General features: G+C 35.7%; 2 protein-coding genes across 3 annotated transcripts in view; both read right to left on the bottom strand.

Annotated features, from left to right (window-relative positions):
* The window catches only part of LOC112047499 (neuroendocrine protein 7B2), a 21,188-nt gene extending 18,747 nt beyond the window's left edge, over positions 1-2,441 (bottom strand). The window contains exons 1-2 of one of the 2 annotated variants that reach the window (XM_024084634.2): positions 2,223-2,441; positions 2,047-2,118 (exon numbers count right to left, since the gene is read on the bottom strand). The gene's annotated coding sequence lies outside the window, so the exon portion shown is untranslated. The remainder of the gene's footprint in view (positions 1-2,046; positions 2,119-2,222) is intronic. The other variant, XM_024084636.2, reaches the window with a different exon arrangement.
* Positions 2,442-44,602: 42,161 nt separating this feature from the next.
* LOC112047502 (uncharacterized) lies at positions 44,603-120,702 on the bottom strand. The gene is made up of 7 exons (XM_052883398.1): positions 120,570-120,702; positions 69,792-69,904; positions 65,098-65,193; positions 60,221-60,356; positions 50,105-50,238; positions 45,891-46,107; positions 44,603-44,830 (listed from the first exon to the last, which is right to left on the bottom strand). The coding sequence occupies exons 1-7, from the start codon at positions 120,616-120,618 to the stop codon at positions 44,682-44,684; spliced, it is 894 nt and encodes a 297-aa protein (XP_052739358.1). The 5' UTR covers positions 120,619-120,702; the 3' UTR covers positions 44,603-44,681.
* Positions 120,703-144,179: the final 23,477 nt, after the last annotated feature.

The following is a 144,179-nucleotide window of genomic DNA, read 5'->3' as shown; positions in this document are numbered from 1 at the left end:
GATGACAAAGGTTTTATATTAAATTACGGTACATGTGCATTTTACTTTACATTACAACACATGTGCGTAATGAGATACATTACGATATTGAAATTGGTAAAATAAGCGATACTTTACGAGCAAATGTGTTATAAAATTATTTACAAACTTTAACTAAATTTAAATAATATTATTAAAGGACAGGAAATTTTGTAATGCTTCTATTCAAAATATCTATCTTATTAATGTTAATTAATATCACTAGCTTTTGACTCTTTATTACAAAACCGCAATGCGTTGCTTGAACTACGATGTTTCGCACAGAATACTAAAAAAAAATCATAATAAACTTAATAATTAAATCCTGCTTCTATTCAATTAATTTGTTGTGAACTACATGTATTGTTAGGTCCCGGGCAAAGCTAGCTCACAAGGCAGGACCTAAATCGATACAGCGTCGACTGCAAAGCGCAGGTGCACGACGCATTTAAACCTCGAACGCTTCGATTCGAACTCGAAGCGATATCACTTCGACACTACGATACAGATACCAGGCAACTCCTATGGTAGGGTACACCTAAAGTAGCTACTATGTGTTTGAAAAAAATGCCGTCGAAGTACGAAATACGCTTTTGTTTTTATATAATCACTAAGTTATTATATAAAGTAATAAATATATTGAAGATTCAAAATAAACATATTACTTATTCGTGATTAATCGAAATTTGACTTTGACAAAGCACAAAGCTCTACTACGCAAATGCGAACCTGTTGCTATGGACTTCATAGCTTTAAGCTAAAAATAGCTAATGGAAAAATCTTTACACAAAACGATAAAACGGAGTGAGATAGAGAACAAAAGAAAAAATATGTACCAAATTTTGCTTTTTGTTTATCTACTTCCTAAAAATTGTAGATAATTAGATAGTTTATATCATACATATAGCTAAAGAAGTGTAAAGTATTCACTTTATTTAATATTATATCTATATAAATGAATAAGTGAGTCGAGAAATCATAAAAACATAAAATAGGTCATCAAAAATGATTACGCAATAATAAAATATCGAAGAAGACAAATCACCCTTTGAACAAAGAGCAAGGCTCTATTGCGCAGGCTTGAACCTGTTGCGCCCCTAACAACTAGCTCCGGACTAAAAATAGCTGACTCAAATTTTCCATACGATTTCCATGATAACATGAAAACATTTGTTATAAAATAACAAATCAAATAATAAGTGATCATACAGATATGGAAAAAATAAAATACATTAAAGAATATTTTTATTGGAAAATATTTTTCAGTAAAAGCTTAGAACCAGAAGACGACTTCGCTATCTAAAGCTTGTTTAAAACATGTCAATTAAGTTTACAGTTCGCTCAGAGATTCTGGTAATCAAGTAAATCATTAATTATAGATAGGTAGTTGTGTATTCGACAAGGCCCGGGCAAAGCTGTGCATCAAAACATCAATAAATGGTAAGCTGCAAAGCGCAGGTGCAAACTGCATCTATTTCATCGAACGCGATAAGAACTCGACACGATATCACCCGAAAACTGCGGATGGTAACAGGTACAAAGATAACATCGCTGCCTCGTACCAATGGCGTTATCGAGATCGTTGCCACATTAGTACGGTTAGTGCCAACCGATGAAAACATTAAAGAATATAAAAAATATTTTAAAATAAACGATATAATTAAACATAAAACAGATATTCTATTGTCAAATGTTGTAGGAGAAGGCACATCAAAAGGTATTGGTGTACGACGCAAAAGGCTACTGCGCAGCCGCGGACCTGTTGCTCAGGGCTCCTTTAGCTCCGGGCTAAAAATAACTAACACCAATTTCCAATATATTACGCAACAATCATTGTACAGAACAAAGCAGTTAAACGACAAAACGCATATGTAAAGCTTAACATTGAAGATTTACAAGTCATAGACATAAGCGAAATGATAAAAAAAGTATAAATATAGAAAATACAGTAAAATTTATATTGGAAATAGATGAAAATGAAAAAGAAATGATAGATAATGAAGATAATAATAATATAGAGTCTCTTACATTTCAAAATAGGGAGGGTGAGTGCGTCACAGTAATAACCAGTGACGTCAGGCGATGCGTGGCAAAGGTCACCTTCGCCGGTAGCACAAAAACAAACACAAATAAAACCACAGTCACAACACAAAGGATATAAAATAAAGTGTAAGTACATATATATATAACATACAATTACTTACATAGATCAGAAATTGTGTTGGAAGAATAGATAAAAAGCGGCCATTGGATAATATTCAAAATCCGACTTACTTGCAGCCTGACTAAACTCGCGATTATTATTATTAGCGCCACGGCAAGGTACATGCACTTGGATTTGACTGACAATCAATCAACCGGATCACTAGACGTTTTGGGACATGTACTCACCGGACCGTTTACGTGAGCGAAGTGGGCTACCTTGGGTGGTCCTGATGGATCGATGCCTTCGCGCATGCGTCCTCGAGGATTCTACGCAGGAGTATTCTGAAATTCAGTTAACTTTGCCCTTTCAATGTCGTTACTAAGTACAACCTTTGGTTCGAGATGATTTATGATGCCGCCTTTAATATTGTGGGTTAGATACATATCTTTTGCTGTTTCAAAAACTTGGCCGTCATTTAAAGCTGGATAGAGCTATGGATTTGAACCACTGACTGATATTAAGTAGTCTAAGTTAGTTTATTTGTAATATTTGAATGAATTATCAATGTAAGTAAAAGTAAACATTTTGCATAGACATTGTTTTTACATACTACATATAAATAGTATATGTATAAACACTAAACTTCAGTTTTCTTTTTCAATCAATTCATAACTAATTAAACATAATAAATCAAAGACGTCTTGGATTCGATTTTTGCTCGTTGGAGTATGTCATCCCAATCAATAACAAAGGCTGCATTAACAATCTGATCTGCAACAACAGTCCATTTATAAATTTAATGTATAAATAAACGACCCCATTGCAATCCAATTACAATAATTGAGTGTAATGTTAAGGAAGTGCATCTGTTGAATTCGGAAATACCTGCATTTTTACATTATATATCTCCTGCTTATATGGCTAGACTTAGATGACTGTCCTGTACAAAATTAGGTCAAAACTAATTAATGGTTCAGTTTTAGATTCTTTTTTAAACTAGAAGTAGATCTGTTTTAATAATATTTGCGTGAACTTGTTTGTGAGTAATTTAAATTCGAGTATTCATGGTAAGTTCCAAGCGGCTACATCCTTATTTCGCAATGTCCATATCGAAGCAATCTCGTTGCACGATAGAAGCAATAATGTTTCTATATCACTACGATGAAGCTTTGACGCTTTGTTCTCGTTGAAATCTCGAAGCTTCTCTCGCGAACTAACTACGATATTGCTTCTATATCGAAACGATGTAGAAGCAATATCGTTTTAACATCATCCACGTATTGCTATTGCATTCACACTATTTCATGCTTTAAACAAGCCGATTGGATGTCGCTGCACTTTTATTAATGTCGCAGGCAACTAAACCGACGTTTGCACATCTTCTTTATTAGTGAACTAGCGGACGCCTGCGGTTTCGTCTGCGAGGAAATAGATGTCAATTTTTATAGTACGTGACCATTCTTTTAGAAAATTAGAATGGGTATAATAGGCATCCGGTATATCTATTATCTTTTAAGGATACTTAAAAGATCCATTGCGATCCTTTGAAAATACCTTCGCAGAGTTGATTTAAGAGAGGAATGTGCATTGATCTTAGATCTAAAAGTGATTAGGCAGCAGTTTTGAGGAATCCTCTCAGGTGGCTTGAGTTTTCCGACTCATTCAACAATTGTCATCATATATATCAACTGATATATATTATTTTCAAATGAATATTTACTACTACTATTATTTACTACTATTATTCATTTAATTTTAACTGATAACTGATTTACATTAACAAATAATGTCTACTTATATACCTAAACCTCCATCATTCAGTCCATCTAAATCATGGAGCTTTCACGTTTAGTACTTTTTGTGTTTATCGCGAATAGACAAATATAATTAAATAATTATACTGGACATAGTTAAACAAAATACATTATCTTTTTAAGAAAATAAGCATACGATTACAATGACATGCAAAGTGACATGTATACTTAATAGTTCTCAATTTTTATTTTTCATTTATTTGTCCAAGCAACCGGTGGTCAGGGCTCCAGAGAGGGGAACATCTTCACAATACGCGCCGCGTCTCAAGAATCACTGCCTTCTGTATCCGACTCTTGATCCAACAGTTAAATGAAAGCTTGCGGTGTTGGCCGAAGCTTTTCGCTATAAGACTGAAACGGCTATCGGAACAATATTAATCGGCGGTAATCTCGTAAGCAAGATCCAAGTATTTTGATACTTTTTACTTTTCAGCTTTAACCAGATTGTCCTCATGTTGAAAAGTACTGCTCAATAATATGTAAGACAAACACATTGCAGTGCATGCAAGCGATACGTTCTTAAAAACGGTGCCCGATGCGTGGATTTCGCCGCGTGGAACACCCTTTGAATTTTAAAGAACAGACTTTCACACAAAGTTTCCTACTTATTGCCACTCAGATAGAAGGGAGGCCTTTTGAATGAATCTGACTACTATATTATACAAAAAGATTGCAATCTTACTAATGGTACCTAAGTCCAGATATTAGCGCGTTTAAAAAAATTAGCAAACTCCGTTTATAATGTTGTTATGTGAGCTGTGATAGCCCAGTAGATATGATCTCTGCCTCCAATTCCGTAGGATGTATAGGTTTGAATCTGGTCCGGGGCATGTACCTCCAACTTTTCAGTTGTGTGCATTTTAAGAAATTAAATATACCAGAGAATGCATCCCGAGGAAATCTGCATACCAGAGAATTTTCTTAATTCTCTGCGTGTGTGAAGTCTGCCAATCCGCATTGGGCCAGCGTGGACTATTGGCCTAACCCCTCACATTCTGAGAGGAGTTCGAACTCAGCAGTGAGCCGAATGTAGGTTGATAATGAATGTTGGTATAAATACGATACGATTGTCGTAGCCATTAAAACAGTTCAGTACAAACATAGCTTATAATATATTAGCAAACGAGATAGATAGCTGATGCTGTAGAGAGGGATGCACTTTCATCGCCCGGGAATTATTGATTTTCACTGGTGACCTTTTGTGTAACAAGGTTGCAATGTTTGCTAAACATTGCGCAATAAGGCACGATGGAAAAACACTAGTCCTTCTTTGAGCAATGATTATCGGTGTTAGATGGCCCATCTGATAGTTATGTGGTACACCATTAACTATCATCATCATCATAACAGCTGATGGACGTCCACTGCAGGACATACTCGTAGACCTTTTGTCTAGGGACTTCCAAACATGATGATCCTGAACCGCCTGCATTCAGCGAATACCTGCGACTCCCTTGATGTCGTCAGTCCACCTGCTGAGGAGTATACTGCGCTTTCTAGTCATCATCATATCAGAAGATGGATGTCCAATGCAGGACCTTTTGTAGGGACATCCAAACATCACGATACTGGGCCACCTGCAAACAGCGAATCCCTGCGACTCCCTTGATGTCGTCAGTCCACCTGGTGGGGGGTCGACCAACACTGCGCTTACTAGTGCGGGGTCGCCATTCCAGCACTTTGGGACCCCAACGTCCATCGGCTCTTCGAACTATGTGCCCCGCTCATTGCCACTTCCGCTTCGCAACTCGTTAAACTATGTCGGTGACTTTGGTTCTTCTGCAGATATCCTCATTTCTGATTCGATCACGCAGAGATACTCCTAACATAGCTCGTTCCATCGCCCGCTGTGTGACTCTGAGCCTTCTTATGAGGCCCATAGTTAGCGCTTTCTAGTGCGGGATCGCAATTCCAATACCTTGGGGCCCCAACGTCCATGTTCACTTCGAACTATGTGCCCCGCCCATTGCCACTTCAGCTTCGCGACTCGTTGAGCTATGTCAGTGACTTTCTGATTCGATCATGCGATACTCCAAATTAGCCCCGATTCTGAGCCTTTGTCAGTCTTGGCTATGTTCATATTCAGGGGCACTTGCTAAGAAAGTCTACCGAGAAACTCTGGTGAGGTCATTGAGCATGGTACTAAGGTTATCCAGAGTCTCCGCCATGATGACTACATCGTCGGTGAACTGTAGTTGAGTGGTGTACTCAAATACAGTTACTACATATAAGTGCGTGCACATGTTGTACATGTAAAAATAATAATTTGGCTGACGCTCTTCCGCGTGTCTCAATATCTTATAGCTCGACCTAGTTTTCGAGCTCTGGACCTCGTTATCGGTAAGAAATTATATATCACGTGTCTCAAACGGTGAAGGAAAAAACATCGAAACAAAACCTGAATACCTGAGAATTTTCTCAATTCCTACGAGTGAAGTCTGACAATGCGCATTGGACTATAAGCCGAACCACTCTCATTATAAGAGGAGACTCGTGCTCAACAGTAAGCTGAACATGGGTCGTTAATGATGATGACCTCGTTATCTGTATCATTTGAATGACCTATTATACTACTATAAAACAAGGCGTCTTTCCCTTTAAAAGATGAAAATTGGAGCTTACTGCCAGCAAGGTTTCAAGCATTCTTTACAAGTTAGCCCTTGACTACAATCTCACCTGATGGTTAATTATGATGCCATCTAAAATATCAGCGGGCTAACTTGCTAGGCGGAGGATGAAAATCCACATCCCTTTCAGTTTCTACACGACATTGTACCGGAACGCTATATCGCTTGGCGGCACGTCTTTGCCGGTAGGGTGGTAACTAGCCACGGCTGAAGCCTCTCACACAGCTCAGCAGTGAGCCGAATATGGGTTGATAACGACGAAATAGTTTTCTTACTTGAAAAAACAGTTCTTTGAAATCATTGACAGACACTTCAATTTTATTTAATATCTATTGATGATATAGTATTTTTGTGTCTTTGTATGTATGTAGTTGTCCTGTCTGTACCTCAACAATAGTGCAGCGCACTGCTAGTACGAGTTTTCTTGGACGAAAGACGAATTATTATCACAATAATTCACCGCACATACCACTGCGCCACGGAGGCCGTCAAAAGAGGTAATGTCAGGCCGTGTTCTTTATTTATTTCAAGAAATACTCAGCAGAGGCAGCCCGCAGTTGGAAAATTTATGGTTTTACATCCCCATGCCTCGGAAAGCTGTAGTATGGGATCGGACATTGGTTGCATTAAAGATAATATCTGCCATAGCTAGAGGGCCCCGGGGAATTGCAACGAATAGCCTTTGGGCAGCAACCAGTGCCGTAGCGTGCCTTGGAGGGGCCCTGTATTAAAACTAGTTGAGGGCCCAAATAAAGGGTAAAAATTTCTTACAACAGAAACAAAAATTTTTGCCTAGAATAAATATGACAGCGACCTAACATAAGTAAAATGTTTCCAATTTTCAAGCGCATGCATAAAACCCGGGGAAAAAAAGAAATAGCTTTTTAGTCATTTCTAAAGTGAAATTCTATAGTCAGCTTTTTTACGTTTTTTTTTTCGGGAAGTACCAGATTCATAAGATTGTGAATTATACTTGCTTTTAACTTAAGGGGCCTCTGTAGTCCGCGGGCCCCGTATCATTTATACGGCTGATACAGTAACAGCTACGCCCCTGGCAGCAACGCCATTGGTCATTTCATAACTTATTTGTTTAAAATTGTGTATTGTTTGTTTATAAAATGTTATTCAAAATAATATCTAATTGCCCTAAGTTTATTATTCGAATTTATTTTCCTTAATTTAAGAAAAAGTTAGTTCTAATTATTATTAGGTGTGAAATGACTAGCAATTTATACCCTCATTTTTAATTTGTTTGTTGGTAAAGTTCTTATTGTGTTTTGCTTTTTTGTAGTGCCAAAGCAGCACAAGGTGCTTCACCAGTGATAAGTTTTTAAGTGGAGGAATGAAGGATACTAAATCATCCTTATTTTTCAGGATTTCAGTAATATAATATTGTGAAAAACATAATTTTTCTAAACAGCGCCATCTATTTTATATACTTTAAACTAAGTACCTGCTTCAAGCGGTAAACTCGCGTTCTTACATAGTGTGCTGAGTTGTTACGAGATGGAGCTGCATAATGCTGGCATTACTTAGTTGAGTAAAATATCTAAAGGTGGCGTTTTAATCACTCATCTGTATGTTTGTTTATCACACATTTTTATTACATAACATTTTAACTATCATTAGGATTAATCGCTGGTATCGAACTGGCTCTCAGCTAACAGCTTACTTAATCTTGACTGCAAAAAAGTAAATCTATAATATTTGTTTAATAAAATGTAGAGAAATACGTTTATTGATTGAAGAGTTTAAAAAATAAAAACGTCCATAGTTTTTCTGAGAGACAAAATGTCCCTATAAATCTACTATTGGTACAGCTTTAGTTACTACTGTACCATATACCAAGAGTCTCCTCTGAGCTAAAGCACAGACAGACAGAAGGGTATAAAGAAAAATTGATTTCTATTGACTACGGAATCCTATAAATGCAATACATATATTTTTTGTAAGAAAGAAAAGATAATGGAACAAAAACGTCATGATCCTAAAGAGAAAAAAGAAAAAAGATAATAATGCTACCAACATACATTTGGTTTTAGTATCGAAGTTGCTCAATTATGTTGATCTAAAAGCTGGAATACATAGTGAATTATTACCGCATTCAAAATCATTGTAGCGTCCTTTTATTATTCCGTAGGTAGTAATTTGACTAACTAATACCGCAAATTTTCTCCAACCATTACTACTAACTTGATTTTTGCATATCTGTACCATATAAACAGTACTCGTATATAGCACAGCTCTTAACTAAATTAAACCACACGATGAATAAAAGACATAATTAATATTCGTTACAACATATATCATAAATTAACTCCTTATGTCTTAAGAATTTAACGTTAGCTTCTCAAGTATATTAACAACATTGCAATGGTAGGATTGATTAATTTTATAAATTTGAAAATATGTAGGTAATTAAAGGAATATTTTATTTATATCACTGCTATAAAATTTAAAACAACACAATTTATCAATTTTGGTTCGATTACACTAAAAAGACACATATAGTATCCAATGACAGTCACTGGGGTTAGAAATTGCAATCAGTCAGTCCAAAAACCCTAAAGTTCACGAGCCTTGGTTTGAACCACTTTGTCAACAACAGTCGCGCGATGATATTCAGCAGTGAGTACTCTTCCTTACAGCCTTACCTACTAACCAAATACTGGAAAAGAATTCCCTTTAAGTGATATTGTGTAAGTTAAGGGATAATGGCTACCCTTATCCTTCCAAGAGTCGTTACTGTCTTTGTTTACGAGAAACTAATTCTGTTTAGTTCAGCTGAGCTGCTTGCAAAGTTTTGAAGGATACGACAAAGTTGATGGATTAATATGGAAAGAGGTGTTCGGAGTATCTTTACGTGATTGAATCATAAATTTGTTCTCTAGTAGAACGGATATCCACAGCTGCTCTAGTAGGACCGTTCCTAAACTGGCTGGACAAGGTTAGGTTGACATTTTACTCTGCACCAGGGTCACAATTCCCGGACTCTGCTCATGGTTTTCTCCCTGTCAAAGTCAAAGTCAAAGTCAAAATCAAAATTAATTTATTTCAAATAGGCTTAGTTTACAATCTCTTTCGAAACGTCAGGTAATAACATTAAACTTGAGATAATGGTGATAATAATCATTCGAAAACTTAAAATTAAAGTTACGAGGGTTCCAAACGCGCCTTGGTCCGAGAAGAGCCCACAACAAACTCAGACAAGGACACTCAATGGACCTAGCACGCGCACGGTCAATCTATACAATGCTAAAGATATTCGTCTCATCTGTATATCTGTACTTTTTTAGTACTGGGAAATGCATTTACGCATTTCTCCGGAAACAAAGCTGAATATCATAAACAAATTTGTTTAAAGAAGGAACATATACCGACTAAATGTTCATAGCACCTTACTCGGATATTCCGAAACACTAACCCACAATACCCATCAAAAGTCAGCTAACCCGACCGCATCTTTAGATGAGACATCATAGCACCATAGGATCGTTTTAGCATTTGTGACGTTTAGTTCAATGAGTCGCAAACCTGAATAGGGTCTCTCGCACACGAGCCACCGGCCAAAACCACAAAACGCAGTTACCGGCATATTTCCTGTAGTTTTCATACATTTTATATGGACTCGCCACATACGGTTGCCGCCAGTGGCCGCCACACGCTACAATCGTCGCTGCTCGTTTCTTGTGGCCCGCATCGGCCACAAAACACCGATACAAAACGCCGCCACACGCCAGTCACTCGATTATTATACTGCATGTATATTTTGGGTTAAAAGTAACACCCACCACAAGTGTCGAGCACCGCCCAAGAGTGACTGTCGCGCGCTTTAGCTACTTTTGTGGCCCTACGCCGCCCTACGCTACAAAAACGCCCTACGCTACAAAAACGCCCTACGCTACAAAAACTGTTTTTGGCTGTCGCGTGTGGCCCGTGTGCGGCGACACTAAAAGTTACTCATCTCCTAGACAATTATGCTGCATCATCTCGAGTATAGAAAGAGGCATCTCATTTTAGAGATGCCTCTTTCTATACTATATAGATTTCAAAAACGAAAAAGACTTATTGACTTATTTTTTTGTAGAGAAATAATATTTTTTTATTTTTATAATACACAAGAACACAATGAGTATTATAATATTATTTTGATATTTGCAGTTCTCGTTAGTCATGCAAACAGGAGGGCCCTTACACAATTGTCAATTTTTTTATTTCTGCTTCAAATGCAAATTGAGTTTGAAACTTTTTTCGGCAGAATTGTGGTATGGCGTCTCTCTTTTTATTAAGTTTTTTTTAAGCCGATAAGCCTCTTTTGACTTTAAATAAACAACAAAAAGCAATCATTACTTTTTTTGTGAAAATGCGTCAAATTGTGACTTGAAGAAAATTTATTTATGCAAAGATCGCCTAAGTGAGACTATCAATCATTGTCCTGTCAGTCTGGCGGTTAGCAAATAGGCTTCATTATAAACCCATATTCAGCTCACTGCTGAGCTCGAGTCTTCTCAGAATGAGAGGGGTTAGGCCACCACGCTGGCCCAATGTGAATTGGCACCAATAGGATAGCGGATACAGAAATCAGTTAGAGTCTTGAGTAGGGATTTTAAATTGGAATATTGTCAGCTCAGCAGTACCTAACCCCGAGTTGGGAAGTTACACCCCATGGAGATAATATTAAGTATCATTGACATCAATGTGCCTAGTGGGAGTTTTCAATATTTTGATACTGTTACTATCGCGTTATCGTAAACACGAATTTCAGCAGGCAGGGCATCTCCTCCCGGACAAAAATCCAGGTGGGGGTACGGGCCTCGAGGTTATGCGTCCTTGACCGGGTAAGGCGCGAGGGATCTTGTTCCCCCGGTCTTCCAGCCCCTTTCGGGGCTGAGACCTTTCGGCCTAAGGGTAGTCGACGATGTCAATTAAATTCAACACGAATTTATATTGAATTGAAACAGTTGTGCAGTAGTACCACTAGATGGCGCTGATTCAATTACTTCCGCGTTTACGTTAACGCGATCGTCAAAGTATCAAATTGCCACAAGGCCCTCTGATAGTGATCGAGTCAGACATATCTAAAATATATAATATACTTATATAAAAAAAAACTCTAAGCTCGCCAATCCGCATGATTCAAACCAAATGAGGTTGCTGGCAGGAGACACAAATTTTTCAGTTAACTAACGTAGAGGTGTGACCTATTTATGCGGATAAAGCCGAACGTAAAAGTAGTTATGAAATAAAATTACTTTTAAAATTGAATGTCAGAAACAAACCATTTTTGTACCAACTGTGCATCATAAAACCCGTTAACCAGTGTCGAGTTCGTAATAGAATAAAAGGATATTCGTAAATTGTAGCTGAGAACTATCTCAAACAAATTAATTTTGAAACGAAAAACAATATCAAATTTGTCTATGCGACATCGTTATAACACCTTTATTTTGTGTTTTTTAATTTAAAACGATTTGTCCCTAGCACCGGACGGATAAAAGCAATGATATTTTATACTAGAGATAGGCCTAGCACATCAAAACTGAGGCAGACAAATATGCACAACTGTCTTGATTTCATTTAGTCGCTTATTAAACAACGAAAGTTATTTAAACACAATATTTAAATAGTGTCTACAATGTCGAGTTGTGTATTTCGGAAGTGTAAAAACTTTAAATACGTAAATATATAATGTTAGTAAACACAAAATTCACATGTGTGCGCTCAGTGGAATCGCTCTCAATTCGGATCACTTTTTACGGTGATTTTGTAGACAAGTAACATATCTATATCATAAAATAATTCACTGAATAAAAGCAAGGGTTAAACAAATGAAACAAATAAATTAGGTATTCTTCTTTAATTACTTAGGTACACAAAAATCCATAGCGCAGCATAGAATGACAAAAGACGCTGGAAAAGCGCCTTAACTGTTATTAAAACACCTTATTATTATAATATCTCAGCGTTTCCTTTTCGCAAACGGATTAAAATTCCATTTTATTCCGTAACGTACCGTACCTACCCACAGATCCGTACGCCGTACTCCGTACGGGCGGGGAGCGTAAATTTCTGGAAATTCCGGAGCCCACTTCTGAATTGTAATTAGGTTCAAAGTAAATATTCAGTTTGTTTTAAGTGGAAGCATGAAATGCAAATGAGATTCATGCGCCGAATTTATAACTTGACTGTAACTATACTGTGCATAATATGAGCAATTAATTTTGCGAGCAGAAAAATACTTTCGCCATCAACTGCTAGCAATAATCAACCACTTTTTATTGTAATTAAGCCTTAATAACTTAGTGATAAAGGGGCCGGATTCATCATCAAGATGTGGTGGTTCGATCCCCGCCTGTTGGACTATAGTCTTTAGACATAGTCTTTTCCGAATAATCAGAAGAGCAAAGCCACTAAGTGCAAAATGCCAAATTTCTTGAAAATGCAAGTCAAAGTTTGCCAAAAGTGGTTAAAGTTCTATATTTCGTTGTACCGATCATATTCTTATCTTAGGTGTATGGTTTTTATCATTAAAAATTATCTAAGTATCTGATCGCTGACGACAAAAAACAAAAAAACATACATACAGCCGAACGTAGAACCTCCTCCTTTTTGGAAGTCGGTTAAAAATGGGAATCGATGTTTTTGGGGTTTTAAAGTATACAATTTACTACTAAGACCCGAATACCAATTTACCTGACCTACCCATAGTTTCTAATACGGATGAGTGAATCAGTAGGTAAGTATCAAATTACATTTGCAAGCCACGTTCCCAGTTTGGGTCAATCCTTTGGGTAAATTAAGTTTTCTCAACCCTTACCGTGCTATAAACCGAGAAGGTACGGAATTTAGATAAATATTATTTATTTTTTATAATTTATATGTAATGTAGGTATTATAATAATGTATATGTAATTGGCTCAAAATCACACAGCGGGCGATGGAACGAGCTATGTTAGGAGTATCTCTGGGTGATCGAATTAGAATAATAGGAGATCTGCAGAAGAACCAAAGTCACCGACATAGCTCAACGAGTTGCGAAGCTGAAGTGGCAATGGGCGGGGCACATAGTTCGAAGAACTCTTCAGTTTTATATTATTAGTATAGATATGCCTTTCTAGGAATCCACTGTCTATCAATTTAGTTTTGATTTAATTTCTTAACAAGCTTACTATTGAAGGCGCAATCCTTTAACAACAATTCGTATCTGAAACACGGACTGCTTGTGATATGCACAGTCATCCATTCTCTATTATTACAAAAGAGGATCATACTAAATAATGGTACCACGAAATCTTTATACAAAGATGGCGGATGAAATTGATATCGAGGTCATGACGCATAGTTTTCTTTTGGTAAACCTGTTTACTAAGTCCCGAGAAAGCCCTAGCTCATCTTATTTTGAGACCTATTTTCATTATACGATTATAATAGCCTTTTAGGTTAGGTCTCAAACGTCATTATTTTATTATCTCATCTTTTCTTTATAACAAATAAAAATCTTGTGTTGTAAAAAATATGTTTGAGGTCGCAAAACTGCTAGACCGATTTTAAAGTTTTTTAATATTTTTTTTTTTCTATAATAGCCGGCAGCCCTTTTTAATGAGGCAATCTAATAAACAAAAGAATTAGCACTCATTTGATATGTAAATAACTAGCGGAATCCCGCGACTTCGTACGTCCTTAGACCTCCTCAAGCCGACACTTTTGCAAAATCCGTTCTTAGCGGACATCTATAAACTACCTCCTTGCCAATTTTCTTCTTTGTACGTCAATGATTGATAAATTTCGAGATTTCGTGATGACCTTTCGCATTTATATATTAATATAAATATACGCTATGAACGTATTTAGTGTGCCTAAATCTTACCTTACACCTGGCTGCGAACAGGTACGATCAAGAGCTGTACGGCAATTGAATTTTTACGGTCTCTACACATTTTTCTGTGCAAAGGATAGTATTTTATTAAAAAAAAAGTTATATATATAATATTTTTTTCCAAATATCAATAAACAATATTTAAATCAGGTTTTGAGAAAATCATCAATGAGCGCGGTTTAATTCTCAGCATTTTATTTTCAACAGCGAGATCTTAGACCTTAACTTACGTTATATTTCCCAAATATGTTTATCTTTCATAGTCGTAGATAGTGAATTAATGGCAAGAAAATTCACAAAGGTTGAACCAATGTTTACTCTCACAATCCAAGGGTTAAATAACAAGGCGTCTTTGGGTACACAACCGATGCTTGCGAGCCCTAAGGGGTGATCAATAAATCGAAGTTATGGTAACTTTACCGAACAAACTTCTAAATTGTTACAAGGGATACATAAATCATTATTTTATTCTCGAACCTACGTATAATTATGTTAGGTACATACCTATTATAATATTTTACGTGCAAACATTGTTTTTAAACCACAAGTTTTGTTCACTCGAGCTTCATACTTGATTTTACTCGGTTTATAATCCTTCGGATTCTTTATCACTCTAAGCTGTGGTATAAACCTCACAGGATACACTCTTAAAGAGACGTTTCATCCCCCTCCGTTCTAATTTCCTTAGGGCTCTCCTCTGGAGCTTCAGCGCTCACCAAAAAACCGCCATTAACGCTGCCGAGGGTGTCCTATGGAGCCTACATTAATTATGGTCAGAAAAATAAAGTATATATCATCATCAAAATCAAATCATCTTTCAAACATCACGATCCTGACACGCCTGTTAAAAATTTAAATTAATAACATCTTTTATTACTTTCTGAAATGAAACGAGGTGTAGAAATTGTACCTGCTAGCTATGTTCTGGTATTTAATAACATTTTCGAATAAACGATTTAAATATAAACATTTTTGACAATATAAAGTATTCCCATATTGATGCAAAAGCAATAAAGTCCCAATAAATTCAGCAAGGCTGACATTAAAGGACGCACGTATAAAATAGAATCATAAAACCTGAAATTGATACGGACGTTTACATAACCCTTGTGCTTGAACAGTGATTCTTTATAACAATACTCTTTGGAGATTCAGGATGGGGATTTAAAAGTTAGAACAAAGGATTGACAATTTGTAACAGAATTTTTTATTAACAAATTACATTAATCAAGGTGAATCAAAATCTGTACGTAATACACCCACAAACACCTAAAGTACCGTAATACTTGCGGTACCTTGGTGTTTGGTGTTGGTGTTAGTTTAGTATTAAGAGCGCGCAGCACGTCGGTACGATATGGATAAAATTCGAAGCGCAAGCGAGTCGCCAAATTATGACTTTCACGTGAGTGAATAGCACGGAGCGATTGACGCTCGACGCAAATTTTTTGACGCCAAAATCATTTTTACCTAATTGCAAGTAAATTAAACAACATAATGAAAAACCAAATAGCTTTGTTCAAGATATATACCTAATTTTCTATACTAAACAAAAATTTAAGAAAATAAGTTTGCTTTTCCTGAGATTGAAAGCAAAACATGTATTTTTCAAAAAAATAAACTATCGAGAAAAATTTTACAAATTGTGTATTTTGTATAGTCATAACGAAGCTAACACTTTGAAATATCATTTACCCAAATATCAGGCTCCTAACTTTTCCAGAATCTGAGATCCAGAACAATTTGTAACCACCAAATTACATATTGCACACTCTTAATAGCGCTGAAAAAATTAAAGCTTTAAAATGACGCAGATTTGGCCATCACCCGCATACAAGTCCACTAGCATAACGCAATTAAAATATTTCCATTAAGCTTTTTGTGGTTATAAATAATTCATTGTTTCGTAATTACAAAGTTAATGCGATAATGCGACGGAACACGTATGAAGACGCGGTACTTACAATAACATTATTATTCTAAAGCATTGATTCCCAAAGTGGTTCAGCATACTAATTCACTATATTTTCCCTATGCTAGTTAGGAATACTAGACATATACGAAATTGAGATTCTATGCAAACAACTGTCATCCGGTGCTTACTGGTGGATATCATGGTGATAGATGACATTTTACTCTTTATTTTAATTGGTTGATGATAAAGACCAAAATAAAGAATAGACCAGCAGCAGGCCAAATCACTAATTTTGAAGTATGCTAGTTTACATATTATAGTTGATATACGAATTTTACCAACTACCTATTGTTAGGCATTAATATATGTCATATATGTCATATACAGGTAAAAAATATATCCAGTGTTTATTGTAAAACTCTTGAAAAGATTCAACCGCAACGCCAATTTCTATAGTTAGATTTTATTTTCACAATTTTGTCGAATTTTTGGTGGAGATGTAACAGGGAGTCTATCGGAAACATAGCTAAATACTGAAAGTGGTATATGAGAAAAAATGTTTGGGAACCTCGGTCCTACATCGTTGTAAAGCAATAAATTAATTTTGCGGCTTACTAACGTGGCGTCGTAGGGCTCACGTATAAAATGGAGTCGTAAAATATTAAATTGATTTGGAGATTTATTGCTGCGATACGCACGATGATACAGCTATCTACTTATATACGGTCTGAAAAATATTTATTAGGCAGGTGTCTTTTCTCTGATTGTTTAAGTGCCGTAGGCTACTTAATGGGACCTCAGCGGTGTCACAGGGGATTTCGGCGAGCGCAGAAGCATCGCTTGATCGTGGCCCAAAGGCAGAAGCAGAGTAGATAAAAGGTAGAAGCAGAGTAGTAGAGAAGTTGACTTCGTGTCGGTGTTTTTCAGGATTTATTTCGGAGAGTGCGTTCAGGAACTTTTTGATCTAGTTAGTTGGACTAACTCCTGACTAAGGGCGCCGTATAGTTTCGAAACTAGACGGGCATACTCCAACGTTGCATTACGTGAGTTTTAGCCGTGTTTTATAATAAATTAAATTGACCTTAAATTTCTTAACACACTGGTATGCAAGCAACTTTATCGGCTATTTTGTACGGAACGCAGTTAAAAATTAAAAGATCGCACCCTTGTTTTCTACAGTTTAGTGAAAGTGTGTATGAACTGATTAATAAATAGGTTTGTTTTCCGTTTTTATTCTATTTTTAGGCTTTCCAGACTATAGCCTAGAAAAATCTAATAATTACACTTTTAGTGATGTTTTTTATTTTCAAAAATCGGTTACGTATTATATTTGTTGTTTAGTACGTCATAGTTACTTGTTTCCGATTACAATGATCCAAACCCAATTAAATTTGAACCTTTATGCAAATTATTCTGACCTTAACCATCCATAACTAACTGAAAGCAATGAAATCAAATATGAATAGGGAGGCCAGATTTTGGTTTTGTGCCCATGCTCGACACAATATGCAATTTGATAAATAACATATTGTGGAGTATATTCTGACTTCTGGGTACTTTTAGTACCAATTATGTATGTATTTCGGGACAAGTTTTTTCTTCCCCAGGGACGTGTTATCGTTTGTGTATAGATGTGTGATGTGTGTGAGTAAATAATCTAGGCTTGCGCATTCCACCATAAGCTTACAATAGCCGTGATTGCAGCCAAGCAATAGTTTATAGTATATTTTGAAGCCAGAATAAAGGTAAAGAAGCCGGACTCAAGCCAAGAGGTGGTGGTTTCATTTCGGCTTCCAGGGATATTGTCGTTCTTCTACTTGGAGTAAAACGGGAAGATTGGTCACATTAGAAAACCAGACGTGTAGTCAGACTCACCCACCGAGGGTCCTGGACGTAGGATCGTTATTAATAGTTCAGCTACACTATACTGTAACGATATTTTTATAACTCGTAAGTGCGAGTTTCAAATTCACCTCTATCTCTCTCTGTTTAACAGGATACTACATAATGAGAAAGATAGCGGTAAATTCGAAACTCGCACTTGCGAGTTATACAAAACATCGTTAGAGAATTAGCCGTGCTGGAGTCGAAATGCGCAATTTTTGTCGAGCTTTTCCCGACCCTGCTTTTTAATATTTAATTACAAATGGAGTTTTGAAAATACACAAAAAAGTCAAGCGATTCAAAACAGGAGCCATCTATACTAATATTATAAAGCTGAAGAGTTTGTTTGTTCGTTTGATTGAAAGCGCTAATCTCAGGAAATACTGGTCCGATTTTAAAAATTCTTTCAATGTAAGATTTATCGAGGAAAGCTATAAGCTATATATTATCTCCGTATTTCTACGGGAACGGGAACAACGCGGGTGAAACCACGCGGCGTCAGCTATAATAATTTGACGTACTCGTTTCTGCTAGTTACTATTTTTAATTAATCTCAGAAAATTCATGTCTTAGCCAATTCTTGAAAGCATATTTCTCCTCGGCGATCAATTAAATTCCTTAAGTATTGTGCTGTAAAACTTTCATAAAAGCTGCTAAGAAGGTAAAAAAAAAATAATGTTTGCCTTTTACTCTGCGTTATTGTGAATTTATATGCAGAGTTAACTACCTTTTTAAAAATAATAATAAAACCGACTTCAGCTTTCAAAGAACTTGCTTTTGTTCTCTTAAGGTAAATAAAAAGAAAAATAGGTTCAAGTAAACCTATTTTCTTTTACGGCTCATAAGCTGTACAAAAATAGCTTTTACTTTTTAAAATAATTGCACATTTGAACATGAATCCTGTAAGTTTTTTTTTTCAAAGAATATTTGTCATATCTTGTATACTATGGCCAATATTTCCATTCCCCTCTAACTAGTCGGGAAAGACTGTGCTAGGAGTGGGTACGACAATAGAACAACGGGGCGGGGATCGAACCACCAACCCCTCGGTGATGAGTCCAACCGCTCTTACCGTGGCTTTTAGACCTCTTGGATTTTTGACCGTGGAATTTGTGACTTAATCAATAATAACATAAACAGTTAAAAAAACTAAAAAAACACGCTTTATTCCCATATCATGGGGATGCATTTAAAATAGCCTGTTTCGTATTTCTGACAGCAAACCCTTTCATTTAATATCCATATCACAGGGGTGGATTTCAAACAGCCAGTCCGCCATCTTGGGAAGGCCGCCACATTGGATTTGTAATGACGTGTCGAGTGTTGCAAAAAAAATGGTGGTCTCGTTTGTCTCCAAAACCAGTCATGTTGCGACTATTCCTCTTGACGGACTAAGCACGGATAATGAAGAATGGTATGCTAGCATATGTTTGCCACAGGTCGTTTCTGAACTCCGTAAAGAGAACTGCAACCGGCGCATCATCCTCCATCACGACAATGCGAGTTCTCACACCGCGCACAGAATAAAAGAGTTTTATAGCAAAAAAACATAGATTTATTAGACCATCCCCCGTACAGCCCTGACCTAAGCCCTATTGATTTCTATACTTTCCCTAAAACAAAGAATCTATTGCGTGGTCAGAGATTTTCATTTTGGAGACCCCAAATTCCGAATGGATTGGTTGCTTCAATAATTGGTTCTATCGTATGGAAAAATGTGTCAAATATCGCGGAGAATACTTGGAAAAGCAATAAATACATTTTTAAAAAGTAATGTGTCACTTCCTTGATTCCCGAAATTTTCAGTACCGCCCTCGTATATGCGTGTTAAAAATAGCAAACTAAGTTGCCTATGTATGTAAATCGTATTTTCCCCGATAAAACCAGCAATTATTCGAAGCTATTGTTAATTAACTGCATCCCGAAGGATGTTTCGGTTTAACAACATACACATGTCTCGAGCCGCTGGCTTGTGAGGGTAGACAAACATTTGTTTAGATCATCGTGTTGGTGTAACGTCTCTGTATTTATTTGCTTTGTGTTTATTTATGTACAACAAGTCACTATTCCGGCGATGGAGCGTGCTATGCTTGAGTTTCTCTGCGTGATCGAATCAGAAATGAGGAGATCCGCAAACGAACTAAAGTCACTTGGGGTCCCAAGATGCTGGAATGGCGATCCCGCACTAGGTGGACCGAAGACATCAGGCGGGTTGCAGGGAGCCGCTGGATGCTGGCGGCTCGAGACAGTTTTGTTTGGAAGTCCATGCAAGAGGCCTATGTCCAGCAGTGGACATCCATCGGCTGACAATGATGATGATGATGATGGTGTACAATACTTTCTCTTACTCCCTGTTTTCTTATGCTATCTAACGACGCAAAAGTGATTTGAATTTTTGACAGCCTCCTAGGCGCAGTGGTATGCGCGGTGGATTTGGGATGATTGAAGTTTTCTTAATTGTTACAGGTCGAGCTGATGGGAAGTTTCGGTCGTTGCTAGTTTTTTTTTTATGTAATGTACACGCATATCTTTGAAATATGACCAATATTCGAATTCCCCTCCAACTAGTCAGGAAAGACTGTATTAGGAGTGGGCACGACAATAGTCCAACGGGGCGGGGATCGAACCACCGCCCCTCGGTGATAATTCCGATCACTCTAACCGTTGAGCTATTGAGGCTTCAATAGCTCAACCATCCTACCGACAAAGACGTACCGCCAAACGATTTAGCGTTCAGGTACGATGTCGTGTAGAAATTGAAATGGGTGTGGATTTTTATCCTCCACCTAACAAGTTAGCCCGCTTCCATCTTAGACTGCATCATCACTTACCATCAGGTGAGATTGTAGTCAAGGGCTAACTTGTAAAGAATGAAAAATAAAAAAAAAATCTTTAACTTGCATCTTTTAAGCGTGACCTCTGATAATAATTCGTCTTTTGTCCAAGAAAACTCGTACTAGCAGTGGGCTGCACTATTTTTGAGGTACAGACAGGACAGCTATATACATACAAATACACAAAAATACTATATCTATCTGTCTGTCTATGATTTCAAAATAACTGTTTTTTCAAGTAAAATAGCTAGGTATTTGCACGTTATTAAAACATCATCCAGCTTTTTTTAAATTTATGTCTATCTGTCTGTCTTTCTGTTTGTCCAGGCTAATCTCTGGAACGGCTGAACTGATTTTATGAGAATTTAACTGGAAGTTATGGAGCTACCTACATAAAGGCTACTTTTTATCACGAAAATATACTTGTTTCTCGAGGGATTCGCGAAAAACAGATTTTACGCATACTAAGTCGCGGGCGTTTGCTAACAACATATAAAGACTGTTCATAATAATAGATAAAATAATATGATTACCACTGAACTATCGGGCGGTAGGTACAATATAGGAAATATATTTTTTCAAGAGAGCGACTGAGAGGTTCTCTTTAATTAATCATAGCCTTCGGATTCCCTGCCGGCGTCTCGTTTCAAGTTTGATGAGTTCAACCCACGCACTATTTCGTGCTTTGGCTGAATAATATCTGATCAGCTATTTTGTTTTAAAAAACCTTCAATGAATGAGAGATGGTTCATTTCAGGTCCATCTTGTACCCCGTATCATTAAAATTTTAAAAATGCGATGATTTTTATTAAAACCTAATTAACTGAATTAACTAACTCGATGAAAAGAAATAAATAAAATTAAAACCCAAGGTTTTGAGGTATATCAAGATGGCGCTCTTAAAGCAACTATGACATGACAATTGACAGCAAACGTCAAATCAACTACTGCATTGAAAACTTAATCAATCCGCCATTATTACCCACATTAATGTTGCATTTGGATATAATGAATATTATTTCGAAAGAATTAAAGTAAATTCGTAGATTTAATTAATCAAAAATAGTTAAAAATATTTTATTTTATTTTCGCCAGGGTACAATGACTGATCCTGGGCTCCATACAATTTTGGACCATCTCCTTTAATTAAGTGGGACCCTTTGTGATAATGCTCTCCGGAGATAGTAATACCACCATTCTTATTTCTGCGTTTAATGTTAGCACTTATCTCTTACATCATTTAAATAAACAGTGGTTTATGTTAGCGTTTAGAGTGCTAAGCGCTATGTTAGCCGAAGTTTTACGGTTTATATTATTATTTTTTTATTATTTATTATTATTTAACAAACAACACATTGAAATTAAGCCTAACCATAGTGCAACACAAACCACAGTTAGTTTTACTGTGCACTAGTTATTATTGCATACAATAAATACAATATTTAGGAACAAACAGAACATTATTAACAAACAGAAGAGGATAAATAAACAGATTAACAAACAGAAGAGGATAAATACCAAGAATAATCATTATAGGGTAGTTAAAAAAAAGTGTGAGTGAACCGGTGCTGCGACGCTACACAGGCTGTCCCAAAAAATAATTCTTTAGTTTCCGCTTATGTACGTTCGTGAGTATATTGGTATCTTTTAGAAGATTCTTTACCGCATCCGGAAAATCGTTAAAGATTGTTGGAACAATATATTCCAGCCTTCTCTTACCATACCCATTTATGAAGTTCGGTACATACAATTTACATTTTTTATCATATGTAATATTGATTTCAACAAAATTCAAGAATCCCTACCTTCAGTGCATTCGAGTCATACCATGTGCTGAAAAATTACTTAAGCATTAATTTTATACTTGGTAATTATTTTTGAATAGTTGTTTCAAGTAATGAAAGTTTAAGTTTTTCTACTGCAAAGTAAGTTGTTCCAAAAAAACGGGACTTATTATTTTATTTATGTGTAACGTTCTTTTATGTATGTACCTACTTTTAATGGTCACATTGAAAAAAAAACTGTATCAGGCAAAATTGTATATCTAGCTGAAAAAACAAAAATTAATAAGACTTAAAAACCGTAAATTTTGGCTAACATATATGCCATATGTCGTACTATTTACGGGACACCCTGTATAAACAATGTAAGTTAACACAAAATTATGCATTGTGCGCTCAGTGGAATATCTAAATTCGGATATTTTTTGCGGCGATTTTGTATTAGGCACGTATCTATAGTATAAAATATCATTGCCAAAAGGCAAAAAAATCTTACGCGTATATACAAATAAACTGACTTTTGCGGTTGAATTCTTGTACTCCTAACATAAAAAATGAGCTGACTAATGCCTTTACGCTTCCCAGTAAGCCTTATCTGAAAGCAGTTAATGATTCGGCGCGTTTATGGGCAGCAGTTAGGCGGTTTTACGACTGGAAGAAAAATGTCGTGAATAAAGTTAACGTAGCTCCGCAAGTGGCTTAGAATGGCGAGTGATATAAACATGATACCTAAAGGTTATTATGACTGATATACGAGTATTATAAATGTTATTGTGTTGTAGCATCAGATTGAACTTTTTGCATCTTTTATATTTAGGAAGTTAAAGATTTGGTTTTTTTTTTGCTTATGTCATTGGATTATATGTAGTTAAGTATGATGACTACGCGCAGTGTTGGTCGACCCCCCACCAGATGGACTGTCGATCGAGAGTCGCAGGGATTCGCTGGATGCAGGTGGCTCGGTATCGTGATGTTTGGAAGTCCCTACAAAAGGCCTATGTCCTGCAGTGGACGGCCAGCGGCTGATTTGATGATGATGATGAAGCGTGATTAAGGCCATGGGTTGACTCCTGGGTCGCAATATTTAATAAAGTGCTTTGCTTCTGAAATTATCGGCACAAATCAGCCCCAACTCAAAAAGTTCGTGGTTAGTTAACACCATGTGACGGGTTAACGTTAACATCACATTTCACATTACATAACATCACACAATCAAACTAATATATAATGCGAAAGTTTGTGTGTAAGTGCATGTAAATGTGTATGTTTGTTTCTCCTCTGTACAGTGACTACTAAAGCGATTTGGCTGAAATTTGGTATGGAAATAGATCTACTTTTCATCCTGGAAAAATCCATGGTTCTTCAAACTGAATTCCACGCGGACAAAGTCGCGGGCGTCCGCTAGTCAATAATAAAAATAATCGTGCTCGAAGTATCTCTGAGTGATCAAATCAGAAATGAGAATATCCACAAAAGAACCAAAGTCACCGACATAGCTCAACGAGTCGCGAAGCTGAAGTGGCAATGGGCGGGGCACATTGTTCAAAGAGCCGATGGACGTTAGAGTCGCAAAGTGCTAGTAGGGCGATCCCGCACTTAAAAGGACTGTCGACATTAAGCGAGACGCAGGGATTCGCTGGCTGCAGGTAGAACAGAACCGTGATGTTTGGAAGTTCCTACGAAAAGCAGTGTCCTGCAGTGGACGTTAATCGGCAGATATGATGATGATGGTTAAGAGTTTTTTGGGCTTCGTTCGTTATCAACTCATATTCGGCTCACTGCTGAGCTCGAGTCGCCTCTTAGAATGCGAGGGGTTAGGCCAGTAGTCCACCACACTGCCCAATGCGGATTGGTGGACTTCACAGACGCAGAGAATTACACGCACGTGATATTTAATTTCTTAAAATGCACACAATTGAAAAGTTTGAGGTGCATACCCCGGAATGGATCCGAACCCACACCCTCCGGAATCAGAGGCAGAGGTCATATCCACTGGGCTATCACGGCTCTTTGGGCTTACTCGCAATATATTTTATAATACGCGAAATTTTTATATACTTACCTAAAACCATTTTCATTCAATAAACGTTTAGGTCGTTAGACTAAAATATTCAATAATAGTCTGAGATTAACTGAGATTGCAAGAGATTAACTCACAAAACCAACATGTAGACAAAAATCATTTAGCATGCAAATACCCCGTTTTTAAAGCCAAAATCCGAGTGCAATAATAAATAGCGCAGAATGTTATTGGCTTTTACTTTAAAACCTCGCTAGAAATAAAGCCGTGCATATTAATGTTTCATTTACCATGCTATGAGCGGAGCACTCGGCTATAATAGCATCTCTTTAAATACCTTGCTTTTCAATTCTTTTTGCCAACCATTTCTATACATACCTATATGTGTTTACCCATAGCACATAGAACACTAACGCTTTAGCAATAGAAGGTCCAAGGAGGCGGTGACCGCGTATCATCATATATGAAGACGACGTACGTAATAACGGTTTCATAGAGTGAACTTTAGTTAGTACTGTAGCACATTGTCTTTTTTTTATTCTTTACAAGTAAGCCCTTGACTACAATCTCACCTGATGGTAAGTGATGATGCAATCTAAGTTGGAAGCGGGCTAACTTGTTAGAAGGAGGATGAAAATCCACACCCCTTTTAGGTTTCTACACGACATCGTACCAGAACGCTAAATCGCTTGGCGGTACATCTTTGTCGGTAGAGTGGCAACTAGCCACGGCCGATGCCTCCCACCAACGAGACCTGGACCAAATTAAGAAAACCTCAATCGGCCCAGCCGGGGATCGAACCCAGGACCTCCGTCTTGTAAATCCACCGCGCATACCACTGCGCCACGGAGTCCTTAAAATAAACAAGTTAAGTAAAATAAAACTAAAGTTTACTATATATGAGCTCTAATTAAGTCAATTTTCTTTTAATATAAATTCGATTTTCTCGAAAAAAACAAAAGATCACCAGTGACAAATGGGACTTTTTTAAAATAAATCTATGTCAATAAAAATAATAAGTAGTTGTAAAGAGTAAACAGCATACAGTAGAACCGACCCTGACGATACCTCTGGGGAAAAAATCACACACACACACACAACAACAAACACGTAGACTTTCGCTAAATAATAATTCATAATCCAATGAGCAGTACCTACCTAATTTAAGTTATAAAATAATTTAAACCAGGTAAAAATACTATAGAAACTTTAATCTATGAAAGAAAAATCTAGGAGTTGCCTTCGCGTTTTCGCTGACACATTTCCTTCTACATACTATATACGCAACAAAAAGTTGTGGAATATATGAAAAATTTCGCTCAGAGCCAAGATTTTAGCGTTGGATTTCTTTTCACAAGTGAAAACGCATTGGAAATCGGGATTGCTGCCATAGACCGACGTTCAAGTGTTAGAAAACTTACACTTGAAACTTAACTTAAAAGACTTTTCGTAGTTTTCGAAAGGAGGCAAGTGGCTGTATACAAAATGACAACTTCTTTAAAACTCCTTGGTTACCTTTTTACCCGGTTGCCAAAGGAGGTTAATATTTTTCTATAAATCCCCATGGTGTAGGATATCGTTAGCGGTATTTTTGTGCATTACATAAGGGATTTAAATGCTAAATGCTAACTTAATCTACGGAACCCTAACCACTGTGAGTGGCCCAACACGCACTTGGCCGGGTTTGTATTATATTATTATTATTAATATGTAATGTTATCACTAAAACACCAAAAATAAACACTATAACGCTTGTAGCCGGTAACATTTTGTACCAAAAAAGTTCTTCCAATTATATCACCGCAGCTAGTCTCGACTGGTGACAGAAGGGCCGACTCATTTTTTGTGCCAAAGATCAGCCTGGCTATGCATGTGGATAAGCAGGGAATGCAGTACTCTTGCCACCATCCCACGTGGGCATGATTTGTATTGTTATTAGGATCACTTAGCCCTATATAGCACCCTATTGTATTTTAGATCCTTATTTACTCGTAACACGGTGTTGCTTCTAAGCGGCACAGTTAACTGCACTATTACTAAGTATACAGCGTCTATTTTACGTAAGCTCCACCCATAGCAAGTAGTACTTTGCAAGCTACTACGTAAGTAGCTTTATTTTTTCTATGTTTATATAAGTAAATAATATAATTCAGCTACCTAACAGTACAGTACAAAATGACTGGAAAAATCGTATTTCCTACGCACCCGAACAGCCGTGGCTCCTGAAATTTTCAGCCCGACGTAACGTCATTACGTACACGCGTAAATATATCTAACGGAAATTGCTCTCTCGTGCGAAGATTAAGTGAATCTACAGCATCCAAACGACCTTATCTCATTCTTGTGCGTTCACTGACTGATGTAAGTAGAAAATTTGGAACACTAGCGAAGTATGTAAAAGTATATATAAATTATGTTGGTTCCGTTGTTGGCTAGTGCGGCTATATATTTTTAAGATGTATTTAAAATTTAAAGTACCTACAAATGCTTGAAAACCTCATTAGCTTAATGGTGAAGAAGAGTTAAAGGAGAATTAAAATAGATTTGGATTTTTATGTTTTATTTTTTTATTATTCTTTACAAGTTATCCCTTCAACTACAATCTCACATGATGGTGAGTGATGATGCAATCTAAGATGAAAACGGGCTAACTTGTTAGGAGTAGTATGAAATTCACACTCCTTTCGGTCCACAAGACATTGTACCGGAACGCTCTTTGTCGGTAGGGTGGTAACTAGCCACAGCCGAAGCCTCCCACCAGCCACACCTGGACCAATTAAGAAAACCTCAATTGGCCCAGCCGGGAATCGAACCCAGGACCTCCGTCTTGTAAATCCACCGCGCATACCACTGCGCCATACGTGTCATACATACTGTCTTATAATCACCCTCTTATTTATTCTGCCAGTAACAAACTAAGTGATCTAAGACCAACCTTGACACTTTCCTTTAAATGGATGCACGGCACGACTAATGAGTTTTGCGACTTGGAACAGTTCTTGAGATGATGGACAAACACTTGGATGGACTTCTTTTAATACTAGCGCACGCGCATGGTACGACCCGCGCATAGCACAAAATGTCTTGTCGCCATCGGCTGATCGATTACGACCTGCACCCTAGCCAAGTGGCACGACGATTCTCTTTCTACGATAGCTAACGCTTCGAAAACTAGAAAAATGTATGGGTATGACAGATATTGATCACGTGACCTATCGATAGAAAATGTCATCATGTCCATACAATCTCGGGTCCAAAAAATTCATACGATAAAAAGCTGAAAATCGGCCACAAATTAGAACATTTATGGATATTTAATGAGGCCAATTTTCAGAAAAATCTACGTTGGCTAAATCAGCTTGCTAAAGGAGCATTTTCGCTACTTAATCGGATCCTTTTGACGTCAAATTCATTGCATTTTCTGTGTCAAACTGACAGTTTTTCTAGGATTCATATTTGACATTAATTAGACACATTTTGTCAAAATCTCTAGGAACACTGTCAGTTAGACAAAGATAATACATAGAACTTAATTTACTGCCAACGTATTCGATAACATTGACGTTCACATTTAAAAACAAAGTGCATTTTCGAAGACAGCTGACAACCAATGTCAATCAGTGAAATACGCATTTTTGTAAAGTTGGAGAAGTATGAAAATAATGAAATCAGCTTATTTTCGGTGTTGACCAAAATTTTTTCATCTAAGATTCAAAACTAGTAAAAATACAAGACTTTTAGTACACTTTTCATTTCTATATCTTTCAATGAAGCCGAAGCTGAAGCTGAAGAGTGAGCCCAATTTTGGACTTCTTTGAAAAATTACTTTCAAGAAGTAATTAAAAAACAAATACAAAATACTAATTGTACTTTAACTACGTGTTTTCATTACAAACACTTAAAATACTGCCCAACCCTGGCTAACTACTGGATTAGTTGGCCTGTTTCCTATTTTGGTCTTTATTTTCAACATAATAAAATAACGAGAAATCAATTGACAAAATGCCATCCGGTGCTCAGTACGTACATTTTATATAGTACGTAGATGACATTTTGTCAATTAATTTGTTGTTTATTTTAATAGGTTGATAATAAAGATCAAAATATTAAATAGGCCAGCTAAGCAGTTATAATGGAAAATTATAGTGCCTTACATTTTCAAATGGAACAATTTGCCATAGATGTACTGAAGTTACTCTTAAATTGAATTCTACGACTGTAGGATATCCTATGACCTATTCGCATCAATATTGTGTTTCCAACTAGATAAGTTATCTCCCACGCAGTCGACATCGCTGAATAATATTAGGTACCAACGCCTACGTAAGATCTTATTACCTATCAAGATATCATTGCCCGATTGGTAATACAAAAACTTCATTTTATTTTCCCTCATTTTAGATTATTTAGAAAAACATGTATTTCTTTAGTTTAATCAAAATTGTGTAGAATTAAGATTATAAGCCGGAATAAGTCGTATCAATTGAAAAGAGCACCATTTACAATTTTTACTTTTAGAAGCGAAAGTTTTTAAATTTAAATTAATGAATTCCATAAAATAGTGATTTTTACAATGATAGGCGGTATAAATAAAAATCAATCAAAACACGTTATAAAATTGTACTGTTATTTTCGAATACGTCTCTATCTCTAAAGATAGATGCGGCCCTATCTTCACGTCTCATTGTAATACGATATATAATATAATGTTAGAACGAGAGTAATACACAGGGTTCTCGGGAGTATTTACCATAACTCTAGGATTATATTCTTTAAGGAAAATTAATTAAAATGTATAAGGAACATAATTATTGTGTTTTAAAATAAATATTTTCGGATTAAAAAATATTTCTTTCGTAAATAGGTCTTAAATTGGTTCCTTAAACGCATCCTTATGTATGACCTATATCATGAAGTAGCTTACTAGTAAAGTGCGGGGTGCCAGTTGCAATATCTCGTCGATATCGACATTCTTACCACTATGATTACGTATTTTAAAATGCAAGGATTGATAAAGGATAGTCGGAATTATTTGAATTACTTTGTATGAAACCATAACTTTTTTTTTAGTTAAAAATAATTTACTTTTGCAGTTCAACTCCTATAAGTGGACTTGTCAACACCTTGAATTTATGAGATACTAGTGGACGCCCGCGACTTCGTCAATGTCGGTTTTAGTTTTTCACAAATCCATCGGGAACCATGGATTTATCCGGGATAAATAGTAGTCTATGTGTTAATTCATGCTGTAATATATCTTAAATTTAGCAAATCTCGAGAAACTATGGATTTTTTCGGGATAAAAAGTAGCCTATGTGTCAATCCAGAGTAATACCTATTTCCATTCAAAATTTGAGCCAAATCGCTTTAGTAGTAGTGGCGTTAGAGAGTAACTAACATCCAAACATCCATACAAACTTTCGCGTTTATAATATTAGTGGGATACTCCCGAGCATCCTGTATAGACAGACGAATACGAGACTTACACTGAGTTGTAAGAACATCGAGAATAGCAATACATATTGACCGCCGGTAACCTTTTTACGTGAAACGTACTATAAGCGGAAAACATTTCTATAGGTACAAGGACACAAATTTTAATTTCGAAACTAAAACAACCAAAGCTTACACGACATCGAGCGTGGTAAAAAAACGCAAAACTTTCAAAGCACTTTCAGTTCCGTTTTTCAGTAAACATTCATTTGTAGAGCAAAACCTCGTTCCTTGTGCATTACGCGGCTGAAATTCGAATCGGTAAAAGGTAAAGTTTCTGTGAGGGAACACTGCAATTTTCATTTTGAAAATTTAAATAACATTTTCTCTTATTACCCTGAAAATGGAGACAAACTGCTGAGTTTTGATGCTGAGATTCAGTATATTGCAATGGTTTTAAGGTATTCGTAGGCTTGTGCTTTAACGTCGTGAAAAGCTATTGAGTGGGGACGGATTTGCCTAGAAAATGCCTATTCCCGGTGATGGTAATGTTAAGGTAATCATGGTTTTTTTTTTATTCTTTACAATTTAACCCTTGACTACAATCTCACCTGATGGTAAGTGATGATGCAATCTATGATGGAAGCGGGCTAACTTGTTAGGAGTAGGATGAAAATCCACACCCCTTTCGGTTTCGACACGACATCATACTGGAACGCTAAATCGCTTGGCGGTACGTCTTTGTCGGTAGGGTGGTAACTAACCACGGCCAAAGCCTCCCACCAGCCAGACCTGGACCAATTAAGAAAAACTCAATCGGCCCAGCCGGAGTTCGAACCCAGGACGCCGTCTTGTAAACTCAGCGCGCATACCACTGCGCCGACAAAAATGGTGATAGTTGAGTAGATATGTACCTATTGGTATGTTTTATACGCTATTCACGCTAAAACCGTGACGTATTTTTTACGTCGTCAACACTGGCCGGACTTCTTCGCTCTCTCTGCTCCGTACAAATCGCCCACGCGTGTGCACCTAAAACCTTTCAACTGCGACAAAACTCAGTAAAACCTCAAAATATCAGCCCAACGACTCGAGTCGATTCCCCAGTGCTCACTAGTGCATAAAACCCGTGAAGTGCCGTGTATTACGACCATGCGTCTACATTTGCGCCGGCGCCGACGCTCACCCGACTGTTGCCTAGCATCGAGACTCATTTATGGTACGTCAAGCTTTCATTCGCACAACTCAGCCCTTACAAATTCCCCTACCCAAGTCTGCTCCTACATCATTATCCTCAATCAGGTACTTCGCTCACCCTGCCACATCAGCGTGGTGGACTATTGGCCTAACTCCTCTCATTCTATGAGGAGACTCGAGCTCAGCAGATGATGATGATGATATATCATCTGATAATGATTGTTGCAGCCTTGTCACTCTAAGTCTTTTAACCCATTTTGGTGCAGTGTAGCTCAATATTCCCTCTTCTATGAGGAGGGAGACGGCCCTCAAGTAGATTGTCAATTTTAATACATTTTTTTGGTTGTTAATAATAGATTTGGCTTGAATAACCGCCCTTTACCTAAATTATATAATATCTGTAAATGCCTGGCTTGGTAGAATGACCCTTGAATAACTGATTTATTAGACTTATAAACATGGGACCGCCTCCTTAATTACTGAAAAGACCCAAAAGATATATTAATATGAAAAAAAACTAACCCTCTACAGACGTAGTGGTATAATCTAAATCCAGTGTTATTCAGTCCCTCCAGATTTGGCGTGATATAAACATACATCCCCGGCTTGGCGGGATAACCCGCGGATCACTGAGGCGTTTGGAGGACAAATTGACCTCTTTGTTTCGGAGCCGCGCGGCGAAATCTCATTACACCCCGCGTCATGGAACTGTTTGTATTGTGACCTATTGGTCGCTGAATAAAATGTATTTTTAGAGTTTACTCCTTATGAATCGCTTTCTCATATATAAAAATCTTTCTTTTTCTCTCTCGCCCCCGGTATGAAAAACAGTTGGCAACTTTCATTTGACATACTATACGACCAGCGCCGGACCGAGGTAAATTTTAGAATGGAGCGAGATCCAATTATGGCGCCTTTCGCGCACGTAAATTCATCACATAAATTTCTTTTCGATCTTGTCTTTACCATTTCGGCGCCCCCTAGGATTTGGCGCCTGGAGCGACCGCTCCGTTCGCCGTATGGACGGTCCGGCCCTGTATACGACTAAATACCTGATGAGGGTCTATAAATAACTGTTTATAACTGGCAACCCCACAGTTGTAGTGTGAAAGCAGGCAACCTTTACTTTTTCAATTATTTTCGGTATATTCTATTAACATGTGAGGGATATATTATTTAATACTATCTGGCGTGATAGCCCAATCCCGCGGGAACCGTGGATTTTTCCGGGATGAAAAGTAGCCTATGTGTTAATCCAGAGTAAAATCTATTTCCATTCTAAATTTCAGCCAAATCGCTTCAGTAGCCGCAGCGTAAAAGAGGAACAAACATACTTACACACAAACTTTCGCCTTTATAATATTAGTAGGATTGTGACATGTTATGATAGCCCTTGTTCGTCCAGTATGTACTATTTCTGCTGCAATTATCTGCTGTTATCGGTAAAATTAACGGAATATGAGGCTTAACACTTATGCCTTCAGTTCCGCAAAATTATATGCGTTAAATAAAACTTCGTTTCCATGTGTAAATTGAACGTGTAATACATTTATATTATAAAGAGATAAAATTTCACATCTTGTAAATATTAGACATTTTCATACAAATTTAGCTGTGGCTTACACGGATAAACGATATACTTAACATCCATTTAAATCTACTGTCAGCTTGGCTCGTATGTCGCCATTTTCATACAAACAACATCAATTTTGCTTATAATCTTGAAATAGTCGTAAATTTACTTTGATATAAGTACAAAAAACATTTTTTATTAAATTAAAACAAATACTTCAAAGTACCTACCGTCAAACAAATATTCTAAGTACGAGGTACGGTCAGCAAAAAAATTAAAATTTCACTAATTTTTTTTTTATAAAATTATAATAAAATTATATCTAAAAAAATTTAAAAAAATTTAAAAACGATTTTGTAGTAAAATGGGTACAGAAAAAAACAATAGTAAAGTTTAGATTTACGAAGTTGTAGAAATAATTTAGATTACAGTTGTGATTAGTGAAAAATCCTTTCTTCGAATTCGTCTTTTCAAAAAGTACAACAGTATTGCAATGGACTTATATCTAAGACATTTGGAATTCGAGTCCGACCCTTTAATCATTTTAATGTTTCACATTATTTTATTAATTAAATGCCAAGATTCTACTGCAAATTCCTTGACAGTAAACGTTAAGTATAACTAATTTTTTTTGACTCGAACCCTTGAGAGTTAATAAATTATGTATCTATACGACCGGGGTGACCTATATTTTGGGTGAATTAAATCCAAACAAATGTAACATTAAAAAAAAAAACTTTTTGCTGACTGTACCCGTATATCCGTATTACATAAAGTAAATTTACATTTTATAGAAAATGGCAAGAAAAGAAATTTTCACAACAATTATCGTATAATTTGACGCGGTATGTCATAGTGATATCAATATGAAACAGTTTTTTTTTATTTTACACAAAAACATTATACGTATATCTACATATATTTTTTACCATTTTAAATTACACAATACACAGATTATTTATAGGAGCAATTTCCATTGACTTTGATCGCGTAATTGACTGCATTTTGAAGAGCGGAGCACTGCAAACGGAACCTTTAACATATAAAAAAAAACATAAAATATCGTAAAGGATCGCGCACACTAAACTGCAGCCGCAAACTTTAATAGTATCATATAAATTCAATTACGCTCTACAGTTCGGTAGTCTGTAGTGATTGCAAATTGAATCTTATAATGCTATTATCGTTTTTACATTAAAACCTTACAATAAAACATTAGTGTTTTAATATAAAAATCCTTTTTTATATTAAAACACTAATCTAAAACTTTGTGCAACTTAAAATATGGTCGCGATATCCGCACTGCGTTCACTCGCTTTATATTCTTTGAAATACAAATCTTGAGAGAAAGATTTATGAAACAAGAAATACTCTTTGCAACTTTGCAAATGTTTGTTTTCTTGAATCATAAATCATGAATGCAAATGCTCCGCATCCCCAAAACTGCTCTAATAAACAATTACACATAAAGCACGTTATAAAACGGATTGAAATGTTGTCACTCTGTCAATCCACATTTATACATAATAACCAACTACATATTAAAATAATATATACCTAACTTACATTATACTTAAAGTTTATAAAAGAGTGTATAGCAATAAGGAAGACATCGATAGCCTGCATGAATTTCTTCACAATATAGAAAATATCGTTTTTTTTTTAATTTTTTTCTCTCGGTACCAAACTACATAGCTATGTAAATTAAAAAAGCAAAAAAGCCGTTGAAACTATTGTGTGACATAACTTTTAACTACAAGCATACGTTATAAAGCGCGAAGCAAGAGTTAATGAAAATGAACTCAATGCCTATTCTTTTAAAGTCGTAGATTTGATATATCTACTAGGAGTGCTTAATATTGTCGCACAAAAATGAGCTTTAAAGAAATATATATATAAAGGTACAGTTTCTAAAACCATCAACACGTTCCCATAAGGGGTCCTATATGCAGTTAAAAAAATAAAAAAATAAAAAAAGTATTAAATGTTATTTGAAAGAAAAACATAACTACTGTTTTGAAATGTGGTATGTTTTATTTTTCATATTATTTTACGTCTATAAATTTATATTATACGTAAAAAAATCAAATTCAAATCAAAATCGCTTCGCTTTGATTTACCTACCAATCCGAAGAAAGTGAATCATTTACCGTTTTTTCGTCCTTCACGATTTTCTTACCAATTATTTTCGCTGTAAAAATTTCTTTTTTAGGGACTAAAACGACAGGACTATTTTATAAAAAAGTTTACATTATAATATCATTTAAGAAACCTTTAATAAGTTGTGCAACAAAACAATACACGATTATCGCTTAATTTATTAATATTTAATATTAACTCATCAACGGTTACTTAATTTTCTTTTTAAAAGTGTGTCAACTGTCGTCGTCTAAAGAAAAAGTTTCCGTAAAGTTTCCAGTCCTTAATTATTAAATTGATATTATCAAACTCACTCAATTAAATTATGCACGGCCGAAGTTTATTCGTGAAACAACAACTGCAGAAAAGTTAGACGATGAAGTAATTTATGAAATGAATTTTATTAAAATAAATTAAATATTTAATTAAATTATTGCTTAAAAGTTCTTGCCTTTGAACGAATCACAATGTTTTCCATTATTATTGAAAAGACACAAATTATGGATTCGTAATATTGTCGACAATAACTAAAAGAAGTAATTCATTAGAGCAAATGAATAATAATTAAATAACACGCACGTTAAATGCCAACTACAAAGAAAAGCATAGTACATTAAACAGGTGTTTTACTGATTCAGCTAAGAAAAGCAACATCTTAAGGACATCGCATACTGGAATAAGAGCCACAATAAGCGCAAAGCTCCAGCAGTATGAGCTAACATAATGAAAAATCCAAAAAACTTACGTAAGCACTATTAAGTTTTATTTTTTTTACTTTAACAACAAAAAAAATTTTATTTCTTAGAATACAGGTACCATTTGCATAAAATCATCGGTTTGAATAAACCTAAAATAAATAGTTCACGAGTATCCCTAGATGGAGCTATAAATATCCCGCGCCCTTCTTGTGGGCCCCATTAAACAATGATACCCGTTGCAAGCCTTTTTATAGCATGCATAAACAGAAAGTCTTCCCTACCGTACTCTGTAAATGGATTCAATGAAAATATACAAATAGCTTGTGCTGAACGATTTTGTCACAATCTAGCCATTCGATTTAAATTTAATTGATATCCATTTTAGCTTATAACGCAATTCAGATGAATGGCTAGGCTAGGACTCTTCAGTTCGTTCCACTAAAGCAAATAGAATGAACGTGCAATGGGTCGCGAAATCACGCCAATACTGTATAAACAGCGACTTACAATTTTGCTTATGCCGTAGTTTGGACAGCGAGCAGTCATTTCTGTTCGAGGAGATGTCAGCATTGCCAACCTTTCTGGTTTACTGGTAGGTAAATTTAATACTTTTACATTGATATTCCTGTTTTCATTTTAAATTTTCGCTCTTTCATTGCTGAATTGTCAATAATTTAGTTTCTTAGTGTTGGCAATACTGCGTGCGGTTGGTGTGAAATAGCGGTGGCGTTCAAATGAGTAAAGACCTTTTATTTACGTTGGTTCGCAAATCAAACAATGCATATCTAACATTTAGTACTTACTTGTCTCTTTTAAACCACGCAAATAAAAAAAACGTGTAATTAATTCATGAAACTTAATTGTGTGACATTTGCTAATACGAATTCGTTTAATTCAAATAGCTTTACTTCAATCATCAAGGCTGCTTGTAACTTGGAACTAAAAGTGAGAAACCATTGGGACATATGAACCCATTTAGTTGCTCGTGGATACCTTATCTGTGACTACACAAGCACAAACAATCACACTTTAGCTTCAAGCTACCTCGCACAACATTTATATACATATTCTTTTATATATAACTCACTCCATAACATGATATGTTTTAGTTACGCCTTTGTTCCTAATTCCCTCACCTAATCAACTTAGTAGCCAATGTATGAGAAACTGCTAATAGCATAATATCTAGGTGAAAGATTCAAGTGAGGCTGTTGTAATAACTCTATTTAGGATTACCCAAAGGGCGGATTTAAATTTTGGCTGACGTGTCGCCACGTGTCATGACATGATGGCAAGTGTATACATTAATATGTCATGTTCTGACGCAGCAGAGACACAGCAGGTGAGTTCTGTTCTGCAGCTCTTAAAGACAGCGTCACAACACAGTACTGCCGCGCGCGCACATTAATCTGACGTGTCGTGATGACGTTGTTTCAGCTCCCCCCGCAACCCGCCGCTCTGACGCGAACAGGGATCGGGTTAGATGTCATGTCACAACACATAAATGTAGACGTTACAAAATGTATGATACCGATTCTGTTCTGATGCGTGACGAAACGACACATCAGACAAATATAATTCCGCCTTAAACTTCGTTGTCCGTCCGTCTGACACTAGGTTGTACCTCACGAACCGTTATAGTTAGATATTTGAAATACCTATATAAATATTACCGCTATAACAACGAATACGAGAAAAAAAATTATAAAAGGGGGCTCCCATAAAACAAACGTGATTTTTTGACATTTTATATATATAGAGGTACGGAACCTTTTTTGCGCGAGTCCGACTCGCACTTGGCTGGTTATTCTATGCATAGATACGTTGACTTGAGCTGCAATCTCACCTGACGTTAAGTAACAATGCAATCTACGTGAATATGGCACGCATTCATAGCTTATTAAATATTCAATTCTGTCAAATCAAAAAAAGTAAATTCTGAAAATATTTTTTCCTTATATGATCCAAATTGAGAATCTAACAGGACCTCTGAAAACAAATAACTAAAAATTTTTAGAAATTAAAAAAAAATCAACATTAAAAGTCACTGTCGTTATTACTTTTAGCAATAACAATTTAGCCTTTTTACAGATTATAAATTTGTCAGATATTAATTTTTTTATAGAAGATAATAGTTTTACTCGTATAATATAACTAAACTAAAGTAAGGCAATAAAAACGAAAAAGTTAAAAATATTAAAACATTGACTATTACGGTCAACCAAGAAAACGAAGAAAGTAATGTATTTTATTATGACGTAATAAACAGTTGTTAAGTTCCGGTTAATACAACAACCCCAACATGAAATATAATGGTACGCGATATCAATATCTACAATAGGTTCTAATCTACAAACATCTATTATATTTACTACTTTACATAATGATTTAAAAAGAAAAAAAGTTTAGGCACTAAATGTGGCAGGCGGCGATGCTTTGCAAAAAATAGGAGCCTATTCTGTTAAACTAAAGAGTTGTTGAGACTAGAGATTGTGTAGTATGTATACCAAGAGCTGGTGAACATATTTTTTTGGTAGGTATTTGAGGAATTGCAAACTTGTCCTGTATTTCATACCTCCTAACCTTCTATATTTTCCTAACCACTGAAAGAGGGTCTTTTTAGGGCCTATATTATGGGGTAACAAAAATCTAAATTTGCTATAATTTTTATACCTTTGAATTGAATATTTAAAAAAATATTGCGAAAATGTTTTGCATTTGAGAAAGCCAAAGAGTCGGCTTAAATGATCTGGCTTATTTACTCTTTCATCTTTTAAATTATGATCAATTTAAAGGTATAAAGGTATTTATTTAGATTGCCTCAAGGATATTTTTTGCTAAAACATCGAGCTTTTTTTGCAAAAAGTGCTCGAGGATATTTTTTCCAAAAATGTTGACCAGCTCTCAGACCAGTAGAGCTGTAGCGCGGAACAAATAGAATGCGTGAATGATGTGCAAACTTGTTGTTACTTTTTATTACACGAAATACGATTTTTATAATAGATTTCATAAAATATATAATAATAAAACAAAAAACCTAAACTTTAACAATGCTGACATTATATTTCCAAAGTTTTTAATTTTGAAATTTTTTGTTCACTAACATTTGTTATTATCTTAACTTTCTTCGCCGATTTTTAACAAATTAAAACATTATGCACATTAAGTAAATTTAAAATATCGTATATACAATGTTGTGCTTTAAATAATTTAAATGCATTTATAATGATTATATTATAAATACAATAATATAAAAGCAATAAAATACAACCTTTTAAAATTTTTATTATTTGTAAATTTTGTGCATTTCGTATTAGTCCGAGAGAGCGTAAGCAATTTTGCGGGGGTGTTAGCTAGTATTACGCTAGGTATCTATCTAATTTGGATCATGGTGGTCTTGGAAAGGTGAATTTTTAAATATATTATAATATCATCTGGAATTTGTTAATATAATTTTCCTTAGATTAGTATTTCTTAGATGGCAGGAACTTAGCTTCATGGGAAACCCAGGATAGACAATTAGACACTGTATTGCTTCCAACACATCCTCCAAAAGTCACAATAATCCAAACTTCAAAGTTCTCTACCGCCTCCTACTTTGAGCATTACATGGGCATCACAGTCTCTTTCATCTGAAGATATCTCCTAAAAGTGATCTACTTTACATGAAAAGTAGTGTCAAGACGTATCAGTTGATTTATGTACTTGTATTACACAAAAGAAATTGATCACAATGACATTAAAGATTTTTTTGGAATAACGATAATATATAATAATAATAATAACGCGCACACATAGGTATAATATGCTCAGTGAAGTATATTACATTTATGGATTGGTTAAAACAACAAACTTACATTTTTAAGTATATAATGTTGAGGAAAACTTGTAACGGATGCTCGTATCTCACACAAGGAAAGTAAATCAACAAATTTGTCAATGTAATGGTCAATCAAACACCTCCTTAAATCTGCCTACAGTCTCTTGAACTATAACTGATGAAGGGAGTTGCGTATTACGTTTCAAAATACTGCAGAAATAGGCAAACAAGGTATTTTTTTCATAGAGGGACTAAAAGTCTTAACGTAATACACATCTACCTAAGTTGGATTTTACTGGGTTTCTGATGTCTAAGATCCTAATATTCAGTCTCATAATTGCGTACATAAGTATGGGAATTAATCGTAGCGATGATCAACAACGCTAATTGCATTAGCCTGCGAACTCAAGTATTTTTGCTTGTTCAATGCTATACGCTTGTAACTAATTAGTTTAAATATATAAGTGATTTGATTCGCAATCTAACGCATCTCACGTAATTTTACCAAATCTTAAAGTTTGTCAGTCCATAATCTTGATTAGCCCTCATTCGCACAAGAGTTTTTATAACGGACGTTAAAAAACCGTTCAAATATAGTATGAAGTTAAATGAAGGTCTATTTCCAACGCCCAAAATTGAAAATGCAACAATGCTCGAAAAAAAGCGTCCCGTTTTTAAAACGCTGACTTGGGAATGCATTTGTTGTATTTGAACGCTTTTTTAAACGTCCGTTAAAAAAACTCTCGTGCATGAGAGTAGAGAGGGGCTTCGTGTACTATAAAATATAAAATAGCACTCAGTAGAAGCTAATTAGAGACATGATTTTTCATATTACCTAAAAGAAAATAAAAAAAAATGGTTTATACCTCCCAAAGTACCTAAGATTAGAAACTCCTTTTAAGTCTACGGAATTTACCTGTGTTAGGAGCTTGGACTGACAAACTTACATCTTTTTTTAAAAAGATGAACGTTACGGTATTTAGACCATGTCTAACAAATTTTTATCATTGTTATTTATGTTTATGACGGAATATATTTATTTTTAAATGCTAAATTAGATTTCGCAAGCTAATAATTAACGCGATGACTAATAATTAGTCCATCACTACAGTTCGTGCGCTATAGCATGGTGCATGTGACAGTTCGTTTCACTCTCGAAAGTTTGTCGTAACCCACTATAATAGTACGTATTATTAACGTCATTAGGTAACTGTTACCCGCACCATGCTACAGCACACACAGTATAGAGTATACGAAAGATTCGAAGAAGCGCGTCACAGTGGCGACAGGATGAAAAATCAGGAGTAAAAAATCCGTTACGCTACTTTTTTTACAAACAGCTGCGCCTATGTAAAAAATTCGAAAATCATTTTTGTTATCAAAGTCGTAAATACCTACGTATACCTACGGTTTAAGACAGCCTTAGTAATAATAATAATTATTATTACATACTATAGTAAATTCATAAATTATAATACATATTAAGACTATTTATTATTATACTATTGATATGACAATGAAAAACATTTTAAATTTACTTTTTATATACATATTTTACGTCGTTATTTATTTAGAGTTATAATGAATAATATCGGTGAAGTGGCTTAGTTTCAGGGAATTTCGCTATGCCTTTAATCGATTTTAACGGACACTCATCGTAGCATTAAGTAATCTTATATGAATTTTATCATGAAAAATGTATCATTGAAGAGATGTACGAATAATATAGACGAGAATACTTATTGATTAAATAAAATATTTAATTTAGAAGTGCTGTTAATAAATAATTATTGTTGATTGTACAAAGAAATCTAAGTTTGGAGCATTATGTAAACCATTGTAAATATTATTATTAAACACAAAATATTTAGTTCATTTAAATAACAACAAATACGACATCAACATAAATTATTATTAACTAATAAATTAAAATAATTAATGTAATTATGTAACTTGTTCGAAACCAAAAAGCTTTTTGATTCTAAAATTAATTTAATTCTAAAAGTGAGTAGTTAAATGCGTTACTAACAGCAAACCAATGGAGTTGCAGTATCTACTAACCAATTAGCAAACTTTTCAGTTCATGAATATTAGAGTTAAAACTTTGTTGTTATTGTTAGTTAGAAAGTTGAGGTGTTGAGGTTTGCCGACAGAAACCTTCTAACGGATTGTATGTAAAACTGTGCTGTTCTATAGCATTATAACTTCAGTTAAACACATAATTATAATAACTAGGGGACTCCCGCGACTTCGTTCGCGTGGAATTTAGTTTTTCACAAATTCACGGAAATCATGGATTTTTCCGGGATATAAAGTAGCCTATATGTTAATCCATGCTATAATATATCTCAATACCAAATTTCAGCTAATTCGGTTTAGTAGTCGAGGCGTGAAAGAGTAACAAACATTCATATCATCAAAATCATTAGTTTTCGCAAATCTCGGGAAACCATGGATTTTTTCGGGATAAAAAGTAACCCATGTGTTAAGAGTAAAATATATTCCCATTCCAAATTTCAGCCAAATCCCTTCAATAGTAGCGGCGTTAAAGAGTAACAAACATCCAAACATCCATAAAAACTTTCGCGTTTATAATATTAGTAGGATTATCTGCTTAACTTTAAGAAAAGTACTAGTGACTTTCGCTATTATTTTGCTGGACTCTAACATAACTTTTACTGAGGTTGCCTTACCTCAATAAAAGTTTTGCTAGAGTCCAGCGAGAAAATCGAAATTAATTACTTACTCCTTTTCAACCTTCACTTCACTTGCACTTGCAGAACTATATTGAATAAAAATCTTTCTGCTATAAGCAATAAAACTCTAATATGCAGAAAATCAATGAAAATAAAACAACAGCTACATGTGATTCCTATGATTTTCCCGTCAATCTCCCATTTATTATATTTTGTAAGTTAGATTATTCATCACGAAAAATAAAGGTCAACGCGCACAGCGAAATTCCCACAACAGCCACGACTGCGGTCGAACCCTGCTTCTTTTATAGCATAATAAAATCCGCCCACATTAAAAAACAATCTCTTACAAGCTCAGTGAGAATATTATAAAATGTAATATTAAAAACATATTAAGGCTTAATAACAAACGCCACATTATTTAATAATATTTTTTTTCACTTTAAAAGGATATGAATAATTGATAGGTACAGAAAAATAATATATATTTTATTTGTACGAACTTAGTTTGAAGGTTAGTTAGCAGACTGCCAGAATAGATGTAAAATCTGCATTCAATGAGTACAATGCTATTTTTACTACCGATAAACAAGACAATAATAATAATTGGTACATTCTATTTCAAGATTTAAAGGTTAAACCTTTAGTTAAACTATACGCAATATAAAATATAAATCGTTTAGCGAATGCTTTCGTATTGTTATGAAATTGAATGCGTGGATTCGGGAACACCATAATTAAGGATTAATTAATTAATAATTTTATTCACTTAAATTGTTAAACGCACACTATTAATTTTAACGTGAGTAACAGCTTAATCATAATCCGTGGCAATGACTGTTAATTTCTTGCATTTTGTATAAAACTTTCAACTGATGTTAATAATTCTATTGTTGTTCAGGACAACTGTTACAGGAGTCAGAAAAAGCGATGCTACATATCAACCAGTTTGTACTACGAAAACTTAAATTAATAAACCATAAAACTAAATTTTTGTTGACCAACTGATTGAGATAAGTTTTAGCATGTAAACATTTTATATTTGTTTACCTTTCTAAGTAATAGAATATATTATGAATATTGTCATTATCGGTCTATTTTAACGCCCTGCTTTAGGGCCAGGCCTCCCTCATAATAGGAGAGGGTATATGGAGCTTATCCCACCACGCCGTTTCAGTGCGGTTTGGCGGGCTTATGGTGATAATGTCAAGTTCATTAATGACCACTATCAGTTGTTAATGATAATGAACGGGACGGCTTAAAGTGCTAAACGAGGCTAAGAGAGGTATAACATCACCTACTTCCTAACTTCGGGCTAAAAATTTTACTGAAAACTTCATAAGAGAAAGAAAAACGAAGTATCTTATATAGCCCGATCCAGGATTTGAACCAAGGATCTCGTAATCCAAAACCACATAGGCTAAACACTGGACCAATGAGGCAGTTATGAATAAATATAATATCATGTATTTAAAAATCATCGCTATCAGCATGATATATTAAATATTCTTAAATAGTGTGCGTTTAACTTTATCAAGCAGTTTAAACAAAGCCGGGATTTTCCATTAATTTTACCAAACATCAAGTATTACAATAATTGCTCATTATAGTATGAAATTGTTTACTCCAATTTATTCTCAAAATAATAATTTATGGGCGCGAAGTCTGAGATACCTGCAAAATATTAATTGATAGAATTTATTACGTCCGCTTAGTCGAATTTTCGCCTAAACTTTGAATATAAATTATAACGACGCACCGTCGACTTATTTTCATAAATTTCTGGAATTTACAACAAAAATATTTCTTTAAATTCATTTAATACAAGTAATAACAAACTTTTAATAATTATGATATATTTATATTTTAATATATTTTAAGTAAGTATGTTTATATTTTATTTAAATGAGAAAAATAAATTCATCTACACAGAATAGACTGGACATGCTAAGTATTTCTTATTAAATAAATAAATACTCGTAATTAAATAAATACAACAGATACAAAATTATAGTTATTTTTTTACTAAAATATGGTTTTTCTTTAAAAATAATTATAACATTTGCGCGCTTGATATAGTCTATTATATAATTTTTATCGTATTTTAACATAAATTAAAGTATTAAAGTACAAATTAGTTACACATTGGTAGCGGAAGTTTTAGAGAAAAAAAAAACAAATATGGACATCAAAATATTCAAAGCTACATACACTTACAATTTTAATTTCTCTATCAAGTTGAAAATCGTAATGATGAGTAAACTATGGTAGCTTATAACTAAATAGCTGGAACGATTTTGATCGAACGTTATTATTTTAACGGGAAGCTGCGTCGGCGCCGGTAACATGCGTACTACGTTCACTGTGAAATAATAACAACTTCATTAAAAAACTCATAAATGAAAAATCCCTTAAATATCCCAAAATTAAATACCAAACAGAAAGAGCAATACCGTCACAGGATCTTTGTTTTTACTGAAAACAGAACCAGTTTGAAACACACAGTGTATATTGTTATTAATACATTTTTCGGTATTTAAAGTCTTAAAAAATACATAAGCATAAACACACCTCATTCGCACGAGAAGATTTTTTAACGGACGTTAAAAAAGCGTTCAAATACAAAAAATGCATTCCCAAGTATATGTTCACACGACAGCGTTTTAAAAACACGACGTCTTTTTTAGCGGTTTCGCATTTTTAATTTTGGCTTTAATAACTTTTTTATATTTTTTTAATTTTGGCTGCAGTCTGCCGTACCATGATATTGTATTGTATCTTGACATACAGTTTTTTATAAGTTGCTACAAAAACTGTATATATGTATATTATAATGAACTTTATGAACCTATCAAAATATTTTTAATTTTGGCTGCATTCTGTGACTGACTTTATTTAAACAGCATCTATCGAAAATATATTTTTTTTTAATTTCGGCTATAGTCTGCCGTACCATATTGTATTGTATCATTTGTAGCTACAAAAACTGTATATCAAGATAAAAAAATTGGAATATAAACGGAAAAAATAATTGATTTGTTACACCATGTTATTTTTAATACATGGCTGGCGGACAATCGCATCTTGGCAGTCAGTCAGTCAGCTGGTATAAACCAAAAATATATTAAAAAATATATGGGAAGCAAACGGATGAAACAGCTAAAAATTAAAAACAAAAATTACATAATAATATTATTTTTGATAGATCGCTGGCGGGCAATCGTACCTCGTTAGCCAGTTGGGTCAGCTAGTATGTACATAAAAAATATTAATGAAAAAATGGGATACAAAGGGATAAAACAGCTAAAAATGAAAAAAAAAATACAATTATTGCATACATTTTTTAATAGATGACTGGCGGACACTGGTACCTCGTCATCATGTCCGTTGGTTATGTTCATGTAACAAAAAAGTCATCTTACCAGGTACCGTATTGTTCTGGAGGTCGGCAAACCCCTCAGTCAGGCTGGCGTAGCTGGGTATGGTGCTCAGGCAGGTAATGTACACCGTCTGATTGGGCGACAGCTGCAGGTTCGACAGAGGGAAGCGGAGGGAGGAGTTGGTGAGGGACAGCGGCTGTCCATGGTGGTGACGGTGGACGTTCACTGTTCCGTGGGGTATCGTCAAATGCTCATCGACCTGGTGACAGAAAATACTTATTGGTAGGCGTCCACAGATCCACGTCACACGCATCGCATCAAACGGTAAAATCCGTATTACTATATTATATAGATAATCATACAAGTACGTCTTTTGGTTCTTTAATTCGTTTGATACGATGCGTCGGTGTACGATGCGGTTCTGTGGACGCCTACGTTTCGTCATTGATATCATTATTGATTACTCTTACTAAACAGCAGAGCTGGTTAGTAACAATTTTTGATGAACTCCCCTCCTCCCAATTTGTATGAATAACGAAGTCCACCAAAAATTCGTACGTTTCAGCCGTTTTTTTCTGTTGATGAAAAAAAAATTCTGCTTAATTAATAGTAATGTAACTTAACAACCACATTGTCCTACAAATTGCGTGTGTTTGTGTGAACAAACATACGCACGTATGTTTGTTCATCCTTTACGCTGCGGCTAATGAAGCGATTTGGCTGAAATTTGAAATGGAAATAGATTTCACTCTGGATTAACACGTAGCACGGAAAAATCCATAGGTTCCCGTAGGATTTGTGAAATACTGAATTCCACGCGTCCATCCGTCGCGTAATACAATAAATAAAAAATAAATTAATGTCAGTCCTATTTTCACAGTGAATTTTCATTATGTAATCAACGATACAACAGGTAAGCGTCAGATAAAGTAAATAAATCAAAATTCACATACAAGCTTGTTGCGTAATTGAAATGAATGTGTCCGATATATTCTGTTTTTGTTTTAGCTTTCTGTTGTGTTTTATTTTGCACGAACCGTTCCAGTTTTGGAATCAATCGCATCGGGCATTACTCAACACTGTGCTGTGTTTAATTAATTTCTCAGTTCAATGCGTTTTCAGTTCGCATTCTAAAATTAGCCCGCGAAGCTGCATTGACGTAGATTGGTTCCAAATTTATCTGACCGCTCGAAATCGATGTTCCTAAATCAAAAGGCTAGTTGATACTCTTTTTAAAATGGTGTTATATTATTCATTGCTAGCCGACGCTCGCGACTTCGTTCGCGTGAAATTCGATGTAAACTACCCCTACCCCGCCTGATGAGGTTTGAACCCTAGACTCGGCGGTCACAGTCCGACACCTTAGTGCTACTGGGGTTAATCAAAGTAAGTCGAAAGACATTACCTATCAGAGGAATACCTCGCAGGACATTCTAGGAAGGTGCTCGCTGTGTAATTTTATTGACCATACCATCCAGACCAAATAATTGCAACTAAGTTATATAAAAAACTAGCTGACGCCGAGCGGTTTCACCCGCGTGGTTCTCGTTTCCGTAAGAGTGCGGGGATAATATATAGCCTATAGCCTTCCTTGATAAATGGGCTATCTAACACTGAAAGAATTTTTCAAATCGGATCAGTATTTCCTGAGATTAGCGCGTTATAGATATAGATCAAATAAGTATGGTGTATTAGTAGCACCGGCCCACCATACCATTTAAGGTTTTAACCTAAACTACAGAAAACAGTACCTAAACACAACAACAGCTCCTTGTCAGCAAAGCATGGCGGGTATGGAAAAAACAATAACGTTTCTTTATTTTACTGCAGAACCCTGAAAAGACGGAAGCTATCAAATTTGTATACAACTACCGCTGGGTTTGATGTATTCATACCGAGCGCCGAAATATCGATGTCCTAAAAAAATATACGACCACAGTTCTGTGCAGCTCGCGCAGTAAAAGTTTTATGCGAAGATAGATGACCACATAAAAGGTAATCGCGCGTTTTATCAACACAGGTATACTGTTTCTATGGATTTAGTTTGTGAAGTGTCATCATTATAGACGAAGAGCTGGCGAAAAATCCATCTCACATTTATAACGGACGGATATATTTTGTTTTATATTTCAACTAGAAGACGCTCGCGACTTTATACGCGTGAATCTATACTAATATTATAAAGCTGAAGAGTTTGTTGGTTTGATTGATTGAACGCGTTAATCTCAGGAACTACTTGTCCGATTTGAAAAATTCTTTCAGTGTTAGATAGACCATTTATCGAGGAAGGCTATAGGCTAATATATTATTCCCGTGTTCCTACGGGTACGGGAATTACGCGGGTGAAACCGCGCGGCGTCAGCTAGATTTTATAACAAAATGCCACATAAAACCAAGGAATCTCTCAATCAATTCAAAGTTTTTATCGAACGAAAGCTAGAAAAGTCATAATATAAGTGATAAAGAAGCTTGGAAATGAAATGCACTATATATATGACTGGCTTTAACTGGGCTGGCTACCTAAATAGATACCTATTGTTAGATGGCGGTAAAGCAAAAACTGGCTGAGTGTGTAACGAATCAAGGCGCGTTTGAAACCTTCGTAACTTTAATTCCAAGTTTTCAAGGACCACTTAATGCATAGTTGGACAAGAAATTTTTAAATTTTTACTTATAGCGCATACCTTAATTAAAAACCTTATGCACGCTACTGGTTTCTGAAGCAGTTTTACAAAATAATACATTACCTATTCCCTGCATTTTTCATTGCTTTCACAGTTGGATTTAATTAACAAAATACGGTTTTTTTCATTCGAAACATTGAGGTTGTACGTAAATAAATAAGGCTTTGGTTCTAGCGGGGGTATAAAAACGTAATAACTTCCGCTTTTGGTCATGATGCAGCTCCGGAGGTGTTAAAAGGATTATACGATGGCAAGATCTCTGTAAATATTTTATTTACTTTTTTCCCTCATTGCGGTAGAGTCGAAAGAAAAGAATATCCATACTAATATTCGTATAATAAATGTAAAAGTGTGTGGGTATGTGTGTTTATTTATCCGCCTTTCACGGCGAATTGACCTGTTTTTTAAGTGGAGATAGTTGAAAGGATGGAGAGTGACATAGGCTGCTTTTTGTGTGAAGCTCCCACTTCCCTAAAATAGGGGTTGGAAGTTTGTATGGAGCATTCCGCAATTTTCAAGGTAGAAAGCTAAAAATTGGTATGCAGACTATTTGTGAGTATTTTAGGGTAGGGGTAGGGTACGGATAGGGGTAAGGGAAGAAGTGCACATAAGTCAAAGCGAAGCTTGATCGGTCTGATCTGATTTATTTTTTAAATCTGTATGACATCCGATACTAGAACAAAATCATAAGAAGATCGACATTTTACATGTATATTTTGTACCAGAATAATCGTATCGGTTTTTTTTTATTTCTTTTTTTATTCTTTACACGTTAGCCCTTGACAACAATATCACATGATGGTAAGTGATGATGGAATTTAAGATGGAAGCGGGCTAACTTGATAGTAGTTGGATGAAAATCCCTTTTAGTTTATACACGATTTTCTGAATATAAATTACAAAATAATTATAAATAAGTTAATGAGAGACAATAACATAAATACCATGTAAAATACCCAGCGCATCTACATTATGCGTAATTGGGCAATTACGAAAGTAATTTTGGGCAAACGGTTCGGAAACACAATGTAGCTGGAAATAATTAATCGGAAATATTGTGATTAACGTACGATTGATTTCAAAATGAAAACTGTTGAGACTAATAAAGCGATGCAATTTTACGAGTAGGAACGCTGGAACTTCGTCCTTTGGATAAGCACGAGTAGTAAGTACATATTTTTTACTAGCTGACGCCGCGTGGTTCATAGCGTTCACCAGCGTGGTTTCCTTTCCCGTAGAAATACGGGGATAAAATAACCTAACTATCGAGAGAGGCTTTAGTATAGATTATCACGGCTCTAATTGTGGTACTAACCTTCATCATCATCTCCTTACCCTTATCCCACTTAAATGGGGTCGGAAAAATATGTCAATCTTTTCCATTCGTCTCTATTACTCATCAACTCATCATCCTTTTACACACATGTCCTCTTTCACACAATCCAACCTCTTCTTTGGCCTTCCTCTCCTCTTATGTCCTTTCACTTGCACATTCAACATTTTTCTAGTAATATGACTTTCCTTCCTACGTATTACACGTCCATACCAAGCCAATTGTATTGTGGTACTAACCTTAACATTATTAATAAGCCAGGTGAGGTGGGGTGCGGGGTATGCGGGAGCGCTCTGGCACGATGCTTCCAAGTCCTCATTCGATGACAGCTTTTTGTGCTTTATCTTTATTCTTGGACGGAACTTCTGACGAACTGTAAACAAAAATCATGCTTAAATCGAATTGAAAGAAAACTATTCGTAAAGCAGCTAAATTCACCTAAAACCATGGAAGCCCTAGCCCTAGCAGTGCGAACGCGAAAGTCCTACTCTAGGGCTTTCGTGTTCAGCGTGGCTTAACCCTTTACTACTTATCTGCGGTGTCAGAGACCGCAACGAATTTTCAAATTCATTTTTTTCGTAAATTGAGGGGCATTCTGCGGAGCCCGTTTGTGTACCCTTTCTAAACATCAATCTGTGCGGGAATAACATACGTGCACGTGTTTGTCTTCGGGCAGTAAAAATGTTTCGCCAGCGATCTCTGAGACCGCACATAAGTTATGGAACTGAAATTTAGGGTAGGTGGTTAAGGGTTAAATGGAAAATACTCTGATTGGTTGAAATTATGAAAATTTGCAGTTATTGTCATAATAAAAGGTCTATTTCAATTTGTCACACTATTTTGCTATATAACCACAAAATTTTAGCTTCTCGCCACCTTCCTAAGATTTGAAAACCATCTCTCCTGAACTTCCTGAAAATTATAATTGTAAGCGACCATTCGATCAGGGCGTCTGTCAGTTCTGATAATAGATTCTAAATTTAAATATCGATTAGGAATGAAGTTCTCTGAGTGGTTACGTATACGAGGACGTCTATTATAGTAAATGTTATTTAATAATTGAAATTATATATTTAGCTAATGTATTTATTTGGATGCGATTTGCTTTATATGTTTAAAGCTAATTTTGTAGAAAATATTGGGTTTTTATATGTATATTGTATATTAAAGACTGCATAAATGAATTCAAAGATATTTCCAAATCGAGATGAAAGAATTTGTGATACAAATTACAAACATTTTAAATTATATTCCAATTCCAATGAATATTTTTTATAGAAAATAATTTATTGAGGAATCACCTACTACGAAAATCCAATAATCCGATCTGAAAATGTCACTGCAATGAGAGGGACTTTAAAGTTTATCCACTATTATTATTATTTTTTTTTTGGCTGAACTCCTAAACCGATTTAGATTAAATTTGGCATAGAGATAAACAAAATCTTTGAGCAGAAAATAGGCTACTTATTTCCGGAAAATTTCGTAGTTCCCGAGGGATTTGTAAAAATAGACTTACTCTCTAACAGAGGTCGCGCACTCTCCATCCGATTTTTTTATAAAAGTAACGGTTGAAATACAAACTGATTACACAGTTTTAAGCTTAAAAAATCACAGTGAAATATAATTCCGGAAGAGCATATTCGACATACAAAATAAGGTTAAGGGGTCAGAAGTACGAATAGGCATATTTTCTTTCGAGCTGCTCTCCATTCGCAGCGGCAAAAAGGCTGAAAATAGGGGAAAAACAACTACACATGTCTGTGTAGGCATTTTTAACGTTCGGCAAAGCGAAGCGACTAGTCGAAGGGAGAAAATTGCACAAAGAGGCTCCGTTGAGCGAACTAAGCCGGACAATATTGTGCATTATAACATATTCTTGGAGTTAATATTCTGGCAGAAGATTTTAGATATTTTATCATGTAACTGTTTTTTCAATTGACGAAACCATATGTATAGTTTATAGTAAAAAGTAAGTTAATATTGTAAGTACCTGTTGCTTTAAAGGTGATTTTAAAAAAGTCATAATGTAATAGATTAATCGTTGTGTTAGAACATACTAGCGGACAACCCGCGACTTCGTCCGCGCAGAATTCACTTTTTCGCAAATCCCTCGGGACCTATAGATTTTTTCGGGATAAAAAGTAGCCTATTTGTTAATCCAGACTATAATCTATCTCTGCTTTAAATTTCAGGCGATTCGGTTCAGTAGCCGAGGCGTGAAAGAGTAACAAACATTCATACCATCAAAATCATAAGGTTTTCGTAAATCTCGTGAATCCAAGGATTTTTTTGGGATAAAAAGTAGCCTATGTGTTAATCCAGAGTAAAATCTATTTCCATTCCAAATTTTATTCAAATCGGTTTAGTAGTTGCGGCGTTAAAGAGTAACAAACATCCATACAAACTTTTGCGTTTATTATATTAGTAGGAAGTAGGATTATATAGTTACAAAATTACGGTTAAATCTTAATTTGCTAAATAGTTAGGCATTTAATTGATCCTCTGAAATATAAAAAACATTTTTTTTGGTAGTTTTTCTGCAGGTAAAAAGAGCTCAACGTTCTCCAAGCTACGTCTCGCTACGAAGCTACGAATGCCTCTGACAGGTATACTAGGCTCGCGTTTCGCTTATCTCGCCCCAGTGGCTACGCGAACGCGTTTAGACTATTATCTGATTCTTGTACTGCAGAGTTAGTATTACATACCATGTTGCTTGGAACTTCATAATTTCACGTACTCTAGATACTGGTGTGATAAGCATGTGCCGTAGTTGAGACGGCGTAAGTAGATTGTTTTACAATAATCATTACAGAAACAAAGATTATAATTCTATACCCATTAAATCACATTGGGGCAACTTGGTGAGTCTGGTCTAGGGTTGCCAACATTTTTTCTGAAAAATATAGTATTTATCACATTTAGCTGTAAAAATATAGTCCTCTTAAAAATATAGTATTTTATGGAATAAGCAAAAAATCGACATTAAAAAAAACAATATTTTTTTAATCTTGTTGAAATTTGCATCATATACATCACATCTGATTTTATTTTTTTTAAAAGTAAATGCTATTTTTTAATTCGTTTGTTTAATGTTTGGAACTCAGTAAGATAGAAAAGTTCGGATAGGCTAGAAACTATTGCATCTGTCTAAAACTAACGTTCAAAGAATGTTCAACTAATGTTTAAAAGATTTAAAATGAGCTTGTTAAATAAGTGTTAAAAACATAGTTGGTTACGCCAGCGTTTAAATCCTCATATTATACCTTACCTGTTCCTAAACCATTAAACCTGAAGTCCCTAACCTTACCTTAAAATAAGGCACAATATATACTGGCCACACCATATTGTGGCTAGCAACACTGCGTGGACTATGCCCGCGCGGTCAGTACGAAACCTACCGCGGTGATGATATAAGCCGTTAAGTACTATCGAGTATGCCACGTGTGAACGCGAAGTGCATCTCAGGATGGTAATAATATAAGCCATCCGTTCAGTGTGAACATTATATATAAGTGTAAATGTGTGCCTAAACTGTACCTTCCATTTGTCTCGGGGTTTCTTAATTGCTGTATTCCCCGAGCAATCATATATATGGTGACGTCTCATAAACCAGTGGTTGGCCGGTCATCTTCTCGAAGTCGGCTGGAAACGCGAGTGGATATCAAAGGTACGTGCCTTATTATTCCCGTCTGGTTCCTGTCCGAGTCCTGCCATATCACATCTTAAATCCCAAAATACAGTCCACTATCGAAGCATACGTTGGCGTCATCATAAGTGGTCCTTCGAGCCGGATATACCACATAAGTGGTTCCTTTCGAATAGGATTCACCACATAAATGTTCCATACAAGTCGGATATTTATTGGTTCCTTACCGTAAAATAAAAATTATAGGTTATGTATGACCTGCCGGTTTGGTCACACTCACACGCATAAGTTATTAACTATATTAACAACTAATCCCTTATTAGAATACGAGATTAAAGGCTCTAATACGTGGAATTAACGTTAATTGTTCGTAACAACACATAATATAAATTTAATAAAACAAATAAGTTATTGCGTCATTCTTTTCTTGTCCTATACTGGTATAGATTCACATATAACTTGGTTATCTGAACTCCCCGGTTGGCTAAAATAGGATACCTACGCTTATTTATATATATATTTTCAATACATATTCTGTATTTATTTATATAAAAACAAATAAGTTATTGTGTCATCATTTTCTTGTTTAGATCGGCATAGAATCACATATAACTGAGTTATCTGATCTCCCCGGCTAGCGGAATAGATACCTACGCTTATTTGTATATAACTTCAATAAATATTGTGTATTTATATAAAACTAACATAATTTAAAACAAATCGCCGCATACGTCGCTTTTATCTATAAGTGGAAGTAAAACGGAACAGCATTCTATACGATATACAAGGCAGATTACTGTAGCCGTTTATACAAGCATCGACGATACGCGACGCGCAATCTATTTCGACCTATTCGGGTTTCACTTGTTAGTTCGAATCATGATATTAGATTACGATCGGTTGAGTATTTTATGCGATATTATACGACAAAATACTGTAGCCACCTTCACTAGATATACCGCGCGCCATTAAGTACGCGACGTGTATACCTATTGTAATCGTTTGGGTTTTACTTGACCTAATTATCAACGAAGCAGCTAGCTGCGCGTGCATTTACAATACGCGAAGTAAAATTTACCAACTACCCGCGTTTGAAAAATAAAACATAATTATTAAATTATTAATTATTTGCGGTCGGTTATAATATTCTATGCGATATTATACGACAGAATACTATAACATACGACATAAATATCTACATAAATATTTGTTCGGGTTTTACTTTTAACTCGAATTATAACATAATTATTATAGTTGCTTTTTGGTACTTGTGATATGCATGTAATTATCACGATGCATATCAAATTATCTCTCTTGCTTGCTAAGCGTGAGGCCTTATTTAATTTCGTGCAAAATATTTATGATTTGTCGCGAGACCCTGAGGTTTTCACGAACGTCGAGAAAAGGGAACACTTTCTAGACCAATCGTTTCAAATAGACTCATTGCGAGATAAATTTAAGTCATTAGTTGACGAATATAACACCTGCTTAATTAGTTTAGACTCAAATGCACTTCAGGATAATAAGTGTTTATATACTTTCGAAACTTTATACAATAAAATTAAAAGAACCCTTGCAAAATGTTCAGATACCTACACTTCTTCTCCTGATAGTGTGCAGAAATATCAAGCTTATGTAAACACAGTTGATAAGCCTGTAAATAAATGTTTATGTAAAAATATTACACACACACATATACACGAATGTGTTGCATTTAAAAAATTAATAACCCCTCAAGAACGACTTGAGTGCGTTAAAAGAAAGAATGCTTGCGTGAACTGCTTTTCTATTAAGCATAAGGTCAGTCAGTGCCAGGCTCCTCCCCATTGTTTTTGTGGTCTAAAACATAATAAAAAACTACATTTTGTAACAACGGGGAATCGAACCGGGGACAGCACTCGTGAGCTCTCGAGCTCGACTGGGGTGACGTCACGCGCGCACACGCCGCGCGCTGCTACGATCTCGCGGCAAGCTCCGCCCCCTTTCGTAGCGGACGAGCGAAACGACGTAGCACTTAGCACTTCGAGCGTAGGTTATAATATCGGCGCTACGCCGCTCGATAGATTAAAATTAAAACATTGTTCTCACGTTGTTGACGGGAACATTAAAAATAATATTCGTGTTATCTCGTCGCTTGTTAATAATGAAGTGAAAGATAAATTACGCACGGTTGTGGTACATACGCTTGGTCTACCACACCTGGCAGGTATCCCGCTTTCTGTTGAAAGTTTCGGTGTCCCTGACCAAATGGACGCCTCATTAGGTGTCTATGCGTCTCCGCATCTACTAGTTTCCGAGGGTGTCCATGCATTACGTCGCGACCCGTCGGCGCCTATAGTGTTGCGGAGAGTTTTAGGTTGCGTGCTCATGGGCACTGCGCCCACGCTGCCTTCAATAAACGCCCATGCCTTAGCGTGGCGTTTTCGGGAATATGAAGAATTGCCTTCAATCCTTATACCCAGTAGGGTCTTAAATCACCCTCCTGTGATAAAAACCGTGCACCATAAGATAGCTGGTTCGCGTTGTTTTACACAGGATGGTGACTTCTATTATAAAATAAGTGTAAAGAAAGATGCGACATGCATTAAGCGCTCCATCTTGTCAACTAGTGTGCGTCAGTGGGACATAATGTGCTTCATTGCTCCCACAGTCGCATATACAAAATTGATAATTAAATTAATGTGGCAATTAATCCTAGATTGGGATACTGTAACTCCGATATACATCATTAAGATGTGGAGACAGTTTTGCGCTGAGTTACCAGCTCTAAATAAACTTCGCATACCGAGTCATGCAGGCGAAGATGAAAACTGTGAGGTCATACTCTTAGGCCTATCAGATTCTAATTTTACAGCCTACGGTGCCGTAGTTTATTTACACGTGAGTTCGCCCGCTGGTAACACTGTAAGCCTTGTCTGTGCGAATAATAATTTTACATTGACAAAACCATACTCGATCGCTCGTCTCGAGCTTTTAGGAGGTGTTTTGTCGAAGCTAATTCGCACAATACGTGATAATTACGCCGAACGCATCCCAATCAAGGCTACATATGCATTTAATCGTGTTGTTCAGATTACCGAGAACATCTCGCCTGACAACTTTCAGCATGCCGGCACTGAGAACTCAGTTGACATTTTGTCCAGAGGTGTGACTCCGGAGAAGCTCATCTCTCACCCTCTGAGTGACCACGGTCCCCCGTGGCCCTCTTTGCACCCGTCTCAGTGGCCGTTAATGACCTTAGAGTGGCAGTCGATCAATGACGTGCTCGATAAAAAGGTTATAGCGCTTGCTCTGTGTATACTTACAAAGCACGATGCTTTGCACGAGCTTGCTCTTCACACTCCTTCGTGGAGTAAACTTCTACGTATAAATGCATACGTCTGTAGGTTTTTAAAATTATTGTTTCGTCGTAGTACTCCGATAGTAACTGCTGGTGATTTAAATTTAGCAGAAAATAAAATGCTTCGTGCGCTGCTAATCCAGCATTACGCTGATGAATACGTTAATAATAAAAACTTTTCACCAGCGCTTAATCACTTAAGACCATTCATTGAGAATGGCCTGATTCGCGTTGATGGTTGGTGGTCGGATGTACGTGCGCGTCCACGGTTGAAGTCCACCAACTTCACAGGCTGTAATTGTGCAGGTCCTGTATCGTACGTCCCTATACGTCAACGGGGCGTACACGGCAAAGAAATTTATCTTTTGCTGTACACGTGTCTCACTACGAGATCTATTCATATTGAGGTTTCTATCTCATTTAGCACGCATAGTTTCCCAATAACTAAGCGCGGCGCTGCTTCCTACCTTCGGGACCTCTATAGATTTCTCAATGAAAAATATTACCCGAAGTTAGAGCAAGAATGCGCAGAGAATAGAATATGGATGTTTATTTGTTCTAACTCTCCACACTTTGGTGGTTCGTTGGAGAACATGATCAAAGTAACAAAATCCATCCTCTTTGAAGTTATAGGACAACAAATCCTTTCTTATGAGGAGCTCTGCACCGTCTTGACGCAAGTAGGATGTCTGCTTAGTTCGGGCCTGCTGATCGTGCTGAGCTCAGGATCGTCCGAGCCTTTGGCACTTACGCCAAGTCGTATCTTTTTATATACCGCTCCATTAAATTCACTCCCTGCACCTGTAGTCGATACACGCGTTACTTTGACTGACAGACAGATAGTAGGGAAAGTGTTCTCTTTGAAGGACGGCGTCACTCGTGTGGCGAACGTGAAAACGTCTGGGCGTACTTATACTCGTCCGGTGATCCGTTCGTGCCCTCTACCGACTCAATGAAATCATAATTAGTTTATTGAGCTGGAGGAGTGGCTAGGAGTAGGTAGTTAATAAGTAGACACTCATAATATAACATAACATAACATAACATAACATACCATAACATAACATAACATAACATAGCATAGCATAACATAACGTAACGTAACATAATATAAGAAAACTTAAAATAAATTAACACTGTACTGTAATAGATTATAGGGTCGCTTAATATACATTACGTATCGAGCACTCTACGGTTTAGTTTGGAGCTTTTTTAATGGGTACCCATTAAGGGGGGGCGTATGGTTACGCCAGCGTTTAAATCCTCATATTATACCTTACCTGTTCCTAAACCATTAAACCTGAAGTCCCTAACCTTACCTTAAAATAAGGCACAATATATACTGGCCACACCATATTGTGGCTAGCAACACTGCGTGGACTATGCCCGCGCGGTCAGTACGAAACCTACCGCGGTGATGATATAAGCCGTTAAGTACTATCGAGTATGCCACGTGTGAACGCGAAGTGCATCTCAGGATGGTAATAATATAAGCCATCCGTTCAGTGTGAACATTATATATAAGTGTAAATGTGTGCCTAAACTGTACCTTCCATTTGTCTCGGGGTTTCTTAATTGCTGTATTCCCCGAGCAATCATATATATGGTGACGTCTCATAAACCAGTGGTTGGCCGGTCATCTTCTCGAAGTCGGCTGGAAACGCGAGTGGATATCAAAGGTACGTGCCTTATTATTCCCGTCTGGTTCCTGTCCGAGTCCTGCCATATCACATCTTAAATCCCAAAATACAGTCCACTATCGAAGCATACGTTGGCGTCATCAATAGTATTTTTACGTACTTTATATTTGTTCAACAGTACGCAGACCCGAAATATAGTACAATACTATATATTACAGCAACGTTGGCAACCCTAGTCTGGTCTATATATTAATCACCTACAATGAGAAACTAAGAGCCGTGATAGCCCAGTGGATATGACCTCTGCCTTCGATTCCAGAGAGTGTGACTCCGATCCGGGGCATGCACTCCCTACTTTTCAGTTGTTTGCATTTTAAGAAATTAAATATCACGTGTCTCAAACGATGAAGGAAACCTCTCCGCGTGTCTGAAGTCTGCCGATCTGCATTGGGCCAGCGTGGTGGACTAATGGCCTAACCCCTCTCATTCTGAGAGGAGACTCGAGCTCTGCAGTAAGCCGAATATGGGTTGATAACGAACTAATGAGAATCTTGGCTTTAAAATAGGCTGATGATGATGATGATGATGATTGGTTTAGCTACATTCTCAACTTGATAGAGAAAAGATAAAAGGAACTTTGACTCTCCGTGCTCTAAAGAGCACGGAATGAATATCCTTACTTTCAAGACGTCTTACTTAAGCCTGACTAATAGGTACTTAATACAATCAAAGTATTCGGTTTCGGTTTCTTATATTTCAACATTTATTTTCCTTGTTCTCGTAACAAAATAATATATTATTATTGAAATATCCAATTTCAAAGAGCGGCTTAGAATAATATTTATTCTCTCAGCTTGAGATTGAAATATTGTTAGGTGTCGTATTGGTGTTATGTGAAAGAAAATAAATTTATTATCTTTTATATTCATTGAGGAATATATATATTTGAAGAAGTTCAGGAAAAACTATATTCTTAACTTTAGCTTTCTGAAAATTACTGAAATCAAATTAATTTTAACCAATAAAAAAATATTAAGTATAACATAAAGATAAACCCCATTTTTAAAACAAAAATATTAAATACATAAATACATACAACCAAATATGTAAATACATAAAATGTCCAATAGAAAGCTGTTCTTTTCCCAGCTGGAATAAAATCAACTAACGGCAGTAAAGAGCCAACTAGTTCCAAATTGTGTACTTAATTTATTTATTATTAGGCTACGCCCTGCTGTATCATCCGCGTAGTTGCAGTTCCCGTAAGAATACGGGGATAAAATAAAGCCCACTTACACACTTACAAATTACGTGGCTTTCTAGTAGTAGTGGGTTTTAAGCCCTATATTTTATGTTCTTATAGGCTAAAAATAATTTGTTCTGCTTAGTTGACACTCGGAATAAAGTCCCAGCCTCCATACAAAATTGGGACAAGTCCTTTAAAAATACAATTTAGTATCTAACCCTATACTAATATTATAAAGAGATGAAGTTTGTGAGATTGCAGCGGATAATCTCTGGATCTACTGAACCGATTTTGATAATTCTTTTACCAATAGAAAGACACGTTATTCGCTAACATCATAGAATATGTTTTATCTCTGTATTCCCAAGGAAACGAGACCTACGCGGGCGAAACTAAAGGGCGTCTGCTAGTATGAAATAAATGAGAATTTTTATTTGCCAAATAACTCAAAAGTAAACGTTTCTGTCAGGTTTTACTCACCAATAACGCTCACTTCGTGTATTTTGGACGCTTTTGAATACAGTGGAATTTCTAGGGCTATTTCACAGGCGTAGGACCCGGCCGCTGCGAAATCCATTCTCTCCAACGTTATTGAGGTTGGTGTCATTTTGGGTAGCTGTAACAAGAAATGAGACGATAAAAATGTGTCTGTTAATTTAATCTCTTTTAAACTAGATGGTTATTATATTGGGTTCCTTTTTGGAATATACTCTTCTTTACAATATTGATACCATTATATTCGACTTTACAATAAAATGATTTATGCGTAAAAATACAGTCTTCAGGCCTGTTTTAAAAGTACCGGTTTAACCGGTAACCGGTAAAGTAGTTTGACGGCTTCCGTGGCGCAGTGGCATGCGCGGTGGATTTACAAGACGGAGGTCCTGGGTTCGATGCCCGGCTGGGCCGATTGAGGTTTTCTTTCTTTCTTGGTCCAGGTCTGGCTGGTGGGAGGCTTCGGCCGTGGCTAGTTACCACCCTACCGACAAAGACGTACCGCCAAGCGATTTAGCGTTCCGGTACGATGTCGTGTAGAAACCGAAAGGGGTGTGGATTTTCATCCTCCTCCTAACAAGTTAGCCCGCTTCCATCTTAGACTCCATCATCACTTACCATCAGGTGTGATTGCAGTCAAGGGCAATCTTGTAAAGAATAAAAAAAAATGGATTATAATATAACACTAACGCATAGTAAGTTTTAACGTTTTAAACAATATTTAATTTTATGAAGAGGTTTTGCTTTTTAAAAAATAATTAAGATTTCTTTAAAGCCTGGTCTCTATGGGGTTTTTATTTAAAGTAGACCTTTGAAAACATTATTTGTAAATTTTTAAACATGAGTGTCGGTTTGTAATTTCAAACCTCGTATAACCAGGCTACTTTTTATACCTCATTAGAGACAATCGTGGTTCTGGGTTTCAATACGGACAAAGAAGCTGATTTTGCTCTAAAATGACTAAATATATTTAAGTATATTGGTACGAGTACGTATATAACCTGTGCCCAGAAACTTTGTAAAGTTTACGTACGTAAGTTTAGCAGTAGAAAGGCAAACTAATGTCCCAACTTTATTCCAACCGAGTTAACTAAATTGTGCCCATTGTGCTCCTTACAAATAAAAAAATATAGAAAGACGGCGTAAAATAAATGTATTTTATTAGACAAGACATGTTTACAGGCCTAGTAGTATTAGTCCAGCTGATAATGATGATAAGGAACCTACATTAGGGGATGCTAAATTTGGAGTTATTAAAAAGTCATGGAACCGATTAGTTTTTGTCGATTAGATGATAGGGAGAATAAATTATACCTTTTTGCTTTCAGCGGTGTGGAAAAAAACGTTTTTTATTACTGAAATCGTCAGAAAATATCAGCGGTTATTATTTGGGAGATTATGTTCTTTTTTGGCTCGAGAACAGAAATAGGTAGGTACAGGGTTTTATTTTGTAACTCTGGGACTTTTACATTCCCGTAAGTTTCGCTCAATTTCAAAATGCACACCTTATAGCTATTAACTAACCTAACTTATCTGCTGGTTAGTTTTTTTCTTGCCCTAACCGCCCTTAGCGTACGTGGGAGGCTTCAGCCGTGGCTATTTACCACTCTACCGACAAAGACGTACCGCCTTGCGATTTAGCGTTCCGGTATGATGGCGTGTAGAAACAGAAAGAGGTGTGGATTTTTATGCTCCTGCGAACAAGTTAACCCGCTTTCATATTAGATTGCATCATCAATTACCATTAGGTGAGATCAAGGGCTAACTTGTAAATAATAAAAAAAAAAAACATCAATACTAAGGGCTCAACAACGTGCAAGGTTTTGTATGTTCATCTGCCACGCTTGTGTAAATCCAAAAATCTTCTATCCTCTACTATGACTTCTAGTTAATAAAGCAACTTATACAGAACTGTACCAACAAAATCGTCAAATCAACAGTGAGAAAAACTTTACTTTATTCCTTGAAAATGTAAAGGAGAAATTTGGTGAAATTGCGAACAATAGCTACATATTGAGTAAGTTCAGCAATATGTAGAAAGGTTTTGTCTGTTCGTACATTCTCTTTTTGGTGTAAAGCGCTCTAAATGTAATGGAGTTTCAATGTAGTCTGCAATATCTTATTTGTATTCAACAATTCAACGTTCTGTTTTAGCCATTCCAACGTTTCTCACCTTTGAACGAGTAGTTTTTTTTAATTTTAACCGCCGTAAATGAACATCATCAGTAATAGAATTACTTCTGAAAGAGAATACATGGTAAAATACCATAATATCCTACAGTGCGCTGTCTTGTGCCTTTTAACTAAGGTATAGATCTTAAGGGTTCATTTAGCAGCACGTTGCCAACGGCAGCTGGCAACTGCTACCGACCACTCCAGTCGACTGGCGTTGACTGCCGTTTTTATCCCACATAGATAACAGATGATGATATAATTGTTTTTTTTTATAAAGAACATTTGTCATATTATATTCCCATTCGCCACAAACTAGTCGGAAAGGACTGTATTAGGAGTGGGTACGACCATAGACCAACGGCGCGGGGATCGAACCACCACCCCTCGTTGATGAGTCCGTCCGCTTTTACCGTTGAGCTATTGAGGTTTATTCCCTTATTATTATATTCCTTATCCCGGATGTCGTACCCAGAAGTTTTATAGGCATCTACGACAAAAACAAAGTAATCTTTAATTTTCAGAATTACAGTATTTCCACGGCTATTTCACTGTCAGCGCGATTAATACAAAACTACGAATATAATATTTTTCTATACATTTAAAGGTGTCGAGGCTTGTATAGAGCTGGCTGCAATTTTAAAAAAGCCTTCACAATTTTAAATAACTGCAGAGTTTGAAGCTCGAATTCTATTGAAAATGCCATCGTCCGCAGTTTTGTACATGACGTGCTCGCTGAGTCACCTCTTATGTTTGCAATATAACCTTTATTCCCAATGCCATAAGAGTTAGTAATACGAAAATGTTGAAAAGGCAATTTTGGATCCGAGACAGTTATGGGTCGAATACTACGTGATACATGTAAGGTATTGAACAGCCATACAAAAGTTTGCATCGAATTAGGTTCTCTTTGGACATTTATTAGATTCCAGGTAGATATTCGGTTGTAATTCAATTTATGAATGAAATATTGAATCAATTTCTGTACAAAGTAGTAATTGTTAATCCAAAAGTGGATGAAAAATGTATTACAATTGAAATAGAAATTATTCTAATCGATTAATGCAATATAATAATGTTCTCAATAATCAACATTAACAGCCGATGGACGTCCACCTCTGGACATAGGCCTCTTGCATGGACTTCCAAACAAAACGGTCACGATTCGCCAGCATCCAGCGGCTCCCTGCAACCCGCTTGATGTCCTAGATCCACCTAGTGAGGAGTCAATCAAAACTGCGCTTTTCGGTGCAGGGTCGCCATTCCAGCACCTTGGGGCCTCAACGTCCATCGGCTCTTCGAACTATGTGGCCTGCCCATTGCCACTTCAGCTTCGCAACTCGCTGAGTTATGTCTGTGACTTTGGTTCTTCTGCGGATCTCGTCATTTATGATTCGATCACGCAGAGAAACTCCAAGCACAGCTCGCTCCATCACCCGCTGAGTGACTTTTCCTTTCGCTAACTGTGGCCCTTATAAAAAGGCTCAAACAGTAATTACTTGTAAATCTTAATTGAAACCCACCACTACTTCTAACTTTTAATATAAACACAATACGAATAGAACCATTCGTGAAGCTTTTGTATCGCTTATTATAATGGACAAGAGAATCAATCAATTAAAGCAATCGATCATGTAACGCTAAAAATCCCTCTGAAGCCAGCATACAGGCAATTGTGTACTTGGCTATAGCTTGGCAAATTCGTTCGTAACACTTCCGATGGTCCGCGCAGGCTGGGAGGGCGCACGACTTCATACCTGCGCAGTCCTTCCCCCCCGTTGCCCGCATTTTCTCCCCCCGTTGTCAACGACCTTGCCATGCTATAATATAGTACTTCGATACATTGGTACCATCTAATTTTAAGTTTAAATTAGTAACATGTTCAATTATTGCCTACAGGTGCTCTAATAATGCCTATTTAGTATTCCACGAAACATAGATGCATTATTCCGTATTCCTGATACATTATATTCTAGGCTAACTAGCTTTGGCTTCCTAAGCACGTAAATTTCAACCACGAAGTTTTGAAAGCTCAGACAGTAACGACACTTTTATCACAGTGCATTTCATCAGAATTAGTTTAGCAGATTTAAATCAATTTAGTATTACCATGAAGAGTACAATCAACATTTTGTTTTTTTTTTAATTGAAAAAATTTTAATAAAAAAAATTCAACCGACTTCCAACTCAAAAATTAACCTAAACTAAAAAAAAAAATAACATCTTACCTATGTGCTACCTTCTGATCAATTTGAAGGCGGTGCCAAGCCAGTGATGTTTTAATTCAAGCCGTTTAAGTTACAAAATTTCTGTGGTTCTTTCAGAAACGGCTTTAATTAAAACATGTCACTGAATTGGCACCGCCTTCAAATTGATCAGAAGGTAGCACATAGGTAGGTCATGTATATCAACCGCACGGCTACGCCACGGAGGTCGTCAAATTAATAAATAAAAATTTACAAAAAATTTATTTATAATCATAAGTTATTATATTACAGTATATTAAATAATTACCTCTTTAGCACAATTGGTTATACTGTGCTTTTCAACAGAGAGGTCCTGCATTCGACTCCCAGGTCCGGTCAGATTAGGATTTTATAATTAAAGTAAGCTCGATGCTATCTAACACAATATCCAATGCAATGTATGTTGTGTTATGTCTTAGATTTAAGTTTTTAAAAATCTCTCACATTTATGTCTGCTCCCGTAAAGTTGTATAACTCAAACGGAGGATCCCTGCCTTGGACGTGCTGCATGATACGTTGGCCGCTTTTGAAGAACACCACCTGGGAATAAAAAAGACAGATATTATAGATAACTGAAATCATCATCAGTTGCTTTTCCTTGCGGCCAGATTTTCGGTCACGGCCACGACCAGCTGTGTAGTAGACAACTGTTAACTGTTGTTATTCTGACCGAACTTTTTTTTTTTTATTCTTTACAAGTTTGCCCTTGACTACAATCTCACCTGATGGTAAGTGATGATGCAGTCTAAGATGGAAGCGGGCTAACTTGTTAGGAGGAGGATGAAAATCCACACCCCTTTCGGTTTCTACACGGCATCGTACCAGAACGCTAAATCGCTTGGCGATACGTCTTTGCCGGTAGGGTGGTAACTAGCCACGGCCGTAGCCTCCCACCAGCCAGACTTGGACCAATTAAGAAAATCAAAATCTGCCCAGCCGGGGATTGAACCCAGGACCTCCGTTTTGTAAATCCACCGCGCATACCACTGCGCCACGGAGGTCGTCAAATAAGAGTAGATAGCGCGTTCGCTGTCACAGAACTAGTGCGGGAACTTTCTTAGCAAACTATACGTATTTTGGTCACAACGACCAGTCGTGCCATCCGATCTGGGGGGATTGACAGGTTCTACTCAGTTTACAGCGTTACGACCGGTCGTATCCTTAGCTGCTTTTGTGTGTCATTATCGCGTTCCAGGCTTGACATCTGGACGTATGTTATCTCCCAATCAAATTTACAATTTAAGGAGGAAGCCTGGAACTGGTGCCAATGACTAAATAGTTGCGGAGTAAAACGTTAGCTTGGTTTGGAACTATAATGCTCTTGTCAAGGGGCTAGATAATTATAAAGATGAAAGAGCTACTAGTTAAGTATCTTAAATATCGATGATACAATCAATACAATTGCTGTACAATCTGATACCGATAGTCACAGAATTAAATATAGCCAGCATTAAAAAACCATAACGGGTTAAACTCTAAATCCCATCATCTATAAAGAGAGAGAGGTTGATCCTTATCGAAGGCCATTCAAATATCATTAACATCATCATATCAGCCGATTGACCATTAGCCATTGCAGGGCATAGTCCTTTTATAGAGACTTCTAAACATCACGATTCTGAGCCGCCGCCATCCAGCGAATCCCAAATCAAATCAAATCAAAAATCATTTATTTCAAGTAGGCTCAGTTTACAAGCACTTTTGACACGTCAGTTGACTATTTGTAAAGATTCTACCACCGGTTCGGAAGGCAGGTCCTGCTGAGAAGATACCGGCAAGAAATTCAACAGTTGCTCTTTTGAAAAAGTCATACAGTATTATAATTTACAATTGATAACAATTACTGTTTACATTTCTTATAGTTTTACTTCCTGTGTGAAGGTGGAAGCTGATCCAACGGCCTCCAAGCATCTTTATCCCTGCGACTCGCTTGATGTCGTCAGTCCACCTGGTGGGCGGTCGACCAACACTGCGCTTTGTAGTGCGGGGTCGCCATTCCAGCACCTTGGGACCCAAACGTCCATTGTCTTTTCGAACTATGTGCCCGCCCATTGTCACTTTTGCTTCGCGACACATCAAATATCATATTATACCACAAACAAAGTAATTAATATCGTAGTTTAAAGATAAATATGTGCGTAAAAGCTGATTAAGATTAAGACCCGAGTTCCGACAGTAATCTACTTACAACCTGAATACAGGTACAGAAAACTACGTAAATGCAACAAACTGGAGCTGACAGGCAATCTATTTCGCTCGCGTTTCCCTTATCTCGCATCATTGGATACACTAAGCGTATTTGTAGCATTATCTGATCTGGTACTCCCTGCACTGCTGTATCTTTTGATAATAAAATAACATTGAAGAGTAATAAATGTCACATACTTCAGCGTGATGCCCGCCAATCGACAAAAACAGGGACAGACAGATATACAGACAGGCAAACAGACAAAAAAATATTTTTGAATTTAGCATCGATTACATAATGCGATCCAACAAAAAATTTTCAAAATATCTTCAATGTACAGTATCGTTACGTTGAAGATATCGAAATATTTACTGTTACAGTTTAATTATTACGTAAAGTTTGTATGATTGATGCTTACTAGTAGCAAATTTTCTTAAAATGTACCTTTAAAGAAAATTTCAAGGGTTGAGTTTGTCAGCCGAATTCAGAAGGCGACTATTAGAGTTGGGCCCAAGGTGACTTTGAGAGGTAGCAGTTTTCAAATCAACCGACCTTCAGGCCAAAGGATAAATAAGGTAGGTATATTTTTTAATATTATCATATGAAATCATATTTTTTTGCTGATAAGGAAAAGTCTTGTAACTCCTGTAAATATTTATTTATTATCCCTTATAATGGCCTCACCCTTGCCATTATGGTACCTACTTTACTCCCGGGTTACTTAATTTTTCACAGCATGGGAAGGATAATTAATATTAAATTATTAAATTGGTTGCATAATATGGGAGTAAACTTTTTTCTCTCTATCGCCCTCTTTTCTACGTGATAATATTAATAAGAACGACAAGTAAGTACTCGTTATACAATAAAACCTTAAAGCAAAAAAAAAAAACAATGAAGTACGAGTACTAATCCATTTTTCTGTCTAATTCACTAACTCTGACGTATGTTAGTTGACATAAACAAAATTCAGATACTATGTAACAAATGTCATCCGATGCCTACTCACTAACCTTCGTGAATATCATACAGTAGGTATATGGCATTTTGTCAGTTGATTGGATGTTTCTTTTAATAGGTTGTTAATAAATACCAAATTAGTGAATAGGCCAGCTGATCTGTATAGTTCTGCAAAAAGTCATTTTCTAGAACTATACAGTTTATGAGTGAACAGAAAAACACAAAACATAGTTTTTATGTGTTCGGTTGTTCATCTTATATTTTGGTAATTTTATATAGAAAGTGTAAAATAATTGGATTTTTCTTAGTTCATTTTCAACTACTTTTAGAGTGGAAACTTTTAATTTTCATTATATCAATGTATAATGCATGTAAAGAACTACAAAAAATCTCTATAGGTAGATACTACAATAAAAGTCTAGAAAATTGTACGTTGATTATGTGTCATTTGTTTGTATGCGATAATTTAAATAAGATATACATATTCAGGTAGATATTTTGATCAAAATTTGAATTATTGCGTTCAATATTCCTTATTTCAGATGCATACTTCATCATCAACAAATAATAATAATATTATCAGACAATATCGAAATGAAATGATAATATTATGGATTTTCCTTTCAACGCAAAGTCCGAATTTCATCATTGTCGGTTATTCGGTCCGTTGCTTGGGACTAGTATTATTTACCTTTGATAAATTAGTTCACAGTTATTAAAAACTTTACTTTGATAAATTGACACGCTTCAAACTCCAACAAGCTAAATTACGAAAAGGAATTAACGAATTTGTTAACTAGAATCTATAATTAAGTTATTTAGAGAGTTACAACTAAATAGGCTCTATAATAATTACGTTACCTCCTCCCACGATTTCGTTCCTATGGTATCTAGTTTATTTTGGTTATCTTAATTCACTCAACTCCATCTCCATTAGATGAAGCGTATATAAGAGTACCACAGGCCATGTACCTATATTAACCATTAAAGGCTACAATGATTTAGTATATCAATAACTACAAAGGGTGTAAAACACTGGGTTGCAAGTATATCTCGAAACCAGGGCTCACGCAAAACTTCTTTCCCCGTGTGTTCTTGGGTCACTGTCGACTTAGAAGAATAATATATAAAATCTCAAGAGACTGCGTTAAAAACGAAAAAAGATATAGACAAAAAAGTAAGTCAACGAGGAGTAAACACCGTTGTAGCTTTTAAGGGTTAGGACCATAAGTATACCATGATTCATCATTAGCCTATTTTAACAGTCTACTTCAGGCTTCTTTGTAGAAGAGGTGATGTGGAACTTGTAGACTAACCACGCTGCTTCAATGCGTGTTGACAGCTTTGGATTTTGATTCCGTAACGATGTTAATGATAATGATCAGCTGGTCTATCCACTAATTTGGTCTTTATTAACAACCTATTAAAATAAACACCGAATCAACTGAGAAATGCCATCTACCTACTGTATGATATCCACGAAGATTTGTCAGGGACCGGATGACATTTTGTTACATAGAATCTCAATTTCGTATATGTCAAGTAACATATGTTCCCTTTCATATATAAAGGAACTCTCGTTCCTTCGTTACTGAAGATCATGGTCCTGGTAAGATCCCAACCTCCTGCCAGTCCACGCGCTTCAGTTGGTGGCCATCCCTACTAACTTGTCTTTTTAAACTTCGGCTTCTGATCCTCCTTCAGCTGGTTAGCACATCGTGTTCACTATTAACTTATCTAAGCTACAGTCAGCACGCCGTATGATGTGCCCGAAATACCCCAGTATGACATAATATACGTTAATGTTAGTGAATCAGTGTGCTGGACGGCTTAATGTACTGACAAAAGAACCGTGAACCGGTATATAACACTTCGAACTTCCCAACTCCGAGCTGATAATTTTTGCAGGGAATTTTTGGAAGAAAGAATCTCAAGTATTTGTAGCCCACTGCTATTGCCATGTACTCGTATTGATTTATTATTATCTAACCTTGTATAGCGTGTCCGGGTCCACGTTGTGGTCACAGCGGAGAACTGCGCTGTGGCCGTGAACGACGAAACGCGGCGCGCGGAGCTCCACCCACACGTCTTCCATACTTGCAACTGCAATAAAGTAATGTTACATGAGACTACTAGTATGTTTCTTAAGTTTCCTAAACTCTTAGTTATTTAAACGATACTAAGTCTGTTTGTCTTTTTGTTTAGTCCAGACTTGTCTTTGTTAGCCGCACAAAACCATCAAATGCCGTGATGGCTGTGATAGCTTAGTGGATATGACCTCTGCCTCCGATTCCGGAATGCGTAGTTTCGAATCCGTTTCGGGGCATGCACCATAAACTTATCAGTTGTGTGCATTTTAAGAAATTAAATATCACGTGTCTCAAACGGTGGAGGAAAACATCGTGAGGAAACCTGCACATAAGAGAATTTTCTCAATTCTCTGCGTGTGTGAAATCTGCCAATCCAGGCCAGCATGGTGGACTATTGGCCTAACACCTCTCATTCTGAGAGGTGACTCGAGCTCAGCAGTGAGCCAAATATGGGTTGACAATGATGAATGATGAATCTTTGCTAAACCGATTTTGCTGAGAACATCAACACCATTATTAGCCCATTTTAATGACACTACAGAGCCTACAGAGTCTCTTTATAAGAGATAAGAGACGGGAATACAATAAGTCACTAAGTATTTTATTATTATGTATGAATTCTTGTCGCTGCTCGCGTTACGATACATGATTCGGTTTACTATTATAATTTGCGTTTTATCCGCTACTTCCATGGTGTCCATCCCTCGCATAATCGTAGTAAATGTCATATGATTTTTATTTTTATATTGCGTTGAAAAAACACGAATTATATGCGGACTAATTTGCAGGCAACGTCTACTTTCATAAAAAAGCTGATGTAGCTTAGAGTACCGAATAGTTTGACGACCTCAAGTACAGCGTTTAAAAAACTCTCTCGAGCAAATAATGGACTGTGTTTCAGTACTGTAAAAAACCAAATGTTGTTTAAAGTTAAACACAACAAATGTAATTCGAAGTTAACAGAGGTTAACAGCAAACATGCTACGGTGAAGTTTGTAGCTTAACTTCGTAAACATTCGACGCGCAAATAAGCAAAATTTAAGACATGTTCGCAAGTTTGCGAGCGAGCAAATTTTAATAACAACAATTTATACTTTAAAGCAATGCTTTGAGTTTATTGAGTATAGTAAAATCATTTGTTCATTAGGTTATATTCAAACTATAAGTAAATTCTGGCTCGAAATTCGTTTATTTCAAGTAAGCTTACTCATGAGACGTCTAGTTAGAATAATTCGCAGAGGCTTTTCGCAGAGCGCTAACGGCTTGACAGCCGATTTAACTGATCGTGTATTGGTCGCGATCTGCATGATGTCATGCACATCACGACCAACACACGATCAGTTTTATCGGCTGTCAAGCCGTTAGCGCTGCAGGCATGTGAGCTTACTTGATCGTCAGTGGCTGACATTAGTGTTAGGCGACTATACTACAACCTTTCTTGATAAGTACATATGTAATGACATATGTTTACAAGGTAGAAAACATATGTCATTTCATAACCTTATCTAAGCTGTTCTAAGCTATAAGCTATTAAGATTATTAATCAAATTTATTTTCATTAATTTATGAACAAGTTAATTATAATTATTATTAGGTGTGAAATAACTAGTGATTTATACCCTCATTTTTAGTTTGTTTGTTGGTAAACAGTACTCATCAAGAAAGGCTGTAGTATAGGTATTATTTCAATTAAAAAAAAAACGTTTTATCCTTAGACCACCGAGGATCTGAAACCTTGATACCTGCTACCTGCTGCGATGTGCAGCCACAATTATACAGGATGATTCTCCTTTTGTATAACTACTTCAAACATTTACCTTATTACTGTGATTGTTAGCTTAGAATCCTCCCGGCATTGAGTCCCAGGATAATATTATCAAGTATGTATTAATGTTCCTAGCAAACCAACCAATGTCAAGCATAATACGTTTATCATTATTGACACGATGGTAGTAATATATTATCCACACAAAGCGATGTATTATTTGTATAGGATTACCGATAAATCCGCTTAGCTTATTTAGGGTCCGTGATTTACACCGTACCTCCTAATTTATGGCGAGCCCTATTGTACCTCTTGTCCCATAATGTAGTAGGTCTTCTGAAGGTACCCCTCCATTTTCATACAGTCTACAATTGTAAATACAAGAGTATGGCAGCTAGACTTTCGTAATTTTATAAGAACATTGTATGTGCTAGATTCTGATCAGTTTAAAGGCGGTGCCAAGCCAGTGATGTATTAGTTCAAGCCGCTTAAATTACAAACTTGAACTGGTATGGATAGAATAAACTTGTACCTACCATTTCCAAATTAGCCCACTTCGATCTTAGACCGCATTGTCTAAATAACTTGTCATGGAATAGGTAAATAAAAGCACGTGTTGGATCCGTTGGATACGCATTGCGTTGGATTTACTACAGATGCCCCAGAACTTAATCCCGTAGAGCCAGATAGGTTTCTTTTTGTTGTTAAGTCTTAGTGTAGACTATCTGTCAAGTAACCAGAGCAGATTTCTAAACCTTGTGTTGAGCTCTTTTCTTTTATTGTCATATGATATTTCCATGCCAAACGTCGGTCCAGAAGGACGCCCAAGTACTTAACACATGTTGTTGGAGGCAGGTCTTCGTTTCCTAGCTTAACAGGAGGGCAGTCCCCTTTTCGAAGTGCAAAGGTGATATGATGGGATTTTGATGTACTCTCTACAATTTGCCATTTAGAAAGCCACAGGTGGGTTGCATCAAGGTACGTAAGCGGTTTACCTTCCCATGATAAGTTATCACTGAAAAAATAACTTATAGGTAGTGTCTAAGGTACGGCCATTACAGTTTACTGTTGCTCTATTATCTCTATCATCTTGTCATCGTGAATACCGTATGACAATAATTAGTCTGACAATAACGATGATAAATATGTGCGTTCCCGTGCCGACGTATCACAAACGCGTTCCAGAAATACGTCTTACTTACTTTCTTTCTTATAGTAAGTGACTAAGGTGTGGTCATTACAAACTGTTGTTATATATCTCTATCATCTTGTCATCCTGAATACCGTATGACAATAATTAGTCTGACAATAACGATGATAAATATGTGCGTTCCCGTGCCGACATAACACAAACGCGTTCCAGAAATACGTCTTACTTACTTTCTTTCTAGTAAGTGACTAAGGTACAGTCATTACAAACTGGTGTTATATATCTCTATCATCTTGTCATCGTGAATAACGTATGAAAATAATTAGTCTGACAATAATAATGATAAATATGTGCGTTCCTTGCCGACATGACACAAACGCGTTCAAGAAATACGTCTTACTTACTTTCTTTCTTATAGTAAGTGACTAAGGTACGGTCATTACAAAGTGTTGTTATATATCTCTATCATCTTGTCATCGTGAATACCGTATGACAATAATTAGTCTGACAATAACGATGATAAATACGTGCGTTCCCGTGCCGACGTAACACAAACGCGTTCCAGAAATACGTCTTACTTGCTTTCTTTCTTATAGTAAGTGACTAAGGTACGGTCAATATAAACTGTTGTTATATTATATCTCTATCATCTTGTCATCGTGAATACCGTATGACAATAATTAGTCTAACAATAATGATGATAAATACGTGCGTTCCTGTGCCGACGTAACACAAACGCGTTCCAGAAATACGTCTTACTTACATGACGGTAAATGTACGCTCGAAGGGGACGCTGTTAGAAGGGTTGACGCCGAGTTAATATTTATACACAGCCTTGGGAGCGTCGTAGTTGGTTTATGAAGTAATTTCCATGTTACTGCAGTAATAAACTGTGCCTTAAGATAAAGTGAACCTGTCGAGGGAGCAACCGTATCGCTTCATTTAGATAAATTCACGCAATAATTTGGATTGATGTATGTGATAATGTAGTGTGCAAGTTTACAATGTACTAGCAGACATGCGGTTTCACCCGTGTAGTTCTCGTTTGTGTGGGAATCGTCAATATCAACCCATATTCGGTTCATTGCTGAGCTTGAGTCCTCTCTCAGAATGAGAGATATTAGGTCAATAGTCCACCACGCTGGCCCAATGTGGATTGACAGACATAGGAAAGACTTCAATCAAAGGTTTGCAGGCTTAGAGTACTACCACCTATATCACAATAGACCAGATGACCAGCTGGCCTATTCACTATTTTGGTCTTTATATTAAAAAAACCGACTAAATGTCATTAACCTACTGTGTAATATCCACCAGTAAGCATCGGATGACATTTGTTACATATAATGTTAATTTCCTATAATATATCATCTAGCATACGTCAAAGATAGTTAATTATCATGTAGGACTTAACTTGCTCTCTGAGGCATCAACTTCCCAATTTCGAGCATTTTTTATGTCTATACTGAAAATGTCTTTGAAGTGAAGCTTTTATAGATAAGTTATTTATTAATTATTAATATTTTAATTACTAAGTAAGTTTTTTTTATAACCAATCCCATTTCCGAGTAAAGGCTTTCCCCAAACACTTTTACAGTTTAGGATTCATCTTTTAGTGCCATGAAGGTTCTACTAGCCTAGGGTACTAGGTCATCTCGCCATCTACAATGGTCTCCCTCTTCTTTTCTTACTACATTTTGGATTGAAAAGTAAAATTTAGAAGGTATTATATAATAGCCCGACCTAACTCAAACACAGAACCTTGTTTTTCAAAGTCTCGTTGTCAACCATATCATATTCGGCTCACTGCTGAGCTCGAATCGCTTCTCATAATGACAGGGGTTAGGCCAATAGTCTACCACGCTAGCTCATGCGGATTGGCATTTTCTCAAACGGTCAAGGAAAACATCGTGAGGAAACCTGCATACCAGAGAATTTTCTTAATTCTCTGTGTGTGTGTGTGTGAAGTCTACACACGTTTGAGACACTTGACATTTAATTTATTAAAATGCACACAACCGAAAAGTTGGTGCATCCGGACCGGAATCGAACCCACACCCTCCGGAATCAGCAGAGGTCATATCCGCTGGGCTATCACGACACTCAAAGTCTAGGTTACAAAGTCTAGTTACATTTTAATAGAAAAGTAGATTAAAATCCAACAACGCAATACTTGGTCGTCTTTATTGATATCTTTACTTGGCGATTTAAAAATCTAACATTACCTATTTTCACCGTAAAACACTGAAGATAAGCGTTTAATTGATAATCCGTGACAAATTGCTTTAAAGCAGCTAGGTTAGATAATGACAACTTTGTTCGTACTTTCTAACCTTGGAGCATTCGAGGCTATAGCCACCTACCAGTAAAGTTTGAGTTAAGTTAGAAACACTAACTTAGCTTTTCAATTGTAAATTTGCCTGTGTCTATATTATTATATTATTCATTATCAGTCTGTTATTGCAGTCATCCCTACAAATATTTTTAATAATTTTTTGGTTGGTGGAGGCTTCGGTCGTGGCTATAGTACGCGCGTTAACAACTGAGTCTTAGGGCCATAAATCATTTCTCTATATCTATCTCGCTTGCACTTATGGGTCTTATGGAGCCGTCTAGTGAAGGGTGTAACAATGAAAGACATATTATCGATAAGTAAAGTTTATTATCGTATCTTGTTCACAAAATTAAAAAAATTAACAATATTTGATTTAATATAATACATATTTCATATTATATAATTATTAACTAAATAAAATTAATCTTCATCTGAGTCTTCATCATCAGAATCTTCGTCTTCTGCCAAATTTATTATAAGCGGCGCGTGATCTCTAATTAGAGCTTTTTGTAAATCTTTGTTTTGAAGTTCTTCGGCATGCCTAACACATTTGGCCCAGTCTTCTCGTGTGACATTTTCTATGGCTCGGTGGAGGTGATTTTCGACATCTGCTATCTTGAAGGTATTATTATTCTTCGCAACTTCTCCCTTTACTTGTGCCCAAATTAATTCTATTGGGTTATATTGACAGTGATATGGAGGGAGCCTTATTAGTATCCATAGTGCGCAACGAGTAACACATGAATGTATTTATTTAATTGCAGTAAACACATTTATAGCAAAAAAAATACGCAATGCAATTACATTAGAAACCGACCAATCAGAATCGTCCAAATCATTATTGACTCATCATTAGCACGTGCGCAGGTAGCCGTTTATCGATAATTAGGGTGCGCAGGTAGGCGCGCTGCACATTCCTATCTTTTTTGACTTTTATGACCGGACGACTCAGATGATAACGCGCATACTATAGTTACCACCCTACCGACAAAGACGTACCGCCAAGCGATTAAGCGTTCTGGTACGATGTCGTGCAGAAAACGGAAGAAGTGTGAATTTCATCCTACTCCTAACAAGTTTGCCCGCTTCCATCTTAAATTGCATTATCACTTATCACTTACTATCAGGTGAGATTGTAGTCAAGGGCTTACATGTAGAGAATAATTAAAAATCATCATAAAATGGTGTATTTAGAAGGGTTGCCATGAAGCTAAGTGACTGGGAACTTTATTTTCTCATATTATGCCAAGGAAAACATAAAAATTTACACTGTATACTTAGACGGTTGAAGGTCTGGATCCTTAAAACCTGCTACCTCCCAAAGTCACCACGGTCCAAACTCCATAATTGGCTACCGTACCTTCTTAAAGTAAGAGCATGGGCTGACAAACTTATAAAATGACGAAGGTCCGGGTTTCACGGGCGCTCAGACTATTACGTGTCATGTACGAGTAAAAAATATAATCTATATATATAAAAATGAATTGCTGTTCGATAGTCTCCCTAAAACTCGAGAACGGCTGAACGGATTTATCTTATCTTGGTCTTCAAATGTTCGTGGAGGTATAGGGAAGGTTTAAAAGGTGAGAAAAATTAGAATAATTGCCGGGAAATCCGGGCAATTATTCAAGGGGTAGGGTATGGTAGGGGTAGAGTAGTGTAGAGTAGGGATAGGGAAGAAGTGCACATAAGTCAAAGCGAAGCTTGACCGGGTCCACTAGTTCGAAATAATTTTTACAAGAAAATTAATTTTCGTGAAGCTTATCCGAAAATCCATGTTTTCATTAGACGTAAAAGAAATACGATGTTCTCTGAGATATTTCTATTATTTATGTAAGAAATCTTTATTTTTCCGTTTTAGTGATACTAAAGGTATTCTATTTCTCAAAGATAAACTATAGTTTTACGTCGAACTTACGACAATGGTAAGACGAAGTGGTAAAGTAACGATGCATTTAAATATAATAGCGAGTTATCTATGACACTCACAAATAATGTGGTTTTCTATTGGTAAAAGAATTATCAAAATCGGTTAAGTAGATCCAGAGTTTACCCCCTACACAAACTTTACCTCTTTCTAATATTAGTAACAAGCGGACGCCCGCGACTTCATCCGCCCTTAAACCTCTTTAATCCAGCTCTTACGTATTTTGTTGTCCGTTGCTCGGTTGGAGGAAAAGTCGTTGGTTTTCAAATTGGTTGTCAACGAGTGACGTTTTGATTTTTTTGACATTAAGTGACGTTTGCTGTCACCACACGCGTTCCATTTCACCACTTATTTATACTCAGATAAATACAACAACATTAAATGGCAAATAAATAATGTTAATATAGCCCTTAGTATCGCTGTAAGAATTGAGTAACTTCTCCCGTTTATTTTTATTTATTTATTTATTTATTTATTAAGTTTGCTAGCGACTTTTACATATTTTTACACATACAAAAAATCAACTTATGAACTAACATGCTTAGCGTATGCAAAATCGTATTAAAGCAAACATTGCTTGCAAAACCACTTTCATCTAATATTTTACAAAACAAAATACTTATATTTTACAACTTAAATATAAATCTAAAGTATCCTAATTAAAAGCAAAAAAGAAAAAATTAAATATGTATTTCTGTTTCTAAAACTATATAATCAAAAATTAATAAAAAAACTAAACAATAAATAGTAAAAAAAAATGCAAGGAAACTAATAAAACAAGCCAATCATACTTGGCTAACCAGGTTATTAATGATTAACCTGCGAAATGTGTTTGGCGAATTTGAATTGACATCCAGTGAACCACTAAGCTTATTATACAGTTTACATAGCCGAGGGAAGATGGAGTTGGCGCCGAAAACTGTCCTGGTGTGAGGTGGAAAAAGTGGAGTAATAGCAGAACGCGGATATCTATATGGCACTCTAAAATTTATTTTACCTAATAACTCAGGGCAGTCTAACTTATTTCTTAGCAGTTTATATAAGAATATTAGGTCTAACAAATCCCGTCTTTGTTCGAGGGTTATCATTTTAAAATACTAGAGCCTTTTCCTATATGAAACTACTGTTTTATGAATTTTTGATGAGTATGATAGATGCCACATAAATCTTTTTTGCACACGTTCTAGCCTTAAATGGTGGGTAGCGTAATGTGGACGCCAAACAATACTACAGTACTCCAAATGACTACGCACAAGACTATTATAAAGAATCATTTTAGTTTTAGGTTCTTTGAAAGATCGACCTTGGCGCATAACAAATCCCAGTAATTTAGACGCTTTCTTTATCACACTTTCTATATGGTTCAAAAAGGTTAATTTTCTGTCAAACATAACTCCTAAATCTCTTATGACGTCAACTTCCTTGAGACTATTACCATCTAATTTATATTGTGTTTGAAATATATTGACTTTACGAGTGAATTTAATATGAAGACATTTATTAAGGTTAAGTTGCATGCCATTAGATTTGCACCAATTTATAAGTCTATTTAGATCACTCTGCAGTAGAACTGAATCGGCCATTGAACAAATTGTTTTTGATATCTTTAGGTCATCGGCATATAAATATGGTTTGGACTGTTCAAAGCATAGTACAACGTCGTTTACAAATATATTAAACAAAATCGGGCCTAGATGCGATCCTTGAGGTATACCTGACGTTATTTTGTTTATCGAGGAGCTAAAACCATTAATAACTACGTAAAATGTTCGTTCGTTCAAATATGACGATAACCATTGCAATACCGAACCTGAGAACCCATAATACTTTAATTTTTCAACTAGAAGAGCATGAGGTACTTTATCGAATGCCTTTTTAAAATCTGTATAAATGGTGTCTACTTGTTTTTGAGAGTCTATAGCTTCTGATAAAGTAGAATGGAAACTAACTAAGTTTGTGGTAGTTGACCGGCCAGGCAAAAATCCATGCTGGTAATCAGAGACAAAACTTTTGAAATATGTTTGTATTAGGGGACAAACTAAAGACTCAAAGACCTTGGCAAAAACAGAGAGAATTGATATGGGCCTATAGTTCTGTATATCCTTTTCGTCATCACTCTTGAATATTGGTACAACTTTTGCCTGTTTCCAAAGAGTTGGAAAGGTACCAGAGTTTAATGACGCTTTAAAAATTAGGTAAATAGGAACAACTAGATAGGTCGCGCAATTTCTAATGAATATTGGTGGAATATTGTCCGGTCCTGATCCTTTTGAAATATCAAGGTCTTTTAGCTTTTTGAAAATCTCAGTTTGACTTATTTCGATGGTTCCAAAGTTTTCGCTAATACCTAAGTAGGGGATTTTTTGTAAATGGTTAGAATATTCCATACTACAGTTATTATCATCATCATATACGGAAGCAAAGTAACTAGAGAACATATTACAAATTTCAACTCCGTTGTTTGAAATATTACCCGCGTAACTCATTGTAGCTGGATAGGAGTTAGGATTTTTACGCTTGCCTTTCAGGAAAGTCCAAAATGCTTTTGGGTTTTTCTGAATTTGCTTTTCAAGGTCCTTATTATAATTGTTGTAGGCATCCCGTGTAGCTTTATTGCATCTGTCACTAAGTATTTTTAATTCTATTTGATCCATTGGATTATTATATTTTTTAAAACGTTTTAAAATTTTATATTTTTCCTTAATTCTTTTTACAACCATATTGTTTATCCAGGAAGGGTACCTACTACTTTTGACTTTTTTTAGAGGAACATATTTTACGATAGCAGTCTGCAGAACTTCATAAAATACTTTTATCATCTCATTTACATCAATTACGTCAAGAACAAGATCCCAGTTAATTCCTTTCAAATACCCGTTAATAGACTCATAATCAGCTTTATAAAAGTTAAATCGCTTTTGCGACGTATTGGTAGAAAGCCTATCTATTCTTACATTGGGTATGATGATTTCGAGGGGAGGGTGCAGTGGATCAATGTTGCTAATATAATTATAAGAATAACTAACTGTGCAAGCAGGTAAATCTACTAGTACAAGATCAAGTATTTTTTGCCTATTGTTTACAACAGAGTTACATTGACGTAAACCATTTTCTGTTATAAAATCTAACAAATTTTGCGCTATTGGAGCAATATTGCAATTAGATGAGTTAACAGACGCATTCCAAGTAATGGAGCTTAAATTAAAGTCGCCAATGATACATGTTAACATGTTGTGTTGCTCAGAAACTCTATTACAGTTACTTAAAAAATGATCTAGCACAATCTTATTAACAGGTGGTGGAAGATAAATACCACATATAGCTATATGACGAATACAGTTGAGATGTGGTACATCAATAACCACCCACAAATCTTCACAGTCGCTTTCCCAACTACTTACTCTGTTAGAGATAATATTTTTCTTTACTGCGATGAGTACACCCCCACCATCAGTCTTAGTACTAAGCTTAGTGGTCTCTCTGTCTCTTCTGTAAACATTATAACGTGAATCGAAAAGTTCACTGTTTGAGATTGAGCTATTTAACCAGGTTTCCGTCAAAATAATGATGTCATAATCATTAACTACTATGTTACGGTAAACATCATGCGTTTTGGTTCTGAGTCCACGAACATTTTGATACAACATATTAATTGACGCGTATTTTAAGCAAACTGACACCAGTACAAGACTTCTACCTTAAAACATTAACATAGTTTACTTAAAAAATCTGTATTTTTGACTACTTTATAGTCGGAGCACTCATCTTTGCGTATCAGTATACGACCATTTCGAATCCAGACAAATTTATAACCCAACTCTTTCGCTCTTAGTCTCGTCGAAGCATGCAAGGCCTTGTTCTCAGGTGACAGATGTTCCATGATATAAATGGGTTTGTTTTCTCTACCAACTCCAACGCCAATATGTGATGTGTTTAATTTATCTTTGGGGTTGTTTTTATTATGTTTTATAGCTGCAGCCAAAACAGTGTCTCTAGTCAGTGGAGAATTGAACTGTATAATGATAGACCTCGTCGAGTACTTTGATGGTTCACTTTAGCTACTCTTGTTATGTTTATAATTTTGTCAGTAGTTATCTCTGATCCTATGACACTGCCCAATTGTTCGACGATCTTAATCAAGTTTTCATTTTTTCTTTCAGGAACGCATTGCAATTCTAAGTTGTTGGATCTAGAGCGCTGTTCAAGGTCATTAACACGTGCGCTTAGAGCCTCTACAGTTGACTCCAACTTACTATTATGTTCTTTTAGACTATTTAAGACTGACTGACTTGCACGATGTTCTTTCAAAAAATCATCGTACTGGTTATTAATAAAAGTCATGGAACTTTTCATATCAGATATTTCTTCCCTTAATACCTTTAATTCACTATTTAGTACACTTTGAATGGATGTAGTTATCTGAGTCAGTATCTCTTTCATTTCAGCCCTTACAATTTTACTTACTAAGTCACCCATATCATCATGCTTGATTGGACTCGTCAAATCCGGTGAAGAAACAGCAACTCTTTTGTTGGATCTCTTAGTTACATTATATTCGCTTTTCCCGTTTCCCAACATTTCCCTTCACTGCTCTGCTCCTATTGATCGTAGCGTGATGAAAAGTATGCTTTAACATATCCAAGAATGGAGAATAATTGTGCCAAGTTTCGTTAAAATCCGTCGAGTAGTTTTTTTTCTTTAGCAAACATACAGACAGACGAAAATTTTACTGATTGCATTTTTGGCATCAGTATAGATCACTAATCACCCCCTGATAGTTATTTTGGAAATATATTTCATATACAGATGCAGGCGGCTCAGTATCGTGATGTTTGGAAGTCCCTACAAAAGGCCTATGTCCTGCAGTGGACGTCCATCGGCTGATATGATGATGATGATGATGATACAGAATTGACCTCTCTACTGAGTATAGATTAGTACTAACGGATACAAGTCAAGTCCACCGCATAAAATGATACATACAATTACAAGATTGAAATATACAGTTCCAAAACGTTGTAGCAGTAAATATATTGATTTCCAATTTAATTCCAAACCACAAGGAGCTTTAATGCAACATGAATAGTGAATAGTCCAAGAGATGTTATCTATACGAGTACGTCTATACACCGATGAGACTCAGGTAAAGAGACGTGGGGTCGTCTCGACCAATATTCGTTTTGTAAGACCCCTCTTATCGAGCATCGGGCGTGCTAGGAGCTAGGAAGACCGACCTCATTTGCATTCTATCGGTTTACCTATTCAACTACTTTCCTTTGAGTAAACAACACGTTGGTGACATTTTATGCTTAGATATCGAATATTGAACGGTATCTACTGACGGAATTTAAATTGAAGTGAGCTTTATTATGCTCGCTAAACATTGGATTTAACTGCATTGGGTGGTTGGTCTGTTATCTCCATTCCTTATCTTACTCAAACTAACTACTGATTAAAATATTGACAAAGAGATTAAAGTAGATTATAATCTATATTAATATTAAAAAATGCGAAAGTAAGTCCTTCTGTCTGTTTGTTACCTTTTCATGGCTAAACGGCTGAACCGATCAAAATGAATTTTGGTATAATGGTAAATGGGACCTAGGAACAAAACATAGAGTACTTTTTGACCCTACCATAAGAATAAAAGTGGGTGTAACAGGGGTTGAAAGTTTCTATGGAAAGTCCTTAATTTTTAGAGTATTATAATCATACAATATGATTTAAGAATTTTTAAAATTCAACCCCTAAAGTAGTGAAATAGGGGTTGAAAGTTTACATTGATTTCCACGCGGGCGAAATCGCGTGCGTCCGCTAGTCTAGAATAACACGTAGACTACTTTTTACGCCCAAGAACAGAAGAGTTTCCGTGGTTTATTTAATAATACTAAAATATATAAGCAACAACCTTAGATGTCGGAGAGAGGCAAGCGTTGAGATCTCAGAATCTGTGAAGAAGGAGGATATATCTTTAATCTGTGGAAGACAACAGTTGTTTCATAATGATTCGTCAGCGTATTGTGGAAAACAACTAAATGCTTTTTTATTTAAAACGGATTTACGCAAATTGAAGCTTACATCCATTCAAATAATTACTGTACATTTATTGCTTACGCTCAAAGACAGTAGTGAAAGGGCTGATACACACTCAACGGGAATGTTACAGCATTTTGTCGTTAGAGACGGAGCATGTTCAATTATTTTATTAAAAATAGCAGAGCATCGCGTTTTAGCCCGTGTAGTTCCCATTACATTGGGGATATGGGAATAAAGTAAAGCCCTGTTACTCCCTGATAATGTAGCTTTCTATTAGTTAAATATTTTTATAAATCGTTCCAGTAGCTTTTGAGTATATTCGTTACATACAAAAATAAAAATAAAACTTCATAACATTAGTATAGACTAACATACAACCTCCAAAATTATATTTAAGTCATGTGTCAAATTTGTTGATATTATTGTTGAAGGGTTTTATACAAGGATTTTTTTATTTAACTCAGGTACACATTGTGACTTTGTAACCAAGCTAAACCAAAACAAACACGATATTAAAAAATCAGTATCCTAAAACCATTAATCTCATCATCATCATAGGTGCCTTCTTCCAACTGAAGTTTGGCGGTCATGTGTAGAAGAAACTTCAGACGAAGAACTCTTTACACAGAGACAAGTCGCAAGTCAGTTCATATACACATGACATGCAAATAATGCACATCAATATTGTTGTAATTAAAGCGGTGAATAGGTATTATCAATATTATGCTACGAATAATTTTCTAGGCGAATGAATAATACTGTTTTATTGTAAGTTGGAATAGAAATGTACATCAGCTATCTGATTATAACGATTATTATACAAAACGTTTTGAAATGTCTGGGTTCGTAGCAATGTGGCACGTCGATTCTCTTTCTACAATCGCCATCGCTTTGAAAATTAATAAATGTATGGGAATGACAATTACAATCGACAGGTCATGTGATCAAGTAACGATCGGATCTGTCATTCCCATACATTCTTTTTAGTTTTCGTAGCGTTAGCGTTTTTAGAAAGAGAATCGACGTGCAACGTGGCTACGACCCCTGGTCTGTCTATTTGAAATCTGCTACCGCTTCGGGGAGGTTTTCAAGCTTTTATTTAATGTGCACTTTTGAAAATGTTTTCAAGATTATTTGCAAATTATATTTCATCGTCTTGTGTTTAATTAGGTTACAAGTGGACTCATGAAGTTTGAAGTTATGGAAAATACACCCCAGCACCCTGTATACGAGTATATGCTAGTAAAACACTAGTCTAGACTGTGCAACAAGAAGCAGAGTAACAGGAAGCTACTAACGAAAAACAGCCTCACTAAATGTGTTTAGATTGTCAGAGAGAAACACTCCGTAAGTGTGTTTGCTCTAAATCATTGTCGTTCGCAAAGTGATACGAAAAGAGTTAATGTATCCGGAAAGGAAGTAGCTTCTTTTATTATTTTTTTATTTTTTTTGCATCTAAAATCTACACAGAATGAAATAACACTCACTACTCCATTAGTAGTTAAATAAATATGTTACTCTAGTTAGCTGTGACATATTGTATATGTCGTCGTTATCAACCCATATACGGCTCACTGCTGAGCTCGAGTCTCCTCTCAGAATGAGAGGGGTTAGGCCAATAGTCCACCACGCTGGCCCAATGCGGATTAGCAGACTTCACACACGCAGAGAATTAAGAAATTTTCTGGTGTGCAGGTTTCCTCACGATGTTTTCCTTCACCGTTTGAGACACGTGATATTTAATGTATATGTCACATAATTATTATATATGTCACAGCTAACTAGATTATCAGATTTATTTACTACTAGTGGAGTAGTGAGTGTGATTTCATCCTGTGAAGATTTATAGAAGCAAAAAAATAAAAAGAGAATATGCATATTCTATATGTCACAGCTAACTAGAATGACACATTTATTTAACTACTAGTGGAGTAGTGAGTTTGATTTTATCCGGTTATTTTGGACTTATTTTACCGACCGATATAAATGTAACCGTAACAAAATACTTACAAATTTTGCTTTATCTTGAAACCAAGGCATCTTAAAACGATCTAGCTAGATGCAATAATATTGCAATTGCAAATTTTATTTTGCATCTTTATAAACCTCCCACTTCTTTTGTTTTACTTTTAAATCAGCAGATACTGAAAATGCTCACTGTTTTGTCTATTAATTAACCCAACCCATAATATAAGGACAAACTTTTGGCATCTGCAGTTGAATGCAAGCAGGGTGACCCCCTCGGACCAGTTATTTTCAGTCTCGCATCACATCGTTTAATTTGGCAGCTAAATTCAAAATTAAACGTGTGGTATTTAGATGACGGGACTTTATATTATTTTTAACCTGGTAGTAATAATCTCCTCCTCCAGCGGTTGTCCATGCACATAAGGTATCTAGCTTTTCAGCACGATTTACGAAGGAATATGCAGCTAGTAAAAGGCGCAAGCTTAACGGGGAATTTATTTACGAATTTTTTTGGTGAGTGCGGCAAAATGCTCATTAAGCGCCCAATCTAAGGTCAAGTTTAGATTGATGAAATCGACAATATTGCAACCAACTATTCAATAGTCGATATAGATTGCAGTAGAGTACAGAACTTACGAATACAGGAATAAGATTACTTGCCCTGGGAAGTTATTAACAGCCTCAAGGAATAGTCTATTAACCCTATGAAAGTGTCATGACCTACTTTCGCTAACGTATATCAAATTCGCTTCGGGACCAACTTGATTAATGTGCTATATTACTGATATTAGTGAGGAAAATTAGTTGCTTTCGTGCGTTGATATGCAGTGTCTAATGTAGTTTTCAAATTTACACGATTAATAATAATTGTCTCTATCTGCGTCTTTAGTTCGCGAAATGTATATTTCGCGAACTTTGAAACAAATTAACCTTATAGTAAAATGGATTGAATGCATCTTGATATTTAGATTGAACGCACAAATAACAAAGATATTAGTAATTTTGTAAGAACGCCCTTAAAAATCTAACGATCATTATGTACCTACGCCGTCATTAATTCGTACCATTTTGTATGGGGCGTTTTTCAGGGATCCATGGCAGTGCCGCAAATAATTCTAAATGCCGAAAGTAATGATCGCAGATACCCTGTTACTTTTACAAAATTGCCTTACTATTAGCATACTCTTAATTTATATACAATTAAAAAAACTGTCATCATCCCTATTACTATGAGCCCACATTGGGCTCACGGACGTGTGAGGCCACGCTGGGCTCACAAGACTGTGAACGTGTTAAAGCAACAAAGAATGAGTTGTCTTGCAAGGTAATTCGAGTCGAAATGAATAAAAAACATTGGAACGTTGTGAACCAATATCCGCTTCAGTGAGACCGTCTCCTATACCGCTAGCAGTAAGTAAGCTGTCGACCTCATTTGTATGCAATCTGTTAAGGCACTCGACTTATTTCCTTTGAGCATATGGTTGTATATAAATGTAAGGCACAGATGGCGATGTGAAAATTAATGGGATTGTGCACTAAGCGCTATCTAATACACTGAGATAAATAAGATACTTAAATACGTAAAGTGCTTGCAAATTACTACTTAGGTTACTACAGGTGCAGCATACGTAAAAACGATGCTGGATACAGAATAGTGCAGCTTACTGTGGCGTTTATACTTAATAGTCAATATTCATTTTTTTCAATAAGGCTTAGTTTACAAGCACTTTCATAACGTCAGATATAAATATTATAAGTTAATGGTGATAATATTTATTAGTTTGTATACAACATGGTGCTGTGGTGCATGGTTGTGGAATTTCTGAAGCATTTTTGGTTGTCTTATGGCGTACCCAACAGTATTTAACAGGTCATAATATATCATTATATTATGGACGTCTACGTTTAGATTTTTTACTAAAAATTATAAACTTAGTCCTTAAATTAACAAGCCGGGAATCGAACCCCGACCACCATTACTAAGCACGCACAGCTGAGCCTAAAAACATGTCTAACAAACTACTAACTCTACAACTAGAGTTATGCGTCAGTTGGTAAATGGAGTACCTATTACGTATATTCGCTTAGATAATAAACCATTATTATTGAAGCCCTCGGGGCAGTGTTGTAATTATATTAATCTCAAGTAGCACCTGGTTGAGAGCAATCTATCACACACACGAGCTTTGAATTATACAAACAGCCCTACGTAGATTTAATATACCTATGTATTTTAAGATTGCGTTATTTAACTTTTATTTTAGGGCTTTCTCTCAAATGCATTACGTGACTAGCAACTAGAATTTTTCAGAAATTCCTAAATCATTATTTTTTCCGGCATAAAAAGTAGTTTAGAAAACCCGCTGAAAGTGCCACTAAAATTTGTTCAGCAGTTACAACAGACCTGTGCATGATTTGTATAGTTATTGATCATCATATCAGCCGTCCACTGCAGGAAATAGGCCTTTTGTAGGGACTTCCAAACATCACGATCCTAAGCCGCCTGCATCTAGCGAATCCCTGCGACTCGCTTGATGTCGTCAGTCCACCTGGTGGGGGGTCGATCAACACTGCGCGTTTTAGTGCGAGGTCGCCATTCCAGCACCTTGGGATCCTAACGTCTATCTGCTCTTCGAACTTTGCACTCTGCCCATTTCCTCTTCAGCTTCACGACACGTTTTATTTATTTTAACTCTTTATTTGTACACCACAATAAATAAAAGAAAACAAGCAAAACAGAAACATAAGAAAAGGTAGAATACAAAAGGCGGCCTTATTGCTTAGTAGCGATCTCTTCCAGGCAACCTTAGGCTTAGGAACCTATTAAGATAACTGTAGGTGGTGTGTACGTAATAATAATGTACATTATACATACATACAAATAACTACACACTAATACATAAACCATAATACACAAATTATATAATAATTATAAATATCATAAAATAAACTAATACATATAATATATCATTATGTAAATAAAATATGTCACTAGTGACTAAAATAATATGTCTTAACGTTGAGCTATGTATGTAACTTTGATTCTTCTGCGTCTGCGGACCTCCCGCGAATTTATAATTCGATCACGCAGCATAGCTACTATCATAGCTCTTACGAGGTCCTTAGTTAGCGAGCATGTCTCAGAAGCAAAGGTCATTACTGGCAACACGCACTGTTCGAAGACTTTTGTCTTCAGGCACTGAGGAATTTTGGACGAAAAGATATCGCGAAGTTTTCCGAATGCGGCTCAGCCGATAGTGTGAGTACAGAAGTTAAGTTAACTTAACTTCTATACTCACACTATAAAAAAAAGTCCGAATTCGATCCGATTGCAACGAGTCGCACATATTTAATTCGAAGGAATTAACTTCAAATTTCAATGTTTACATCTCGCACCGTATGATTTCCCAGCGAAGCCAGTATTTCGATGTTTAATTTGAGTACAAAGTTTAACGAGATCTTTGGATTAACTTTTCGAATTAATCTCGGAAACAAGTTTATATGCTGTCAACTCGGGAACTTTGCTCTGTAAATAATTCTGTGGAAACCTTTTGATGATGTAGATCTTTCTGAAGCTTCTTTTTATTAGAAGTCCTCTCTTTGCCTTCCGGGTAATTCAGTTTTACTTATTTACTTTGTCGAAATACGGTACGCAGGTCGTATGGACCTTTGTTCCTCAGTGTTTTTATAGAGTTCCGTATGTCAAAAGGAATAAACGGAACAGGAAATTAAATTACTGACATAAAGGATTACTTATCTGCCTGTTTTTTAAAGCTAAAAGTTAAAACAGCGTTCAAATATTCTAGATTATGGTAGCTAACTGGGCTACCAGCATTTTGAGCATCGGGACGAGATAATGTACCACGAAATTTGGTAAGTTGTATAACTATTTTGACAGCTACCAGAATCAAGAATATTCGTAAATAAAAAAGTTGAGCGTCTCATCAAGATGAAGCTCGTTATCAACCTGTATTCGGCTCACTGCTGAGCTCGAGTCTCCTCTCAGAATGAGAGGGGTTAGGCCAATAGTCCACCACGCTGGCCCAATGCGGATTGGCAAAATTGACACACGCAGATAATTCATAAAATTCTCTGGTATGCAGGTCTCCTCACGATGTTTTCCTTCACCGTTTGAGACACGTGATATTTAATTTCTTAAAATGCACACAACTGAAAAGTTGGGGGTGCATGCCCCGGACCGGATTCGAACCCACACCCTGCGGAATCAGAGGCAGAGGTCATATCCACTGGGCTATCACGGCTCATAATTAACTTGATAGTAATCAATTTGTATAAACGTTTCTAGGATCCTGAGCTATAAGATATTCCTCTCATTTATATGCCAGTCCCGTATCGATACAAAATTTCATTTAATTAACCTTGAAAATATCGTGGTACTCAACAAGTGTAAGTAAATGTTTAGTACAAAATGAGATTATCCAAATGAATTGCAAAGGTGAATTTAAATTCCTCAACAGGAGTGAGCGACGATTAGTGTCAGCTCAGTCGGCTTAATCCGACATGAATAGTGCCACGTTTCCTTCCTTAATGGAGTATCTGGGGATGACATATAGGTACCGTACACATTTGGGAAGTTTTGAAACACGCTTCGCTCGCATGTAATTCTGTCTCTAAATCTGTTTAGCAAAACTCTGACTTAGTAGAGTTTATAGTACCTGTCTGAGCCATGATAACCCAGTGTATATGACATTTGCCTCCGATTCTGGGGGGTGTGGGTTCGAATCCGGTCCGGGGCACGCACCTCCAACTTTTCAGTTGTGTGCATTTTAAGAAATTAAATATCACGTGTCTCAAACGGTGAAGGAAAACATCGTGAGGAAACCTGCATACCAGGAAATTTTCTTAATTCTCTGTTTGTGTGAAGTCTGCCAACCCGCATTGGGCCAGCGTGGTGGACTATTGGCTTAACCCCTTTCATTCTGAGAGGAGACTCGAGCTCAGCAGTGAGCCGAATATGGGTTGATATTGATGATGATAGTATCTGTCTGTATGGAATAAACCTCAACATTACTGAACGGATTATCACGTAGTTTTCACCAATAAATAGAGCAATTTACGAGGAAGTTTTAGGAATATAATTTGTCAGAGTTTTGTGCAAGTCAGTTGAAATACAATGATATTTGTTGGAAGTGAAGAAAATGTTCAAAAACTCTTTTTTCTCATCAAGATAGAACTAAATAAATTGTAGTGGAATATTCTTCTTTTATAGATCTACAGGCAAATGTAGATTTAAATCGAATTTAGGTAATCTTTGTTATAAAAAAAAAACAAAAACAACCTATTTTAAAAACACAAAACTAGGCTCCTTTAGCATAATATAATATTTATATTAATATTGTATTGTGGGCACTTAGATGATTACAATACTGGAAAACACACACGACCATTCTTTAAGCTATGGGAACCGAACCCACTGCCTTGGACACAGTATAGGAAAAACAAACGGTATTGAAAAGTAAATAGGACAACTGAAAAAGAAAACATAACAAATAAAATCGAAATGTAATAAATAATAAACATAACAAGAATGAAAATCGTTTAGTTGTAAACGATTCGACTTTTTGAATTAGCGTAAATTGTTCATCAAAATAATCACAAATCCATTCGCAGGCCACAAAGAGCAAGAATACTTCGAATCGTTTCATTACAGTGACTGGGACAACACAAAACAAATTAAATTATTTTGTTACCCTCCCAAGACGGAAAGTTAATTAAACCTTAACAAAAAAATTCCATTCCGGTGTTGAGGTTTTCATTCGAAACTGACTGTACATTTTCGAAAACTGACTAATAGTTTCCCCTAGAAGTTTTCGTGTTCTGTGTGTTTGAGTGACAAGAGATTGATCATAGCAATTACGTAGTACGTATATTATCTATACATATTAGAAAATGAGATCTGATCAAAAAACATTCATCTTTACCATCACCATCATTATCAACCCCTAATCGGCTCACTGCTGAACTCGAGTCTCAACAATTATCATCTTAACCTGCGTACCAGAGAATTTTCTTAATTCTCTGCGTATGTGAAGTCTGCCAATCCGCATTGGGCCAGTGTGGTGGACTATTGGCCTAGCCCCACTCTGAGAAGAGACTGGAGCTCAGCAGTGAGCCGAATGTGGGTCGAACGACGAGGTAAGCATCGCAAGTACAAGGTAGATGAATATAGTTTTCCCCATTTTTCAATTATTCACCAAAAAGCAATCAAACTATGCGAAATAGAAGCGGAAACACTGCTTAACTACCCATTAATCAGCACAACGTTTATATGACGGCAACTTTTCTCATATACTCGTAAGTGAACAAAGTTTACGCACATGTTTTTGATTAATGGATGCAGCTATAATGTTATTCGACTCTGTATGAGTTTATCCAGTAAATTACGAGGGATACGGTATATCTTAACCAGATACTCGTAGATTTAACACCAAAATAATAATTATAAAGTTCATTTTTAATTATTGACAGAACAAGTAGCAAGTTAGTATCAGACCAATTATAGACCAGAGCTTTTATATACTAGTATTATAAAGAGGTTTACTTACTTAGTTTATTTACTTAGTCGATGTTACTACACCATTATTCAGTTCTTTAATGATAAAGGTGCTTGGAGGCCATTGGATCAGCTTCCACCTCAACACAAGAAGTAAAACTATATTAAATTGTAATGTTGTTTTGTTGTCAATTGTAAACTGTAACACTGTATGATTTTTTTAAAAGAGCAACTGTAGAGTTTCATGCCGGTTCTTCTCAGCAGAACCTGCCTTCCGAACCGGTGGTAGAATCTTTACAAATAGTCCACTGACATTTCAAAAGTGCTTGTAAACTGAGTAATATTGACTTGGCTTGACTTCATATAAAACACTTTTCATCTTTCTTTTCTTTTACTATAAGCATGATTGTAGTATTTTCTGCTAACAAGCTCTTTAACAAACAGCTCTACTACTAAAATACGTTATGTTATAAACATTTGAAAGATAAAGTGACAATAAATATTTATTGAAATAACAAATAAACAGATGTCGCCCAAATACAATTTAATTATTATTATTATCAGCCCTAATGTAAAAACTTTTCGAACCGTTTTCCGAGACTTTATATTTCTTAGGTAAGGTCCAAGACAAATTTTCCGAGCGTAGCCGACGCCCGGTGCTATAAATGGCCAGTTGGAAAATGAATTGGATGTAATTTTCTCATCCCTTTTCTTACAAACGTTCATTTGCATGGCCCCTGCAGATGGTAGTTCTCCTAAACATACACACGAGAACGCGAGACATAATCAATGAGGCATCATTGTATATCCATACATAAATGCGAAAGTAAGTCTGTCTGTCTGTCTGTTACCTTTTCACTTCTAAATGGCTGAACCGATCGAAATTAATTTTGGTATTATGATAATTGGGACCTTGGAGCAGAACAAAGGCTACTTTTTATCTCTAAAACCAAAAGAGAAGGGTGTGAAACAGGGGTTGAAAATTTGTATGGAAAGTTGAATGGAATGGAATGCAATAGAATGCAAATCTTGATGTACAATGAAGCGGTTTATAAAGCTGTAATTTAAGAGGCAGGTAGTTTATAGTTAGTAGGTATACACCAAGAACAGATTTTGCGATAGGGCCGGATTAAAGAGGTCTAAGATTGAATGAAGTCGCGGGCGTCTGCTAGTTATAATATTAATAATAATGAAGTGTCTGACTCTGGTTTAAATCACATATGTTTTCTCAAGTGCTTATACTTGGAGTTACTTATTCGTAACTGAAACACAAACAATCTTTTTTATTCGTTATTTTCATTTTAACACTAAATTACTGAACCGATTTTCAGGAAAATTAAACGGGACCAATCTGGAAGTAATTCAAACAAAAAAAAAAGAATTTTCAAAATTAGTTAAGAAATGACGAAGTTATCAGGTAACAAACATTACAATATATTTATTAACTTTTGATTGCGCAGTTTTTTATACTCTCTGCGTCTTCTATTTTTGACAGAAAATGTCACCTATTCTTATAACTTTCCAATTTAAAATACACAAGTCCAGAAGTTACCAACTAGAATAAATTTAAATAAATAAATAATTAAAAATACATACGCGTCGAATTCAGAACCTCCTCCTTTTTTTGAAGTTGGTTAAAAATATAAAGATCGTCATTAAAGGTACAAAAATATTGGCGTCAGCAAAAAAGGGAAAGGGAAGTAAAATTCTATTACGTGTTGGAATGATAAGTATGCAATTTTATAAATGATTTTTTTAGGTTAATCCTGTTTACTGCTCCGAGTATCCTTGCATAAATTGCGACGGGGTTTATAAAGTACGGCTACTTTATTTTTTGTGTGTACTTTATGTTAATGTTTTTGAACAACGTCCAGAGACCGAAATATGAAATTGCATGGCAATATAATTTGCATTGAAAATGAATTTAACGGCAACAAAAGGTGTATTAACTTTCCCATTTCCAGTACGTACTTAAGAGAGGAAACCACTGTTCAGAATTGCCAGAGATTTTATAAAATTTCCGCGTAAAATTACTTTACTTCAAAGAAGGCTGTCGTCGCTTCGTTGTTAGAAAAAATCTACTAATTGAGAGAGTGCTATCTACTAGTATAATGAACGCGTTTCCGAGACGCTCTTTCTCTGTGGCCTGAAGGGTAATTTGTCATACCTCAGCATTTATTTTATATCTACTAAAAGAACACTCAGGAAAAGTTTAAACTGCAATATTTTACGTTTCCACAAGAAGAATGATACCAAAATGTAGACAATATTTTTGAAATACCGCCATTTTTACTCTGTCTCTGCATGAACATAGAGATCACTTTTGCAATAAATCACATTTGCACACTTCTACAATCCTTTCTTCTAGGTATATCATGTGTTTGTATTTTTTTCCATAATATGCAAGATAGTATTTTAGTTTAAAACATATCTACCAATTATTTTATTTCGTTGAATTTCAAAATAAATAGCCGGATCACAGATAGGTACCTTGATACAAGGTTAACTTTATAAATATACTTTTCGGTCTCCATATTACTAATCGTATTATGATACCTTATCCATTTTAGATTTTCTGCTGACCCCTAATGGAACACATCAGTTTCATTGATGGGTTTGAGGGAGCGCAGAAGTTCTGTCAGAGTTAAACCCGTGGTCTAACTTTAAAGGACGGACCATGTCTCTAAGGGAGCATAATCAATTTCAATCCCTTAAATTTTCCACAAACGCATTGCTACATGGGGCGTATCACTAGTTATAGAGTGCCTGTAATGCAAGACCTTTATTATAAACAAGCTAAAATATGGTATACCTATGTTCCTACCTCATACCTGGTGAGATAGTGGGAGGTAGCAAGTATCAAGGATCCAGACCCAGAAAGATGTTTTTATTACCCGGCTGCAAGTAGGGTAATGTTTTTCGCGAGTAATATGTAATATGTACTTCTTCTTGATTATCTCATATCTTCCAAACCCTTAAACGGATTCATACAATTAAGGTATCGTTAGATTCGTCTTGATTACCCAAGTGTTCCTCCAATAGGTGTAATTAATATAAAACCGACACGACGACTGTACTGTACTGGCGCTATAGACTCAAAGTGAAAAATCAGTTTTTATATTTTATGCAGTCGAGTTTTTTCTTTTTTTAATTATTATTACTTATTTTATTTTACTCATATGTTATAGGTACAATGATAACGTCCAGTTTTATCAATATTACAGTAATAACCCTGCTACCAGTACTTATTCGTAATTGCAGAAAGCCATGATATCACGTAATCAAAAAAGGAAAAACAATGGAAAAAGGGAACTACTAAGTAGTGATTATCCGTCTGTTTGTCCGTCTTGCTATTTGTCTGTCTTTTCAGTAGCCCATACAAGTATCTTGTTGAAATTAATAACGTTCTAGAGCTGTGTAAAAATCTTTACTACGAGTATTGTCAAAGTCAAAAGATTTCATCATTTTAAAGGGAAAGTTTGAAGGGAATAAAACCTACAGACTTACTTAACCTTCCAATCGACCATTTGACCAGGCAAACCGTAGCTTTTGCGACCATAGCGCGATAGTGCGCGAGGTCTTTAAGAAATGATTAGTAACTACCTTTTTTTATCTGTCATTTATTTATTAGTTCTTTTTTTTAATTTTTAACAATGTCAATATAAATAATTAGTAACTTCCTATTATTATTGTTTGCTTAAAATTGAGAGAAAGAAGGAGAAAAATTTAATATTTTAGAAACGCGGCCAGTTCCATAAAGGCAAGGAAAAGTTTGTTTAAAAAATGTATCTTAAAAAAGTTTGCCGATCGATATGCAAATAAAATTAGGTTGGCTCTCTGAAAATTTCGTCTGCTGCTACTTGGTCTACCAAAGTTTATTTATTACCAGCTGTGGCACGCGGTTTTACCTTCGGTGATGATAAACTGCGAATCTTGTAGTCGCTAACAAATAACTACATAATATAATATATATACTAATATTATAAAGCAGAAGAGTTTTTTTGTTTGCTTGAACGCGCTAATCTCAGGAACTACTAGTCCGATTTGAAAAAATATTTCAGTGTTAGATAGCACATTAATTAAGGAAGGTTTTATGCTATATATTATCACGCTAAGACCAATAGGAGCGGAGCACCAATGAAGAATGTATCAAAATCGGGGGATTTTTCCTATTGCTTATGCTGCGTGCACAGCGTTAACGGTTAAAGTTTCGCAAAAATCATGTATGACAGAATTGTTGCCCTTTAAAAGTTAAAAAACTATCTGTAACAGTTCCCGCGGGATTTGTGAAAAACTGAAATCCACGCGGACGAAGTCGCGGTCATCCGCAACTCGTTGAGCTATGTCGGTGACTTTGGCATGCGGATCTTCTCATTTCTGATTCGATCAGAGATACTCCTAACATAGCTCGTTCCATCGCCCGCTGTGTGACTCTGAGCTTTTTTATGAGGCCCATAGTTAGCGATTAAGTCTCGGAACCATAGGTCATCAGATAAATATGACGAAATTTTGTTACTAATGATACTCGTAGGTACGTCTATATTATTATTCTTCTCAGTTAACGAGGGAACTTGGAGCCCGTTTGAGCCGTGGTCCCTATGGTATTACACCAGCTCTGCCACCCTATACTATACTATAGGGTGGCGTTACTACACCACTGGCTTAACTACAAACATCCTTTATCAAAAGCAATATTGTGTATCTAAGATAGGTCATCCAAAAAGTGCCTATTCATTTTTGCCTGGAAGGTATTTATACTGGTAGTGAACACAGCAAGAGCGTGGTGTGCCTGTCATCTGTAATTTATGATGACGATGATAATTATAATTGATAGGTTATAGGCAAATTATTCTTGACACTCAAGATTTAGATTGTATTCAAGCGCTTGCCTAAAAAGTGCCTATTCATTTTTGCCTGGAAGGTATATTTACTGGTAGTGAACACTACAAGAGCGTGGTGCCTGTCATCGGTCATTTATGATGATGATGATAATTATAATTGAAAGGTTATAGGCAAATTATTCTTGACACTCAAGATTTAGATTGTATTCAATATTCATAAAACACGTGGCTTTGCAAGAATAGGTTTGTTAAGGTGGACCAAATGCTTGTTCATTAATTGTAAATTACTAATTTAAAAAAAAAGGCCTAAGTACTTTCTAATTTCAAAAGGACAAGTGGACGTAGAGTACCACTTCTAGCGATGTTTGGTGATAATTTTCACCACTTGAAGGTTGGATTCAGAAGCTCAGACCAAGTTCAGGACTAATTGCTTTTATAAAACCATCGACGCAGACATATCGGTAAGTACGTTCCTTTTTTATTATTTTTTTTTATTTTATATGCTAGAGATTGGCAGTAATTAATTATACCAGCGACGTAGCGTGCCTTAGATAGGCCATATATTAATATTTGTTAGGTACCCAAAGGTATGGTAAAGATTTTTAAAAAGTATCAACTACAACACTAAAATAATGTTAAAGGCAGGCGTCTACATATTCGCATCGTAAATATCGGACGCATCGCATTAACGAAGGTGCTGGTTTCGATCCCCGTCCGCTTTGACTAGCCTTCAACACATGACTACTTCTTATAAATGTTATTTAAATATTACAAACAGAAAACACAATTATATTTACTCGTCTATAGATAGAAGATATTATCTATTGATTGGACAGCGTAAACAGAAATATTTGTAGGCTCATATAGCGGGCGCGAGTAGCGGACAAACTTTAAATGAGAATACAGAACGGCTTCGGGCTTTTAAAATTAAAATCCAGTACGAAGCGGATAACGGAAAACTAATCCCATTTAAAGCCTTTCGATTACTGCACGATTGTCTTTGTTTACCTTTAAAGCTTGCCACCCACTGTGAGCTAAGATATATGAGGCAGTGTAGGCAATATATATGAGAGTTTTAAAATTACAAGCGCTACATTAAACGGAAAATCCCAAATGTGCGGCTTCGGATTTTAAAGTACAGGTTACGAGTCCTAGTGAGACAGATCACATAAACTGTAAATTGTAGGTACCTACGACACAACATAAGCGGGAAATCGCACTGGTTACATATAAAAAAACTACCTTATAGAGGTGCCAGGACTTTACGGCGAACCTATCACCATAAAAAACATATCACCGTAAAGTCCTGACCCTGAGTCGGGTTTTTGTGTTTTCTTCCAAAAACCTAGAGCTAGTCAATAATACAAACAACAGTTTTACATTGTTATGCCTCGGAGACTATTAAGGCGTTGGTTCCATCAACATCTTAGCGTTAACACAGAGACTATCATTAACGATTTACTAGCAAAGCAACTAGTCAAAGAAATTTTGAAAAATTGAAACTTTTTTCCGATGTGCGATTATTTGGTAAACAAACATCGCTTTGCATCTTAGAGCATCTGGTTTGGATAGGCAGCCTTAATAGGAACATTTTAATAGCACCATTTCAGTGAACAGGAAAGAGTTCGTGTTGTTTTAAACAAGACTGATTTATTTAAAACAATATATTTTACTAAAAGTAAACAATACAAAAAAGGGTTTTATTTAGATACTATTTTATTTATGTGTAAAAACAATTTAGTACCCTTGTGTTAAATTATTGTTTTTACTTGTAAGTGACTTCTTTAAGTGACATCAACAATGGTCGATGGACTTTCAGGACCGAAGAGCACAGTGTTGGTCGAACAACTTGGGGGGTCGACGGAAACAAACAAGTAGTAAGAAGAACCATGGATAGATTATGGATACAATTATTGTTTTTTAAATATTCCTTGAAGTTCGAGGAAGGAAGGAAATTGGAAAAGTTTTCTGGAAAAACGTGAAACCTCTACTATTCTTTGTCTGCTATAAACTGTCCGTAGCTGTGTCGTTACGATAAATAAAGTTAAAAAAGAAAGCAGAATATGAAAATTTTCAATTAATTTTTCAATTAAAAAATAACGGTGTACTAATATTTTTTTCAACTTAATTAATTTTTCCATTAAATTTCATTTCTAAGGCTGCAAACGGCAGAATTTTATATGGTTAATATAATTATCTTCTAAATTAGTTTGTGATAGCCACATGGCTTTATATCAATAAAGGAGATGGTCCAAAATTGTATGGAGCCCAGGATCAGTCATTGTACCCTGGAGGAAACATAAGCAGATATTTTTTTAACTATTTTTGATTATACAAATCTACGAATTTATTTTATTTCTTTTTATTTAGTTAGATTTATTCACTTTAATATATTTTAATAAGAACCTTGTTTTTTTTAAATTTGGATGATACGGGGTACAAGAGTGGACCTGAAATGGACCATATCCTTTAATTGAAGACAATATGAAATTGAAAAATTGAAAACGGACGAAGTTGCAAGGATATAAAATAGCTTGAACAATGCCAGTATACAATATAAAGTTATATTTCCATTAGTCAATAAAAAAAAAGAAAAAGCAAAAGTTAAGAGAGACGTCGTAAATCTGTAATGTAATTAGAAACAATAAAGCCCCTTGTTTGGGGCAGGGCTCGACAGTGGCTGAGATGGGCGCCGAGGGACTGGAGATAATCCCCGCAAATCGACCTTCACAATCCAAGGGGATATCTAGTATTATTTTAAATAGCCTCATTACACGCTAAGTTTGCCTTAAGTGCTTCCCTTTGTTATGTTCAAGAAACCTTTGAAAGTGGTGGAAAAGCTGCGGTTTCTTTCTGCAGTCGGTGTAGTCAAATACTTTCGAAAGACGGTTTTGCTTTGGATAAAGTACTTGCTTAGTAGGTATTGAGTAGACATCAGTAATGCTTTTATGTGCGTAAAGTAAATGATTACACCAATGCTCGTCAACCGATCGGTACCCCCCTCTAACTCCCCACTCTTTACGGAACCAAGTTGCGCCACCTGACATAATATCTGTCTCAGACTACTATTTCCTACAATAATAATGATTAATAATGTGAGTAACACCCGTACTCGAGAATCTCGTAACATTTGTACTTTGAAATTTACTTAGAATTGAATTAACTTAACTGAACACTTTAAAAAGTAATGCTAACTTACCTACCTTACCTACCTTACTTACCTTACCTTCGGTGACATTATTAGATACAAACAAAAAGGGGTCTATTGAAACTGGCTTTGTTTGCTCACGAGAATGAGTCAGGTAAACACATGTGAACTCATGTCATTACAATGGCTGCTGTTTGTTTTGTAGTGTTCTCATTAGTGATAGTGCGCTCAGTACTTTGTGACAATGTAACTTTTAGTGACAGATGCTAATCGATCGCGACCTCTGGCTAGACTAAGAGACCACAATGACCAGCTGGCCTATTTACTTTAGCCTATTATCTATCTTAGGAACGTAGTCAGTATATTATGAAGCTTTATAATTTAATGAATAGCGGGCGCCGGCAACTTCGTCCGCGTGGCAATCAGTTTTCCACAAATCCCGCTGTAGCCTTGGATTTTTCCGAGATGACAAGTAGCCTATATGATAATGAAGAGTAAAATCTTTTTCCATTCCAAATTTCAGCCAAATCATTTCAGTAGCCGCATCGCAAAGGAGTAACAAACATACACACTTACACACAAACTTGTGTCTGATGTCCTTGTTGTTTTCAAAGTAGAAAAAAAAGTTGTTAACAAATAACTATTTTGAAAACTAACACTGAACTAACTAACTGAAACGAAAAATACAATTCACCTTTACCCGACGAAAGTCCTCGCAAAGTATACTATTATTTATTAATCTTCATTAAGCTACACGGCTAACAATGTAAAGCTAACAATGTAGCCAAATTTTTGGTTTCATATAATAAATCGTATTAAATGTTGAAAAAATAAAAACAATCCACCTTATCAGTTTTATTCATTGTAGCTTTGCGTGCCTTCGGCGGGAAACAACAATTACCTGGTTTTGGTATGTTATTAATTCAAGTGGCTAATCACTTTTATTTTAGTCACTTTAGCATGACAAGAAAACTTGTCGCGACTGATGTCGCGTGTGGAGACGGCATTACCGACGTTAGAGTGTGTTCACAGTTCAGACAGAATATTCAATAGGGATGAAGACAGTTTCTTAAATAATTGTATATAAATTTAGAGTATGCTAATAGTAAAGCAATTCTGTAAAAGTGACAGGGTATCTGCGATCATTACTTTCGGAGCTACAGGGATTTAGAGGATTATTTGTGACACTGCCACGAATCCTTGAAAAACGCTCCATACATAATGGTACGAATTAATGACGTTGTAGGTACATAATGATCGTTACATTTGTATGGGCGTTCAAACAATTAAATTTTTGACTACACAACAACAACAACAAATTACTAATATCTTTGTTATTTGTGCGTTTATGTTTATAGTTCATGTATTAAAAAATGTCACATTTAATGTAAGGAAGCTAAAACTGTATGAATTTTTACTGTACTGTATGAATTGTTAATTACGATAAAAGATTTTTAATACATTTTGAAATTTTACAATCATATTTATTTTGCAAATATTGAGACAATCTTTGCTTTTTATAGATATATAAATTAATTAACATTGACCTTATTTACCCGAATGTATCATAAAAATCAATATATTCAACAGTCATCATCCCCATTGTCGAGTTGTTTGGTGATTTTATTTCATAACGAACGCCTGCAACTCCGTCCGGGTGGAATTCTCTTTTTCACGCGGGAAATAAGGATTTTTTTTCAGGACAAAAGTAGCCTATTAATTTATGGTATAATATATTTCCATTACAAGTCTAGCAGTAACAAATTTATTAGTAACAATTTCTGTCACTGCATTATTAACGTTAGACATATTTAATCGTCGTGTGTAGGTATATTTGTCTGTATGCCTGGCCGAGCAACATAGTTCTCAAACGGATGACCAATTTGAATTCTTTCCAAGGGATGGTATTTCTTTAATGAGAATGAGACATCAAAAAATCCAATTTAAAATTTAAGCAAAAAGCCAGATCAAAAACAAAAACGTGACTCGAAAACCTGACTGTTTTAGTTTTGACTAAATTTAGATGTCTCATTTTTATCAAAAAATCACGCCCTAAAATCATTAATTCAAAAAATATTCTCAGCATTCCATATTAATCTTTAATCTAATGACCGACTTACCTAGACGTGATATATTTTTTTAAAGTCGTCGTTATCAACACATATTCGGCTCACAGCTGAGCTCGAGTCTCCTCTCAGAATAAGAGGGGTTAGGTCAATACTCCACCACGCTAGCCCAATGCGAATTGGCAGACTTCACACACGCAGAAAATTAGAAAATTCTCTGGTATGTAGGTTTCCTCACGATGTTAAATATTAGACGTTTCCTCACGATGTTTAATATAGAAATTAAATATCACGTGTCTGAAACGGTGAATTTCCTTCACCGTTTCAGACACGTGATATTTAAAATGCACACAACTGAAAAGTTGGAGGTGCATGTCCTGGACCGGATAAAAACCCACACCCTCCGGAATCGGAGGCAGAGGTCATATCCACTAGGCTATCACGCCTGTATATTTTTTAAAGTATTTAATTCATAGTAATGGACCGAGGATAGGTTGTTAGATATCATAAGAATTAGGTAAGGTTTGATCGGTAAGAGTCAAATTCATTAACCCCACTTTTATTCCGAAGTAATGTAAAAAAACTACACAGCAGACTAAAATGAAACATTAAGATACGATGGAAGCACGTCTTAATAAAATTCTCCATAAAACATAAAGTAATATTGGAGAAGAAAAATACGTAATACTTAACAATCTAAGCGCGTCGGTCTATTGTTTGCGCCCTCTTTACCGCTGTAACATGCCCTCAAGTAGCTTACGCAATCTTATCAGCCTTTAAGACCTTCGAAGCCGACGATTTCATGTAAATTTAACATACTTTGAACCTAATTTACAAATTCGTTGATGATAAAAACATTAAGCGTCGCTTTATATGGAAATGGACGAGTTTTAAAAGTGTTTACAGGAAAATCGTTTATGAAGTAAATTACGTTATAAATATAACGGATAAAACTAGATGACGCCTGTGATTTTGTCCACGTGATTTGTTTTAGGAATATATCTCCTTTCTGTCCGATAAGTGTAAAACAATTTATATTAAATTAAATGCAAAGAGTTTCTCAATAACACTGTCACATTACCACTCCACAGCGGGGCTAAACAAGCATTTCAACCTCTAGGGGCTAAAGTAACATTGTTTTTTTTAACGAAAAAGGTTTAATTCGGAAATAGTTTAATGATATAGTTAAATAAATAATATAGTTAAGTAAATAGAATCTTCATTAAGTACGAATAGGTACATAATATGTAAGGTAAGGCCATGATTGTTTGATAAAAATTTGAAATTGGAAAGAAATGCAGCTTTCTTGTCTGTGGAATGCGTAATTTTTTTTATTTGATTTTAATTAAGTTGCGCGCTGCGTGTGCGAAAAGAATTTTAACATCGAATTTTGTATTGAATTATTTTATTTTCTCGCAATCGTAGTGAAAAGTTTCATGTAACATGCGGGGCTAAAAAAATAAACTCGGTTTCTATTTAGCGGCCCTTGCCCTAAGTCTCTTGCCCTAAAAATGCCTCGTATATGGTGGGTGGGTTTAAATTTACCCCTTGTATAACCCCTTATATAATCTACTTTTTAAAAATAAATTCGCAAATATACATTGACAACTACTCCTAGCAAATGTTTGCGACCTCGTCTGTTTTTATGTGATTGAGTAACAAACATTCAATATTATAATGATTTATTTAGTTTGCTATCATCCTCGAAAAGCCTACAAACCCATGCGTCATCACCCAGGTCCGACAAAATATTCTCTACGTACGTTTCCCCGAAACCGGAACATCCTCAGGAGATGTTGACTCTACAACGTGCATTTCGCGGAGAATAGGAAAAGAAATAAATCATTATATATTCATGATAAACTTCCACAAAGTAACGCCTGCTTCTATCTAAAATCAAACATTCAAACATGCAAAAAAGAAAATTGCAAGGATTTCTTATTCATTGTTGGTGGCTTATTATTTGTTATTCATCTACAAATACCTATAGGTGGGAACACCGTCAATGCATATTATCATAAAAAGTCAATAAAATCGGCTCACTCCATCCAAAGTTTCCATGAATAACAATAAACTAAACCTACGTATATATGAGTAATGGTGACATACAGACTTTCTTACAAAAATTTTGAGAATCATATTTCATATAATAAATATAATTAGATTGATTGATTGATGAATTTTGAGAATCATAGACGTGATATGTGTGTGAGTGAGTGGATATGACCTCTGCCTTTGATTCGGAGGGCGTAGTTTTGAATCCAGTAAGGGGCCTGTACCTCTAACTTTTCAATTATGTGCATTTTATGAAATTAAATATCACGTGTCTCAAACGGTGAAGGAAAAACATCGTGAGGAAACCTGCATTCCAGATAAATTTCCTAATTCTCTGCGTGTGTGAAGTCTGCCAATCCGCATTGGGCCAGCGTGGTGCACTAATGGCCTAACCCCTCTCATTTTGATAAAGATACTCGAGCTCAGCAGTGAGCCGAATATTGGTTGATGATGAATGTAATATTTATATAAGCTTGATCAAATAAACTAAACAGGCATTTGCATTATTGTATTTTCTTCAATTTAAGCTAGAATTCAGCATTACTTGTTTTAAAAATAATCATCCGCCTAAGTTCAAGTTAATTAGAAACAGTAAAACTCTTTTTTTAGGGAAATTAGACCAAGTTAAACACTTTTACTAAAAAAAGACCCAAGAGTTACTGAAGGTCGCCAAAGATAAGGCTCTTTAAAAGTCGTCGAGGAACGTTGATTAGGTCCTTAAATTAACCTAGTTTTATTTTATAGCAATAGTTGAACGAAGAACTAGATGGTCTTATAACTTCACTTCAATAGGTATGCTTTATTGTTTTATTTATTACTATATCCAATTATATTAAAATTGTTAGTAAATAAAAATGCAAATCCGCATTAGACCAGCGTGGTGGACTATTGGCCTAACCCCTCTCATTCTCAGAGGAGACTCGAGCTCAGCAGTGAGCCGAATATGGGTTGATAATGAATGAAAAAATTAAAAAAATGCAAACTAAAGTATTTTATTTGTTACCTTCATCCACAGGTTATCATAAAATTTTGATAGTCTCGTATACTCTCTCTTATACCGAATAAAAAATGCCTATTATTTCTGTAGGACAAAAATATATTACTGTAGGAAATACTAGTCTGAGACTACTAGTCACTCGATCTTGTGTTGGCTAGTGCGTACGCTAGGTGGCGCGAGGCAACACAAAAAAAAGTGGGAGTTAGAGAGGGGGAGCGATCGGGATTCGACCGGTCCACAACTTTTGTTGTGTAATCCTTCATGGGATATTTGGGATAGGTTACTTGGGATAGGCGGGGAGAATGGTTTGAGCAGTGAATGGTGAGTGTTGGCACGTCGGAAGGGATCCATTAAACCTGCTCCCTGGTTCTCTGGGACTGCTCAAGGTATTCTCTTCCATTCTAGGGTCTTATTTTAGTTACAGTTTGATTTGTTAGTTAAGTTGTCCTGACAAATATTGTGATTATAGCTTTTGTTCAACATTGGTTATTTTATTTCTTAACATCCACTTCTAAGTTTTTTTTTTTTTCTAAAAATGTATTTTAAATTTTGGTTTGTTATCCGGCTTAAGATTTATAGAAATTATTTAGGCAAAGCCATATACAACAACAAAGTGTATTGCTATTAAATTACTATTTTTTCAAGCAATATAAAAACTAATGAAGTAATTGAGCCTACTTGAAATAAATGAATATTGAATTTAGTATGCCCGCGACACTGTAAAATCATAACTTTTTCGCATAACTTATTTCCTAACTTAGTTCTGTAAGATTCTGTTTAACCTAACGGTGAAAACCACATAAAAATCCGATGAGTAGTTCCGCAGATTAAAGTAAATAGATTTTTTTTCTTAATTTTTTTTAATATTATATTTAGCTGCTTTTCTTTTATAGCCCCAATTGTATTAAAAGAACAAATACTCAATTTCTAATTTGTATTATTATAGTATGATATTTATACTAGATATTTATGATATGGAATTAATCTCGCATGTGTTCCACTAACTTTTTACTTCACATGCGAAAACTTTGCGAAATTTATTATTTTGTGCGCGTAACGCATGATCCATTAGAAACTTTCCCCTAATAGGTATAATCCTCTTAATACGACGCGGCAGAAAACTTGAACGTGCTGATAACAACGAAAACTGAGGGTTCGACGCCTTCGAGTGCCCTTAGAAACGCGTTTTTAGGGTCAGTGCACACCTGATAATGCGCTGTGAACAATTTTTTTTCAATTTAGTTTCATGTAGGTAAATAACTTGATACTTGAAACTTTGTAAAATAAGGTAGTTTTAAAATCACATACAGGCACTTCAGTTGTATTTATATTTGAGGAAATCAATGTAAACTTTTAACCACTATTTTACTAGTTTAGGGGTTGAATTTTAAAAATTCTTGAATCACATTATATTTCGTATTTTATTTTATTTACGAACAAATTTTTAAAAGTGAAAAAAACTAAAAATTAAGGACTTTCCATACAAATTTTCAACCCCTATTTCAACCTTTCTATTTTTATTTTAGGGTCAAAAACTACCCTTTGTTTTGCTCCAAGCTCCAAGCCGTGAAAAGGCAACAGACAGACAGACATACAGACTTTCGCATTTATAATATTAGTATAGATTTATGTATTGGTTCAGCGAGTCACGAAGCAGAAATGGCAATGGGCAGGGTATACATTCGTAGTTCGAAGAGCCGATAGACGTAGGGTTCCCTAATTGCTAGAATAATGACCCCGCACCGGATAGCGCAGTGTTGGTTGACCCCGCACTAGGTGGATCAATGACATCAAGCAGGTTGCAAAGAGCCACTGGACGCTGGCGGCTTGAGATAGTGGTGTTAGGCCCATGACCAGCAGTGGACGTCCATCGGCTGATGATGATAATTTATTGATAAAAAAGATAAGCGGAAAATTTTACATTATACGCACGTAGTACGTTGCTAAGTTTTAGAATTTCCACTGAACAATTTTCCTTTTGTGCATCGTGCCGGAAACTTTACAAGGGTAGGTTCGTTCTTTGATAAACTTTATACATATTTATTCACGTGTTTAAAGTATTTATTATGGCATTCCCTTATACTATAACATTCTTAGCTTCTTATCTTTTATCAGTTTATATAAAAACCATGTATGCAAATATTATGGAATACAATGCAGCTCAAGTTTTAAGTCAGCCATTATCATTCGACATTAATGACAATGATAGTGATCGTTACAAAGTTGGTGGCCTCTATGGCCCCAGTGGTATGCGCGGTGGCCTCACAAGATGGAGGTCCTGGGTTCAATCCCCGGCTGTGCCACTTGAGTTTTTCTTAATTGGTACAGGTCTGGCTGGTAGGAGGCTTCGGCGTCGGCTAGTTATTACCCTACCGGCAAAGTCGTACCGCCAAGCGATTTAGCGTTCCGGTACATTGTCGTGTAGAAACAGAAATGGGTGTGGATTTTCATCCTACGCCTAACAATATTAGAATGCATCATCACTGACCAACAGATGATATTGTAGCCAAGAGCTAACTTGTCAATAATTATAAAAAAAAGATATTATTATAACCATTATTAACCCATATTAGAGCAGTGTGGTACATCTAACCTCTTAAATGTCTTCTCCTATAATGAGGGAGGTAAAACAGGTTCGGTAAAACAGGCTGGTAACAATCTCAATTGTATCTATTTACGCTCTCGTGATTAACCCCAAGTATGATCGTTTAACGTTGTAACCGGATTAGCTTAAATATTACCCGCCAAAGCCGCCTACGGTTTTGTGTTAATTCCTGATGCGATTCAAGTGAAAACGTTAATTAATTCAAATCAATTCAACCAGGCAAGTTATGTTTTACATTAATTTTCGTTTAACATCTGCCTATTTTTGAGCACCAATTACAGGGCTTCTATAAAGGTGCTTTGACACCAAAGATGTGCTACGCTACGTTGCTATGGATGCGTTTGATATCCACCAATCATATTCATTGGTGCACATAGCTTAGCACTGGTGGAAACGGATTCAACTAAGATACCTATGTTTTTAATATGGAAGGATGCGTGCTATGTATGCCTATCGATATATCGCATACTCGTAGCTCGAGCTGCGTATCTTCCTCGCACAGCTACATAGCTCAGTATTGGTGGAAACGGTCACGTAGCGTAGATTTCACATCTTCGCAGAATAGCTGCATAGCACATCTCTGGTGGAAAAGCACCCTAAGAGTTGGCATTTTTGACCTTAATGGGTGGTAATGAGATGGTTTAAGCTTTAAATGCCATTCCATACGAGTAACGACAAGTATGGTATATACTTGGTTGGTACCTTTTGCGCTTGCCTCATAAGGTTCAATATGCCAAAATGTTCAGTTCGTACAAAATTATACATGGTTTGAGATGGAATTTAAGGTGCGTAATCGCGTCTTCTGTGGCAATGCTCTTTCATCTTGTGGCCTTATCAATAATTTGTTTGAATCTAAGTCAGACAGCGTTATTCCTTTCAAGGTTTTAACACGACTCAGAGCAACATACCTGCCTTCCACAATTTTTTTCCAAGCAACGAGCAAAAATGGCACTAAAAATAGTCGTAGATTTAAGCCGTTTTTGACAAGACCACATGAAACAGCACTGTCTCAAAAACCTAAATCTTTATGATATTCTTACATGGCTTACATGGCTTGAATTAATACATCACCGGCTTACCACCGCCTTCATACTGACTAGCAGGTAGAACATAATAATATGATGATGTTATTTCTCACTTTTTAGTTTAGTTGGTATAACTCGTGCGCATTAACTTGGCACCTGCCTACCAAGCACAGCCAAACAATCACTATACAAACATCATTCGAGCCAGGTGTCAAACTAATCCGCACGAGCTGAACGTTGGGTTTTGTCGGTTGTATTTTTTTTATCAAATTTTTTTTATCTCTTAAAATTTTTAATTTTCTGAAATCTGCAATCTGTTAGCAACCAAGTCTTGGTACACTACTATAAATAAATTTATATAAAACTGCTTCTATAAATACACCGGATTTTTTATTCGTTCAATAAGATTGTATATTTTCTACAAATAATCTTTAACCACCCACGAAGTACTAAGTACATTTAATCACAGCTGAAAAATAGGCATTTTAAAACCACTCGTTTTCTTTAATGTTCTAGCGGGAGAAAAATGAAGAGTATTATATTTGACAAAGCACCCATCGGACGGCGCGAGAAAAACAACGCAGAAATTATACGTTCATTGTACAAGAAAGAGATATTTCAATTAAAAGTGTTCGAATTCATTCTGAAAAAACACCCGACAAAAAATATACTTACGCTAGCCACAAACGGTCAATTATTCTCACGTTTCTGATAAACGTATATAAAAAAGCAAACGGCAGTACCTACGCGGCGGCATACTATACAATTCATGTACGCAGTGACTAACACACGATCAATTATAGTCGTGAGTGCTACAGAAACGTGAGAATAATTTACCGTTTGTGGCTAGCATTACTTAGGCGGCAAAAAATATAAAAATATCATGTCACGGTGTTTCTGCGTGTCCTATTCACTATTTTAATCTTTATTATCAACCTATTAAAATAAACATCAAATCAATTAACAAAATGTCATCAACATACCTACGAGTAGGTACTTTACTGTGATATCCACCTGTAAGCACCGGATGACATTTGTTATACATAGAATCTCAACTTCATTTAAGTCAACTTAGCAAACGTCAAAAATAGTAATTAGCTTGTGGTCGCGATAAAATAATTGTCTGTCTGTGATTTCCAAATAAATATGTTTTTTTAAGTGTTTTAGTAAAATGAAATACCCGGCCTAAAAATGTGATCTAAATAATTTATTTTACCTCTCTAGCTGTCGCCTATTTTTCAATCAAGGTTTTAGTATTTTTATACGAAATAAATTCATATATGCAAGACAACGTATAGAACCAGCAAGTATTAGTACCTATAGTATCTACCCATATTAAATCTTCGAGCTTCAAGATTGTTTCTCTCTTTGTTATTGTAATGCTTCCTTACTACGAAAATCCCTATCTTCCGAGATACTATTGATTCTGAGATTCGAGCTCAGCTTAAGCTTCCGTTGCAACCTTTGATACATAGAAGGTACAATAGTAATACATAGAAATACATAGAATTACATTGAAATACATAGAATTACATTAAAATACATAGAATTACATTGAAATACATAGAATTACATTGAAATACATAGAATTACATTGAAATACATAGAATTACATTGAAATACATAGAATTACATTGAAATACATAGAAGATACTATAGTAGAATAGAACAGTGTATTTAGGCGCGTTGCAAGAACCAGCTTATGACTAAGGGCCCGTATGAGTTAGAAACTAGTCGGGCATACGCCGACGTTGTATTACGTGAGTTTTATCCGTGATTCATAATCAGTTAATAGGGTATTTAGGCTCTGTGGTGTAACATATATGTATATGTTGTATATGCAGACGTCCGTGAATCCGTCCGTCCTTAAATCTCCTTAATCTGGCTCTTTCGTACAAGTTCCGTTCTTAGTCTGACGTCTACTAACTGTAAACTACCTCCCTGCCAAATTTAAATTTTTTACATCAAGCGGTTTTCGAGGTTTCGTGATGAGGGAGTGACCATCGCTTATTAGATTATCACACTAATACTATAAAAGCAAAAGTTATTGTGTAAGTGTATATGTTTGTTCCTTCATTGCGCTGCGGCTACTGAAGCGATTTGGCTGAGAATGGAAATAAATTTTACTCTGCATTACTTTTCATCTCGGAAAAATTCATGGTTCCCGCGGGATTTGTGAAAACTGAACTCTACGATGAAGTCGCAGGCGTCCGCTAATTAAGACATAAAAAACAAACGAATACGCCATGCTTCTATTTAAGTGTTAGCAAACTGATATTTTTTTTATTTTATTAACTGGGTAAGTTACACATGGTAGTACTCTTAGTATAACATGCTTAAATATTTATAGTAAGTTGTGTTGTGTAAGTAAGTTTGACTTTGAATAACTTAGTGCTCAGACGGTAGATTTTAAGAGACTTTTGAGACAACTTTTAGAACACCAAAATGTAGGCCCTATGCGAGTTTTCAGCTCTTATTCCAAGGTTTAATTGACTGGGCTTATCTAACAAAAATGAGAAAATTCATTCATCATGAAATCTCGAAACCAGTGGACATACAGAGATGAAATTTGGCAAGGTGATAGTTTATAGTTGGTTCACTTTAAACGGATTTTGTGACAGGGCCGGATTAAAGAGGTCTGAGGGCGGACGAAGTCGCGGGTGTCCGCTAGTAATAGTAGTACTGTATATTAAGACCAAAACAATAAAATATTTGTATCTGTGTCCCCGACTACGTGACAAGATCTTTTTTAACTCCCAAACTTACATTGGATTCTCATAAGAAATGTTCTGAATTGAATATCGATGTATCAGCCCCGTTGGGTGTCAGTATTAAATTTAACCTGCGTCACGTTTCGCAAACTTTCTCTCTACGCTTTGTCTGGTGAAGGGTCGACGGAACCCTTTCACATTGGAAATGATAAATGGCTGTTTATTGCACTATTTCTTCTCGGTTCACTTAAATTTATTTTCCCACAGTTCCTACAAAGCCGCGTTTTTTGGTAAACATTTTTAGGGTTCCTTAATTCTTGAATAGAAAAAATAAAATTATTATTTAAAGCTATATTTAAATAGTTACATAAAATTAACTAGTAGCACCAGTGCTTGTCAACTGAGGTCGATTTTATTGGATTTGTGTTGTTTTGTTTTAAAACTTTATTGCTTGATATTTTTTTTATCTCTTCCCGAGATATGTCTACATCTTATGATTTTAAACTTATTTCGTGGTTGTTCATTATGAATGTTATTTAAACGGGTACATACCACGATAAAACGACGAGATTTTTATTGTCGATATTTCGACCCAGTTGTATATTATATTGGACAAACGAAGAGGCCCATAGCAACCCGTGTAACAGAACATATACGAGCGATAAAAAACAACGACCCGCAAAAGTCTGCGATAGCTGATCACATTCTACAACCGGGAACTAAACATTGGATTGAGATCCATAATCCACGCATTATTTCCACAGACCGCCACTATATACCCCGAGTAGTTCGAGAAGCCATTGAAATTCGAAAATACAAAAATTTCAATCGGGAAGATGGTTTCAAACTAGCCAGCGAGTGGAACCCGGTGGTAGAATTGTGCAAACCAAGAGGGCGCCGCGACACGCATAATAACAAAAGCGATGTCGTGAGTGTGGTTTGCCTAAACAGCCAAAAACGCGAGGTCGTTGAAAAAAGAAAAAGAACAAGAATATAATAGGTAGATCGATTTTGCCCCTAACAGCTGACTTCACTTCTCATCTCGCAACTTCAGTCCCGTCGTGACCACGATCCATGCAACTGGGTCGAAATATCGACAATAAAAATCTCGTCGTTTTATCGTGGTATGTACCCGTTTAAATAACATTCATAATGTCTACATCTTACTCCTACTGGAAATTTATTGTTCTAATTTGAGTTCAAAAATATTAATTTAGTAGAGTACGTGGAATAAGGGTCCGAAATATATCAATATCTGTAGTCTATAAATTAAAGATTTCTTATAAAATTTAATTTTAAAATCGTTTATTTTTTTTAAATTTTTGAAACGTCATAAACGCTGTCGTCGTTTGGATGGGATTTGTTATTGTGACGTCATGAAACTGTTTAAATATAGACCATCATGGCCGACAGGCGTTTTGGCTCGTATTGTCAAAAAATATTTAAAAATTAAAATTTTCAAGTAATCACGGCAAAAAAAAATATTTTTTTTTTTCAATCGAATATTTCAAACGATAATTAACACCATTAAAAGCTTAAGTGTCAACTAGCCTATCATTAATCTGAAAACTCCGCAATGAAAGTAGTACTCAAAGTAGTGAAAATGTAACAGATAAAATATAGTAGGTACTCGTAAGTAGACCAGTTCAACTTAAATTGCGGTAACAAAATTACAGGAAGACGAACTTAGATACGAGTAGAACTAGCTAACAATCTTAGTTACCTTCCTGTAATTTTGTCTTGGCTTTTGAACTGCGGCGTACTTACGTGCATTAACTGCATCGAGGGTACTTGTAACTTCAAAGGGTAATAGAGTATGTTGGGCTAAACTACGGGCTACGTAAGATCCATTACCAACTGCACTTCAGACGCATTCATGTTATTAGCAAGTGAAAGGCTGATTTGATGCAATGTCTTTGACCATCTAATTCAATAGTAATAATGTGTCTATTATGCTATACCTAAACAATATTAATTTCGTGTAGTACATGGAATAAGGGTCCAAAATATATCGATATCTATACTAACATTATAAAGCTGAAGAGTATGTTTGTTTGAACGCTCTAATCTCAGGAATCTCAGGTCCGATTTGAAAAATTCTTTCAGTGTTAGATAGCACATTTACCGAGGAAGGCTATAGACTATATATTATCCCCATATTCATACGGAACCACGCGGGTGAAACCGCGTGGCGTAAGCTAGTCAATTAATAAAAGTTAAGGATTTCTTATAAAACTTAATTTAAATATCACGTATTTTTCAAATTTTCCAAACGTCAAAAACGCTGTCGTCCATTTTGTGACGTCACTAACACACTTGATGTACTAACGGTCAAATTAATTGTTAACTAATATTTTTGCCAAAGCTCCGTTTGTAAGGGATTTGTTATAGTGACGTCATTAAACAGTTGAAATATAGACCATCATGGCCATGGCCGACAGGCGTTTTAGCTCGTATTGTCACAATCATATTTAAAAAGTACAATTTTCATGTAATTACGTCTCAAAAAATATGATAAATGTTTTTCCAATCTAGTAAAACGATAATGAAATTTTAATGGCCCCCAGCTGGAGTACATTAGTAGCTTAGACCCACAACTATGTACAATGCGGGTTTGCGGTTTTTGATAGAGTCAAAGTAAAGATCGATTTAAAATATTAATGGATACGGACTGTAACACAACTCACTAACGTCTCAACTCCTGATTGATCATTTGAGAAATTATTGAAACCTCAACATATTATCAACATCCCTCTCTCTCTAATCTACAACTCACTAACGTCCCAACTGATGAAAAAATTTGATCATTTGAGACATTATTGAAACATCAACATATCAACACCCCTCTCTCTCTAATCCACAACTCACTAACGTCCCAACTGATGATTGACCAACTGATGAACAAAATTGATCATTTGAGACATTATTGAAACATCAACATATCAACACCCCTCTCTCTCTAATCCACAACTCACTAACGTCCCAACTCCTGATTGATCATTTAAGAAATTATTGAAACCTCAACATATCAACACCCCTCTCTCTCTCTAATCGCAGAAGCTAACCACTGATTTTTCATGCTGTTTTTAACCATAGTTACATGTCATTTAAATATTAAGAGCATTGCCTAATACAGTAGTTACTTTAACGTTAATAAGTCCAAAATATCTCTTCAGCTTTATTTTATTATTAGAGATTGTATCAACTGAATATAAAATCTTGTTTAAACGAACTTAAGCTGGTGTCTAGACAAATTACTCTTGAAATCCTTATGTTACTGGAAAACTAACTCTGCTTAATTTTTTTTCTGTTACTCTAATATAATGTTAGCGTACTTTTAATATTACTTTTGGATTTACTTTATACTTATTCGCATAACTGGTTTTTTCCTCGGAATAATGAAATTACGCTATTCAGAGAAAAACAGTGCGCACTTTGTTCATATGAGTGTCTTTTTTATTATTGCCAGATATCTCTTCTGGCTTTTTTTTATAGTTTACTCGCTGATAATGTCAGCTTTCTATTGGTAAAAGTTTCTTTTAAAAAGTGGCTTAAGCTTAAAAGCTTGTAACTTAGCCCTGAAGCTTAAGCTCACCTAAGTTAAACTGTTCTCAGATACTTGATGTAACAAAAGTCATTTAGTAACTTAAGCACTTTCTAATTATGTAATTTAAGTGCAAAGTCATGTTCAAAGACAGTACAGTTGTCAATTATTTTGTTAGTTAATTTACATTAGGGCTGATTCACACTATGCAGCGGTGGCCTAACAAAGGTTAAGTTACTGAAAAAGCTTCTTTTACAGCAAAAGTTATCGCCTATTTCGTAGAAAGCCTGGATTAGTAACTGAAATGGTCAATAAAATAAAAATCGATAAAATTGATCTTTCAGCATCATTGATATGAACTATGTCGGTAACTTTGGTTCCTTTACGGATGAGACGAATATCCTAGCATTCCATTCACCAAGCGGGAGCCGGGTCTATCGCGTGGTAGAGAGAAAAATTCCGAGCAGAGTCCGGAACTTGTGACTACAGGATTTAGGGTTAAGGAATTCCTTGAAGATCGATCGACACTCCCTCTTCTCGTGTTCGTGCTCGTGTTGTTCTTCAACGTACGCTACATATTTCTGATTGGAACTCGTAATAAATACTCCGAACATAGATAGCTGCTTCCATTTTACTAGTAAGTAATATACCGAAAACCTTCCTTTAGTCTTAGTAACTTAATTATTATCAATCACCTATATTTTATATGGATAATACCGATTGACGGCCGAGCGTGCTCCCAGAGACACGTAAGGGATCAAAGGCAAAACATTCAGTCCAGCGGCTATAGATAATCCTTCTGCGTAAACAGCTGTAGATAATATTTTACTGAGCAAACTACCTAACTACATAGAATAAAAGCAAAATTTTAAATACCACTGTGGTGGGTTTTGGAAGGTCCAAACCACATGGGGTGTTTAGAAATAAAACACGTAATTCTTGTATGTAGAATGCGTTCGTTTCAAGTTTCAAATCAAAGAAATTTAGTTTTTCACAAATCTCTCGGGAACCATGGATTTCTCCGAGATGAGTTAATCCAGAGTAAATCTGTTTTTATTCCAAATTTTAGCCAAATCGGTTTAGTAGTTGCTGCGTTATACAGTAACAAACATCCAAACAAACATCCATGCAAACATCCATACAAACTTTCGCGTTTATAATATTAGTAGGATCTAATACTTGATTAGCCAACGCCTTTTGAAAAGTTTACGAGTAGGTATATCAACGAACTGGTATTCAAGAAGGCTCTAGTTAGTACAGTAGAACCCGTTCAATACGATTTCGCAGGGACCTAACTAAAAACGCGTCTTAAACGGGAAAGCGTAGGGGATATGGGTGGGGGATAGTGAAAAATATAATGACTAATTTACACATACATAGTTATACAAAATTGTGTATTTGGTGTAAAGACTACCTAATTATGCTATTTAAAGTAATCACTTATTCTGGTATGACAAAAAGATTTTGATGCATTAGCAATTACGAAATTTTCAATTAAATTTTACTTTTGCAGTTCGTTTTCAAAATTTTCAGCGTTAGTTGTCCGGGTCTTTCAGTTCTTTAAGATATCATGTATTATCTCTTGTCCTGCAACCTTTTTGTCTGTTGTAATTTATTTGTCGCATTTGGAATTACACGAGTGTGTCATATAGGCGTATTAAACGGGATGACGAATCGTATTAAGCGTTAGGAAATGTATGAAAACATGTCTCCAGTTGTACGGACTGGCGTAAAATGACGTATTATGCGAGAAATCGTTTAAAGCGTGGTTACGCCAGCGTTTAAATCCTCATATTATACCTTACCTGTTCCTAAACCATTAAACCTGAAGTCCCTAACCTTACCTTAAAATAAGGCACAATATATACTGGCCACACCATATTGTGGCTAGCAACACTGCGTGGACATTATGGCCGCGCAGACAGTACGAAACCTATCGCGGTGATGATATAAGCCGTCAAGTACTATCGAGAACTGCCACGCGCGAAGGCGAACGCGAAGTGCATCTCGGGATGGTGATGATATAAGCCATTCGTTCAGTGTGAACATTATATAAAAGTGTAAATGTGTACCTAAACTGTAATTTCCATTTGCCTCGGGGTTTCCTAATTGCTGTATTCCTCGAGCAATCATATATATGGTGACGTCTCATAAACCAGTGGTTGGCCGGTCATCTTCTCAAAGTCGGCGGGAAACGCGAGTGGATATCAAAGGTATGTGCCTTATTATTCCCGTCTGGTTCCTGTACGAGTCCTGCCATATCTTATATCCCAATTTCCAATTTCCAAAGTCCACTTTCGAAGCATACGTTGGCGTCATCAAAGCGTAATCGTCTTAAGCGGGTACTACTGTAATAACATACATACAGCCGAACGTAGAACCTCCTCCTTTTTGGAAGTCGGTTAAAAAGTACAGTAAAATCAAATTACGGCTGCAACGGCCCACGGAGTGCAACAATTATCCTCCGCCGTGTAACCGAGCGGAATGAAACCCAAGTAGACCCGTTCCCTCCGCCCTCCTTTCCTTATTGCTTTTGCGTTTTATTTAATTTCTTTTCCTTTCAGCGTCGAAGTAAAAGGACGGAAAATTATTACGAAGTTCAGGACAAATTACTCATAATAAGTGAAGTTAGCGTTCTATTTGCTCGTTGACTATGCTATTGTATAAGTACATTTAGATTAGAAAAGTGTCTCGCAGGCACAAAGAAAAGACGAAAATATTAAGTTCCGATAGTCTCACGGTTAAGGGTAACAGAGTCAACCCCGATATCTAACGTCACCCGGACGTGGGTTTCCTAACTCACGATCTCGGGGGCGTCCGGACTGATTCACTCAGGTCACGGTTACACCCTCCCGAATGGCCCTCTAAGCCGAGGTCCGAGTCTCATAGGAGACGCCCTTAGAGAGTCATTCCGTTCTCTATCTTTATTTCAGCCTTCGGGTTTCATCAGGCGATGCTTTTGCGCTCGCCCAAACCCCCCGGTGACGCCATAGTGGTCCCACATGGAGCCATCGGCACTTACTCAACACGGGAAAAAAAAACCAGAGTCATCATCATAATCAACCCAAATTCGGCGTACTGCTGAGCTCGAGTCTCCTTTCAGAATGAGAGGGGTTACGCGCTGGCCCAATGTGGATTGGCAGACTTCACAGTCGCAGACAATTAAGAAAATTCTCTGGTATGCAGGTTTCCTCACGATGTTTTCCTTCACCGTTTGAGACAAGTGATATTTAATTTCTTAAAACGCACACAACTGCAAAATTGGAGGTGCATGTCCCGAACCGGATTCGAATCCACATCCTCCGGAATCAGAGGCAGAGGTCATATTCACTAGACTATCACGGCTCCACGGGTACCAGAGTATTTATACTATTTTCGTGCCCACTAAAGCCTATTCTAGAGCCTAATTCACTAAATAAAGCCTCAATAGTTTATCGGTAAATGGTTCGGACTTATCACCGAAAGGTGGTAGTTCAATCGACTATTGTCGTATACCCACTCCTAATATAGTCTTTCTAGATTAATTGGAGGAAAATGGGAACATTTATTAAATCATATCATCATATTTAAAAAAAAATATGGAAGAAAAAAAAAATATTTTTGATAGCGTGAGAGAATATTGATCACGTTTAAAAAGTTCGTAAAAATAAATAAATCTTTATTTATTATATCCATGTATATAGCTAAAGTAAAGACAATAAATACGCATTATAATTGATCTAACTCTCTGTTTTATGCCGAGGGCTAGAAACAAAGACATTAAATTAGAACATTGACTAACAAGATCTAAAAAAAATTACTACACGAGCTAACCTTTACCGCCCACAAGTTAAACCCACGCGAGCTTCCTTCACCCACGTATTATTGTAAAGTACAAGAAAAATTCAAAGTTCTGCTAAAATATACAAGTACATTCGATTACAGGAATATGAAGTTTAATTTCAATACCAACTTTACTAATAAATTATTCATGACCCTGAGTTGATTTTATCTTACATATTCACGACAAGAACCTATTCGTAATGGATGTTGGATGTGTTATTTGTATGAATTTGCGAATAAATGGAAATCTTTCATTTAGAGGCGTTTGGAGAGTGGCAAAAACATATCCAACACTCCACTCGACCCTGCGTGTCGACGTGGTACTTTTTTTGAGTACATATATTGACACGACACAGTTCGCTATGAGGTTGTTGATATACGACCGTTTTGTTTTTTATTTTTAATTTTTAAATTGACTGGGTGCTTCGTATTTTTAACTGCTTTTATCCCGTTACCTGGCATCATTGACTGACAGCGTTGAATATACGAAACAAGAGTTAATGTTGAAATAACAAGATCAAATGTTAGCCCTCATTCGCACGAGAGTTTTTTAACGGACGTTAAAAGCGTTCAAATATTGAATCCTAAAATTAAACACTGCTCGAAAAGAAGCGTAATGTTACAGAAACGCTGTCGTGTGAACATATACTTGGAAATGCATTTGTTGTATTTGAACTCTTTTCTAACGTCTGTTAAAAAAACTCTCGTGCGAACAACACAAGTGGAGTGTTAACTAATTCTAGACGAATTCCATAACAGTAAACACAAGTCCTAGACTGTCATTATCATTATTATATTATCCAATGCTGGACATAGGCCTCTTTCATGAACTTCCAAGCACAACGGTCTCGAGCCGCCAGCATCCAGCGGTTCCCTGCAACCCGCTTGATGTCTTCGGTCCACCTAGTAGGGGGTCGACCAACGCGTTTTTCACACCGGTGTCGGGCAGCAGTGACAACGATGCGAGAAGTCTAGGACTGCGATTGACCAACCCACATACTCAGCGTGGTCATTCTTTGGGCATTAACCTATATGGACAAAGCCAAACACAAGTAGCCACAAAAGTACCCGGTGGGTCCGTTATTCCTGGTTCTGTTCTGATCTGACCAGCGGTTGTAGTAACGGCGGGGCAAGGGGTGTCAAGAATCTCCGGGGAAGTTTCCTGGTCTGTACTCGATATATTATATTTTCTCTCTCCCATATGATGAACCCGGCTCCCGCAAGGTGAATTAATGAAATGATAAGATATTCGTATATACTCAGTTACAAGCATTCGTTTCATTTGACATACTTTTTTTTCTTCTTTTTTTTTAAATAAACAGCTATTTGATTTGCTCTAGCATATTTACTTTAATACGTCCGCTTAGCGAAATGAAATTGTAAATTATGTTCACTGTTGACATCCGTTTTCAAAGGAAATAACACTCGTCTTGAAAATTGCAGTCAGGATTGTGTTAGAGCGGTTTAATACTAGCGTTTTCGACGCGCGTAAAAGCTCGCTTTTACAAGCGCGTGTAAACGCGTATCGTACGTAGATGATCGTAAAACAAAAAAATCCACTGCCATTTAATGTAAAATGTCGTAGGCAAGGTAAATTTGTTGAAATAACTATGTTAGATGATCACAATTACGAAAATACGATGAAAACGATGTAGTGACTTACTATTTCAATGGTACACCGAGTTACATAAATGATCCTGCTGATGGTAGGTGATGCAATCTAAAATGGAAGCGGGCTAACTTGTTAGGAGGAGAATGAAAATACACACCCCTTTCGGTTTCTACACGACTTTGTACCGGAACGCTAAATCGCTTGGCGGTACGTCTTTGTCGGTAGGGTGGTAACTAGCCACGGCTGAAGCCTCCCACCAGCCAGGTCCAATTAAGAAAACCTCAATCAGTACAGCCGGAGATCGAACCCAGGACCTCCGTCTTGTAAATTCACCACGCATACCACTGCGCCACGGAGACCGTCAAATTTGACAACAAACTGCCTCGATAAAAAGGTAAGGTAAACATTTCGTATGGTTATAGATAATTATGGTGAAAATGATGACGAGATTGATGTTGATGATGATGATGATGATGATGATGATGATGATCATGATGATGATGATGATGATGATGATGATGATGATGATAATGAATATAATTATAAAATGGACTTACCTGAAACCAATCCACAGGAAAGCAGAAGCCACAGCACAGCTGGCAACATTGCGAACGGTTCACAGGCCGCGGCAGTCAAATATTATCAGTATTATGCTGAAGTAGCACATAATTCTTCCTTACAGGCGACCTGCAAAGAAATATAATAGAGGTCGAACGGCATTTTTATGAGGAACATTTGTAATGTCACCAGGGGTGTTTGAATCATGAACGGGACTCCAATATTTTATATTGGAACTGCGATTTTGTAGTTTTATGGGGGGAATAAATTTTTATTAGAGCAAAATGTATCAATAAATTTTTAAATGCCACCTTGCTACGTTAGAAATTATACGCGGAAATAAGAGTAAGAGGCACTCTTATATAATTTAAAATTATTAGGGAAACTGTTTTTCACCGACTAACCTAATTATGAAGTAAAATGGGTCTAGACTCAATTTCTCTCCCCTATACGTATAAAAGAGAGGACCGTTATCTGTAGTAGGCCATTATAAAAGTTGAAAAGATGATAATTTTTGGACAACTTTATTTAACTAATTTTATACGACACTTAAATTTGTACGAAATGTTCTTTTCCTAGTAAATTTTAAACTAATTTTATACGTTTATTAACTAAAATTTTATGATTTGTAAGCCCGTCACATCAGGTGTGATAGTCTTCTATTTTTATTAGGTACCTAATATACTGACTAGACTTCTATGATTTTTTCTCATTTGTTTATACAACTATTTATTTACCTAAAAATAAAAATAAAAATTTATAACTTGGACTAAATCTCTTACTACATTTTCTGCTAAAGCAGACAGAACGTAGATAGAAGAAAATGATACGATTCATAAAAACAAAGTTATTAGTAGGTATTATTCTTCCTAGTATCTACTTTCCCGTGAAATTGCTCGAGTAACGAATAACGCAGTGGTATAATAAAAATATACTCAAGGGTGTAATTTATATGTATTTTGTAGCAAGCCGTGGCAATCAGACGGACGTTTGTATTGATTGTATACTACCGCCTTTTCGATTTGTTTCCAAGGCGAAAGATACGTATACGTAATTTATTTAGGTATTTTACTAATGTGTATTTTAATACTAGGTGTTATTATTTTTTTTTGTACATCATTAGCTATTTGCCGACCGTTCGCTCCGAGTAAATTATTTTTTTAACTATACTTTTATACAAATATTATAGAGGTAATGTTAAATAATTACTCGATTTCGGTAAGATTTCGACAAGATCACCATTTTGTAGATACATTAGGTTTTAAGGTATTTTTTTCTTTGTCATAGTTTACTAGTTGCACATAAGTTTTATTGTTTTATTGTTTAATATTCGCATTTATCATCACATTAACAACCAAGACGACTGTTGAGCACGAGTTTCCTCTCAGACTGAGACGGGTCAGGCGAATAGTCCACCACACAGCCTAAATGAGGATTGGCAGATTCCACATACGTAGAGAATTGAAAAAAATCTCAGTTGTATGCAGTATGTTTTCACTGTCTGTGTTTTTCTGATTAAAACGCCATTGTGTTTTACTTGTCAATTACAGATATAAATAAAAACACTAAATTGTTTTAGATACGGTCACACAGTTCACCACCAAGTTTGGAAAGTTTTCGACTTTTATTATCACCACCATCTCAGAACCTAACCTGACGTTTCAAAAGTGCTTGTAAACTAAGCTTAATGGAATTAAATTAAAGAAATGAATTCTGACTTTAACTTTATTATTCGTGAGTTAAAAGCAATTATTGTGTTCCTAATTTTAGAAAATCTAAAATTACTTAAGCTTTTTTAAAAACAAAAGAAACAGCAATTAAGTGTAATAAACAATGTTCTCATAAAAACAAAATAAAGAACGCCGTAGGAAACATTTAAAAATTAATTCAATGAAACACAATAATCTTGATTGAAGGGGTTAATAGAGGAGCTGAAAGCGCTAAAGCCTTTGTGCGTGATCGTGGCCGTATTGTTCTGACCAGAGGCTGTTTTACACCTCACGATACCGCTACGATTAATTATGTAACCTAATTTCATATTGTATTAAATACGAAAGCCTACTTTCAATAATTTATCTATTTATTAACTTCCTAGTTGGTCCAGTGGTTAGTTATCTGTGGTATCAGAGAAAGAGGTGCTGGGTTCGAATCCCGGTTAGAGCTTTTCTTTCTTCTAAGTAATTTTCAGTTTAACAACAGAGTTGGACATTTGGTCAGGTCGTCAGGTCGTGTCACCTCCGTACCTCGGAGAGCATGTTAAGCCGTGCGATCCGGTAATGAGAGCCCTGATAGTCCAGTGGATAGGAATAGGACCTCTGCCTTTGATTCGAAGAGCTTGCAGGTACATATACGGTCCGAGGCATGCACCTCCAATTTTTTAGTTATGTGAATTTCAAACTTTTCTCAAACTGTGAAGAAAAAACATATTGTAATGAAAAACCTACATACCTACCTGAAAATTTTCTTAATTCCCTTCATGTGTGTCTACCGTTTTGGACTAAGTATTCACCCATAAACCCACTTAGTCTGAGTCTAGGTATACTATTTTTCAACAGTGAACCGAATTTCGGTTGTTAATGATGAATGTCAGCAATAAATCGATTTGTTTGACCTAGTTTTGGTTAATATTAATAATAATTATAATAATATAATTTATAAATTATAATAATAATTAAAAGTGAAGGTAGATTTAAATGTCGGACACATATCGTTACGTCTAAAAGAGTTTTATAGTAGAGCGCGTGACGTTGTCACCGCAATGGTGACCAACCCTGACAACAGATTCCGATAGCGTTTTCAGCTCTTTGATGTGTTTTTGACTATAAAGGTGACCTACAAACACAGGACGCTAATCAAACCTGTTGGCAGAACATGCGACCAGCGACGTATCTCGTGAAGAATACTAGACAAATGAAAACCAATATCGCAATCGGAAAAATCGCTATAATATCTTCCATTGCGTTGGGACGAAAGAAACTGGGACTACTCAGCCGTCATTAGTCAACATTTGTGACACTAGTAATACCGGATGACATTTTTACATAGAATCTCAATTTCGTATACGTCAACTAGCATACGTCAAAGATACTGAATTAGCCTGTTGTCTGTAAAAAATACAGTAGTTTACGGGTAAGTAAGGGTTGCATTATTGTTGGTATCGATAGACGTATATTTTGCGGTTGTGGGAACTCACGACCTTGGATGCAGAAGTCAGGTTCGCTACCCACTACGCCACTTGGTCATCAAATAATTGCCGTAATTATTCAATTCATAGAATTAAAGCTGTTCGTTATCAACCCATATTCGGCTCACTGCTGAGCTCCAGTCTCCTCTCAGAATGAGAGGCGTTAGGCCATAGTCCACCACGCTGGCCTAATGCGGATTGGCAGACTTCACACACGCAGAGAATTAAGAAAATTCGCTGGTATGCAGGTTTCCTCACGATGTTTTCCTTCACCGTTTGAGATACATGATATAATATAATTTCTTATGCACACAACTGAAAAGTTGGAGGTGCATGCCCCGGACCGGATTCGAACCCACACCCTCTGGAATTGGAGGCAGAGGTCATATCCACTGGGCTATCACGATTGCTATGCTTATGATTGTTAAAGCTGTTATCATACTAATATTATAAAGGGAAAAGTTTGTGTGTAAGTGTGTATATTTTTTTCCTACTGCGCTTCGGCTACTAAAGCGATGTGGCTGAAATTTGGAATGGAAATAGATTGTACTTTGGATTAACTCATAGACTTTTCATCCCGGAAAACCCCATGGTTCCCGCGGGATTTGTGAAAAACTGAATTCTATGCTGACGGAGTTTCACGAGTTACGATACTACGCAGTAGCATCGGCTTCTTTATTGACCTATATTTTTCTCTTTTTTTACTTTTAAAGTATACTTTTTTGGAATATCTACAATAGTCTGGCAAGTTCGTTGATGACACTCCCATGATATGCGGGCGACGAGGGGAAAGACTATGCGGGTGTGAAATCGTGCGTGCGAGGAAGTGAGGTGCATCAGTCGTCGGTTTTTCATTCATCGCTACACGCCCCTCATCCCGCGCGTCCCATCGGGAGTGTTACGAACGAAGTAGCCAAGTTATAATTTATTTATGTTTATTTATTGGTGCTATGAATAGCATTGTACGTCTAGCTGTCAGGTTCTCGAAGTTACAATGTACAGTGATTCATAATTGGATGTTCAGTTACTACTATCGAAATTCAGCATCATCCATAATGACTTGTATGTAGTTACTAGAGCTTCAAACTACATGATCTTTGGTTACCGTATATACCTATAATAGGAGATTATATTATTGCAAGCAATCGTTGCATAAAATATTACATTGATATATAAATATAACAAATGGTACATGTAAATAAAAATAATTTCTTTATTTACATGTACTTTAATTACATGGGTTTCGTGCAAGTTACATTGTATATCTCAAGTGCCTTATAACATGCATGTCTAAAACTAAACGAATGAACGTTCTTCTACCGTGTTCCTAATATATAAATAATCTATACATTTAATGTAACATGTAGCCGAAGTGGCAAATATTTATTTCATCGTGACTAGTTCCTACTGGCCTTTTCACCATTTTGGTATTTGGGACATGAAATATAAATTGTGACGTCAAATACAGCACCTCTTCCTACAATAGTCTCGGATTGCAATCACGAATGAGTTATTTTAGAACGACAGCCTGCGATAGTCAGATATACCTTATATAAGACTGTAAATATGTCAGCTTCTGCTCCTAGCTTAGGTACGTATGGTAGCCAAATATGGAGATTGGGTCGTGATGGCTTTAGAAAGTAGCAGGTTTCAAGGGTCAGACCCTAAACCGTCCAAATCTTTCTTTCTCAACGAAATTTTTTAATCACGAGGAAACATATCTCCAGTTGCCAGACACTTATAGACAACCTTTCGCTAAAGACTGGTCTTAGTTTTTCTGACGACTTGGGATATGATGATTTATTCTTATTGTTATATTTTAAGGAAAATATTTAAAATATACACTTTATTAAGAGTCTGTACCCTTGAAACCTTACCTAACTACAAAGCCTCCACAGTCCAAACCCCATAATTTAATACTGTGCTGTGGTGTGTGTCATCTATACCGTAATATTATAAAAAGGTTAAGTTTGTGGTATTGTAGGGGATAAAATCAGTATCCACTGAACCGATGATGCAAGTCACGTTATTTGTGAGTGTCATAGACTTTTCATCCCCCTATTCCCACGGGAACGGGAACTACGTAGGCGAAACCGCGGGGCGTCTGCTAGTATTTCATAAAATGAGGTAGGTATATCTGGTAGTTACAGGCTCTCGATCCGTGACGTCGATTCCCAAATACAGAATGGGCATGAAATACAAATTGTGACGTCAAATGTGACACCTCTTCCTACAATGGTCCCGGATTGCAATCACGAATGAGTTATTTGGATGTAACAACATACAGAACTACGCGTTCCGTATAAATCAGCAATAAAACTTTCCTATTTTCCGATACAGTTTTACTTTCCCAGCATCGTTCTGAACCCAAGGGATTTTCCGAAATGAGCATCTACAAAGTTGTGCCAGAGTGTTCGTCGTAACACATTTGGAAAATTAATCTTTTCCAATTTTATTTTTACTGAATTTTCCGAATCCGCGCGATTTTCCCAAGTGAGTAGCACAGCTGCGTTGGAGAGGTCGTCAAAATACTGCACTTAATTAAAATTGTAAATTGTCCTGAATGGAAATTGCTTTTACTAAATATAATTAGTCATCTTGCCTGAAGCTGGTAAGAGCTTGCTTCAAGAAATTGAACTCCTGTATTGTTATATACCACTAACCATGAGACACAGAAATAAGCGAACATAAGCCCTCATAGCTAATGGACGGACTCAACACTAGGTCGCGGGTTCGATCCCCACCTGCTGGACTGTTATCGTACCCACTCCTAACACAGTATTTTCCGACTGAAATTTCGGGGAATGGAAGTACAGATCATATTTAAAAAGATATTGAAAAAAATATTTTTAATAAAAAATATTTACTTAAACATTGCTTTACTGACTTGGTTAGCATAGCGTAACCCAGTGGTTAGCGTGGCTTCCGATTATGAGGTCCTAGGTTTGAGTCCAAAAAAAAGTTTGAGTATAAGCGATGAATTTTTGAGCTTTTCTGTCGTCCAGAAAAATCTCAGTATGAGCTCGAGGAAGTTGGTGTTGATAAGCCATTGATCGTTAAAATCTGATAGTAAACATTCACGGGTCAGAATGGTATCGTAATTAAAAATCAAAATCATTTATTGCCAGAAATACAGTTAATCAATAGGTGTGGCTCAATCACAATCTATCTAGCAGGCGTGCAAGAATTACATTATACAAATAAAAAAAATAAACAATACTAATAATAATCAGAGGGTCTAGTGGCAGTTTGATACTGTGACGATCAAGTTAATGTAAACGCGAATTTCTAAGGAATTGAAACATCGCACTACTGCACTACTGTTTCAATTCCATATAAATTCGTGTTTACGTTAACGCGATAGTAAGAAAACATTGAAAATTCCCACTAGGCACACAGATGAAATGATGTTAAAAATATTTAAATGTTACATTTCAAGCTCCATATTCTGTCTCCTACCAGTAGATCAATCATAATTCATTCCTTTTTCATTTATCCATAGGCTGAAATTATGAAAATTAAGAACCGTCACTTTCCGTTTGTTTTGTCATTGTAAGTAAGCAAGGTCTAGGGATACAAATGGAATTTGAGACAAGGGCTGTATGTATGTCCTCTTAAATCTATAAACCGTTTAATTGGAATCTTTGATTAGAATAATAAAATAATTGTTAAATATCTACTTATCATTTCAGCACAAACGTCGAAACCGGCATTAATGACCACAATTCAGAATCGCATTAATCCATTAGCCAATTAAATTGATTTGAAACCTGAAGGCCACTTTGAATAGTGGATACTGGATAATTTCATAATTATAATTGGTATTATATTGAGCTCAGAGTTTATTTATTATTTCCTAATATGATTAACACAATATAATTTAAATTAAAATAAATTAAAACTAAGAATTAAAATAATAATAAAGTCTAAATTATATATAAATAAAATAATTATTAGCTTTTATGGATTCGAGTGAGGGGATGATGACTAGGTTTGAAAATATTGATTTTTATGATACATTCGGGTAAATAAGGTCAATGTTAACTAATGTATACACAAAAAGCAAAGATTAACTAGATATTTGCAAAATAAATAAGATTATAAAATTTCAAAATCTACTAAAAATATTTTATCGTAATTAGATGAAAATTAATACATTTTTAGCTTCCTTATATTAAATGTGACATTTTTTAATTTTTTCTATAAACATAAACGCAGAAATAACAAAGATATTGGTAATTTTGTTCAAACGCCCATACAAATCTAACGATTATTAATTGCCTACGACGTCATAAATTCGTACCATTTTGTATGGGGCGTTTTTCAGGGATCCGCGGCAGCGCCGCGAATCTGATTCTTTAAATCCCTGTAACTCCGAAAGTAATGATCGCAAATACCTTGTTACTTTTACAAAATTGCTTTAATATTAGCGTACTCTTAATTTATATACAATTTAAAAAACTGTCATCATCCCTATTATACGATGATTAATCAAATCATATTTAGTGTTTTGTTTGTGAAACTTCGGATGTTCGGTTGACACGCGGCTCAATTTTTATAAAAACTGCATAAACTGCCCTCGGTTATTGTTTAGTCATTTGTGTCATAAGGCAGCCTTTGTTATATATTTTATTTCCATTCTACATAGTATTACACTATATAGTATAATCAATTCAAATACGTTCTTACAAACACCTATTCGTTAGTGAATTAAATAAAAATATTTCATTTGACTATTTCTTTTTATGTCTAACATAAGAATGTAGTTTATAAAACAAACATATCCTTGGCCCTTGAGTGAATTGACAGTCCAATCTAAAAGTTTTCAAGTATCAACTCATAGTCTGGTCAACAAGACGGATAACTTGAGTAATAGTTATAAAACTTTCATAAATATAACCAAGATAGAATATAGAAATAGAAAAGGATCTAACCAAATTTGGCTAGGCAGGGAAAACAACACAAGCAGAGAACGGGGAGTGTTGATCGATCGTCAAGGAATTCCTTAACCCTACATCCTGTAGTCACAAGTTCAGGACTCTGCTCGGAGTGTTTCTCTCTACGCGATGGACCCGGCACCCGCACGGTGAATCCATGGAATGCTAAAATATTCGTCTCATAAGCCTGACCGCACATAAAAATACTAAAGTAAAAAGAATAGGGATGATGACAGTTTTTTAAATTGTATATAAATTAAGAGTATGCTAATAGTAAAGCAATTTTGTAAAAGTAACAAGGTATCTGCGATCATTACTTTCGGAGCTACGGGGATTTAAAGAGTCAGATTTGCGGCGCTGCCGCGGATCCCTGAAAAACGCCCCATACAAAATGGCTCGAAATAGTGACGTCGTTGGCTCGCTGATCGTTAGATTTGTATGAGCGTTCAAACTAAATCGCTAATATCTTTGTTATTTGTGCGTTTATGTTTATAGTTTCTTTATTGAAAAATGTCACATTTAATGTAAGGAAGCTAAAACAGTATGAATTTTCATCTAATTACGACAAAAAAAAATTAATAGATTTTGAAATTTTATAATCTTATTTATTTTGCAAATATCCAGACAATCTTTGATTTTTATGTATAAATTAGTTAACATTGACCTTATTTACACGAATGTATCATAAAAATCAATATATTCAAACCTAGTCATCATCCCCATTAACTATTTAGTTTAAAGTTAATACCCTTAAAACTATTAGTAGACTAGATGACGCCACGTGCTTTCACCCGCGTGGTTCCCGTTTCCGTAGAAATACAGGGATAATTTTATAGCCTTTCTCGATAAATGGGCAATCAAACACTGAAAGAATTTTTCAAATCGGACCAGTAGTTCCTGATATTAGCGCGTTCTAGCAAACAAACAAACAAACTCTTCAGCCTTATAATATTAGTATATAGATGAGAAAACAATCAATTACTCACACCTGCGTAGATTTTTTCGAGTAGTTGGATGGAAAAATAATATCAGTTGGTTATATTAGGTAAATAATTAAATAATACGGCAATTAGTATTTAAAAAAGAGGGGGAAATTCCCAATGAAAAAGTCTCAACTCCCGGAACTCAAACTCCATCATTATAGCACCTTGAAAGTTAAGTTAAGGTTTCATTTTGTTCATAACTTCAACACCACACATTATCGTGTATGTAAAGGCAGCTTTAATAGCAGTGTTATGTCTATGCGAACGATCGTGTGAACCGACAGATGGGCAAAACAAACAGCAAAAATGAATTTTATATACATTTTATAATACTTTGTTTTTGTTGAAGCGGATACATATTTCCGTTTTTGTATATTGTTGCAGTCCAAAGGCAGTAACGCCAGTTACGAACACCACGCTCATATTCATTGCTCACAAAAGCATTAAACATTCAGTTTACGGTAAAATTCATAGATACCTATTAGATTTTTATACTAAACTAGCTGACACCGCGCGGTTCCCGTTTCCATGGGAATACGGGGATAACATATTGTCTATAGCCTTCCTCGATAAATGGGCTATCTAAAACTGAAAGAATTTTTCAAATTGGACCAGTAGTCCCTGAGATTAGCGCGTTCAATCAAACATACAAACTCTTCAGCTTTATAATATTAGTATAGATACTCGTCGCTTGCCTATAACCATAGCCGGTGGAAAGCAATGATGAGGTCTAGGTTGACTCGCTTGTCTAGACGTATATTCACTCTTGCCTTGTGCACAATGACGCCCATGTAGGAAATTTATCTTTTTCGTCCCATTGCAAAGAATGGTAGATCGATATTTCAACTCCGCCGTTATATCGACAATCGACAGTATGTCTGTATGTCTTCACAAGATACGAGTATACAGGTTGTTCCGTAACTAATGGATAAAACGGAAGTGGGTTAAACACCTAATCATCTAAAACTATTTAAATTTGTTAGAAAAAATTCATAGCCTGGCCAAGTTACACTTTTCTTACAGCTGCTACAACATTAAAAAAACTGATATACAGTAAAACTCGGGATTTTTTTAAACGAATCAAAGTTAAGATATCTAATAGTTGTGTTTTTTTCAGTTTCGGTTTATCCATTAATTATGGGACACAATGCATAATAGGTATTATTGTATTGTTGACGGCTGCTAGGCCTATAGACTGGCAAGTTCGTTGATGACACTCCTATGATATGCGGGCGACGGGGGGAAAGACTGCGCGGGTGTGAAATCGTGCGTGCGGGGAGTGAGGTGCATCAGTCGTGGGTTTTTCGTTCATCGCTACACGCCTTCCAGCCCTCGCGAACCCTCGGGAGTGTTACGAACGAAGTTGCTAAGCTACAGTATTTGCAAAATAATAGGTATTGACTTTTAAAATCTCCTTGCTGAGTCACAATAAATTAATATTTTGTCTCTTAAAAAAATACCTAATACTTTTTCCTTGATGTAAATTTAATTAAGAGCACCTATATTATCCAATATACCTCCATGTCTTCAATCTTAATAAAATTCCGTTGTCTCTACATGTAAGGTATGATACGAAATAAAGACGTATGTGGGATGACGCCTACATTAATCAAATAAAAGATTGAGGACAGAATTAGGTATATTGTTTAGATACATAGCGAATAAAAATAAACATGGAAGCCTAATCATTCGGATTGAACGTAACAAACTAATCTAATTATAGGATATTCTATTTTCGGAAGATTATTTGGCTTTTGTTTGTAAGGTAAGGTGTACAGGCGTTTGCGTGCGATCATCATATTCTATCTGTGAGTTGCTCTTTAGTAAACGGGTTTCTGTGTCACACGGCTCCCCCGTATCACTCTTAATAATGTAACAATGCATTTCTATGTGTTGACGCACGTTAAGTTTCCACAAATATGCGTTTTCGCTTAACTCACTACTACAATCCAAAGAAAACCCGTCGTCTGAAAATTTATCAAATTAACACTTATCAACCTATCTCAGACTAATAGGATAAAGACCTGCCTCACAAGACATTATTTTTCTGTCAAAGTATATGATCAACGATCTTATGCGATTATAAACACTGTCTCTATAGATTCGTTGTTTCATAGTTTACAATCGTGTCCGTCGGTTAAAAACCTCCGTAAAAATACCTTTTTGTGTAGTTAAATGGTGTAAAAAACGAACACAAACTGCTACTTTAGTATAAGATATGTATGAAATCGAAGCTCGTTTTCCTTAGAAAATGGCAGAAAATTTTGTTCGTGAATTTCGGTGCGATACAAGTCCTTATGTGTTTAGTCTGAGCAACCTATCCATATTTATAAATTTAGTTTAACTTTTACTTTTGACGGCCTTTCCTTTTTTGTTTAGGTTATACTCGTAAACCAATATAGGTATTACACCTTGATGAACAGAAAGATCCTGGAATCAAATCCTAGTTGGGTCTATTAAGAATTATATGTTTTCAATCTGGTCAGAGTCACACTAAAATCTTCAAATTTTTAAAACGAGATGGTCCAAAATTGTGTGGAGCCCAGTATCAGTCATTGTACCCTAGCGGAAATAAAAGAAGATATTTTTTTAACTATTTTTGATTATACAAATCTACGAATTTACTTGAATTCTTTCGAAATAATATTCATTATCTCCCAAGAAATTCAAAGTAACTATGGGTTATAATGGCGGATAAATGACGTAATCAATGCAGTAATCGATTTGACGTTTGCTGTCAATTGTCATGTCATAGTTGCTCTATGGGCGCCATCTTGTTATAGCTCAAAAACTTGGGTTTTTGATTTTATTTATTTCTTTTTATATAGTTACATTTATTCACTTTAATAAATTTTAATAAAATCCTTTGCATTTTTTTAATTTTAATGATACGGGGTACAAGAGTGGACCGAAAATGGACCATCTCCTTTAATAATAATAACGTGTTCCTAACTGAATACCAGTGAAGGAGTTCGATCTCTTCAGATAAGTTATCTACTCAAAAGAATAAATCTTCTAATGCACAAGCGAGTGAGCAAACACGGAATAACTCTTAGTTCCCTCACTTTCCTAGTCGATACACAAACATGGCGGAACAAGGATTAAGCGTCGGATCGACTGCCTTACATGCTCTTCAGAGCACGGTGTTTTAGCACCGGTGACTTTCCAACTCAGTAGGATGGGTAACAACTCAAGGTAGTGACCTGTAGACTAATTCAGTAAACTTTGACATACGCTAGTTGACAAATACAAAATTGAGATTATAATTATGTAACAAAGTCATCCGGATACTGGAAATGTCTTCTATCTGGTGGATATCATACAGTAGGTAGATGACATTTCTCAATTGATTTAAGGTTTATATTAATAGGTTGATATTAAAGACAAAAATAGTGATAGGATATATCACCTGGATATGCTAAGAGATGGTACTTGCCCATATCTTGAATATGCAACTGTCAATCAAACTTAAATTATACCAACTAATATTATCTATTCTTATAATAAAACTGGTCAAATTCTATACATTAATTCGCAATTGGAGATTTTACTCATACCATTTATAACACCACAAACCTTGTTACCTTGGCAAAAAGGACTACTAGCGCCATCTAGAACTTATAATAAAACTGTAACAGATACATTTTTTACATTCTGTACATTGAAGATATTTTGAAAATTTTTGTCGGGGACTCGGAGTGCATTGATACTGAAAATATTTTTTTTTTTTTCGATTTTTTGTCTGTCTGTTCGTGTTTTTTTGTTGTTCGGGCATCACGCTGGAAGTACTGAATGAATTCAAATAAAACTTTTGCTCAGTTTGAGACCATAATGTGGAGAAGGTTATAGAATACTTTTTATTGCGAAAATAAAATAGGATGGGGGTGGAATAGGGGTTGAAAGCTTGTATGAAATTTTGGGAGTTACAGTTTTCAAAATTTGTTCATAAATCAGAAAAAAAAGTAGTTCAAAAATTTTTATAATTCAACCCCTAAATTGGAGAAATAGGGCTTGAGAGTTTACATCGATTTCCACGCGGACGAAGTCGCGGGCGTCCGCTATTTATTTAATAAATGACACACTAATTTGAACATTGTAAATAGTTCATTCATCAATTCTGAGCTCAGTATTGTATACATAATGGTTGGTCTTCTTTAATAATATAGAAATATATTCTCAAGAATTTATATTTTCCTACGTATTATACGAGTTTTCGTGTTAATAATATGTGATACTGTTAGCGAGGCGTAAAATGAACGGAAATTTGATGACACGACACTGTGGCTGTGTGCGACCGAAGCAAATTAACCATAATAAGTTCCCTGATATGGTTTCTGAACGAAGAATGGGGAAGAGATATTATTAATTGTATATATGGGTTAGAATTAGTTATACCGTACATTTAGTAGTACAAACATTTTTACCCGTAAATGATCACTCCAAAATCCAAGATTCCGGTACCGATTTTTTTCACCTGCTTTCGGCTTAGCTGTTTTGTAATTTGCAATTTTTTTTAAATATAATAAAAATACCTACCTACAATTACCGAAAATGAGAATAGAGAAGAACAAAATACCACCATATGTTTGTCTGTCTTAATCTGCTTTGGTATTGTATATCTACTTATTAATTTATTATTAATAATATACCATATAATAATACTTTACTTGTGAGAATTATCCATTTAGGTATGAAATCTGCAAACTCTAAATTATTGGTACTTGAGTGTGTAGTTCATGTTTCTCCTATAATTTAATTATGCTTTCCATTAAACTTCTTATTAGGTTTCATTTCTCATTTGATACAAGCATTAAATTAATTAAGTTGAAAATAAAGGAGAAAGATAAAAAGAAACTCGGAAAGTGAGAAAAGACTGCGACTTTGGTGGTAGGCCGAATGGCAGGTACACCAGAGTTTTCAAAGTAGGAGGGGTTTTAGCTGGTAGGAGTCGCACTACCTAAATGGGTGTCCATGAGGATTTTCCCCTCTACAGAAAAAAAAGTCATTAGTTCAACCTAAGGAAACTTTAAAGCTATTTTTAATATGTACCTACGTCACTTTCCTGCTACTGGCTTCAGAATTAAAACTTAGTCTATTTCTAGTATGCTCTGTGAATAACCTTAAATCATCGTTTCATAGTTTGGGAAAGGCAATGGATTGGAACTGGATGATTTATGAGTGAAAAGCGGAAATGACCTAATAGTGGATGATAGATGCATATCAGGTATTCGAATAGTGTTGGTGAATTTAGTTACTACAGCAATGTTCAGAGAACAATGTAGTATTTATTAAAAACTCTCTTTCGAAAATGAAATATCTATTGAAATTTAAAAGTCGCAAAGTTTAATATAAAAAGAACAAACAATTTTGTTCACATTATTCCTAGACATGGATTCCCTGTCTATTCACGCTTTTCGTAACTACGTGACCTAGAAAATGTAAGCTGCAAGTTTATACTTAGAAAACATCTTACATGCCTCGTTCAGCCTAACTGCCCTGTTGATTCATTGGTAAGCTATATGGTTATGGATTATGAGACCTCATTTGAATCCTGTTCCGGGCTATGTAGGTAATATAAAGCTTTTCTTTTTTCCAAAAAATCTTAGTGAAAATTCTCAACCCGTAATCGGAAAGTTGGTAGTGTTACCCTATTGTCGTGAAGATCACGTGGCATCCCAATTCATTTCAGTCAATTTTACCATCATGAAAAATGTTTTTAACAACTTACACCTACATCTACTCTAAAAAGCAAAAAATAACATCGTACCTACCTATTATGTCCTTTCTATTGATCGGTTTGAAGGCGGTGCTATGCTAAATAGGCTCTTAAAGTTCATTTTGTTTCTTTGCCACCGCCTTAGTAATGCAGTATTTTAAATTTAATTTTTCTGTTTCTAGTGGGTTCTAGTTTAATGAGCTTAACGCCACATTATTGGCAATTTTGTACACTTATTTAAGTTATTTTGATTTTCAAAATTGGTTAATAAATGACGAAGTTATGAGGTGACAAACATAAAAAAAGAAAAGAAAAACATACACGTCGAATTGAGAACCTTCTCTTATTTTTGAAGTCGATTAAAAATAAACCCTACAACCCACATTATAACAGCGTGATGGGGCCAAGTTCCATATCCCCTCTACTATAATGAGTCACCCTGTATAGTAAATACTATATAGTAGTGGGCTGTAAATAATCAATAATAAAACATCCTACATAATTTGAATAAAGCTACTTGTTTCACTTAAAATAGCATTTTGTCCTTGTACAAACGACCCATCGAAATTTAATCAAGGCTCGATATTAAGTACCTATTTCTATTTAATTAGCTAATTGCCTCTTCCGGTGACATTTTCGGCTCATTTTTAGCCTACAGTATCGGCCTTGTCTCTGTTAATTGGTTACAGGGTTGTAATCAAGTAATACAGGCAAGGCTTTAATAAATAATTTACAACGTTTAATTAATTTTTGGCTTTATTTTATCTCCACGTCGTTTAGCGTCATTTAATTATATTATCATTATATAAACATCCTGTCATCATTATCAACCCATATTCGGCTCACTGCTAAGCTCGAGTCTCCTCTCAGAATGAGAGGCCTTATGCCAATAATCCACCACGCTGGCCCAATGCGGATTGGCAGACTTCACACACGCAGAGAATTAAGAAAATTCTCAGGTATGCAGGTTCCTCACGCAGTTTTTCCCTCACCGTTTCACAACTGAAAAGTTGGAAGTGTATGCCCTGGACCGGATTCGAACCTTCACCCTCCGGAATCGGAAGCAGAGGTCATATCCACTGGGTTACCACGGCTCTCCACAAACTTTACCTCTTTACAATATTAGTTAAAGATTAAGAAATGTTAGTTTCTCGTTGAAGACAATATATTACGAAGACACGGAATGCTTTTTGAATTTCTCTTTCGTTTTCTTTCAACAGCGTTCTATTGGAAGCCAAGATGAAGGTTTGCTGTTACGCTGTTACGTTTGATTACGCTCAAGGTTGTTACCATTTGGGATAGATTTGCTTGGTAAAAATTTGATTTAACTTCACCTCATCACTTCATCATCCATCATTAAGTATTTTATTTCTTAAATCTTTCCTTAATTTCAGCACGACTTTAGAAAATAAAAATTTACACGAAGGAAATCGCAGACATCAATCAGAGCTTAAGATATTGAAAGAAAATAACGCCGATGTCATTTGAAATATGGGTGCATTTCAAAAACTTGCTTTTTAAACAAGCCTCGCGAAGGCAAGAAAGTAATCAAAGTTGGAAATAGGAAGAACGAAATAGGAAATACTGCAGAATTAATTACAGCTACCCTGTCTACTTATCGTGCTCATGAAATCCACTGCTGATTTTACTCTTTTTTATATTTCTGCTTACACTCGTAATTATTTGTTTGTAATACTTTTTTTTTATTCTCTACAAGTTAGCCCTTGACTAAAATCTCACCTGATGGTAAGTGATGATGCAATCTGAGATGGAAGCGGACTAACTTGTTAGGAGTAGGATGAAATCCACACTCCTTTCAGTTTCTACACGACATCGTACCGGAACGCTAAATCGCTTGGCAGTACGTCTTTGTCGGTAGGGTGGTAAGTAGCCACGGCCGAAGCCTCCCACCAGCCCCATGCATTTCATCCAGACATTGTCATGTGCATTTATTGCACATGACAATGACAATGTAGAAAAGCAAAATACAATGCCAGTTTGTAGAAAAAATGATGGTAACAAAAAAAATCTGTTGTAAAATGTTTACATAGGTAATAATGTAATTTAATACAAAAAATAGAGATATTAAAATTAAACAAAAAAAGATCAAAATGTTTACTTTTACTTTTTATTAATTTTGTCAAGTGCTTAAATTATATAAAGAAATTTCAGTATCGGTATTGTAAATTTTGTATCAGATTTAGATGTCGTTACCATAATGCCAGACTTTGCCGGAAAACAGCAAACTAAAAAACAGGAATATCGTAAAAAGGATACCTCTACTTTTGTAACTGCCAATTCCGTTTACAGACTACCCCAAATAGCAACCAATGTTAACTTAGGTGAATGCCGAAGCTTTGAATGTTCAAGTGTCAAGCCGAAATAAACAGAAGCAGAAGAGAAGTTGATTTATTTTTAGTAGAACCAAATAAAGTAGTAAAAAACTTTAACTTTACTCCAATTCAAATTCTAATGGAAATCCAAAATTCATTTCATTCAAGTAGGTTTAGTTTAAACCTCTTTTGAAACTTCGGGTTTGTTTGTTTGTTATGATACGAGTACTACCACCGGTTCAATATTCAATAATAATCCTTTTATCTAAGCGAACCTGAACCTTCTGAGAAAATCAGGCATGAAAACCAACAGTTTCTTTTTGAAAAATCATACATTATTATCAATGGTAATGTTCATTTAACTTCTTTTACTTTCTGTGTAAAGGTGGAAGCAGATTCCATAGCTTCCAAATACATAAATACTCTACTCGTTACTGTAAATATGATATTTTTGGGTTTTAATTAATTTGACTAACTTACAAATATTATTATTAAAAGATCTTCGGGATAACGCCGTGGATACATTAACATAATTAAGGCGTTATCGATCAATGAGAACTGTCGTCTATTTCCCAAACAGAATTTCATTTCTTCAATCTAACATTGTTGCTCTGCACTACATATTACCTGCTACAAATTACTCAAGTCTTATAACTTTTGCAGCACTACGAGCAATCACAAAAAGTACATTAGCTAAATCGAACCAACGTTCTATCTTGCGCTTTATTGAGTTAGGTACACTCCCTAGCCGTGAGGTAATCATTTTACTTTCATATTATGATACCAAAACCACTAAACCTTTTGTAGTACATCTAAATATTTAAAACAAGCATCAAAATAGTGGTTGATGCTTTGTTTGTAGTGTAAGAACAAGTTTACTTAATTAACTCAAAACATTCTTTAAGATGAAAAAAAAACAAAGGAGGATGGCGAAAGTGAAAGTCATACTCTGAAGTGTCGTACACTCATATATTTGTATTAATAAAACCATTAATTTATATGATGCTTGTAAAAAAATATTTAGATTTTACAGAACGGGAATCAAGATTACTTCTATAAACTATTGTTCTACTTGTTGCCTACGACCGAAACATCTTGTCGTATTTATCAAGCAATCACGCAGTTGTATGTCATCGGCGGTATTTTTCACATTTATGTATAGATAGGGTATCTACTATTTTTTAGGTATATCTTTTTTCTCCCTGCTTTTCAAGACCGCTTACCATTTGCTTTATTCTTAGTTTAATCACGATAAACAACTATTAATAGGTTTCCATTATGTACGCTACTTCTATCTGCTAGTCCCAAAATACATGCAATCTCGCCATTCTCCTTTCATAGAAACCACGTCATACACGACACCATCTACCATAGCGGACGTCATCAGATGGCGGAACAAGTTTCAGAACTCAGAACTTGAATGATTTAATAATAATTGCGATATTGTAATTTAATTTTGTAATTTTTACTATCCTACTATTACAATGGTAGAAAACACAATTAACTTAATCGATAAGGCGATAAAGATCACGCTTTACATAAAATATTGTAGAGGTTCCGAATATAAGACGTTTTTTTCTGTCGGATGAAAGTATTTTACATCGAATTTAATATTATGTCAATAAATATAAGTATTGCTAATGGGTTGCTTAAAAAAATTAAAGATATGATTATGATCCGGAATCTAGGACCGACTGTTTGCAGACAATTCTATACCCACCGGGTGAAATTTTAAAATTGCTCAAAATAACGAAGACTTTCAGTTTTATCAGTTCGTTAATAAAAGATAATAAAATGTATTTAGCTTAACAGAAACAAATAATTACGTGTATAATTGAACTACTAAGTTGAACTCTGATTGAATAACCGACTTCCAAAACGGAGGTTCTACGTTCGGCTGTATGGTATGTTTTATTAATATATAATTTTTTTGAAATACAGTTTGCTAAAAAAGAATACAAAAAAATTCTTTAAATTGCAAAATATTTTGAGACCAGAATAGATAATATTATTCGGCACCTTAATCGATAGATAGTTCCGGTCATATACCTACAATTAGATATTAGAATATTCTATGTTCTATACTCACTTAAGGGACCAATAGTCAACGTTACGATTAAATTATAAATAATAACATAATATTTGAATAGAACAAACACAAAAGGCTAACAAACAAAATAAACGTATAGATTAATGATTCATTTAGTTTTTTTTTAACTTCGTCATTTCTTAACCAATTTTAAAAATTCTTCTTTTGTATGAAAGAGTATACTTCTAGTTTGGTCCCAATTAATTTTCATGAAAATCGGTTCAGTAATTTTGTGTTAAAATTAAAATAACGAAATTACCACAGTACGTTTCGTTGTTTTCATTTTAACACAAAACTACTGAACTTATTTGTATGGAAAATAATGACAATCACTAAAAACAGAAAAATAAAATCCTTTTAACAAAAAAATTTAACCGACTTCAAACTCACAAAAATAAACTAAAAATCGAAAAATAACATCGTATGTGCTACCTTCTGATCACTTTGAAGGCGGTGCCAACACAGTAATGCACTAACTAAAGCCGATTAAGTTATAAACTTTTAGGATTTAAAGAGTTCTTTCCCTTTAACTCCTTTGGTTTACATTTTTTATTACACTTATTTTAACGGGGTTTGCATCATGGCAGGTAACCATGATCCAAATTGCTAAATTAAATTAATGGTAGGTAATGTTCCAACCTACACACTAAACACGCTTTAATTTAACTAGTATTAATTTATGTCGAATTAATATTAATTGATTGATGTCTTGGTTTTGGATATTATTACCAGACCATACAGAAATCATATTGTCCGGTACTACCCAAAACAGATGTCCTCGAGGATTTTCCCCCATTTATATACAGTTACTAGCGGACGCCCGCGACTTCGTCCGTGTGGAATTTAGTTTTTCACAAATCCCTCGGGAACCATTTCCGGGATAAAAAGTGGCCTATGTGTAAATCCATGCATCCATATATCTCAATACCAAATTTCAGCTCGGTTCAGTAGTCGAGGCGTGAAAGAGTAACAAACATTCATATCATCAAAATCATCAGTTTTGCAAAAATCGGGATAAAAAGTAACCTATGTGTTAATCCAGAGTAAAATCTAATTCCATTTCTCAGCCAAATTTCTTCAGTAGTAGCGGCGGTAAAGAGTAACAAACATCCAAACAAACATCCATCCAGACATGAATCTTGAAGCCTCAATAGCTCAACGGTAAGCGCGGTTGGACTCATCACCGAGGGGTGGTGGTTCGATCCCCGCCCTGTTGGACTATTGTCGTACCCACTCCTAGCACAGCCTTTCCCGACTAGTTGGAGGGGAATGGGAATATTACTTATATTATAAACAATATGGTAATAATTCTTTAAAAAAAAAAAAATTCCATACAAACTTTCGCGTTTATAATATTAGTACGATGAAGTCGGCTTAATTTTTTTAAATATTTTTATATATTAAGCAGATTTATTAAAAAAATTGGAAGGAAAATACTTGAAGCTTTCAATTCAATAATGAGGTAGACGGCACACAATCGCTCTTGCCGCTAATGTCATATCGATGTAATGTTTCAGGGTGTGGACAAAATAGGTCGATACGACGCAACAAGTAGCGAGAACAGGTTTCATTGCAATGATCCATTACATGGGCGGTGGTTACAAATTAATTAGATACGCGTCACTTTTATTACAGTTATACACTGTTTGATTCTTCATTCCGTATACGCACTGCCAATATATCAAAATAAAAAAAAATTATTTTTAGTTTGGCGTTTGCTTTCAATTTAGTTTTATGTCGCATTTCCATGGTGTCACTTGGTTCAAGGTTCGTCGTTATCAACCCATATACGGCTCACTGCTGAGCTCAAGTCTCCTCTCAGAATGAGATGGGTTAGGCCAATAGTCCACCACGCTGGCCCAATGATTGGCAGACTTCACACACGCAGAGAATTAAGAAATCCTCTGGCGTGCAGGTTTCCTCACGATGTTTTCCTTCACCGTTTGAGACTCGTGATATTTTGATTTCTTAAAATGCACACAACTAAAAAATTGGAGGTACATGCCGCGGACCGGATTCGAACCCACACCCTCCGGAATTGGAGGCAGAGGTCATATCACATCTTTTCCTGTGCCTGGTTCACGGTTATCAGCTGAAAATCAGCGCCGTATGTTCAATATTTTCTTGGTACATGCAGCACAATGCTGAGCTGGATAGTATTTCGATAACTCGTTAGTTATTGCAAAATTACAAAAAATAAAGTCATCTTTATTTATTTATTTTATGTATAGATTAGTCTTTTTAATTTTTTTTGGAAATAATATACTGCAAAAGCTGGTTTCGAATATCCTTTTTGATTAGTTCTATTGTTGATTCTAGTCTTACCGTAAGTTTAATGTCAGACGAAAAATACGCTATCAGACACTTATTAGAAGATGATGAAACCCGTTTTTAGTATTCTAGGCTATCAGTTAATCAAGCAATAGTTTGGGCACATTTAGACAGCCTTGTGACCGTTTCAACTGTAGAGAACTAGCCGCATGAGCCAAACAAAAGGCGCCAAGTTTCTTGACTAAATTACCATTACAGTAACTCCTTCGGCATCGTTAAAGTCACACCGAATGTCTTTGAAAAGCGCAAACTAATCTTAACTAATTACCACTATGAATGTAAACTTCCTGAGTATAAGGAACACTGTATAAGAAAAATAATGGAATTCTCAATTCGATTTCAAGTGCTGACCAAACTATAGGCGGAGAACATTTAACTTTAATAGAGACAAAGTCAAAATTCATTTATTTCAATTAGGCTGAGTTTACAAACACTAACTAATAATAATCATTGCATTTCCTAATAGGGTAGTTGACTCATATCAAATTGAATATAAACAATATTTTAATTTCATGTAGTATATGGAATAAGGGGCCGAAATATATCGATATTAATTAATAAAAGTAAGGATTTCATAGAAAACTTAATTTAAAAATCATGTATTTTTTTTTTAATTTCCTGACGTCAAAAACGCTGTCGCCCATTTTGTGACGTCACAATTTTACTTGATGTACTAAACGTTAAACTAATTGTTGAATTGCAGCTATGGAAGCAGTTTTAAGGTCTACATAGGAATCCAAGGCTCGCGCTGTAACGCTTTTCTGTAATAAAGTCTGATGAAATATTTTGAAAATAAAAAAAATTGGTTTGTTGAACCTATATCATAATATTAACAATAATTATTATTATTGAACACACTACCCTCTGTTCAAACTGTAACACGACAGTTTGTATCGCTAAAAGAAAAATATACGAAAATTTATGGAACACTAACCCTCATAATTTATCAATTCTCACAATAAATGTGGTCACGTATATGGGTAGGTCCTATAATAAAACGTTTTCCTCGAAAATTATAACATTTTTCCAGTATTTTGTTATTATTTTTCACTTAAAAGAGATTGAATCACCATAATTTATATGTTCATGTGTTTAGTTATCTAATCATTGCTACTTTTCTTCTCATATTTGCAAAAACTATTAATTGTTCTAAGATTAGGAATCCTTGGGATTATCGAAAATCACCATTCCACGTGGGCATGATTTGTATAGTTATTAGGATAAGTTAGCTTAAGTTTCTAATTGTATTCTTTCTCAATAATCATTATTTTATATACGTACGATAATCAAAAAGATCTTCCTTGTAGTACTTACATAAAGATGATGTGGGTACGGTAGGAAGGCTCTGTACTTGGATGTCCTTAAGAATCGTTGTTGGATGGCGTGGGAGAGAATTTCTTTGTATTATTTAAATAATAGATTTACAGAAAAGAAAATAATTGGTTATTTTACATAGATATATTTTACATAGTATTAAGAATCAAAATCTGAAAGAAGTTTCTTAAAAACAGATGACTGAAACCCATGTAACTAGTATATGTTTTTATATGTGGTCGCTACATAATAACTGTTATTACCAATCATACCATCATAATTATTATTATTACCAAAGAAAGCTTAGAGCTTAAAGAATTAACGAGCAAGAGAAAAGCTCTATTCTCAGAACAGAATATCTACACGTATACCTTATATTCATAAGCAAAACGTGGTACAAGTTATGGGTTTATTCTACAGGGTGTTGGATATTTCCCATAACTTTAAGGTGTTGACGAGACGGGCCTAACTGCATAACTAATATTTTATTAACTAAAGAAAACAGTTTTTTTTTGTTTACAAAGTAATTCAAATAATTCTGACTATCCATGCAACACACGCCTTTAGTTATGTAAGAAAGGGATTGATTTTAAAGTAAAAAAATGGTTTAACTTAGTATAGAAAACTTATTTCGATAAATAAATAAATAAATAAATAAATAAATATACTTATACAATACACATCACTATATAGCCCCAAAGTAAGCATACAAAGTAGCTTGT

This window comes from Bicyclus anynana, chromosome 9, assembly GCF_947172395.1.
Source record: "Bicyclus anynana chromosome 9, ilBicAnyn1.1, whole genome shotgun sequence".
In the NCBI taxonomy this organism is placed as follows: Eukaryota; Metazoa; Arthropoda; class Insecta; order Lepidoptera; family Nymphalidae; genus Bicyclus; species Bicyclus anynana.
The sequence above is the reverse complement of the archived record's forward strand: the minus strand, read 5'-3'. Positions and strand labels throughout refer to the sequence as shown.

Excerpts from the sequence above, each read along its gene's own strand:
- LOC112047502 (XM_052883398.1), bottom strand. The coding sequence starts at position 120,618 with ATGTTGCCAGCTGTGCTGTGGCTTCTGCTTTCCTGTGGATTGGTTTCA. Across the intron at positions 65,194-69,791 it reads ACCCGGACACGCTATACAAG|GTGGTGTTCTTCAAAAGCGG; the intron begins GTTAGATAATAA and ends TTTTATTCCCAG. Across the intron at positions 44,831-45,890 it reads CCAGAACAATACGGTACCTG|TGAACGTAGTACGCATGTTA; the intron begins GTAAGATGACTT and ends ATTATTTCACAG.